We start from the raw sequence: 143,949 nt of genomic DNA on the forward strand, positions 1-143,949 counted from the left end.
CCATGGAGAAGAAACAAAGATTTTACACACACACATACACACACACACACACAACACAACACAACACATACTTCATAAGGATGCATGCATATTTAAAAACATATATCAGGTGCATTGGTGCATGACTATCTGGGAGAGAGTAGAGATGAATGGGTAAAAATAAAATTATATAAAACTAGAAAGGGACCTTATATGGACGGATAATAATTTGCTATGAATTGAAGAATAAGATTAATCCAGCTCTCAGCACTTGAGATTACAAAAAAATTCAAAATACAAAAAAACAAAACAACCTGGACCTTCCCTTGACCTTAAGGTGCTTATAAATTAGAGGAAAAAAAGATTTTGTAATATAAATGTGATAGCTTGTAAGGTGCTAAGAACTTCTGGATTCTTAGCCAAAGAAATAGTACAGTAATCTTTCACTTAATGAGTTACCCTAATGCATTAGTAATTTGGTTACCAACACAATTTTTTTCCAAAAAGGGGGAAAGACTATCATAATGCATTCCGTGGAAGATACCTCATAGTTTATACCATTCTTCATGCATTCATCTCTTTTGAACTGTCACATTTGGCTACAAGTGAAGAACTAAGGCACACAGGTTAGAGAGAAGTCATAGGGAGAACAGTGAGCCAGGTGAAAGATGTTACAGCCCTGACATGGGTAAACAGGACCCCCTCTTTTGTTTTGGAGTGAAAAGAATGTAAAGGCAAATATCCAGGTGATGCTACACATAACATGTAAGGATGCAGACTGCGTGAACATCTGATCCTAGCTACATTACTAAAGCAGAATATATAAACCAAAATTATTCACAGTTACTGTGATAGGACACCAACCGTCTAATGGGAGAATTCGGGAGTTTCTGTGTTAAAATGCAGGTTTGTTTTAGATAAGACAAGGTAGGCTCAATACAATAAGGTTTTACGCATTGCTCATGTCATGGTCCAGTGTCTCGGGCTGCTCCCTTAGCAGCTCTTCTCCAAAGGGGGACCCAGGGATCTTGGTTCCTTCATCTAGAACACATGGCATCCAAGGGAAGAGAGAGCTGGAGGATCATTACAGGGTGCTTTAAGAGTCAGACTGAAGGTTGTTTCCATTGCTCCCCCTGCATTTCACTGCAGAGAAGCCAGTCATAGACCCCACAGCATAACTATAAGGAAAGCTGGGAAATGCAGAACCCCCCATTCCCCAGCATCCAAGAAGAACAAACAGAATGAGGAACGCCCTGAGTTGCCTCTGCCAGACAATTGGTATCAGGAAAATTATTGAAGAAATCAGAAATTGCTACCTTCTGATGCTTGTGACAATACACAATATGTGACCACTTATTTATAGACACAAAACGCTAGTCATTAAAACAACTAATCCCAATTTTTCAGGTTGATCTGGACAGCAAGTCTCAGAATAAAAAGAGCAAAAATCCAGCCCAATTTTCCCCTAGTTGTGCAGAGGCTCAGTAAAATGGTAGAATTTATGGTGCTCCTGTTGAGACCGATCTGATAGTAGTAAATAAACCTGTATTTCATTAAGGTTCATTACTCTGTATCTCTTGAAGTGTAGTCTTGAACCCAACAAGGTAATTTTATTTAGTTGAAAAAATTCAAAATTCAACCATTTATTTGGATGTGAATTTTAAAAAGAAGAAAGAAAAGGAGCAAATTAATTGTACATAGCAGCAAAACTGAAAAAAATACCATTGCCTGGCCTCCCTTTGGATTCCACAAAGCTCACAGAAAAAAATAACCAGTATTAGGAATTCAAAATATCCAGGACACCAAAAGAATGCTTTTCTCAACATAATCTGCAAAAGCCCTGTGAGTCAGGGAGGTACCCTCCTCACTTACAACGAATGACCAACTGGCAGACAGAGGCCCTTGCCACTGAGGCTGGTGGTTCTTAACCCTTTTTGGCATTGTGGATCCCTTAGTACTACCACCACTAGTACTAATACCACTACTATTACGACTCCTATCCCTAACTTACATTTATTGAGATTGCCATATGCCATGCACTCTGTTCTGCACTTACACGAACTCTTCTATGTTAATGCTCAAAACAACCCAGTATGGAGAAATCATCATGATGTCCTTTGTGCAGAAGAAGAAACTAAGGCACAGAGAGGTCCAGGTGACTTGCCCAAGATTGCATAACTAGCTATCAGCAGCCTGGAGCAAGGACTGTGACCCAGGTCTGTCTGCTCCAGAGCTTGCTTAAGCTCTTAACAGCACTGCCTCGCTGGACCTCTGATATTACATAACAGTTATTACTGATATACTTTATATGACAATGCTCATTATGAATACTGGTTAACACCAAAAAATAGGAAGCAAATTAAAATCAACCTGTCATCCTACTATCAAGAGGTAATGGCTACTAATTTATTGCTCTATTTCCTTCAACCATTTTTAAAACAGCTTTGGGTCAAAATAAAGGTGTCATTCTTTTTCCTGTTTAACTGCTTTGTTGAAATATAATTCACATACCACATAATTCACCCATTTAAAGCCTATGGATTCAGTGGTTTTAGTACCTGCACAGAGTTGTACAATCATTACCACCATCTAATTTTAGATTATTTTTGTCTCCAAAAAATGCTCCGCATCTATTCCCCCACCCTCCTACCTCCCAGCTCTGGCAACCACTAATCTACTTTCTGTCCCTATTTATTTGACTATTCTGGACATTTCATATAAATGGAATCACACAATGTGTGGTCCTTTGTGACTGGCTTCTTTCACTTAGCATGATGTTTCTAAACATGTATCAGAACCTCATTTCATTGGATAATATTCCACGGTATGCATATACCACATTTTGTTTCTCTAGTCATCTGTTGTGGACATTTGGGTTGTTTGTACTTTTTGGCTATTATATACAATGCTGCTTTGAACATCCATGTATAGGTGTTTTCATTTCTCCTAGGAATGGAATTTTTGGCTTATAAGGTAACTCTGTTTAATCTTTTGAGGAGCTTCCAAACTATCTTTCAAAGCAGGTGCACCATTTTACACTCCCACCACAATGAATGAGAGTTCTAATTGCTCCACATCCTCTCCAATGCTAGTTGTTGTCTGTCTTTTGATTACAGCCAAGCTACTGAGAGTGAAGTTGTAGCTCACTGTGGTTTTGATTTGCATTTCCCTAATAATTAGTAAGGTTGAGCATCTTTTCATATCTTCTTTGGAGAAGGAGAAGTCTATTTAAATCCCTTGTCTCTTTTTAAAATTGGGTTATTTCTTTTATTGTTGAGTTATAAGAGTTCCTCGAATATTCTGGATACAAATCTCTTATCAGATATCTGATTTGTAAATATTTTCTCCCATTCTGTGGTTGTTTTTTCACTTTCTTAATGGTATCCTTTGAAGGACAGAAGTTTTTAATTTCCATGAAGTCCAATTTATTTTTTTTCTTTGGTTGCTTGTGCTTTTGATGTCATATATAAGAAGGTCATGCCTTATTTTTAATAAAAATATTTTTAAACAAAGTAGAATCATATTAGATGAAACATTTTGTATCTAGCTTTTTTTCACATCATATTTCATCATGTGCATTTTCACCTGTAATTTACCTAAAAAACTTCCCCCAAATTTTACTTTAAGGTTATGCTATTTAGTTTTATCAAGGCTTCAGAGATATAGTGGGATTGGAGAAGATGCTGGAAAACATTGCAAAAAAAAATCCCAAACTAGCAAATCAAATCTTCAATCCAAAAATTTAATAACATTCATTTTTAAAGTAATATAATTACATTACAAAAATGTAGAAAGAAGAGAAAACAAAAATACCCATAATCTCATCACCGTAACAGCCCCATCATTATCATTTTAATGTATTTTCTTCTGGTACTTTTTTTTTTAAGCATATCTTTGAAGAATTGCAATCATACAGTATATACAAATTTGCATTCTGCTGTTAAAATTTAACACACCATTAGATTTCTTCCATGTTTCTCCCTAGTTTTCATAACTATCATTTTTACCAGCTGTAGAATATATCAAATGAATGTACTATAATTTACATAACTATTCTTTTATTAGATATTTGGCATTTTTTCTGGAACCTCTCCCTCTTCCTTTTTTTTTTTTTCCTATTGTGAATAATGCATAGATTAATGTTTTCTTGCTTATAACTGTTTCCATGCTTGGGATTATTTCCTTAAGATACATTCCTAGAACTGGAATTGCTAAATTGAAAGTTATATATTTTTTCTTGTCTCTCAATATTATATTGCCTGATTACTTTCCAAAAGATTTGAATCACTCTGAAATGCTATTGATGATGATTGATGATGATGCTTTGGGTACTATCATTTTAAAAATACTTTGTTAATTTAAGTTTTTAAAAAAACTTCTTGTTTTAATTTGCATTTCATTTTATTACTCTTTAAACAGCCCACATATATGGGATGTTCTGGTTTCATTTCCTTTTAAGTTAATTATTAATGTGAGGAACACAGTTAAGCCTGTCATATATTAAATATGTAGCTATCTATATTTATAGATATATGAATACAAATATATATTTCAGGGGATCCACTACTTTCAAGTTTTATTTCAATGGTAAATTTATGTTTATAACTTTGCCATAGAGATATAATTCTAGTAAATTTCTTCTGTACTTGCTGAATCAGGGTCTGTATATTAGTGAGAGTTTTTTTTCCCCTAAGCAGAAGGGCAAGTGGGGTGAAAAGATAAATTAGTAAAAAAAAATATTCATTTAGATAAGGTATTATTATATCTTGATATTGCTCATGTTAAAATTTTATAGCCAAGTTCCCATCATTTTGTAGACATCTTTTAGTATGTATTATCTTAAATATAGTTTATTATTTTAATTATCTCCAATTAAAAGCACTTTTACGTATCAATGTGTATTCTAGTAAAAAGGAGCTTTGAATTCTTTCCATTTTGTAATACGGCCTCTATTTCTCTCTTTAAAGTAATTTTAAATATAGCCAATAAGTCCCAAGGAGTTCCTTTAGATAAGCTATGAATTTTAAAACTAACCCACATTTTATTTTATTGTGCTACAGAATAAATGTTAAAGGATTTTCATTAAGTGTTTTTGTACCTTCACTAAGTACTTTTCTTTTATCTGATTATTCACACACTGCTTTCAATGAATACTAACTACTTCTATTTGGCATTCTATTTCTTAGTGAGAAGGTGGATTCACCACATCCTAATTATCATTATGATTCCATTACTCAGGTAGCCCTTGGAGACCATAAGAATTTGTCCAGTAACTTGCAGTTACGGTCAATCATTGCCACCTGAAATTAATACACAATTAAGTCAAGTCATGAATATCCTGATTCAGATGTCTATCTTGAAAAACCGAAGTTAAGAAGGCATTTTGGGCAATTTCAGAATACATTTTTTCTTCACACTTTTTAAAAGAGCCCATCAAAAGTTTACAAAATGGGGCTTCCCTGGTGGCACAGTGGTTAAGAATCTGCCTGCCAATTCAGGGGACACGGGTTCAAGCCCTGGTCCAGGAAGATCCCACATGCGGCGGAGCAACTAAGCCCGTGTGCCACAACTACTGAGCCCTCGTGCCACAACTACTGAAGCCTGCGTGCCTAGAGCCTGTGCTCCGTAACAAGAGAAGCCACTGCAATGAGAAGCCCCTGCTCATAGCAGCTAGAGAAAGCCTGTGGGCAGCAACAAATACCCAACGCAGCCAAAAATAAATCAAAAAAAAAATTTTACAAAATGATATCCATTTACTTACCACTTAACTTTGGATTTTTTAGAAATTTAGGAAGCTCTGAGGGTAGGCACTTATTTGAATCAAAACGAGGACATTTTTCTGTTCCACTTCCCCTCCTCCATTATTATTTTCATCCCTCCCTGTGGTTGGTTCCTTCTTTCTTTCCCTATTACTCTTTTATCTTTATCTAATCCAGGTCTGTATTCCCACATTATTCCCTCCTTCTGGGTGCCCCTCCTCTTGTCTTGCCCTGCCCTTTCTTTGAACACCACCAAATATCTAGCTGTGTCTCTAGTTATCTCATTTTTCATAACTCCTATTCTTTTTTTTTTTTTAATTTACTTTTTTTTTTTTTAAAGATTTATTGATTGATTGATTGATTGCTATGTTGGGTCTTCATTTCTGTGCGAGGGCTTTCTCCAGTTACGGCAAGCGGGGGCCTCTCTTCATCGCGGTGCGCGGGCCTCTCACTATCGCGGCCTCTCTTGTTGCGGAGCACAGGCTCCAGACGCGCAGGCTCAGTAGTTGTGGCTCACGGGCCCAGCTGTTCCGCGGCATGTGGGATCTTCCCAGACCGGGGCTCGAACCCGTGTCCTCTGCATTGGCAGGCAGATCCTCAACCACTGCGCCACCAGGGAAGCCCTCTTTTTTTATATTAATATTTGTTGTCCTAATTTTCATACAGTATCACAGTAATTCATGCCCATTATAAAGACTGCAAAAACACAAAATGTAGGAATAATTGAAAACCACCAGTTATTCCAAGAAGTAACTACTATTAACTCATCCTTGTATGTCTTTTGTCTTCTTTTCATTAAAAAAAAAACAACCAAAAACTTAAATCAGGATCTTATTAGATACATTTTGTATCTAACTTTTCTCACTTCATATTTCATCACAAGCATTTCACCTCTAATTTATCTAAAATATGTACTACCTCATTGAAAAGAAATTGGAATATCTATAAAAGCAAGATGAAGAAAATGAAAATCACCCCGAGATAATCACTTTTAACATTTTGATCTATTTATTTCTGGTCTTTATTCCTATGAATATTGTTACAGAAGCTGGATCATACTCTACATATATTTTATAAAATACTGAATTTTGTGTAAAAATTTTCAACATTTCCTCAACAAACATTCATTGAGCACTTAGTATGTTCTGGGTGTTGGGAAATATAGAGGAGACGGAAAATGCCTTCACTTTCATACAGCTTACTTTCTAGTGAGGAAGAAAGACAATAAGCAAACAAATAAGAAGAGATATGACATCCTGAGGGACAGGTGCTATGGAAAAAGGAAGCAGAGCGAGGGGATGGAGAACAATGTAAAGGGTGCTGGCTCCTTTGTATGGGGTGGTGAGAGAAGGAGGGGCGCCCAAGGAGATGATATCTGAGCAGACATCTAAAGAAACAAATTAAAAAAAATAATAAAAATACAGTTTTTTTTTTCTGGATTTTGTGTTATTTGTAGTGGATTTCTGCTTTTTAAGTGTTTAACTTGAGATTTCTCCTTTTTATCCTTTCTTTTTAAAGATTTTTTGATGTGGACCATTTTTAAAGCCTTTACTGAATGTGTTATAATATTGCTTCTGTTTTGTGTTTTGGTTTTTTGCCCATGAGGCATGTGGGATCTTAGCTCCCCGACCAAGGATCGAACATGCACCGCCTGCATTGGAAGGCGAAGTCTCAACCACTGGACCGCCAGGGAAGTCCCTCTCCTTTTCATTCTAAATAAACATCTGCCTTTATCCCAAATTTTGGATTCTTTTTCTTAAAGAGGGCCCCTAAATGGAATAGGCATCAGTGCTCACAAATCGCGGATCTGTGGCTGGCAGTGCTCTCTGCGATGGGGGCTGGCAGACATAACTCTTAAAGGGAGAATGATGTTGGGCGTCAGTCCTTAGACTCCACCATACTGATGGGTGGTCACTGGCTCAGCAGATCAGAAGCCCAATCTGGCAGTGGAAAAGCCCAGAAGCAGATTCACATTACATAATTCTGGGCAGGTTTAAGATTTGGGTCGGGAATTCCCTGGAGGTCCAGTGGTTAGGACACGGCACTTTCACTGCCATGGCCCGGGTTCGATCCCTGGTCAGGGAACAAAGAAAGATCCCACTAGCTGCGGGGGCGCGGACAAAAAAGATTTGGGGCCCCAAGTACATCTGAAATTGATGCTGGAAACAAGAGGATGAGTTGAATACACATATAGCAAAAAGTTATGTGCCCAGATTCCACCGCCACCTCATGCATCACCCTGGCTGATGGAGCTTGGTTTACTCCAATTCATTCTCTGAGCTACCGCTATCAGCAATTTACCTTCTTCAGACACCTCTGTTTTTTTCAACATGTCAAAGTCTTCTGAAAACCCAGGGTCTGCTTGCACTCAGATAAGCCCCTCTATGCCTTCACGGGTTCGTTTATTTCTTGACAGAAGAATTTTGAAACCCAGACCAATTTGTTTCCACGCTGCAGAAAGTGGAAGGTTTGAAAGCAGTCAGATGATGAAGGAATTAAAGTCTGTGACTGCTGAGGTTCTAACATCCTGTCAGAGGAGACATTTGCTCAGCACACGCCCACCCTCAATGCCACGCAGAACACTCAGTGATGTGGCAGCGTTTGAAACGCCATGTTCCACACGTGCTGCTTATTCCATGGTCTGGAAAAATAGAGGGGTGGTATTATTACTGTCACTTACTTTGCTGCCTTTTGAGTATTAGAGCCAAGATTATTTCAGCTGCATAGATCCTGTATTGCAATGATAATGTGGCTGGATTTACATATATAGCTCCCTAGTGAACGTTTTTTAGAAACAATTTTCAGGAGAGTTAAAGGTAGCAATAGATGAAAAGCAACCTAATTACTTAATCATAATGAAAAATTACCAACCTTTCGGAGGATAACGTTGTTGGAAAAACGTCTTCCCCTTCATTTTTCCATTTTCCCAGCCTTGGTTCCATATATACAAGTAAGCACCGCACTCTGGTGAAGCCTGCCGTACTCAGCCCACCGTTTCTGAACTCCGGCTGCACTTCAGAACAACCTGGAGATATTTTGAAACATATCAGTGCCAGGACCCCATCCCCAGAGACTCAGGTTCAGTTGTTTTGGGGGTGGGGCCCTGGCTCTGATAGCTTTTCAAGCTCCCCAGGTGGTTAATCATGCAGCCAGGATTGAGAACCGATGCACCTGGGAAAAGATGGGCAGGAATGTGATCTATCCTTTTCCCAAAGAGCGAAGTAGCAGACAATACTGGTGACTGCAGGGAACTCAGCCCCTGGGGTTACCAGTTTCCAGTGACAACATGCTGATGTCACCTCTTATTTCCTTTTCCTCATCATGAGGTACTTAGGGCTTGAAATAGGAGGGCATCTGGGGTCTGTGGGGCACAACTCTCAGCTCAGGCTGTGAAGGTAACTGTCATAGAAAGGATGCCCTCCCTCTCAGCTAAATACTCAGAGTCGGAGATGTGGGCCAAGAGGATGAGGACATTCTCAAAGTGATTGAGACTTTATTGCTGGAAGTGGTTCAGTGAAAAGAAAAGGAGGATCTACATAAAAGAATCCAGTGGCGGTTGAACTGGGAGGAGCACAGATCACAAAGCACAGGGAGCAAGGAGGGCACACGTAAGAGGCCTTGAGGAGAGTTCCTGGAAAGCCTAGCTACTGAGGCTCGCAACAAAAAGCTATGACAGCAGAAAGGGCTGTTTTAATTAAGTCTAGAGTAAGAGGTTCAGGGAGGGACCTCTGGGCTCACTGTTAGGAGCCAACTGCATAATTGTGATGGAGGAGAAAAGAAAGTGAAACTCCACACCTTTTTATTTCTGTTTACTCTGTCAAAGAACATGATCACTGTACTGAGAAAGAGAGGATGGTCTTTGGTTAGAAAGAACTGAGATCCAAGATAGAAATTTTAACTGAAAAAAAAAAAAAAAAAAGCCAAAACAGCTAAGAAAATTCTATTTAAAAAGAAAGTAATTAAAATGGGATTTAAAAATAAAATAAAATAGGAATAGATAGATTAGTGGAACAGGGCAGAAAAGTAAGGCATCTGAACACATTTTGAAATTTACCATATGATAAAAGTGGCATTTCAGTGGGGAAAAGGTAAATTAATCAAAATGATGATGGGGCAAGTGGCTAGCCATCTTGAAAAACAAAAAGCTGGATCCCTACCTCATTCCTTATATCAAAATTAATTTGAGGTATATTTTCAGATATCAGAAAAGCACCAGTAAATATATATATATATATGATCTTGAAGTAGAAAAGAATTTTCTGAATCTATATATCTATATACACATACACATATACATGTACACACATACATACTCACACATAAAAAGCACACTACAGGGACTTTCCCGGTGGTCCAGTGGTTAAGACTCCGCGCTCCCAAGGCAGGGGGCCCAGGTTCGATCCCTGGTCAGGGAACTAGATCCCGCATGCTGCAATTAAAGGTCCTGCATGCCACAACTAAAAATCCCGTATTTGGCAACGAAAATCCCATGTGCCGCAACTAAGACCCGGCACAGCCAAATAAATAAATAAATAAATAAAATATTTTTTAAAAAAAGCACACTACATGTTTCTTTATGAACCAGAAAAAAAAAAAAAAAAAAAAGCCCCAGACAAAATGCTTGGCAGGATACACACCACACTTAACAGAAGTTATTTCTGGGGCATGAAACTGGAGGGCAATAAAGTAAGACAGTTTCTCTCTCCTCTCTCTATTTATATTCTCTCTCTATATATAGAGAGAAAGATACACATGTAGATGTAGATATATATAGACTAAGTTAATAACTAAATACATATTTTATATATAATAGAAATATATAATATATATTTAATATGTATTTAGGTATTAGTTTATTTAGTTTTATAGAGAAGATATATAGAATTTTAAAAACTGTAAAAAATCAACACTGGTTAAGAGTTTGAAGACAAGCACTTGCTTGCTCTAAATAATTTCAGATTTTTTTGACCCAGACAAATCTCCCCTCAGGGTCCTGAAAGAATGTGAGACATGGCTAAGTCATAGTCCAGGAAAGGGAAGACTTACTGAGCTGGCGTTATGCTGGGAAGCTCAATACTGACTAGTGGGGCTTGGAAAGGAAGCAATAATTACTAGAAGCAAGCATCACCAATGGAAAGTTTTGCTGGTCATGGCAGTAAGGAAGGAAACGTGCATCGCATCTGAGCTCTGCTACTTAGCACCTCTGTCAACTTTTATGAGTTACCTAAACTGCCGGAGCCTTTGCCTCCTCATCGCAACATCATGGAGTTGTGTGAGTGTTGCATGAAAGGCTCCTATAAAGGATTCCCGACTGTAAGGGGCTGTGCACAGGTAAAGGATTATTATTTTTTTCACAGGGTTATTAGATTGGTTCATCAGAGGAATGTGGTAGACACAGTATATCCAGACCTCAACAAAACACCTGACATTATCTTCCACTGTATCTTTTAGGAAAGGTTGCAAAATATGAGTTAGATGCTGGGACAAGTGAGGAACTTGCGGAATGACTGTGCCTAGGGAAGCTGAACTAGTAGACTGACAGGAAATTTATATTGGCCTGATACAGGAGTCTAGGCTACACTCTATCTTTTGCAATGTTTTAATTCTCATCAATTTGCAAGGGACATGAAGTTAAAGACAGAAAACTTGTCGGAGACAGAAACCGAATCTAAAACATCCTGGCAGGCTAAAACAAAGAATTTTCAAGATAAAAGGTAACTAGAATAACTGTGTTTTATAATTACAGTTGACCTTTAAACAACTTGGGGGTTAGGGGCCCCGATCTTTTGCGTGGTCGAAAATAGCGTGTAACTTAGAATCGGCCCTCCACATCCTCCAATCCTCTGTATCCGTGGTTCTGTAGCCATGGAGTCAAGGAACTGTGGATCAATTGTGTAGTATTATAGTATTCACTACTGAAAAAAATCCAGATATAAGTGGACCTGCAAAGTTGAAATCCGTGTTGTCAAAGGGTCAACTGTATATCAAAAATAAAATGTGCAAAGATCTTTATAAAAATATAAATCCCAGAGCTAGCAAGGGTTAGGAAAACAGGTTACTTCATAAACTCTTGGTAAGAGTATAAATAGGTACACTGCTGAAGGAAAATTGACAATATATATCACTGGCCTTAAAAAAACAGGCCTTAAAAACAAGTATATTCTTTGACCCAGAAAGCCACTTTTGAAAATATGTAAGATGCATAAAATAACAAAACCAGAGATGGCCATCCAGCATTATTTATGATAGAGAATAACTATATATAACATATATATCTAATGGTATGAATTTATAAGTAAAGGATAGTATTTACATAGGATAAAGTACTATAAAGCAGTGATTCTCAGCTGGGGATAATTTTGCCCCCATGGGACATTTGGCAAAGTCTGGAGATATTTTTGGTTGTCACAACCTGTGGGGAAGGGGAGATGCTGCTGGCATTTAGGGGGTAGAGACCAGAGATACTGCTAAAAACCCTACAGTGTGTAGAAAAGTTCCCCACAACAAAGAATTATCTGTTCCAAAATGTCAGTTGTGCCTAGAAATAGTGTTGAGAAACTCTGCTGTATGGTCTTAAAAATTATGTGGAGAAAGAATAATGACAGGAAATGATATGGGAGAGTGTTTAAACATTTTGCAAATTTTTTAAGTTATAAAATACTAAGAGATTTTACTTGTGTGCGATTTTTAAAAATTGGAAGATGATACGCTAATCAATAGTAATTGATGAGTAGCAGGGCTATGAATGATTTAAATTTTCTTTTGCATGCTTTTCTGCATTTTTCAAAGTTTCTTGTAACACATGTATTACCTTGAAAATAAGTAAAGAAAAATATTCAATGAAAATTAATTATCAAGGATTGGTCTTTTCTGTGAGCAGTGTGAAAAAGTTTTGATGGTTTTTGCTGACAGTGAGCCTGTAATCTTAGACTAGATTAATGGAGATATATCCTATAAGATCTGGAATGAGGGATTCATGGTCCTTTCCCCCTTGTGCTGGCCAGGTCTCACCTGTACTCTTATGTTCAGGACTAGCCATCACATTTTATCAGGAATGTAGAAGATGTATATTTACACTCTGCCTATTTATATAGAGAAAAGTGTATGTGTGTGTGTGTGTGTGTGTGTGTGTGTGTGTGTATTTTCCTATTAATTGATTTAGTAGAAGTGGTTATCTCAGTCTGATCCAATAACTGAAAGTTCTCTTTAGGCAACTCTAGGATGGCTCCCTAGGTAAAGGTCCAGTCTTTCAAAGCCCCTCTTCTCCACGAGGTGTGGACAAAGTGAAACTGACAGTCAGAGAGAGGGACCTAGATTCACACGAGGCCCTGCAGATCCTAGCGCCCCCTGCTGGTCAAGGCTGCACCTGGCGTGGTGGCTGCTGAGGGTCACAGGGTCCTGCTCTGGGGTATTCTGTCGCTGTCTGCTCCTAAAGCCTGAGCTCATGCACTTCCTTCCTTCTCTAGACCTGGCTGGGGCACCACCTCATTCCCGCTGGTGCTGTGGACCCCCGAGGTCAGCCTGTGATCTCACTGAAATGACAGCTTCTGGTAAGCACATTACCTAGATTATCAGCCCATTTCTTCACCCCTCTGTGCGGGCACAGAGGAACTCTGGGTCCTGGCCAGACAAGAAGCAGGGCTGCCTAGAGAGAGTTAAAACTCAGGCCCTCTTTGCTAAATTGGGTCACTTAGTTTATATATTTAGGGCATGCTCTTTTTAGGGCATGTGTAATTTTTTGGGGGGTGTGGGGGTGTGGGGAGAAGCACTTTTTATTTTGATGTAATTTCACATGTAAAAAGTCACATATGCCCTTTACCTAGATTCACCAGTTATTTACATTTTGTCTCTTTAGCCTTATCTATGTGTGTTTGCACATATATATATATTTTTTCTGAATCATTTGAAAGGATATTAAAATCCCAGAAAAAATTCATATATAGATAAGATTATTCTAAAATTTATACGGAAAGGCAAAGGAACTCCAATAGCTAAAACAATTCTGAAAAAGAAAGGTAGTGGGAGAAATCAGTCTACTTGATTTCAAGGCTTACTATACAGATACAAGTAATTAAGATTGCATGGTGTTGGTGGAGGGATAGATAGAGATCAATGGAATAGAACAGAGAACCCCAAAATAGACCTCTGTAAGTACAGCCAACTGATTTTTGACAAAAATGTAAAAGCAATGCAGTGGAGGAAAGACAGTCTTCAACAAATGGTTCTGGAGCTATTGGACATTGACAGGTCAAAATATGAACCCTGACTTGAGTCTCACATCTTATATAAAAATTAATTCAAAATGGATCATATATTTAAATGTAAAACTTTAGGGAAAAAAACAGAAGAAAATCTTTGGGAACTAGAGCTGGATGATTTTTGACTAGCGTGCCAAGACTGTTCAATGAAGAAAAGATAGTCTTTTCTACAAATGGTGTTGGGGAAACTGGATATCCACATGCAAAACAATGAAGCTGGACCCTTACCTTATACTTAACTCAAACTGGATCACAGTCCTAAATGTAAGACCTAAAACTATAAAACTCTTAGAAGAAAACAGAGGAGAAAAACTTCCAACATTGGATTTAGCAATGATTTGTTAGAAATCACACCAAAAGCACAGGAGACAAAAGAAAAAACAGAAATATCAGAGTTCATCAAAATTAAAAACTTTTATGCATCAAAAGACACTATCAAGGAAGTGAAAAGACAACCCACAGAATGGAAGGAAATATTTGCATATCATATATCTGATAAGGGATTGATATTCAGAATGCATAAAGAACTCCTACATGGGACCAATAACAACAACAAAAAAAACCACACAAACAATCCATTTCAAAAATGGACAAAGGACTTGAATACACATTTCTCCAAAGGAGATATACATATGGCTAAAAAGCACATGAAAATATGCTCAACATCATTAATCATTAAGGAAATGCAAATCAAAACCACAATGAGATACCACTTCACATCCATTAGGATGGCTATTATTAAAACACACACACACACACACACACACACACACACACACACACACACAAACCCAGAAAACAACTTTTGGCAAGGATGTAGAGAAATCAGAACCCATGTGCATTACTGGTAGGAATGTAAAATGGTGCAGCCACTATTGAAAATAGCATTATGATTCCTCAAAAAACTAGACAAAGAATTATCATATGATCCAGCAATTCCACTTTCAAAAGAATTGAAAGCAGGGACTCAAAAAGATGATTTGCACAGTTTTGTTCACAGCTGCATTATTCACAATAGCCAAAAGGCACAAACAGCTCAAATGTCCATTGACGGATGAAAGGATAAACAAAATGTGGTGTATCCATACAATGGAATATTATTCAGTCTTAAAAGGAAGGAAATTCTGACACATGCTATAACATGATGAACCTTGTTCATCATGCTAAGTGAAATAAACCAGACACAAAAGCGTAAATACATGCCTTCGCTTATATGAGGTACCTAGAATAGGCAAATTTATAGAGACAGAAAGTAGAATGGTGGTTACCAGAGGCAGGGAGGAGGGGGTTATGGGGAGTTGTTGTTTAATGCATACAGAGTTTCAATTTGGGATGATGAAAAAGTCCTGGAGGTGGATATTAATGATGGTTGTATAACAATATGAATGTACTTAGTGCCACTGAACTGTATACACTTGAAAATGGTAAATTTTATGTTATGTGTATTTTACAACACAAAAAGGCGCACGCACACACACACACACACACACACACACACACACTCCTCAGTTGCAGTAGCTACATTTCAAATACTTAATAGCCACATGTGGCTAATGGCCACTGTGTTGGATACTCTAGGCCTAAAATAAAGGATTTGGGGGGAGGCATATATTTGGTGGGCTCATAACAGTAATCTGATTTTCACATGTAGCTCAAGGATATCAGTTTCATCTTTCCAGCATTAACATAATAAAATAATGGTAAACAGTAAGAGCATACAGGCAGCGAGCTCAGTTCTGACCAGCAATGCCCAGTCACTCTAACTGGGAGCCTCTTGGGAACAGGACTGGCCCCTCCTCCATTCTGTGTGATTTGTGCAAGTCACGCGAGCCACAGGCTTCACCTGATACATAAGAGGGCCCGGTGCTTTCCAGATGAGATTCCACATCTTCTTACATCGGTGGAGCAAATCAGTTCCTGAACCCAGAGCATCACCTTCCTGTGCCTGGCACAGAACAGTTTCTGGAAGCCAAACATCTCTAGAAAGGGAGGGCACCATGTGGGCAAGAGGAGAAGGGTTGGGGGGCCAGCTCTGGGAGTGCCCCACCAGTGATGGGGAATCACTGGTGGGCGAGAGGCATGCGGGACGCAGAGTAAGGCAGACCCATGGGGAATGGAAACAGAAGCAATGACCCAAAGCCGGGAAATTGAGGTTATGCCAAAGCCACCAGAACGAAGACTGGGAATCAGTTCTCTCCTAACTCTACACTTGCTTCTTGCAGAGAAATCAGCCTGCAGAGGTAAGATCTAGGGGAACCGAGGGGATAATGGCAGGTCCTCGAGTGAGGGCTAGGGAGGGGCCTGCACTGAAGATCAGTGAACCCCAAATGAACCAAGCGACGCCACTGGGAATGGAACTAACCAAGGGCCATGATCTAACCAATCTGCAGAGCTCCAGAACTGGGGCATGGGGTTGAGGGGTGGGGGACGGGGGGAGTGGAGGAGGGGAGCTCTGTCTGCAGAGGTAGCTGCCCAGAGCTGGGATGAACTTGCTCAGGTCATGCCCAAAGTCATGGTAAACACTAGACCTTCTGACAAAGGCCCCATAATTAACAGATCCTGCAAATAAAGAGTGAAAAGCATGCCATTTCCTGATGCTTTCAAGTCCTCACACAGAAGCCAACCCAGGCTATGGAACAGATGGAAAGAAAGCCCTGTACCTTGAATGTGAGCGCCCATGGTCCTCTGCCAGGAAGTGGATTTTGTCAGGTATTAAAGATGCAGTTAAAAAACAGCAACGTTTTTGGAGGCACAAATAAATATGTTCCTCCACAAATACTCCATTAAGTGTGCCCATGTGCACACACACTCCCTCATGAGCCCCTTGCAGGACAGGGTACATGATATTCAGCGTCAGGATTAAATGGCTCTTTGTCTGACAGCATACAGCACCAGCTGAGCTCAGTAAATGTGACATTTAAACGTGTGCTTCTTTCATACCCATTCACCTGGGGGGAGACCATGGGTCACTTAAAAAAGTGGGTTCTTAGGGAAAAGAAAAGGCTGACCTTAGGGAAGCTGGGACACGGCACCAGAACAAGGGCTTTCAAAACCTTTGATGTCACTTAACAGAGCTGTGTGCAGTGGCACTTCATCAAGGGCGCCCTGGGGAACTCTGCGGCTCTCACCCCCACTCTGGGGGACACATCAGAAAGAAGGCAGGGGCCGGTCCAGGAAATAGGGCTGTGCCCACAGGCCAACTCCCCTGTAAGGCCACCAAGGTGTGCTGCCCAGTGCTGCAGCTCTGGCAATGCCACCTCTGAACTACCCCGAGGAGCCCAAGGCTAGGACTGCCACTTACCATGAAGTCAAGACAGGGGAGTGAAGCTGCTCTACTCCCTTCTTCTCCCCATGGAGAAGGACCACGGCTCTGGCAGCAGCACCAGGCACAGGCCTGGTGTTAGTCATGCAGGGATGCAGAAAGCAGACCTAGTGGGAAAGACAGGAGAGAGACGTGACAGAGGCAGAGTGAGGCCTGGGTGGCGCCCATCCATGAGATTGCGGTGCGAAGGTTTGGAGGTTCCTGTGGCGGGGCGAGGGGAGCTGGTTTACAGACCCGGCATCTGCACATGGAGAATAGGCCACCACGTCCCCCACACCGTCCCTTCCAGCCAGTGTGCCGAGCAAGCAGCTGCACAAAGGCCCCTCCCCAGCCCACCTGAGATGCCCCTTCCAGCCTGCGCTTGGCAGCTGCACTCATCCCTAAGTGGAGACTTACTTTTCTTTAAAGGGAGAACTGGGAGGGAATGGAGAGAGCAAGAGAAGACAGAAATAGCCGGAGAAAGAGAAATATGTAAATGCATTCCAGGAAAACACACCAAAGCAATGATCCAGAAAAAGCTAATGCTTGGTTCCTGTCAGCTCCACAATCCCATTTTCCCTGATCATCTTAACGTATTTCCCCTCAGAATCAGTCATTTTCCAACAGGATATTTTGTGGTCCGACTCCCCTGTTCCGCTCTCCAGTGGCTGATAGGGGCCCGTATCCCATGCCTCCCTCCTCACCCACCTGCCCCCCAGTCCCTTCCGGGCAGACGTGACCATGGCGTGGGGCTCTCCACCTCCCAGGAGAGGACGTGGAAGGAGGGAGAACACGGGTATCTCTCTGTTAGAACAGGTTCCCTGGAAATAACCCACACCACCAAACAATTGGTTTAATTTTATTTCAAAATTGTACAAAACGGCTGTAAGTGGCTATAAAAATCTTCATCTTCAGAACACGTGGAAATTCAGAAACAACAACAAAACAGGTATCGTTCACAGTGTAATGGAAAAGCTTTCTCTGAGGCAGAAATTACAACTCCTCCTTCTTCTTTCCTAGTCTCTCATGGTCTCCCTCCCGGAGTGTTCGAATAAAACTAGTAAATCCCAACTCCTGTAGGGGAGGGAAAGAGGAAAAAAAAGGAACTTTAACCTGATGCGGATGTGTGCCCGGGCCTCCTTACTCCCCTTCCCTGACCCGCCGCCGCGTGCTCACTCCTCTGGACACAGAGAGGCGGCCGGGGGGCTGGGGAGCCGGGGGGCTGGGGAGCGGGGCGGCGCGGGGGCAGGTGGAGCGGGTAGCGGGGGCGGCGGGGTTGCGGGGGAGCCGGTGGGGGGGTGGCGGTGGTGGCGCGGCGGCTGGCCATGTGGGGAGGGTCTGCTTGGCTACAGAGAAGCCCTGAAAAGTGGGTGAGGAAACTGTCCCACGCCCTGGAATCCGCAACTCACCCCCGCGGTTCTGGGGCCAGGACTTGTGTGAAAACCCCTTGGGATTTTCTTTCAGCCCGGCCAGAGCCTTGCCTTCTCAGCTCTGAGCATTGCAGCTGACCTCTGTGCTGTCCAGGAAGCCTCCTCAGTGGCTGTTTCCCTGCCCGTCAGCAGACAGAGCTCGGGGCAGGTGCCTCCCTGTAACTCACCGTCGGATTGGTGTCGTACTTTTCTGCAAACTTCCCGTAGTGGTAGTAGTGGAAAGTGGGGTAGGCCTTGATGGCCTCCTGCTGACACAGGTCCTGGTTCTTCTCTCTGATGCAGTCAACAGCGGCACAGGCAATCTGCGGGGCCGAAGAAAGGGAGGGTCAGCACGGGGGTCTCCAGTCTGAGAGCTGAGGCCTGGACCAGGCTGCACTTGAGGCCCACATCATTTGCTTTTCGATCTCCTCCCCAAAAGCAGGGATACGCTGAGCCAAAGCATCCCCAGCCCAGAGCTCCATTGAGACTGAGAGTGCCTGTTTTCAATTCCCCAGGCAGACAGGTGAGGTTAGGGGACTTAGCTTGGAATGCCCTCAGACTACCCTTTAAAATCAAGAGTATAATGACTGTAAAGGAAATTATGACTTGAAAGCATCTGTAAACACAAGTTTTGTGATGCTTTCTGTGAGGCCCTGTGGGACTCATTCGTTCATCAACTTAATATTTCTTGAACATCTTTTTGGGGAGGCAGGGTAGTATCAAGGTTAAGAATAAGAGCTTTGAAGTCAAGTTTCCCATGTGCAACTCCTGGCTTGGTTGCATACTAAGACTTGAGGAAAATTACCTAGCCTCTTGGTGCCTCAATGTCTCGTCTGTAAAATGGAGATAACAGTACCTAGACTATCAGGACATTATGAAGACTGAGTGAGAGAAGTCAGGTGAGGTGAAAGCGCACAGGACCTGGCACGTGGTTAATGGTCAGTACACGTTAGCTGCTGTTATAATGACTCCTACCGGCCCCGGACACAAGCTCTGTCCCCAGTAGGAGCTCAGCATCTGGTCAGGGAGTTGGATAAAGAGGTGAATCCAAGGCATGACAGGAGGTGTGTGGAGGTGGTCCAGGGTGCCAAGACGGCCCAGGGAGTGGCACAGAGGTGCTCTGCAAAGTTTGCCACCTGGGCCAAGGCCTGATGGCGGAGGAGAAGCAGGTTCCAGCCAGGGGAGCACATTCCAGAAACCGGGACAGAGTTCAGCATGACTAAAGCAAACAGTCTTTGGTCAGAAGGAGGTTAACTGGCCGTTGGCCTATTCTTGCCCATTGAACAAATTCCACATGCAGGGTAGTTTTTCCTTATTTATTGTTCTTTCCCAATAAGAGGGTAAAAAGCAGACATGGGAAACTTTTCTCCTGTTGAGGGTCACAGAGCAGGGAAGGAGGGGAGAGGGTCAATTAATGGCAACAGCAATCCACAAGCATTACAGAAGAGGGGCCAGCAGCTTCTGATGAGAGGCGGCACTGATGGAAGTCTTGCTATGGGCCAAGCCTGTTCTAGACGCTACGAGGACAGTGGTGACCTTGACAAAGTCCGTCATCAAGCGACTGACATTCTTACTGCAGGAAGGCAATTAACAGACACATAACAAGCAAGATCACTGCAAAGTCCAAGGGACGCTCTGAAGAAATCAAAAGAGAGTGCTTGGATAAGACCATGGCCAGAGGGGTTGCTTTCGCCACGATGGCCAACGAGGCCTTTCCAAGGAGATAACATTTGATCTGAGACCTGAGTGATGAGGAGGCAGCCAGCTGCGTGAAGGCCCGAGGAAAGAGCACCCAGCTAGGACCAGCCCATGCTGGGACCTGCCTGGGAGAGGAATGGGCGCGGTGCCTCCGAGGGCTGGAACCCACGCAGGAGCCCTGGCACAACTACTACCACGCTGGAGGTTTAAAACTACTGAACAGCCGCGACTCACAGAGTTCTCTGGCTGCTGGTTATTTCCATTTGGATGGAGGCCCCCTTTCCAGGTAGAAGAGCCCTGCAGGCCGCCAACAGTCAACGCTTACCGGTCTCTTACCTGTGCCCAGGTGAGCGGGGCTACCGTTCCGCAGGCAGCAGCGCTGACAGGCAGTGAAGAGTGAGTTGCGGCCTGCACTCTGGTTACCAGTCACTCATCCTCCCTCACCCGCCCTCACGCCCCCCTTCTACCGCTTCGGCTATGTTACGTTCTACATGATGAGACTTCGTAGAGCAGAGTCTGCAAACTCTGCACACTCCCTATCTGGCTCTCAGGCCTGTTCTATTTGGCCCACGCAGAATATTTTAAAAACATAAATCTGAATTAGCTGCCAACCTAGAAAAAGAGCCAGAAAATTTCATGTAAAGTTTGGCTCTCCAGCTTCTCTTTAAAAGCCAAATCTGAGGGCACTTACCCTGCCTTCCCACAGGCAACGTGTGGCTGGAAAAGAAGGGCAGCTGTCCCCTTCAGGCAGGGTCAGCTTGCTGTTTGCCTGCGTCCATGCACACCAGCAGGCTAGCCCCGGCAGGCTTCTGAGAACCCCAGCTTGCCCTCCAAAGCCCCTCCTGAATTATTCAGAAACGTGAGGCAGAGCCTCCTCTGGCCGTCCTCAGGGTTCCGTTTCTTGGGGCAGGTGCTGAGCGGCTGACCCAGGGGGGACCATGCACGTGGGGCAGCCTCTGTGTCCGGCCCTCGGCTAGGGGCCGTCGCTCCCCTGCTAGGCTGTGAAAGTGTTTGATGAGCATTGCTCTGGGCCACTGCTCTCCCTGCATCCAGTTTAAATTATGAATTTAATTTGTACACGTGCCCTGGAGCTGTGGGAAGTGTCGTGTATAGTTTTACAAATCGACTAAAATAAAAATGGGTCCTTATTCTGAATCCCGTCAAATAGCTGCCAGCCACACACACAAAGTGCTACGTCTGGCTGCAAAGGCTCCTTTGCTCTCAGTCTCTGTAGGAAAAGGGGAGACAAGCACAGGCCCCTCTACAGGAAGTGACTGAGACTCTTTGGAAAGAAGGCAGCAAATAAACCTCTTTGCATCTATCCCAATTTCACCTAAGCGCCTGCCCCCCTTATACTCACTCAAGATCTGCACCGACTCACCTACAGCACCAAACATACACTGACTTCTAGATTTGTTCCATGGTAGGCAGCTGTCGTGCCCTGCAATGTCCCCTCCGCCCAGCACTTGACTTGCCACTGGCACCTGCAACTCCTGGCTGAAGGGAGCTAGAAGTAAGGCCCACAGTGGACGGGGCTTGCGGACACGTCCCCTGGCTTTCTCGCCTCTGAGGGGGATGGCTCTGTCCCTGCTGAGGTCTCCAGGGACTGAGCCTAGTTACCCATGCGGTAATTTGCTCATTAACGCACCTACTCTGGCTTCCCTTCCTCCATCCCCTCAACTGCTTCTTAAGACCACCTCCCCCAAAATCCCCTGCACGAGATTTCCAGGCCCTGAGTCCACGTCTGGGAGACCTCTGACGATGCCTATTCTTTCAGTTCTGATGCTGTCCCTTTCCAGCTGGGTAACTTTGGGCTAATCATTTAACCTCTCTGAGAGTCAATCTCCTCATCTGTAAAATGAGTAATAATACCTAGCTGACTAAACGACTGTGAGGACAACACAACATAAGGCTTTAAAAGTACTAGCAGAAGAGGCGCTCGCAGAAAACACCAAACACGTCATCCAGTCAACGTTTACAGAGGTTTCAGGCGTCAAGACTGTGGGGGATTCAAGGACAAACGAGGTCCCTGCCCTCAGGGAGCTTTCCCTTCTGATGGAACTCAGGGGACCATACACAGCACATGCAACACGGCCAGAGCCTCGTCAGCCAATCACAGAGGGGCTCCTGCTGCCCCAGAGCCCACTCCTGGGACGACCTTGCACCTGGCCGGGAGCTGTGCTGCACTGCTGTTCCCTCAGCCCCTACCCCCAGGCTGGGACACCTTGAGGTACAGGGAGAGACAGGCCCCACTTTGCCAGTCCGGTGATTCCCTGACCCCCGCCTGCACCCACCAGCCTTCCACCTGAGACCCTTGTCCTCCATGGCCACGTCCAGAATGCTTCTGTTCCAACACTAACAGCGTGCAGCCCTTTCTCCCCGCCAGCATGTCAACTGCTAAAGTCCCCAGTAACCTCCTGGGAGGGGGAGGCTCCCCAGTTAAAATATGAGCTGCCTCATGCGGCTTTATTGATTCAGTAAAATAAATCTCTGCAGGAGCTAATATTGACTTTGGCTATGAAAATGGAAGTGAACAACCAACTGCATATTGATTGGGGAAGCAACAGGGACCAGCTTCTGGGTGGGAAAAAAAAATGCAGTTCTGGCTCAGAGGTGGCAGCACGGGGTGTCAGGAAGAATCAGGAGTCAGGAGACCCAGTTCTGGCTGTCAGTGACCCACTGCGTGTCCCTGGGCAAGAGACGCAGCTCCTCTCTGGGCCTTGATCTGCTTGAGGAGAAGGAGAGGGCTGGACAGGCCAGTGGTCCCCAAACACCAGCCTGTGGCCAGCAGAAGAGCCAGCTCTTAAAAATCACACATTCCTGGAACCATCCCCCAGAGGCTCTGAGCTGATAGCTCTAGGATAGCACCCAGCCATCATGGTACCAGTACCCCAGACCAGAGACAGGATGCTTCCCTGCTATTACTGAGAGCCGCCTCTAGGAACCCCAGGCCTGCCTGCTGCCTGGGACAGAGAAGTTAAGTGTGTTCCTGAAAATGGCTTGGAATAAAGGAAGTTGGAAGGAGGGACAGAGGGAATAACAGGGGGAATGACTACAGGAAAAGGTCAGCAACATTACTGGCCCAAGTTAAGACAATTAAGCAAAGGCGTATCAGTATCTCAGAGAAGGAGGGAGTCACCATGGAAACGGGACCCCTGTGCATCAGCAGAGGGGACAGGGAAGAGGAGGAATGGCCCTCAGCTGCCTACCGCGGGCACGGCCAGCCTGGCCTCGTTGGGACTGATGTGATCCCTTCACAGACCCTGGAGCGCAGAGACCTGAGCATCTGGTGGGGGGCAGGGAGCCCCCACACCTGTCACTCTCCTGTGTGTCCAGAGCACCAAGTGTTCTGGGTAAAGAATGACGGGAGTTGATATGGAGAGACTGCCAGTCTAGTCCTGGCCCCGGGGAGTAAAGGCCTCCCCACACCAACCAATGCCCAGCCCCGCCGGGACGAGCAGCCTGGGCTGTGCCGGAGCTCCCGGACTGGGAGCAGCCACTGCTCAGGCCCCGGGTGGCAGAATCGGGTGGAGTGGTGAGGGAGACAGAAGACAGGAAGTCCCTTCTTGCCGTGCCCCTCTCAATGCAGGCCAAGTGGCAGGGAGAGGAGAAAAATTTTTCTGGTCCTTGTATTCCCTCCTGGTGGTGAAGGGTGCCTCAAGGGCACAGGCAGGACTTGTGGGTGACAACGGGGCTCCCCGAGTTCAGGGAAGGGGCTTGGAGTCTAAGTCTTCACATACGTGCCTGTGGCCCATCCTGGCTTCCTCTGACTTGCTGTCCCTGTACAGCTCTCACCATCCCATCACCACCACCACAGGGCTGATGCAAGGTGATCTCAGCATCTGTATCCCACCTGCCCTGGCTGCACCTGACAATTCCACCTGGGAAAATAAGGCAGCAGGCAGAGATGCATTGGACTCTGGCCTTGGCTGTGCGTGAGCGCATTTTGGGGGCCTTTCAGGGGACAGGTTCCTATGGTGGAGCCCCAGGCTGGGAAGAACCTTTGAGACCATCTAGACCAGCACCCTGACTTTAGAAGAAGGGAACTCGAGGCCTGGAGAGTCTTCCAGCTCACGTAGTTTAGCAGCAGCCCAGATGCACCAGTCTGAGTTCCGGGGTCTTCTCCCTGCCATACACCCCCTCAGCCTTGGAGTCTGCCCTGGCTGCTGGAGCTGCCTGGGGGAATGTGCCTGGGGCCCCCTCCCCGCTCTCTAATCCAATCTGCAGCTCTGGCTTGTTAATTTTATGCTTCATCAGTCAGCAGCTGCAGGAGCCTTTCACTTGGGCGGGATGAGGCCCTGCACACATGGCCGTGCTCTCCTCCACCTTGGCCGCCTCCAGTTGACTTTTGTTGGATTTTTTTTATTTGTACTTTTAATTATACAAGTAATGCATGACTACAAATCCTACCGTAAAAAGATTTGAACGCTAAAGAAGAATAAACAAAATGACTCCTTTACCACCCCCTCCTCCAAGGAAGGGCTGTTAATAGTTCAGTGTATCCCTTTTAGTTGATTTTGCAGCATAAATGCAGCCTGCTCTATCCTCCCTTGTGAAAAGGATGTCCTGGTTGACAGGAATCCCCGGGTCTCAGCAGAACCTGTCTGGGGAGGAAGGGCACCTGAACAGAAGGGAGGAAGGTGTGGGCACTGGTGGCAGGGGGAAGCTGGAGGCGGGACGAGGGGTGAAGAGGAAGGGGGTCCTTACCTTTCGGTCATCTTTGAAGGCATCAGCAGCGGCAGTAAAGTGTGGAATGACCTTCTTACAGTGCGGGCACCCTGCGTGAGAGGGGAGGAGAGAGTTACACACGTGAGGGAGGCTGCAGAGCCAGGGGCCCTGCCTGGAACCTCCAGAGAAGCCTTTCCAGGAGTTTCTCTCCACCCAACAGACTTTGGGGTTCATCTGATTCCCACGCCCTGCACACCCCATTGTCAGGGTTCATGTATCAACCCCACCACTCAGACCCTCCACTGTGCGTCTGCTGTCGGCAAGAGGGCTCTGCAGGAGGCCTGTGCCAGCGTCAGGTCCACTCCTGCCCAGGACCTCCCACCCCACACTCTCCCATCACACACCCACCCACGAGGCTGGGGGTCGGGGAGACGGACACTGTGGTCTTTCTCTGCAAGCTCCTTCCACACAGGGCTGCCCTCAGGGTCCAGAAGAGCCTGATCCAGGGTGCAGCGGGAGCTTTGGGCTTAGAAAGGAGGACGCATGCTCGGGATTCTCTGAGCCTGTCACGAGGTCCCTTCTCTCGCCCCAGTGACAGTAGCAAATCTCTCCACTTCACGACTGAGAAAGTGGGGCTGGGGAAGTAGGGGGCTGGGAGCAGCCCCTCTGCCTGACCCCGGCAGCTCATGCTTTGCCGCTGATTTCCACATTCCCAGCAGCCCTCACCCCAGACTGAGCAGCCAAACCAGGCTCCTGGTCCTCATGCTGTCCTTCCTCCCTGCTCCACAATCCACCCGAACCCCAGATCCAGGAAAGGGAGACTCAAGGTCAGGCTAAGAGGAGGATAAGCTGCCGGGAGTCCCTGCCGCTTCTCAGGGCCTGGGTTCCCAACCCAGGGACGAGGACCCGTAGTTTTGGAGGCCCTGGATGGGACAGAGGTGTATGTGGTGCCCTGAGCCCCTCCAGCTCCAATGACAGGTCTCAGGCCCGGGGCTGGGACCTGTGTGGGGCCACTTTCTCCTCCTGTTTCAGCAAGCCCGGGGCAGCATCCACTGAGCAGAAAGCCCAGGAAGCTGCAGGCCACTCTGGCCCAGACCCGCTTTCCTGGCCCTTCCCTCAGTGTTCGCCAATTAAAACCCAAGCCCACCCCTCCCAACCACTCTCCACACACTGAACACAACTGCCAAGAGAACAGAACCGCTTTGAGGGAAGGGGTTCCCTGACTGTGGTAATTAATTCTGATCAAAACACAGGTGGGAGAGGCCAGATGCCCCATGGGCAGACTTGGCTCCAGCCAGCTTCCTGACAAACAGCTGGGCCAGGCCTCCTGGCCCTCCCACGGCCTTGGGGAAACCCAGGCGGGGAACTGAGACAGCTTGGCTCATCTGCTCTTTCCCTTTTTAAAATAAGATAATAATGACTGGCATTTCAAAGGGCTTTGTGAATCCAAATTAAGGCTGAGCTACATCTGAATTTAGCACTTGAGCCGGTTCCTGAGATGGGTGGGACCACCCATATGGCCTGGCTGGCAGAGTGGCCAGCTGGCCCCAGAGCAGCGTGGATGGTGATGGGGAGGCGGCTTAAGGGGATTTTCTCAGCATCCATCACAGGAGCAGAGAAGAGAGCTAGGCTGGTTACGTGTTACACCAGAACTGAGACAAAGTACCCAGCAGAGCCAAACTCATGGCAGGTGCTAATGGCAATTACAAAAACACTGTACTAATTTGACCCAACAGAGGCAAGAATGGCTCAAATTCATGAAAACATCATACTACAAAGGAATGATGGTATATAGCTTTCAAAACGTGTAAAGAGCACAGTGTGCTGGTTGAGAGCACGTCAAAGCGTGCCCTGTGGCACCCAGAGGTCCCCTGTGAGCGGCACATGGACACCCATTAAGACATCAGGCTGGCTGGAAATAAGCTACTCCCTTCCCCCAAATCTGGTGTCACTCCTCATTTCTCCTTTCTAACCTCTCTGCTTACTGAAAGGATAAAGGTCACTGTCAGCCTAGTGCAAATTCCTGCTGCCATCAATTTAAAGCATCTAAGTCTCAGATTAATGGCCTTCTGGTACATCTCATTTTCTCATTATCCAAAAGAAAGAGCATGGCAGATGAATAACTAGAGGGGAGGCTGTTTTAGAAAGGGCATGAAGATGTTTCCCAGACGTGTCAGCTGGGCCAGAAGAGGCATGATTTTTTAATTTGGGCTCTTTAAAAAGGTACCACCTCTGTGTAACTGGAAACGAAAGCAGCCTCCCAGAGTGGGGAAAGAGGAACAAAGACCAAGGACAGGACAGAAAATTCCAATTCTAGAGACTCAGCCAAGCTGGCCTAAGCAGGGCAGTCACCATGACCAGACCATTCAGAGCAATGTGGGGGGCTTGGAACAGAAGAGAACAATGAAACAGCAGGAGGAAGAGCTATGTAGAAACTGGGCAGGTAGGAAGTGGGGGGAGAGGAGAAATGGGGATTGGTGTTTGCTTTTTAACTTTATACCCACCTTTATCTGGTGTGCGACCTTTCTGTAGTATTTAGGTTCTTTATATATAAGTATATGTTCTATACTACATAAATTATAAATAAGGATATATTTTTTTATCATTGAAAACATTTTAAAGATGTTTTTTGTCTTTAGCTAGTTCCTGCTTTCCCTGCCTCTGTCCACTGATGAACACACATGTCTCAGGAGCCTGGAGCAGAGCTCAGGACAGGAAAGTGCAGCAGGGGCGATGGGAGACTCCAGGCCCCAAGCCCTCTGCCAACAGCTGAGTCGCTCAGTGACGGGGCCCCATGAGGACTGTGTTTAGTTATTTTTGTGAGGACAGTCTGTGAGGCCCTTGAAGCCGGCAGGGACCAGGCCTCCTTCCCTTGTATCCTGGGTCCCTGACAACATCCAGCACACGGCGGCGGTTACTTGAGGCAGGTCGTTAGCACCCCAGCAGGGCAAGCGTCCCCTGAGGCCTAGGGGGAAGCGGGGAGCATTTCTAGGGAAAGTATTTAGTCTGGACGTTCTCAAATCCACCCAGCGGCTGGTCAAGGACTCCTACTTCTCTGGCCAGGTTCCCGCCGGCTGCCGGGAAAGCAATCACCCTCTGAATCGGGCCTGTGACTAAAAGAGAGCACCAGCCCAGGCTGCAGGAAGGGCTCTTGTCACTGACTTGCTGCCATGCCTTGGGCAAGTCAGGCATCCCCTGAGTCTCAGTCCTGCACCCCCAGCTCTGCCCAGAAGGAAGACAGCTTCTTAAAAGCCACTCAGTCTTCCAGGCTTACTCTAAGGACAGAGGAGGACAGCAAGAGGCTCTCTAAGGAACCGACAGAGCACAAGGCCCACTTGCGGAAGAAAAGGCAAAAACAGAGGGAAGTGTCAGCTGCCTGAGGGCGGGCTCTGAGGCTGGGTCAGGAGGCCCAGACAGTGAGAACTGAGGAGGGACTTTACAGATTATTGACACTGGAGAGGTAGGGGCAGGAGGTTAGGTAGGAGAGGTTAGGACTCGACTGAGCTGCCTGCTTCTCTGAGGAGCCCAGCTTTATTATCCCCATTCCATTACGCTAAGCTGTAACCTGGGGAAGAGAGAGGGCAACAGAAGAGTGAGAAATTCAAGAGCCTTTCCTTTATGCATCAATGAACAACTTTAAAATGGGAATACACAAAACTTGAGATCACAAACACCAACATGAGCAGACGTGTCATTCCCTCAACTTAGGCTTTGATTAAAGCGGGGATCACGGTCAGGAGCTCTGAGTGACTATGGCTGTACTTTTACCACAGTTTCAAATCCATGGCTTCACAGCCACTTGGGAAGGTCAGGGAAAGGAGGCTGGGCTGGGAGTGCTCAGCAAGATGAGGGAAGCAGAGGCCTAACTGGGCCGGCTGAATTCCCAGCTGCTGAGTTCCAGGGTTCAAAGGTGAAGTCAGGGCCTGCAGGGATGGAGGGAGCAGAGAGGAGGGAGGAAGCGGCTGGGTGGGAATTTCCCGGGAGTTGAGGAGACTTAATAATTACAAGGCAGGCCCCTGGCACAGACAGAAGCAGAGGGCTTTAGGACTGATGTGAGGACAGAACCTGACAGAGCTGGACCTGGATTTTGAAGGACCTCAGCCTGGAACGAAACCTGCTCACAGCAGACAGCCCAGAGTCGGCCTGCGGCTGCCCTGGTCCCTGGGGGGAATCTTCTCAGTCCAGTCAGGCCCAGCCCTCTCCCTCGCCCCTCAGCGAGTGCCCCAGCTACTTACAAGGGGCGTAGAACATGACCAAGGCGTGCTTCTTCCTCTTCAGGGTCTCCCGGAAGTTGTCCCCAGCCAGATGCACCACGCTGGTCTGCTGCTCTTCCCAGGCGGGCTCCGGGGGTGGAGGGGACTCGGGGCTGCAAGAACCGGGGGTGGAGGGGAGACAGTCATTAGGAGAAGCTCGTGTACAGGCAAGCGCTTCCACCGCCCCCAACCACTCAGGGGAGCACGTCAGAAAAAAAATCACTTTGCATCCTTTCTAAAACTGAATTTAAAACCTCAGTTTAAACATGAAGAAGTGTGAACCATCTGCAAAGATTCCCTCTAAGGAGCCTATTAAGAAGCTATTTTGTGAAGGTGTGGAAGACCTGAGTTGCTTTTAGGACCTCTCCAGTCGTCTCCTTGCCATGGGGAGAAGCCCCTGCACCTGGGCTCCCTTCCCCCTCCCTCCTGCCTCTTCTGGGACCCTGAAGCACCCTCCATTATCTTCTGCTCCTGAGCCTTTGTTCTGGTGGAGACAGCATGCACCACGGAGCGAGGTGGGTCTGGGTTCAAATCCAGATTACTGATCACCTGTGTGACCTTAGGTAAGTTACCAAACCCCTCTGAGCTTCCATTTTCTTTTCTGCTAAATGAGTACAATTGAGACCTACTTCCTGGGCTCCTTATGAAGAGCAGAGACAGTGTATGTAAAGCACCTAGTCGGTCAAGCAACTAACAGTTGTTAAGAGCCTATTACGCTCTCATAAATGACAGGCATTCGATAAGGGTTTATAATTTTTCAGTCTCTTTCTGTTCACTGGTTCCCTCCACTCTGCCTCACGAAAAGTATAGATCTCCAGGGTCTTTTAAAGCCTTTGCTGCCCTTGTCCCCCTCCCTACAACCACACTTCTGTCTCCCTTCTCTGAGAAGTGTCTCTGGGGAGCGGTCCGGACCCCGAGCTGCCACACGCGCCCCCTGCACTCCCTCCTTCGCGCCGGCAGCACCTGGCTTCTGACCACCAGGCCTCAGGCCTTGTACCCAGTGAGGGCAGCACGAGCGCAGCACCAGGCACCCCACGGCCACTCTCACCTTTCAGAAGCCCTCCTACCAGAGACCCCTTCCCTTCCTTCCCGACAGCCTTCTCTCTTCTTCTGGTTCTACCTCCGTGCCCCTGCAATTCTCATAAGATCTCATCCATCTGCGTGGCTTCCATAATCCCCCAGGCTGAGGATGACTCGAGTCCTGGCCTCTCACCCAGGCCCCCTATTTCCAGGTGCTTTTCAGGTATTTCCACCTGGAGGTCCCACTGTCACCCCAATCCCAACAAGACTTAGAACTCGTCCCTCTCCTCCACACGTCCCAGAACAGCTTTCTTCCCCAACTTCTTCGTTTTGGTTAATGGCACCCCTGCTCTCGTGACCGAGACCGGCCCCTCCCACCCTCCCTGTCTTCCCCGCTTCTTTGCCCTCCAGGTGCCCCCCCGTCAAACACCCTGGACTCTTCGGCTGACGCCAACCTTCTGCTCCGCCCTGTCCCTGCATCCTGCCTCCCCGGGCTGGCCTGCTGGCGGGCACATCTCAGTCACCCAAGCGCGGCCACCTGTGCACAAGCCTGGAAGTGCCATCAGCCTCCCCCGACACTGTCCGCTTGCCCTCCTGCTGGCGGCCTCAACCCTTCATCTCAGAGCATCTGCTGTTTATGCTCTGCCTGGAGAAGTCCTTCCGAGCTCCCCAAAGAACCACTATTTGTCCCCAGGCAAGGCCCTTCACCTCTCTAAACCTAAGTTTCTTCACCAAGGAGATAGGAAGAAAAACTCTGGCCTCAGTAGGATCTGAGTATGAAATGGGGCAACAGCTCTCAAAGCACGCTGCAAAGGCTGGGAAGGTTCTAGCACTTAGGGGGCGGTGCTGTCAGTTACAGCGCCGCATGAGAGCTGGAATCAGTAATAAACACAGCTTCCTCTCTTTGAGTGTTTCCACACACCATGCACTGTGCTAAAGCACAATAATCCAATTTAATTCTCTGGACAAGTCTATGGGAAAAGTATTGTCTCCACTTCACAGATGGGAAACCGGGGCTTAGCAGGGTCAAGTAAATGGCTTGGGGTCACGATGTGAGTGCAGGGCTCTTAGACTCCAAAGTCCATGCTCTTACCCTAGTGCTTTTCAGGCGCTCAGCAGTGGCGACTATGGACGGGACGGACAGAGACCCTCCATGCTCGCTATTTGTGCCCAGGCTTCTGGAGCGGGGATTAGCAACGATTAATGCTCTGGTTCCCCCAGCTCTCTAACCACAGTGCACGCACCAGGGACCTCACCTGAGGCCCCACCCCACTCAGTCCTTCCCAGTAAACCAGCACTGGCACCAGAGCGAGGCCAGAGAGGCGGGTGTGAAGAGCAACCTGCCTCCTGCACCAAAGGCCCGGAGGAGAGAGCACCTCGTCCCTCTTGGAGATGAACCACTACTCCGTTCTGGTCCCTAAGACAAGGCCTGGCTACTCTTAGAATCTACCCCCAGTGACCAGCAGGAAGCTGAGACCTGGACCTGGCCAGCCCACTCACCTCTTGCCCGGGCCTCTCCTGAACCTGGTGGTTCATCCCATTCCATAAGCTGGCGTTTCTCAAAACCCCATGGCTGAGGGTTTCATTCACACCTCCTGAATCAAAGCTTCAAGGACAGCAGCCCTAGCATCTGCACTTTAAGAAGCACCTCAACACCTGTAACGCTTACGTCCGCCCAGGTTTGAGGACCGATGTCCTAACAAAGTGACTCCTTCTGGATGCTGCTATTTTGCACAGTTCTCGCATCACTTTGTGACCCTAAAGTCTTGGTTCTTACGTGGACATCATTATGCCATGTACCAGGGGCCTCTGCGAAGGCTGGAGTATGTCTCTTCTTTTACTTCATGTTCCCCCCCAGTGCTGAAATAAGGCAGTATTCTCAAATATTCAAGTTATGTGTGGATGCAAGCGCGCACGCGTGTGTGTGTGTGTGTGTGTGTGTGTGTGTGTGTGTCTCGGGGGAGGGGTGTGGACAGGAGAAAGCACCTGTGTGGTGGCCCAGTTAGTTCCCTCACAGGAGGGGGAAATGCTAAGAACTGCGGGTTCCACGGTCCTTGGACGAGCAATTGCAAGGCTCCTCGTGTTCTCTGGACTTGCAGGCTGTCGTGGGCTGAACTGTGTCCCCCGCCCCAAATTCATATGTTGAAGTCCTAATGCCAACTACCCTAGAATGTGACTGTATTTGGAGATGGGGTCTTTAGAGAGGTAATTAAGTTAAAATTAGGTCATTAGGGTAGACCCTAACCCAACCTCACTGGTGTCCTTTTAAGAAGAGGAGATTAGGACACAGACACTGAGGGAAGACCGTGTGAAAACACAGGGAGAAGATGGACATGGAGAGGCTCAGAGAAAGCAACCCTCCTGACATCTTATCTTGGACTTCTGGTCTCCAGAACTGTGAAAAAAATAAACTTCTGCTGTTAAGCCACCGGCTCTGTGTTCCCTGTTGTGGCAGCCCTAGCAAACTAATACCCAGGCTGAGGGAGCTCTTCAAACCTTTATTTTCAACCCCAAACCACCACAGGCTGCACTGTGGACACTACTGAAGGCCCAGTCTTGGGCCCCTGTGAGTCCAGCTCTGGATGTGAAGAGCTGTGTGTTTCCTTTGTTCACTCAAAAGGAATGGAATAAAATGTAGATGATGAAACCTGGGGCCAGGACACTGGGGAAGGAGTCCTAAAAATAGAAATACACAGTTTACTGGAGCTGATGAAACCACACCCAGAAAGGCTACCGTGACCTGCTGGATGAGTACACGTGATCAACATACCAGAGGTGGCGTCAAGATTGGGAAGTCATAGCTGTCTTGGCTCTCAGGCCCTGAGCCAAGGTCAGCGGCTCCTAAGGTTTACTTCATCTCCTCAAGGCCCTCTCCAGTGGCCGACAGCCAGGGACCAAGATGTGCTATCAAGACCATCAGACTTACTTTTGTATCCACTCAATAAAGCTCTTCTTTGTTCTGAGCGCGGGCACTGCATACTTCTCTCCATTCTTAAAATACTTGAGTGTAGGAAACTCGGAGATGTGGAATCTTTCTGCCAGGGCCTTGTTGACGGTGGCATCAACAGCTGCAAGGACACCAGAGCTCTGGGACGGGGGAGAGGCCAACCATGCACGACAGCCTCAGATGCGGTGCTGGCAGAAGAGGAGCCCAGACGCCAGCCCCCAACCCACCAAGGGCCTGCCGAAACCTCACAGGGCGGGAACTTCATACATCCCGGGAACAACTGGACACGGGCATGTCCATCATTCTCATTTGTGGGCTGAGATGAAGCCTTTTAATCTCCCCCACCAACCAGGCTGTGTAGACTGTGGCTGTTCCCAATCGGCAGGCTCCCACAGAAAAGAGGGAGAAACTTGGGGCTTCACCCCAGAGCCATGACCTGGCAGAGGTCACCTGGAAGGGTATGGGAATGTGACCCTAATCTCTCTGCACCCCTCCATCCCTGGTAGGGGCCCCACCTGTCTGACTAAGACACATCTACTCGGGGACACAGAAGTCCCGCAGGCCTCCAGGGACCAGGAGAGCTGCTACAGAGCTTGCAGGGGAAAGTCACTGTAATGATTCCTATCACTGACTCTTTAGGAGAGAGAGGTGGAGGACTTAAGGAAAGGAAGCTTACATCTGCTTCTCCGTGGAGGACTTCTGCTGCATTCTCAAACTCTGGTTTCATTTTCTTACAGTGTCCACACCCTGCAGGAAGAAATCAAGAGAAACCATGTCCATGGCACAGAGGCTCCAGGGATGTCCCCTGCCTCCAGAAGAGAGCTGGGTCCTAGTCCCAGATACCAGGGGTACCCAGGAGAAAAGAAGAACAGCACCAGCTCAGAGAAAAGAAATCTTTTGCCTGATCCACTGGGGGTGGGGGGGTGGGAGGGGCACAAGAGGCAAAAATGAAATAATTACATCAACAATACTGGTGATATGCATATAGGTCCTGTGTGCCAGGCATGGCTCTAAGTGCTTTATACCCTCACGACAGCCCTACAAGGTATGAACTACATTATCTCCATTTTACAGATGAGAAAACTGAGGCACTGAGAGGGTGGATGACTGCCCAAGGCTACATACACAGCCACAGGTCACAGAGCTGGGCTGAAAACCCAAGCAATCTGGTTGGAGGCCACAGCCACTGGCAGTGTGTGCTTCCCAGCACCATGCTACTGTCACCACTGTCATCTTCTCCAGGGCAGAAGAGATTCGGGGCCTTGAACTGGGAATAAGAATTCGCATAAGCAAGAGTATGGGAAAACATCAAGTTCCAATTGTCCCAATAAGGGAAGAGGTATGATATGACAGGCACAGTGATCTGACTTGTCATTCCCAAATAAATCGTATTTTCTTGGGATAAAGACTGCTTTGCCCTCCTCTCCTGACAACACTTGAATGCAGTAATATGTTATGAATAATGACATTTGATACATTAAAAAGGAAGCAAGCACTTTGTGTCGGTGATGACAGGACATTTGTAAATTGCTTTCATTTTAGTAGAAAGAGTACTCTCTGGCATCTACGCTGAAGGGGCTGTGAGGCGAGTAGGACCAGACTGGCTCAGGCTGGAGATGACTCTAAAGGGAAACCTGGCTGGCAGTGGGGGGTAGGGGGGCACAGACAAGGCTAAATGGATGGCGGACATGTGACTTGGCCTTCTCATGGGGTGTGCTACTGCTTGGGAGCTTAGAGCATCACAATTCTACTACTGATTATTGGGAAAAAGAAAGACAAGAAAGGAAGACACGTGGAGACCAAGCAACATTCTACTAAAAAACCAACAGGTCAATGAAGAAATCAAAACGGATATCAGAAAATACCTCGAGACAAATGACAATGCAAACACAACTTTCCAAAATCTACGGGATGCAGCTAAGAGGTAGGTTTATAGTGATACAGGTCTTCTTCAAGAAATAAGAAAAATCTCAAATAAACAACCTAAACTACCACCTAAAGGAGTTAGAAAAAGAAGAACAAGCAAACCCCAAGATCAGCAGAATGAAGGAAATAATAAAGATCAGAGAGGAAATAAATAAAACAGAGACCAAGAAAACAATACAAAAGATCAATGAAACCAAGAGCTGGTTTTTTGCAAAGGTAAACAGAATTGATAAACCTTTAGCCAGGCTCATCAAGGAAAAAAGAGGACCCAAATAAATGAAAGAGGAGAAATAACAACTGATATCAGAGATACAAAAAATCATAAGAGAATACTACAGTCATATACCAACAAATTGGACAACCTAGAAGAAATGGACAAATTTCTAGAAACATACAACCTTCCAAGACTGAATCAGGAAGAAATAGGCAATCTGAACAGACTGATCACTAGTAGTGAAGTTGAATTTGTAACAGAATCATACACCATGATCAAGTGGTATTTATTCCAGGGATGCAAGGATGGTTCAGTACCCGCAAATCAATCAACATGATTAACAGAAGGAAGGATAAAAATCACATGATCATCTCAATAGATGTAGAAAAAGCATTTGACAAAATTCAACACACATTCAATACAAAAACTCTCATCAAAGTTGGTATAGAGGGAACACAGCTCAACATAATAAAGGCCATTCATGACAAACTCACAGCTAACATCATATTCAATGGTGAAATGCTGAAAGCCTTTCTTCTACAAATTTATTTATTTATTTTTGGCTGTGTTGGGTCTTTGTTGCTGTGTGCAGCCTTTCTCTAGTTGCGGTGAGTGGGGGCTACTCTTCGTTGTGGTGCACGGGCTTCTCATCGTCGTGGCTTCTCTTGCTGCGGAACACGGGCTCTAGGCACGCAGGCTTCAGTAGTTGTGGCACGTGGGCTCAGTAGTTGTGGACTGAGGGCTCTAGAGCTCAGGCTCAGTAGTTGTGGCGCACGGGCTTAGCTGCTCCGCAGTATGTGGGATCTTCCTGGGCCAGGGCTTGAACCCGTGTCCCTGCCTTGGCAGGCGGATTCTTAACCACTGCACCACCAGGGAAGCCCTGAAAGCCTTTCTTCTAAAATCAGGAACAAGACAAGGATGCCCAGTCTTACCCTTTTCATTCAACATAGTATTGAAAGTCCTAGCCACAGCAATCGGACAAGGAAAAGAAATAAAAGGCATCACACCCAAACTGGAAAGGAAATAAAATTGTCACTATTTTCAGATGGCATGATACTATATATAGAAAACACTAACACCTCCACCAAAAAACTATTCGAACTAATAAATGAATTCAGTAAAGTTGCAGGATAGAAGCTTAATATACAGAAATCTGTTGTTTTCTTTACACTAATAATGAACTCTTAGAAAAAGAAAGCAAGAAAACAATCCTGTTTAAAAACTGCATCAAAAAGGAAAATATACCTAGGAATAAACTTAACAAAGGAGGTGAAAGACCTATATTCTGAAAACTATAAAACAATGATAGGGGCTTCCCTGGTGGTGCAGTGGTTGAGAATCTGCCTGCCAATGCAGGGGACACGGGTTCAAGCCCTGGTCTGGGAAGATCCCACATGCCGCGGAGCAACTAAGCCCGTGTGCCACAACTACTGAGCCTGTGCGTCTGGAGCCCGTGCTCCGCAACAAGAGAGGCCGCTACAGTGAGAGGCCCGCGCACTGCGATGAAGAGTGGTCCCCACTTGCCGCAACTAGAGAAAGCCCTCGCACAGAAACGAAGACCCAACACAGCCATAAATGAATGAATAAATAAATAAATGAATAAATAAAAATTTAAAACAATGATAAAGGATACTGAAGATGATACACAGAAATGGAAAAATAACCTGTGCTCATGGATTGGAAGAATTAATATTGTTAAAATGTCCATACTGGGACTTCCCTGGTGGTGCAGAGGTTAAGAATCTGCCTGCCAATGCAGGGGACACGGGTTCGAGCCCTGGTCCAGGAAGATCCCACATGCCGTGGAGCAACTAAGCCCATGCACCACAACTACTGAGCCTACACTCTAGAGCCCGCGCGCCACAACTACTGAAGCCTGTGCGCCTAGAGCCCGTGCTTCACAACAAGAGAAGCCACCGCAATGAGAAGCCCTCCTCACCGCCATGAAGAGTAGCCCCCACTTGCCACAACTAGAGAAAGCCTGTGCGCAACAACGAAGACCCAACGCAGCCAAAGATAAATAAATAAATAAAATTTAAAAAAAGTCCATACTACCCAAAGCAATCTATACAGATTTAATACAATACCTATCAAAATACCCATGACATTTTTCACAGAGCTAGAATAAATAATCATAAAATTTATATGGAACCACAAAAGACCCTGAATTGCCAAAGTAATCTTGAGAAAAAAGAACAAAGCAGCTGGAGGTATCACTCTCTCTGACTTCAGACTATACTACAAAGCTACAGTAATCAAAACAGTATGGTACTGGCACAAAAACAGACACAATGGATCAATGGAACAGAATAGAGATCCCAGAAATAAACCCACACACTTATGGTCAATTAATCTATGACAAAGGAGGCAAAATATACAAAGAAGAAAAGATAGTCTCTTCAAGCAGTGGTGCAGGGAAAACTGAACAGCTAAATGTAAAAGAATGAAATTAAAATTACATTTTCTCACACCATATATGAAAATAAACTCAAAACAGATTCAAGACCTAAATGTAAAACCTGAAACTGTAAAACCCCTAGAAGTGAACACAAGTAGAACACTGACAAATTGTAGCAAAATTTGTTTGGATCTGTCTCCTAAGGCAAAAGAAACAAAAGCAAAAATAATCAAATGGGACCTAAGTAAACTTAAAAGCTTTTGTACAGTAAAGGAAACCACTGACAAAATGAAAAGACATCCTACTGAATGGGAGAAAATATTTGCAAATGATATGACTGGTAAGGGGTTAGTATCCAAAATACATAAACAGTTCATACAACTCAATATCGAAAAAAAAAACCCAAAAAACAGAAACAAAAAACCAAAAAAAAAAACCCTAACAAAAAAACAATCTGATTAAACAATGGGCAAAAGACCTGAACAGACATTTTCCCAAAGACATCACAATCATCAGAGAAATGCAAATCAAAACCACAATGAGTTATCACCTCACACCTTTCAGAATGGCTCTCATCAAAGTCTACAAATAACAAATGTTGACAAGGATGTGGAGAAAAGGGAAACCTGGTACACTGTTGGTGGGAATGTAAATTGGTGCAGCTGCTATGGAAAACAGTATGGAGGTTCCTCAAAAAACTAAAAATAGAATTACCATATGATCCAGAAATTCCACTCCTGGGTATGTATTTGAAAGAAACAAAAACACTAATTTGAAAGGATACATGCACGCCAATGTTCATAGAAGCATTATTTACAATTGCCAAGATACAGAAGCAACCTAAGTGTCCATTAACAGATGAATGGATAAAGAAGATAGATACACATATACAATGGTATATTACCCCGCCATAAAAAATAATAAAATTCTGCCATTTGTAACAATGTGGATGGACCTAGAGGGTATTAACCTTAGTGAAGTAAGTCAGACAGAGACAGACAAATACTCTACGTTATCACTTACATGTGGAATCTAAAAGAATAAAACAAGCAATTGTATATAACAAAACAGTAACAGACTCACAGATATAGAGCACAAACTGGTGGTTACCAGTGGGGAGAGTGAAGGGGGAAGGAGCAAGACAGGGGTATGGGATAAAGAGATACAAACTACTATGTATATAATAAATAAGCAAAAAGGATACAGCACAGGGAAACATAGCCACTGCTTTGTAATAGCTTTAAATGGAGTACAATCTATAAAAATATTGAATCACTATGTTGTATACCTGAAACTAATATAATATTATAAATCAACTATACTTTAATTGAAAAAAAAAGAATCTGGACCAAAAAGAGAAAGAAACAAAGGAAGGAAGACAGACACACACCAGTATTATCAGAGAAGACCTCCCACACCCTCCAGGAGCCACTGAGCCATGTAAACAGCTTTCCTGCCTCCATCTGAGCACTTGGCTGGGACAAAAGTTCCTCTCTCCCCCAAGGTCATTCCTGCAGAGCTCAGCTCCACATGGCACTGAGACACAAACAGGTCCGTCCATTCCTGCCTGTTCCAACTTCCTTAGTCCATTCTCAACTTTTCCTCCCAGGGACAGGGGCCCCCACAGTGGCTACCCTAACTGCCCCCCTCAACACACATACACACGCTGATAACAGAAAACCCAGGCCAGTGTTGTCAAGCCCTCCTCTGGACAGAGTGCTCTGGGGGAGCCGTGAGATGACTCGGTGGAGGAAACTCACTGATGGAATCCAGCCCAGGGAGTGGCTACAATTCTCAGCCGTACCAACATGTTGGTCCTTCTGAAATGGGCCCAAGCAAGGGGGAGGGACACCTGTGGGCTCATGGTCTGACTAGAGCCCACTTGGGACCCCCATGAACCATACAGGTATCAAAGTCATCATGATATTAAAACGTAAGAACATTATTTTCCAGAAATGAACAGTTAGTGTTATCACAACCCATTTGCACTTTCTAAACAACTGAGTTACAAAAGCATTTTTTGTTTTGTTTTGGTATATTGTTTGTTTGGAACTGAAAATATGATTTCCCCACAGAACCAACCTTATACACAGATTCTACACAGAGTCTTGAGAGTGACCACAAAAGCCCATTTAACAGGATGTACCTGAAGCATGTAGAGCATGCAGTGCTATTTCTATTTCACTGAGCCGTGCCCCAGATGGAAAGCACACAGACCACGGTCCAGCTCGGGACTCGCAGCGGGCCTCTCTCCCTGCAGGCAGCAGCCGCCCACAACAGCCAAAGGGAGAGCATCTTCCTCAGCTCGGGGCAGACTCTGGGCTTTTCTGGGTCACTGACATTGTTGAGAATTTAAGCTTCTCCCCCACTCCTCCTGTACTGATGCATATATGTTCCATACTTATGAATAACTTCAGAGGGCTCCGAATGCCCTGACCGGCTCATAGACCCCTGGTTAAGAGGCCAAGGCAACAAAGGGCTGACTTCGAGGCAGTCACTTTCCCGGTGGGGGGCCGTAGAAGAACAACAAGCTGTCCCCACAGGTGTCCAGGCTCAGGTATCCTTCCACGAAGATCCGCATGTCTGGAGTAAATCGGATATCCTAAGGAGGATTCTACTGACTTGACACATATTAAGACTTAAACTTTTTTTTTTTTTGATTTTCACTAAAATAAAAAGAATAAATCACTCTTTGGGGCTTACAGTCAGGAGGCTCTACAACTCTCAAAGGAATCCCCCCCCAGGCCTGCCTCCAGGCTGACCGCTCCCTGCACCCTGCCCCGAGGTGACCTCCCCATTCTCCCGCTCCCAGGCTGACCTCCCCTGACAGGGGCACAGGGAGCTCACCCTGCATGAAGAGACACGGAGAAAAGGAAGCTCAGAGGCTCTCCTGCTGATGGAGGGTCTGTCACCTAAGAGTTTGGTCTCCCCTGGAGAGTAGGAAGTGAGTGGCCTGAGTGAGAGCCACTCAGCCCAGCAGAGCACAAGGGAGGACGCCCGGGCAGGCCTCAGGAGACCCGGGCTTCAGGCCCCAAGTGGTCTCCATGGCAGGCGGGAGGGGCAGGAAGGGGATGTTCCCCTGACCAGCCTCTCCTCTACCAGGTTACGATTGGTGCCGTCAGGCCAGTGCTAGCAGGCCCCACGGTCAAGGTGGGTGGTGGGACTGGGTGGGAGTGGGGGGAAAGAAGACAAAAAAAGACAAAGCCACTCATAGAAAACCACTGTTTCTTTCCAAAATGTCCCAGTCAATGAGGAAGGACCCCTGAAGATGAGAGAGTTCACCTTCATACCTTTGCCAGGCTCAGCCCTTTGATGCCACTGCCCGCTGGGGAAGCAAATAGACTCCACATCGCCTGCCAGCTTCTATCAGTGGCGGGCCGGAGATGGACTCTTAAGACAGAGAATTGGCTCACTGGGAAGAAGAGCTGTGATCGACCCACGATGTCTGCACTGGACGCAGGAGGGGTGGCTGGAGGACATGCCAGGAGGCGCCAGATTCTTTGGCGTGTACTCACAGCTCTCTCCTGAACCTCTGGCCCCATCTCCCAGGACTCTGCCAAGTAATTAAAGCGCTCGCTCTCTGCACTGGCCTTCCACACACTATCTCAGCAGCCCCACGAGACACAGGGCAGGGATCGTCAGAAATGACGGCTCTGGGAGATAGTGATAAACTGGGGATCCCAGGGCCACCGTTAAACAAGATGGGATTAGAAGGTGGATCTTCTGGCTGGAGCTGTGACCACATGAGCTGACCTTTTCCCTGAAGTTCTGTCCCCCAGCACCCAGCTCACTTCATCACAGCCCCTGCCCTGATGGATGAGACCTCTCCACGCGGAGTGTCCACCTGGGCTCTGGCCCTTACTTTGAGTCTCCAGTTCACTCCAGCCCCACCGAACCACCTATTTCTCTTCTACTCACAAAAGACATCTTATTCATATCCTCCTGTGGCATTTCATTTTGCAGTGCCCTGTGACTATTATATTGCTGTCTCTTGGTATTTAGGGGCGGCCAGAGCATCTCTTCAAATCATAAATCATATCAAATTCCCTTGGTCAAAACTTTCCAATGGCTCCCATCACAAGTGGATCGAAATCCAAACTCCTTCTCACAGCCACAAGTCCCACACCATCGGACTTTCCTACCCTCCAACCTCAACTCAGGCCATCTCCCTCCTGTCCTCTACTCTGCAGCCTGTGGCCTCTTTCTGCTTTCCTATCTCACCAAGCTCATGTCTACCCCCATGGCTCTTATCGGGCTGTTTGCCTGGAACACGACCTTCCCTCAGGTCTCTGCGTGGCTGATCACTTCACATCATGCAGGCTTTAGTTCAAATTTCACTTCTTCAGAGAAATTCCCTGACCACCTGACCACCTAACCCCAAGAAGCCTCAACCCATCACACTCACTTCCAACAGCCTGCTTATTTTCTTGACTGTACTCAAAACAGCTGAAGTAATCTGCTTACTTTAAACTTCCAATCCCCCAAGTGGATGTAAGCTCTCTACAGGCTTGGATGTCCGTCTCACTCACCACCTCATCCCTGGTACTGAGGATGGCATCCCACACACTTTGTGAATGAATGAACCTCATGGCTGTGTTGTTCAGGTTATACCTGTGCACACAAGGTTTAACTGAACTAAATCCTTTTGGGGCAAAAGTCACACCAAATAGTTGCTAGTTTAACTAAACACCTCTACTTAGTAAAACTAGCAGCCAAGCCAGTTACTATGTGCATACCCTCCTCTCCACACCACCATTTATACACTTCCCCTGCTCCTTACTCGGTCTGGAAAACATCTTTGGAAATCTCCAACATCTCTGGATGCTGTTCTGAAGTTACCCATACATTCCCAAGAGTTCTCTTGATAGCGTTATGGTTTTCACTACTAACATCAATTCCCTCTGCTCCCTAGACAAGATACTAAGGCTAAGCAATAAACCTCTGTAAACAGAGTTTATGACGAGGAGACCAGCCAGGCCCCAAGGAGGAGAGAGGTCTGGCGGAGCAAACGTGTCCCTCGCTGGCACCCGCCTGTCCTGGGGAACTGTGGGTCACGAGCAGTGACTGCCTTGAGCCCAGCCTCCGGGCCTGGCCTTCAGGCTGTCCTGGCAGTGTGGGCTGCAGGAGAGCCAGAGGAGGACGGTCAGAAGCAGGAGCAGGGCTCCAGCCCACTGCGTTTTACTGTCCTGATCGCGATTTGATGGGCCATTAAGTTCTACTGCCAGACTTCCTCGCTGGGTTTTTATCAGCTGTGTAAGTGCACTTGCACTGACTTTCATGACCTGGCAAAGAGGCTGCCCGTCAGTTCCTTGACCACACTCTTTTCTGGCTGTGGGAATGTTGGCCTCCCGTCAATCCCAAACCTTCAGATTCCTCTGGATTCCGTTAACTTCAGTTACACCTACGATTTTATTGCAGGCCAGCTATGGAGACTCTCCTGGCTCCTGGAACCAGAATTTTCCAGGAGACCAGATTACTCTGGAAAGCTCCCTAGTACCTGGTTCTCAAGAGGAGCCTGGATTTTCCTACCCACATTCCTGCTGCCTTGCCTGGACCTTGGCTTGGGCGTGCCAGGGAGGTGGGGCTCCTACAGATGCTAGCAGAAACAATGATGCTGTAACATTGTGATGGGCCCCCCATCACAGAAACCTCGGGGCTCTTTCGAGGCTTCCTGCTGTATATGCACCAAAGCGGACTTGTAGACACTCAGACACTCTGGGGCAGACACACACTGATGAGTGCCTCATCTACCACGCAGCCCTCTTCTTGCACAAAGAGAAAGTTGGGATTTTTTTTCTTCCTTTACGTTAGTGTAAAATGTAGATAACAAGCTTTAAAATTTTTTCTTCCAGGCTTCTATCCTAAGGAAATAATCTGACATGTGGACAAATATTTATGCATGAAAATGCTCTCTGCAGCCTGATTTATAGTGGGAAAATACAGTAAACAACTCAAACCTTCAACATTATGGTGCTGGTTAGGTAATTTATGGTGCCATTATATAATGGAATATTATGTGACCACAGAAATTACGTACAAATAAGCATTTTTTTTTTTTTTTTTGGCTGTGTTGGGTCTTCGTTTCTGTGCGAGGGCCCTCTCCAGTTGCGGCGAGCGGGGGCCACCCCTCATCGCGGTGCGCGGGCCCCTCACCGTCGCGGCCTCTCCCGTTTTGGAGCACAAGCTCCAGACGCGCAGGCCCAGCAGCCGTGGCCCACGGGCCCAGCCGCTCCGCGGCATGCGGGATCCTCCCAGACCAGGGCCCGAACCCGCGTCCCCCGCATTGGCAGGCAGACTCTCAACCACTGCGCCACCAGGGAAGCCCAGCATTTTTAATAACATAAGAAAATACTTACAAGATAATGTTAAGAAAAATGTAAAGGAAAAAGCACGGAAAAAAGAACTTAACGAATAAAATGAAATCCCTTCCTCCCACGTGGCACAACAAACAAATGAAAAATCCAGATGAATTAAACAAAATGAGAAAAACAAAAATATTATCACAAAATGCAGGGCACTATTTTTATATCCCGGATGTCAGGATGGGAAAAGGCAGCCTCGCAGAGGGCTTGGTGATGAGGCTGTAGCCTCTAGAACTTGGGTTTTAATCCTGGCTCTACCTTTTTGGCTATGTGACCTTTCGCAACCTTCTCAACCTCTTGGTGCCTCCTTTCCTAACCTGTAAAATGGGGATAATCACGATATCCACTTCACAGGATTTGCTGTGAAGATTAAACGAGTTAATATATGGAAATTGCTTCCAACAATGCCTGATCCACAACAAGCGCTCAATAAACATTCTAGCTTTTATCTGACTACAAAAATGTAGTGCTATTTTTTTTTAAAGTTTTTTTTTTTTTGATGTGGTCCATTTTAAAAGTCTTTATTGAATTTGTTACAATATTGTTTTGGTTTTATGTTTTTGGTTTTTTGGCCACGAGGCACATGGGATCTTAGCTCCCCGACCAGGGCTCGAACCCGCACACCCCTGCATTGGAAGGTGAAGTCTCAACCACTGGACCGCCAGGGAAGTCCCGAAAATGTAATGTTTTTGTACACTGAAAGGCAGCACAAAGAAAGTTAAAGTAAGCAACAGACTAACAGAGAACATCTGAACACAGAAAATAGATAAAGATTAATATCCATAAGTATGGAACTCTAGGTCAAGAAGAAAAAGACAACCCAGTAGAAAAATGGGCAAAGGGAATGAACAGTTGGTTCACAGAAGAAACATGGAAGGCTGATTACCACATGAAAAGATGCTCACCTCCCCTGGAAGCCAGGGAGCTGTGGACAAGTTGCCCCTTTGCCCTTTTTAGCAGGAATGTAGACAGCTGATACAGGAATGTTGTTAATATTGTTCTTAAATTATTTGTGTAATTAAAAATTAAAAGTGGTAGCACAAAGGAGTTTTACAGCAAGATGGTTACACAAATCTACATATGTTAGGAAAACAAATCAATTTAACTTTATGGTAATTTAAAAAAATAAAAGTTAAAAACGAGGGAAAGGGCTTCCCTGGTGGCGCAGTGGTTGAGAATCTGCCTGCCGATGCAGGGGACACGGGTTCGAGCCCTGGTCTGGGAAGATCCCACATGCCGCGGAGCAACTAGGCCCGTGAGCCACAACTACTGAGCCTGCGCATCTGGAGCCTGTGCTCCGCAACAAGAGAGGCTGCGACAGTGAGAGGCCCGCGCACCGCGATGAAGAGTGGCCCTCACTCGCCGCAACTAGAGAAAGCCCTCGCACAGAAACAAAGACCCAACACACCCAAAAATAAATAAATAAATAAATAAATCTATAAAAAAAAAAAAAAAACAAGGGAAAAATAAAAGAAAATGCAACTAGAAAGAATGATGACAAAAAATGGAAAGTGGTTCCTACCTATGGGATTATAGGTATTTTTTTCCTTAATCATTTATATTTCTCTGTACCGTCTACATTTTCTATAGAGATCACATATTACTTGGGAATAAGACATAAATGACGTAAGAAGCAGAAATTCTGGAGTCTGACAGGGACCTGCTGCCGAATCCAGAGAGGCAGCCCAGCCCTGGAAGGCAGGCCAGGCCCTGCGGCCTCCAGCACACACCTGCTGCTGGGAGTTACGGCAAAGGAAACATCTCATCCCAGGCGGCCCATTGCCAAGGAAAGGGGCAGAGCTGTGGACGGGCCGCCGTAGGCCTGGGGAAGGGGCAGCAGGGGTGCCCTGGTGCCCCAGCAGCTTCTTCTTAGGCCCCTGTCTGCCCCGTCAGCACCCGCATGGGAGAGACAGGCTGCTCCTCAGGGTCCCCCTTCCTGGGAGCCCCACTTTGTCCCTTCTACCTCCCCATGCGAGTGACACTCACTCAGGGGGGGACATTACAGCATCATGTCCTTCCGGGCCTAACGCAGGGCTGCAGGTACACGGGGAGGGAGGAGCAGGTAGACATTACTGCAGCAAAACGGACAGTGACAAGAGAAGACGAGTAGCAACGTACAGTGACTCTTCTCGTTCAGAACGCTGCGGAAACAAAAGCCACCATGGGGCGGTGGCCGCTGGTGTCCTGCTGCCTCGCCCTCTTCAGACACCGCTTAGTGCTCTGTGGCATCAGGGGGCCAGGCCTGGTGCTGCGGCCTCCCCCATCCACTCAGGGCCCCGAGCGGAGGGCCAGATGGACGGCAGAGGGGCCCGGGCTCTGCCCTCGCACCGCATGGTGCTCACGCCCCTGCAGGAGGCCACTGCTCGCATCACACTGTCCTTCCCAGGAGGCCCAGGATCCTGGGCAGTGGGCTCTGGAGGGCACACCTGCTTGCGAATCTTGGCTCCCCCTGCTCCCTTGGTGTGAGCGGGGTCGGGACTGGAGCTCACGTACGTGGAGGGCCCCGCACTGTGCTGGGGGGCTGAGCTTATTGGTTCAATGACAACTCAGGCACCAGGAGTAAAGGCTGCAGAAGAATCTATGTGGGGTTTCTAAGGGACTCCAGCTGGGAGGGGAAGGGAGGAAAGGCTGAGATGGGAATTCAAGCAGCAGGAAAGCTGGAAGGGAGGGTAAAGAAGCAGGGGGCCAATGGAGATGTTTACTAATATGCAGCAACCAGCGGCCCAGGTGCCTTTCCTGCCAAGAACGGAGGAGTGCGGCTCCTCCGAAGGCACCCAAAGAAGGTTCCAGGCAAGTGGGACCCGGAAAGAAACGAACACTGAGCACTTCCTCTGTACAGAAATAACACTGCAAACAGAGACCATGGCTCTTTCTGGGAGTCTGTATCAGGAATAATGTTAATCCTCTTCTCTGTATTTTCCTATATTTTGCCTTTATAAAACATACACGCACTCCTTTTTAATTATCAAGAAGTCATCAAGATAAATTCAGCTTTTTAGTTTGAGCTCCACTATTTCAGTCTGTGGGGATCTTTTAAAATCTTAATACAATTGTACGATATTTTAACTAGCTTCCTTTTTCCAACTCTAACCCTTGCAGATTTGAAAGTTTGCCTTGTTTTTTATAGTTTCAACAAAACTGCTTATAAAAAAACAAGTACCACCCTCTAGATAGAACCAGGCCAGACTCACAGTCACAGAGCACCAAGGGGATGGTCCCCTCATGGTGGCCTCATCCCGCCCCGTTCTCCCTACTGCACTTAGGAAAACAACAACTCATTCATTTTTGATAAAAGAAAGACACACTAATTCATCAACTTAGCAATCCTATCCCAAGAAACAAATCAAGCACATGTGGCAATCCTTAGTAGAATTTATGGTCTTCTATGTTGATAGATCCCAACTTGTTTTCCTGGGTCTCCAAAATGGTCTGTTTCTTAACCACTCCCTATTTGGTCTGGGATCGGCACCTGTAACACTGTAATTTCCGGAATTCACATTTTATTCGCTTGGGAAACATGAGCCAGCACTGCCAGTCTCTGGCCTCCTGACATTTGTCCTTTTCTCTAGGTCCCTCAGACACCACAAAAGTGGTTTCCTGATCAGTGTGGGTTCTTGGGAGCACTCTGGCACGAGATGCCCAGCTAGGCAGCTAAGAGGGCCCTGCTGTCAGTTCACCCCTCCTGGGCTCAGATTCCTCTCTAAACCATGTACAGTCCATCCCTTCTAAAGCCCACGCTCCTAGATGAAGGAGGAGGACTGTGTAGAGAGATTACTTAATGCAGAGCCACTCCCATCGGATGGGAACTTAAACAGGCAGTTCTTCAGGGAGCTTCACCTCAGGCTTTTGCCTGGATCCCCTCTCACTCTGCCAGTCCAGCAGAAACACACACACACACACACACACACACACACACACACGCACGCAAAGCCAGGGGGCTGACAGACACCTCATCAGAGAATGCAGGGTCCCTAACAGGCAGACACCCACCAACAGAAGCCTCAGATATTTCCATTTGCTAAATTTGAATTGGAACCCTCTCAACAAGGGTAGTGTGCTCATTAACAATGACTAACGGGGAAAACAAAAGCTGCCATCTGGTTTCTAGTTCTCATTCTCTAATTTAGCTCTCAACAACCTCATTTGTTTGTTTTCTCATTCATTAAGCCCTTACTCTATACCCATAGGTGACTTGGATTGGGGGAGTGATGATCATTCTGGTTCAGAGAGCGAGGAGGGTGCATTATAAGGGGAGGGGGCAGGGAAAAATTTATAGCCAGGCTCTGGGGCCCAGACCCTGCAAGCATCAGGTACTACAATGGATTGCTTATAACCTAAGAGTACAAGAAAGAACACAGACCAAAATTTTTGCGGGTCTGCAACCAGGGTTCTATAAAGAAAGGGCTTAATAAACAATTATTAAACAATTCCAATCTATCAGGTACATGTTGTTAGGATTCATCAAAGGGGATATGTACTCTTCATGCTGTGATGCATAAGCCACAAAGCACTGCTCAAACCACTCTGCGCTCTTCCAGGAGCCAGACGGCTCTCTCAACACAGACTGGAAGTACTGACACACAGGGGGGAAGTTCCCAGGGGGGAACTGAAAACAGTGAGCTGGTATCTGCTTCTACTGCTGGGACAGGGACGCAGGCAGGGTGAGTTCAGCTCTGGATGCAGTATGACTCCCTGCAAGACTTGCTTCCATCAGCAACTCTGAGACTGGCCGGGGGAGCACACCTCAGCAGGGAGAGCACTGCAGTGCTGCCCGGCAGGCATTCATCAGGTACCTTCAACCACAGGGATGCCCTCACGGAGCCCTTGTAGGGCTGGGCATGATGTGCTCCTAACGCCCTCTCTGTCATTGCCCCTAATTAGGAGGCCCTTTGAAACTTCGTGTTTTGGGGGTTTTTTATAGGTTTTTCGGGGTCATTTTTCTAGAAATTCAGAAGAAGAAAGGCCAAAAATAATTTTCCTTTGGATTCTCTTAAGAATTTGGCACTTACAAGAAAGGAGGACTTGGGGAAATCCCCAGTAGCGGTCTGTACATGAACAATTCCTGATTAACCAAACCCATGTGATACGACAGGGGAAGCGGAAGACGGGAAGGCCAGGGCTCAGCAGTACAGGACTCACAGAGCAGTGCCATGTCTCCGTGCAATAGTCTCCTTGTCTGTAAAGTGGGGCTAATCATATTCGCTTTGCAGCACTGTGGGTAAGATAAAAGGAGATGACCCTGCGGGCAGCCACTTTGCCACCGAAAGGCAATACACAATGAATAGCATGAGGATCTCTACGACAAAGATGATTAATAAAGTATTCTCTCACTACAGACGCCTCTGTGGACTGGGCAATTATGACACTGATCCATGAAGTAGTTCTTTTTGCTTTTTTTTCCTCTTACCCATCATCACTGGGCCCAAGAGCTGGCAAGAAGCTATGAGAGAGGAGTACCCCACACACATGCACTCTGTCCCAGGGTGCTGGGGACCCACCTTCTTCACCCATCAGGATGGGCCCACCTTCCCCAGGAGCTGCTCCCTGGAACTCTGTGCCCAGGGGCTGTCATCCCCTTGCTCACCTTTCCAGAAGCAGCCTTCTCCCTCTCAGAAACGAATTACAATCAATTTTCCATTCTCCACGGGAACGGGGAGGACACTGGCCTAGAAAACTCCTGAGCTACAGGGCTTTTCAGCCAATACTGCAAACACATTTTACAGCATTCACATGTTTTCCTTCCTTGATCCACCAAGGCTGCTTCAGGCTGTGACGGACGCCAGCTGAAGCAGAAAGAAGCTGTTCTAGATGCTGCGGGGTCTGAGGCCCCAGCCCTGGCCTCCCTGTGCCCTTTCCACTACTGGGCAAGATTCGGGCCCTCTTGGGGCCTCAGTTTCCCCACCTGTAAGTTGAGGGATGACTGCCGTCCTAGGTAATATCTAAAGGCTCAGAGCGGCGCCCGCCCTGCAGCGCCCGAGGGAGGGAGGCTGTGGCAGAGAGGAGCAAGGTTCCACTCACATGGGGCGTGGAACAGGACGAGCACAGAGGAGTGTTCCTTCACAAACTGGTCAAAGTCTTCATCGGTCAGGTGATAAACGGAGCCGCCCTCATCTGCCCAGGGAGTCTCGGGGACCTGGGGCTGTGGCGGCTGTGGACTGGAAGACCAAAAACAGGCAGAGCTCAGAGCACGCGCCGGGACCCGCGCAGCCCTTACCCCCAGCGGCTCGCACGGCCTGCTTCAGGGGCGCACCGCCACCCCCCGGAGGAGCAGAGCAGGACTCCTCGGCCCTGCCCACCTCCGCCGTCCCCTCAGAGCCCAGAGGTGCTCAGCGGATAGCCTGTGGCAAACAGTGGCTTCAGCTGCAGCTCTCTGGGCAGATCAAGAAACCTCACTTCCTCCCTAGAATCGGGGGCGTTCGTTAGTATCTCAAGCTCTTTCAAATGTTCAGCCAACTGGCAAGAATAAACAGCAACAGCAAAGAGTGAGCTTTGGCAAAGTTAACTGTTGTGTTGCGTGGTGCCCACAGGGCGGGGAGCGGGGAGAGGGAGTTAGAAGGGAGGGGTGGTGGTGAGGAGGAAAGGCAGAGGCCAGGTGTCTGAGAAAGACCAAATACCCGGGAAGGGCTGGGGGGCGGGGAGGCGGGTGCAAGGCGTTCACCGACCAGCGTGGGAGGAGGGTCGTAATGAGGAAGAGTGGGGCCCAGGGGAACAAGGCACCCTAACTATGACAGCATCCAGGCTACATCACGAACCCTTCCTAGAGACTGGAACAAAGTTAGCTGGTTCTCCAGAGGCAGAATGCTGGAGCAGAAAGGGGCAGGCTCAGAGGTCAGTCCAAATCTGCGCTCTGCCACCACGAGCTGCAAAACCTCAGGCTGGTGCTTAACCTCCCTGGAGCCTGCCTCCACCTGGGACAGACATGTGCTGACATCTGTGTCACCAGCTGTTGTGATGCGGGAGGCTCACAGCTGGCCTCTCTTGCTCCAAAGTTGAGGATAAGGCTGCTAGTGACACAAACTCCCTGATGCTTTATGAACACCTTTGCCAGAGCACCTTAATCGCTACTTTGAAAAAACGCTTTAGGATGACAAATGTGAAAAGACAACCATTGTTTCCTGCCTTTGAGAGCTTACAGTAGAAAAAAAGTGTAAAGTTCCAGCAGCCAGGGCTGAGAATTCATGAGACCAATGTTGCCCACGCAATGGACTCTGCAGCCCTCCCATGCAGCTGACACAGTGGAACCTGTCAGCCCCACCCCACGGCAGAGCCTGGGTCTGACGGCACCTTCAGAAGCCCTCTCTGGTGCTTTGGACGAGGCCCCACTGGTGGCTTCAGCCACCCTGGTCTGAAGCAATGGGAAGTGGCAGGGAGAGGGCAAACCACTCTGAGCCCGTGCACATCCAATGTCAGGTAGCGCTGACGGCAAAGTCAAGCTTTAGAATGAGTCACCAGCCAGACAACGGTCCCAGACCAACACCAAGAAACCTAGGTTCCAAAACCTGGGCTCAAAACACCAATCCCTGAAAACATCACCAATTCCACTTCAGGGAATCTATCTTTCCAATACACCTGGACACATGCAAGATTACGTACATTCCAAGGTATTCATTGTAGATGATTTGTCATAGCAAAGACTAGAAGAACGCAGTGTCCCTTGGTAGGTAAACTGCAGTCCTTCTGCATGATGGAGGGCTGAGCGTGGTAAAGGAGGACAAAGAAGCTCCCCTACACTCTGATACGGGTAGACTGCTGGGATATACACAACAGGCCATGATATGCTAACTTCTGCATAAAATAGAGAGAGATAAAAAATACTTATTCATGTTTGCGTGTTATCTGCATAAGGACTAATTAAAGTTGTTACCTCTAGGGGGTAGGAGGGAGAATAGGATGGAGGAACCAGATAAAAGGAAAACTTCAATGTAATCTTTAAGTATCTTTTAAAAAATTATTTTAATTATGTGAAAGGAATCTATTCTAAGATTAAAATAATTTTTAAAAATCCAGCAAGAATATACACACAGAATGGAGAAGCCGTGCCTCAGCAGCAGTACAAGCATATGAAAGTGCCTGAGAAATTTCTAGTTAAACACGGAGGACATACTCCAAAACCACTAAAATAACAGTACAAGAGTTTAAAAAAAAAAAGTATGAACCCACGGGAGCAAAAAGAACGGGGAAGAAGACAACAGCAAAGAGAGAAAAAGAGGTCAATGCAAATTTAGAAGCTAGAAAGCCGACTTAGCAAAAAACTTCTGCCTTTCTTAGAGGGTGGAAACTGGAGGTGCTGGGTGCTCAGAGGGGGCAGGGGCCCAAGAACCACCCTAATATGCAAAGGCTCCGAAGGGCCAGGAGGACCCCCTTAAAGCAGGGCTGTGGCCTGGGGCTGAATGGGGGGCCCTCAGATCCTGTCCGTCTCCCCAGCAGCCAGGTGGGTGCCCCTCTCCCACTCAGTGGACAGCAGGAAGTTTGCTTTCTGGAGAGGCCTGCAGAGCTGGGCACAGCAGTAAGAGGGCACTATGCCTGAACTATGCTTTTTACTGTCTCTCTCCTTAAAGAATGGGGCTCCCTCTAGATTCTCTCTCTACCTCCTACGCCTAACACAAAGCAGATACCCAATAAACTCTTTCTGAATCAACAAGGGAATGAGAGAAGAATAGTTGAAGGAACTGGAGGTGTCTAACCAGGAGAAGAGGAGACATGGGGAACACAATAGTTGTCTTCAAACACTTCAGACTGCACTGGGAAGAGAAATTAAGATTTATTTTCTATGGCTCCATAAAGGAGAACCAACACCAAGTGGAAGCTCCAGAGAAAGAAACTTTAGCTCAACAGAACTAAGAATGTTCTGTCTACAACAGATAAGAGAGAAAGAGCCGGACTGGGAGTCAGAAGACCTGGCTTTGAGTCCTGTTTCCTCCACCTTCCAGCTCTAGGGGCTTAGGCAACCAGCCTGACTTAAGACATCTACAAGGCAGTATATCTGTAGGCCCTTCTTCATCTGCCTTGCAGGTACACATAGACAGATAATGGACGTGAATGTATGAAGTACTACCCAAATGTTCCTAGGTATCATTCATAACCTCAATAAGAATCATTCAAACATGAGTGGACACCCTCAAAATGAGTCGAGGCCCTGTCCTCTGAGGTGTTTAAGCGGGATGGAGTAACTACATCTGTCCTAGAGGTAACACAGCACTGAAAGGGAATTGCTGGGGGCAGATTCACTGACTTTCACACTCCCTTCCAATCCTGCAACTCTGACTTCCCAGGCTCTCCAGGACTGGGAAGTTCACACAAAGCACGTCCTTGCCTGAGGCAGGTGCACATGCCATTGGTAAGAAGATGCAACTCAAAACATGACAAGTCAAGAACGCTTTGTGTTTGTTTTCAGTCCACTTCTGGTTAGTATAAAAATACACAGGCAGAAATGGGTAGCTAGGTCAAAATGGATTGCCACTTCTGCACCCTCTACCTGCCAAGCCCAACTGAGTACCAGGGAATCTGCAGAGAGTGGAATGAGAAAAGCAGCTGCCAGAAGCACCAGAGGGCACACTGCCAGGATCATCGCATCTAGCCCAGAGCCCTGGGGCACTCCGACACCAGGGATGCCCTGCCTGGCCCACTCGTCAGTCACATGTCAGAGGGCAGGATTTGGCTCTTCTCTCCTGGGCTTCTGAAAGTCATCTAGAGCAGCGGCCCCAACCTTTCTGGCATCAGGGAGTGGTTTTGTGGAAGACAATTTTTCCACGACGGGGGGGTGGGGGGTGGGGGGATGGTTCAGGTGGTAATGTGAGCGAGGGTTCAGGCAGTAACGCAAGCGATGGGGAGCGGCAGATGAAGCTTCGCTCGCTGGCCCGCCACTCACCTCCTGCTGTGCGGCCCGGTTTCTAACGGGCCGCGGACCACTACCGATCCACGGCCCGGGGGTTGGGGACCCCTGATCTAGAGAATTAGCAAGGCTGGATCCACCCTCATCCTTCTACATTTGGTGACCATAAGCCATGAGCAGCCAATGGAGAGGCCCAAGGAAGAAGTGCAGGGCAGCAGGAAAGGTAGGATCACTGCTACCCACCCACCAGGATTTGGTGGAAACCTGGTGAAGACTTAAAACACCTGGCACCAGGAAAACACACACACACACACACACACACACACACACACACACACACACACACACACACACACACACACACAGCTGGGTATATGTTGTGGGGAGTCTAGAAGGAAATTTGCCAAATATCACCACACATTATCTTTGGGTAGTGGAGTAAGGGGGCCACTTTTCCCCTTGTTTAACTAAATATTTAAGTTTTTCAATAATGATACAGCTCACTGAATAGCCTTAAAATCAGAAAGGACTTTTTAAAAAATTAAGTGAGCTGGCAGCACAGTGACATTGCTAGATCTTGCTGAGGCATGAGATGAAGCAGCTCACTGGGGGTCCTTGAGGAAGTCACCTCCCTGCCCCCTGCCGTGCTGGGGGAGTGGGCTATGGTCACGCCTTTGGAGGAGCTGCCCCCATGTGTGCACCTCCAGCACAGGGACCACAGGTGGTTGGGCGGCTCTGGAGGTGCTGCCCAGGGGGACCCGGATGCTGTCTTCCCTTCCCCGGAGTTACCCCACCAACCTCAGCCGCCTGGAGACTGGAGACCCAGGGTGAACCAAAAGCTGCTAACAAGGTCTCCGGCCCATGGGGGTGAGGAGAGGGAGGAAGGCGGAGGTGGGAAGTGGTGAGGGCCAGCCCAGGACAGGGATCAGGAGGTAGCCCTGGGGGTAGGAGTGGGGCCTGGGACAGAGTCTGGTGGAGGAGCTGCGGTGGGGCTGGGTGGGGTGGGGGACGGAGTGGCAGAGTCCAGCGGGGAGATAATACCCCGTCTCAGAAAAGCCACTGACGTGCTCCCCTGGTCCAGGGCTAGCAAGCAATTCTGAACACTTTCTAAAAAAAATAATAAACCTTATCCTTCAAGAAGATAAGAGTGTATTTTGAAGCCAGAAAAGGTTAGAGAAGGGGGAGGGAAGCAGATTTTATGCTCTGGTGACAAATGAGACTGCCATTTGTTGAAATCTTCTCCCAAAGCAGAGCGAGATATGTCTGGCTGGAGGAGAGGACATGCTTATTATCAAGTGAAAAATGAAAACAGGGGTGCGAAGGCCCAGGTTAAGACATTGAGTACAGGATAATGGGGAGCTGCCTTCCTGGGCAGGGGCTGGAAATGAGGTAATAGATGGAGACAGAGATGTGAAAATGTTTCCAAGAAATAAAGGACACCATGCAAACACGGTTCTGCCACGGTGTTTTATCTCCTGGGCCCCCGGGAACCCACGGAACAGAAGATTGAGAGTTTCAACCTTTAGAATCCAACAGTTTGTTGTGGGTTTGGGGGTATTTTTTTTTTTTTTTTTTTTTTGGTACAAAATTTATCTTCCTTTCCCATTCTGAAAATACACACTTTCAACCTCATTGCTTTGGATAACTAATTCTTTAACCCTCTGCCCCTGTGGTAACGATATCAATAAATATCCACCGTGCTGGCAGCTGGGGAAAGGGCAGAGGCTCCGGCCAGAACTCGGGGGAGCTGCTGCCGGGGGCCAACACTAGCCCTTCTGTCTGTCAGCTGCAGGAGCCTGGACGAGCTGCTTCGTCACTCTGCTTAGTCACCTCATTCATGAAATAAGGGTAATAATAATATCTTCCTTATGGGGCTGTCCTGAGGATTCCATGAGACATAAAGTGCTTAGAACAGGGTCAGCCACAAAGTGGAGCTCCAAAATGCTCCAAAACGCCGTTCTTATTCTAAGCGCTGTGCACAAATAACCACACACTGGCAGTGACTGGCAAGTGCCAGGGCGGTGACAGGCACAGCCCAGAGCAGGTGAGTGTTCCGGGGTGGGCTTCAGGAGAGCTCCGGCCACGGAGAAGGTGTTGGGGAGACAGATTCCCCATTCAACACACCAGTCAGGGTCCAAGCGTCACGCAAAAGTCACACACCTAGCATGGGGGGCGGGGGACTCCAGGTGCACGGCTGGTTTGGGTTATAAGGATCTAATCACGTTATAAACAGGACCACAGGTTGCTACGAAGCAGCTCCACGGGGCTGCATGGTGAACGGCAAAGCAGTCTGCAAATCTAAGGCATGAGGACACTTCTTAGCTTCACGGCACATAATACAAAGTGTTATGTTTAAAATGAGTGTTCGACTGACAACTCTATTTTCAGAGATACTTGCAGCGGAACCTCTCTCAAACCTGCCGTCCTGGGTGAGAAATACTGCTAGCCATGAGGTAGACTAAGGGGAAAAAAACCTATCTGAAATGCAGTCATCACGGCCAGTCACACGAAATCCTCCCGACTCGCACATTCTGCACGCACAGATCCCCACCCTCACCTAGATGCAGCCCACAGACAGTTGGCGTGGGCAGCACAAAATGGTCCTTTCTTTCCTCATTCTCTTCCCAGCCGGAGCCCTGTGACCAGGGAGACCCTGGGGCCCGGCAGATGCCCCTCCCCCTCTGGGCACCCTTCCCCCCCCCCCCCAAACAAGGCAAACGCCAACTTACTTCTTCAGCCACTCCACGATGTCCTCAGCTGTGGACCCATAGCTGTCGTACTGGAACAGAAACCGTCCTTTCCTGTGAAACATGGGGAGACACCGTGGGCTCAGCCAGGGAGGCAAACGCCGTCATGGAGGGGAGCGAGCGTCAGCAGAGAAGCAGGGGACTTACTCGAAATAGCAGATGGTGGGGTAGCCGCGCACGCTGTACTCCTCCTTGATGTTTTCAAATTCCGAGGAGTAGACGTTCATCCCGGCCAGCACCTGGGAGCAAAGGGAGAACAGACCTGTCCACTCTCCGCCCGCAGATGCCCTCACCTTGTCCACGCCTGCCCAGCTGTCCCACCAGAAACAGACGATGGGGACGAAGCCTCACAGTCTGACGCACAGCCCGGGGCAGCGGGGGAGCAAGGCTACCCGAGCCAGCTGCGAACGATGCCCGAGTGCTCTGGAGGAAGCAGTCACCTGGGCCCAAGGGCTGCCCCCCATACTGGCATTCCCTCCTGCCTGCCCTGTGGGAAAAACCATCCCAGAGCAAAACAAAGTTCTGAGGGTTGAAGAAGAAACCTGGCCTTGTTACCAAGGTCAACCAGGTCCTAGAGTGGGTTCACTGCCATCCAAGTACATATTATGCCTTTTCTCTGCCCATGTCAACTAAGGTTGTACCCTTCTCCCAAGTTATGGAATCACCACTGAGTCACTCTGCCACTCTAAGGCATCCTTGGACACCTTCCTGGATAGCTCAGTCTGTCCGCCCCGGCTTCATGTGCAACATTCTCAGATCTCACAGTTAATGTGGCCAAGGAGGTTGCATGGTTCTCATGACCATCTGCCTGCCTAACTCTCCTCCCTCCAAACCCTGTTAGGCCTCCTGTGGGTGACCAGCACCTACAGCATCATTTGACCATCATCTCTGAAGTCTGAACATGTTCTGGTTGCAGGGGTCCACATATCCAACACCCCTGAATGGGGAAGGGAAACTGTAGTAGCTGTGTTACAGATGACAAGCCTATGTACTAAGAACAACCCAGAATGAGTGCCCTAGAACTCCTTTCCCGAAGCAGGAACTTTTTTCTATACGGCAGGATCAGGTGCCCGGAAAAAGGACTTTGAATCTGTTCTCACGAGAGAACACAGTGTGGCCAGATGCAAGAAGGCTGTTCCACAATGCCGGGTGGCATAGAGGGGCGGGGAGAGGAAGTTCAAAAACGCCAGCACCAGTTACAGAAGCAGAAAGAAGAAACCAGGAAGCGGAATTTTGCTGAATAATATGTAAGGAGGCATAGGGAGAGAAAACGGGAAAGAGCAGTCTCAGTGGACAGTGAACTTGATTCAGAAGACTGTTTCCACTTGGCAGTCGCGTGACCTTGGACAAGTCACTCACCCTCCCTGAGCTTCCTTGTTTGGAAGGTGTGGGTGAGGAGACTATCACAGGGCTCTTAAGAGAACTGAATGGGATGACCCAAGTCAGAGGTTTTAGCACAAAACTGGTGCTCAAGTTCTTTATTTCCTACCAAATCCTGGGTGATGGGAGCCACCTGTGCCTCTGGCAGCTCCATCCCTAGAGGCGTCTAAACATATCTTATGAACCATTTTAAGTACCTAGCACAGTGCCTGGCATACAGCAGACACACAATAAATGCTTGCTAAATCTGTTTTTTTTTTCTCCCACCCCCTTGTGGGATGCTACAAGGAATACAGGGAAAATAAGCCTGAGACAGAACTTACTAGAAGCCCTGGAACACTCTAAAAGCCCGTCTGCTCATCTCCCCAGACTGATTCAGCAGCCTGTTCCAGTAATAATTGTCTAGTTTAGAGTCCTTTTTTAATGTCTAATTGATCTCCCCAGTGTCAGTGCACATTCACCACAAGATTAATCTTCCACATCCTCCTCTTTCATTACACCACTTCCCGGTGCAAAACCTTTCAATTCCACTGAATGCAGGCTAAAGTCTAACTCCACACTCAAAGACCATATGGTCCCTATCTCGTTTTTTAATTCTTCTTCCCTACAAAACCCTTAATTGTGCACCTGCTAGGGTCTAGGTTTTTAATCCTCCCAGGAATGAGACAGTCTGAGATTTCTGCACAGGGAGGAAGTTGGACTGTTTGCCGTCTGGGGCCCCTTGCAGATGGGAATATACCACAGTGGCTAGGAGCCTGGGCTCAGGGGTTAGGATGCTGGGTCTAAATCCTAACTCCTCTCTCAGTAGATGTTTTCCTTGAGCAAGTCACAGTTGCCTCTGTGCCTCAGTCTCCTCATCTGCAGCCCCCTCCTCTGGTTGCTGTGAAGACTAAATGAGATGGTACAAGTAAAGTATCTACAACGGTCAAAATCTGTTAGCCGTCTTCACTAATACCACTAAGAAGCTCTGCAGATCTGCTCACGCTCCCAGAACCCATGCTGTATTCTCCTGGCCCTGACTTCGAGTATTCTACCCCCTTTGCTCAGGTTGCCGGCTACCACCGAAGACTCATCCATCTTTTAAGGCAAATCAAATCCCACTCCCCTACGCGGCCTTTCTAAACCACCTTTGCTTGTGATGAACTCTTAATTCTCTGAGTTTCTGTAGCACTTCTGACTACTTTGGGGTCATTTATTAGTTAATGAGATAACTGTTTTTTTGAACAACTACTTACAAACACTTTTTGGAGTCTGTGAATCCAAATGAGGCAAAACTGGTCTCAACCTAAGGAGAAGTTAGGGCCACCGTGCCTGACACCGAGCCATGTGTGCTTGGGACCAGTCAGCTGACACAACATGATCTTCCTCATGTCCAGCCCGTGTCGTGACAGGAACCATCAAGGAAACTCCACAAAGCAGGAGCGTGTGAGCTAGTGGTCAAGGAGGGTAAGATTTCCACAGACATTCCAGGAAGAGAAAATGGAGACAAAACAAGACGTGGCTCAAGAACTGAGACCATGTTGGTTTAACTGTAGGACACACAGAAGGGAGTAGGGAGAGAAGGCTGGGCGAGTTCACTGAGGTCGCTGTGGACCAGGCTTTAATGTCTAAGAAACCAGGACTTTATTCAGGAGGTGCCGGAGAGCTATCAGCGGTTGTAAGGGGAAAGTCACAGGTCAGGGAGACAAGTCAGCAGTCTTTGGCAACCACCCTGTATGGGCTAACCAGGGTCTGACCTGGGCTGGTGGGCAGGGAGAGGATGGAGGATGTGAGGGGGAGAGATGGATGACAATGGCCTGGCAGAAAGGCACACCGGCAGAGGAGCCTGCGGTGCGCGGGAGGAGTCGTGAAGGAAAGCTGGCCACCTGCCAGATGGAAAGACACTGAATTTTATTTTAGACATCCTGCATCTGGGACCCAGGGAGAAGAATCCAGACCAAGATGGGAAGCAAGCAGTCCGACATGTGGTACTGGAGCTTAGAGACTCAGGCTCCATGGAGCTACATTTTGTTGAGCTATAGATGTAGATACAAATCACTGAGGGACAGTCCATAGGAGACAAGGAGAGTACAGTGCCAGGCCCTTGCTCCAATGTGTTAGTAAGAAAGAAAGGAGGGTGGAAAGCAGGCCCTTGGGAGCACCCCATTCGGTGAGTGGAAGGAACAGTAAGCACAGAGCAGTGGGAGCCGGGTGGAGGTGTCAGTCATCTGTATCTGTGAAGTGTCTGCAGGTTGTAGAGCTGTCTCCACGCACCAGCCCATTCGCTCTTCCAACAGCCCAGTGAGGTGGGCAGGGTTGGTGTTACCATCCTCATTTTAAGGATGGGGGAAGTGGAGGCTCCAAGGCAACTTGCCCAAGATCTCCCAGTCCGTTAGTAACAGCCAGCACCACAGTCTGATCTGCACAAATCTGTCACCGAGACCGACACATTTCACCGTTTACACCCAGATGGCCCATCATGGCCCAGGTTAACAAAAGACTCAGTGTCAATGTCAATAACTGGCAAGGCTGGGAAGAGGAGACAGACAAGGATGGGCTCTGCTCTGAGACAGGGGAGTGGCTGCTGATGAGGATGTCAATTAGTAGGAGTAGATGGGACAAATGCCGATGACTCACCAGACATCAGTGACAGCAAAAAAGAGAGGCAGATCTGAGTCTGGAAAATGGCAAAGGCTGTGCATCCCTGACCCAGCCTCGCTTCCAACTTAATGACATCATTAGGTTGGACACCTCCCAAGAAATCTGTAGAGGAGGAAGGTTTCTAACCCCTGCCACAGACACGGCCAGCCAAAAAGGGCCCAAAGATGACAGAGATGAAGAGGAAACAGGAGGTGCTAACCCAGCTGGATTTCAGCAGTGCGGTGGGGGGCAAGCTTTTGATTTCAGGGGACCAGCAGCCCATCTCTGCCCCGTGTGCAAGGACAAAAAGGAATCCACACCTCTGGCTGCCCTGTTCCTGGGAAGCTGTGGCTGTACCATGAGCCCTGGCCTCTAGAGGCCTCCTGAAGTAGGTGATGTCCCCGGTGGCTCGGACCCTTCCTCCTTTATGGAGCTGGGAAAGGGTGAGAACTTTTCAAAAGGTGCTTTCCTGAGAAACTAAGGGGAAAGCAGAACAAAACAAACCCCAAGTAAGAAAATACAGAAGCAAAGTAATGGATGAGTTCACATAACACAGAGGTAACTAACACCTGGCCAAAGCTGGGCTTGATTAGCCAGCCTCACTGGGTACCTGAACAATCCCACTGACTTTTCTATAACATTGTCTAGGGAACTGGGAGGGTCACCTTTTTCTATTTCTTGACCTGGGCCCAAGCAGGAGAAGCAGGCACTGGCTTTTTTTGGTTTTTTTTTTTTCCATTTTTGGAAGCAGGTACCCTTAACAAGTAATCTTCAGGGCTAACCTTGCAAGTGAGCCTAGTGTGAACCCAGGGCCAGAAAAGAACCCAGGGCCCTTGTCCCACAAACGTCCTTCCCACTTTGCCTCCGTCCTTAGGAACTCTGAATTCCTTTCAAAAAGGAGAATATCGCTTTTAATGTAAATACAGAGCTTAAAATAAAATGTACCCAGTAAGCCACATGCTCATTCATTCATTCATCAGCATGTGTTGGGCACCTATTCTGAGCTTGGCCTGTGCTCTGTGCTGAAGAAATGCTCAAGAACTCACATCTCAGTGAGAAAACCTAATTATAATTAGTATCAACTGGTGGACAAAGTGATCCAGAACAAAAGCAAAGATGAGCAGACACGACCATGCAAGGCAGGGACAGGCTCTGGGGGAGCACAGGAGGGGCCTGGAGGAATGCTGAGTTTGGCAGGTAGAGGCAGCATTGGCTGAGAATCTTCCAGAAAGTGCACGAGACTGGCTGGCACCAAGACCTCACCTGCTCTGACGGAGCTGGCCAGCTAACTTGTGATCTGATTGGGGCTGGAGTTCTTTACCCTCCACTGCACCACAGAGTTAGGAGGGTGAGCTGAACGGTTGTCTTAAGTGTATGCGGGTGCAGCAGAAAGAACTCTGTGGGTAATTAAGTCTCTTCTCCAGGCGAAATAATCTTAAAATATGGTATCTATTGAGGCCCCAAAATGTGAAGTGAAACTTCCCCAGAGTGATATATGTGTGCCCCAGGGCCAAACGTCTCCAGGCAAGTTGCTAAAAGTTTATTAGTGAGAAACAAGCAGGACGTTGGTGTCTCCCCAGAAATGAGGTCAAAAGAGAAAGCAGCTGGTTCTTTGCAACCCAATCCTGGGGCCAGCTAGCAGGGCTGTCACCCATGCTCAGGGGCTGCCAATTAAACTTTTTTTTAATTGACTCTGAACTAATCAGCAACTTACTTTGATCCATAAAGATCATGATGCAGTTTTAAGATCTCAGGACTCCCTTGGTGGGGCTCTGGCCCGCCCCACTGAGATGGCACCTGATGACCTTTCATGAAAGGAATATGGCTTTTGCCATGCTCTCAGACGAGCTAGCAGTTATTTTTCTGTTGCCACCAAAACGAAAAAAAAAGAACAAACACCCAAAACTAACGGAACAAAACCCCCCAGACCTCTGTGGCTCGGGGTAAGTGCAAAAATGGACAGACCTATGGCACAGAAGAGACAAGCCTGGCAAAGCGAAGGACACACAGAGACGACCAGGCCCATCAGTGACTGATGCTCAGCCCTGGGTGAGGTCTGACCGCCCCGGCCTCCCCTCCGCCCTCACTGACCATCCTGGTTGCTCCTACTTCTCTGAAGGCCCGTTTCCTCAGTGGCTCCCCTTCCCCTCCTGTCTCCTAAAGGTGGGCATCCCTGAGACAACCCTGTCTCCTGTCCGCTCCCGGGCACACTCTCCTTCTGAGAACCCGTGGGCTCAGGTTTCCAGCTCCCCACCGCCTCTCCCCTCTGTGGTTCCAACGTTCTTTCTGCCCCACAGGAACCACAGAGCCCTGCAAGCCTGGGCAGGAGGCTGCCTCGTGGACCCTCTTGTGCTTTGGGCCCACCCTTGGTGTCACCGTGCCCCCGTCTTTGCCACTGGGCTCCCCGGCATCGGGAGAGCCTCGGCCTGCTTTGGAGCCCAGCCCCCATCATTCTAGACCCCTGACGGTCTGCTGTTGGCCCCTGGCCTCTCGGCGACACCGAACGTGCTTCGCTGGTTTCCTGGCCATTTCATTACTGGTCTTTGACGGGCGCCAAATTCTCCTGGTCCCAGCAATTCTGGAGAGTTCTCAGCATCCACTGAGGACAGGTCTTTGAACCACACGCCTGGGGCAGCAGGGGCAGCAGTAATAGAGTAAGTCCTTCTCGTGATTTCAAAACGTGCCCTCTCCCCTCACCCTGCACCCGTCCTCCGCCATCTCCCAGGGAGAGAGGGAGAAGTAGGGAGCTGGCAGGCAGCCCCGCCCGGCCCATGGCGCCTCACTTACAAACTGGCCCCGCAGCTGGGTCGCAGCCTTCTGGAAATGCGGCATTATCCTCTTGCACACACTGCACCCTAGTCACCGGCAGGAGAAAAACCAAACGGTTACAACTGGCCCCCTGCTCCGCCCTCTCTCCCCTCAGGCCAGCCTCCACCAACAAGCATTTTATCCCACCTCCAGAAGCCAGGACTGCCCCAGGCTCTGGGAGCACATGGGGACAGAGGCAGAGGCCCCAGCCCCCCAAGAGCTGACAAACTCGATGGCATGAACAGGACCCAGCCCAGCAGTCACTCAATAAATGGGGGACTGACAGGCAAATGTGAAGCAGCTGGGGGAGGGCAAAGCACTGAATAATGTAGAGCTGAGGATGAGCTCAACGGGGATTCAGGGGGCCACAGCAGGTGCCAGGAAAGCACCCCCTTCGTGCGCAACTAAAAGCCTCCCTCGCTGCCCAGCCAGGGGCTGCAGATGAACCTGAATCAAACGCTATTAGGAGGAAAAATGTGCAACCATACATACAATGGCTTTGGGGATTTTCTGCCTCTTTTCCTTCATTAACAGTGAATCACACCATGGCTAGAGGCAGCCGAGCGCTGGCCAGGATCAGACACTCAAGTTCTCATCTTCCCTCGACCTGCTGGATGGCCCCGACAGGTCACCTCTTTGGGCTGCTGCCCCTTCCGGCAAATGAGGGGTGTTGGACCAGATAGCCTCAGGCCCCTTCCAGCACTGACACTGGGGAACTCTGTGATGTCTTTGACTCAACCCTCTCTGGTCCACCACGGTCACACTCCTCTCCTGGGTGGTGAAACCCCCAAATGTGGGGGGCTCAGGGCCAAGACAGCCAGGCCCCAAACACCCACTACTACTTCAGAGAGACTCTGATTTAAACCCACCCCTTCCCTTCAACCAGAACAAGCCACACATAGGCACTGACCCCACAGGACACGAGCCCCAGTTTCCTCAGACAGGAGGAATTCTGACACACAAGGCTGTTACTCTTTCTGACAGCCCCTCTGCTGCAAAACAGGCTCTGAGATGCTTCTGAAGGCCACAGATACCAAAGCTGCCTGGAACCCACGTCAGTCTGGATGTCATCTCGACAGGGCACAGTGGGGACAGGGCCACGCAGCGGCAGACTGACAAGCTCTAATCCACGTTTAGCTAATGCCTTGGCAGGCTGTGGGCAGAGTAACGCAGGTAGAGAGCTGCTCTCAGCCACTGGGCCAGATATAGATACTGTAGAACCGTGAGCAGGTCAAAACTCCCCGGAGACCACCTGAACCTCCCCAGCACCAAGTCTACTAGACAAGATGCAATGCAGGATGTTTTGACATAAAACTCTCAAAATACCCACAGCCCCCTCCTTGACGTTCCTGCCTGGCAAACAGATGGACACACACACACACATCAGCGCATTACGCCTGGGCTTAAGTACATGCCGTTAGTTCAGGCTCAGACTCAAGGAGACACAGGAGCTGCTGTGAGGTCAGCCTGCAGCGCGATCCCATAGCATCTGCTCTCAGAAGACAAGAGGCACCTCTCCCCAGCAGCTGCCACCACAGCATGGCTCCCACAAGCACTGGAAGGGAGGAATGTGACACTTGTCAGGGGGCCTTGTTCCCTCTGTGGGGATTCGGAGAGGAGAATGGAAACAGAGACAGCAATGCCAACTCCCCGGGGTGCCCAAGCTCCACCAGGTGGATGCCACGTGGTAGGGATGGGAGGCCGCACGGCAGAGGCAGAGGAGGGAGCTCAGCTCTGGGGAGAATGAGACCCAGGTGTGCATCACCCCTTGATCACTGCTGCCCGTGTGACCCCCGGGCTAGCAATGTAAGCGGTCTGAGCCTCAGCCTCCCCATCTGTAAGGTGGAGACAACACCTGCCCTGCAGGCTGAGGGCAGAGCCAACACCTGGCAGGGCGGGCAGAACTAAGCACCAGCAGGGGGGCCTCTACCAGCACAAGGCCTGAGAGCCTTCCTCCCCGTCCATGGTGGGGTGACACTTCCACCGGGAATGGGGATGTCACTCCACTCCCCCAGGAGAGAGGATGAAGGGGGCACACATGAAGCCCTTCACCCCCCCCTTTAGTCAGTGACTTGATGAGATGGAGGAAGTGGGACATCCACTGGGTCACATTCAGGAGTTTACTGCCTGCCCTCACAGGTGTGGCCTCTCTCCCCCAGCTCGGCCGGTCTACAGCCTGCAACAACATTATCCCCCGTGACTCCTAAACAAGTGTCAGTCAGCCAGCTGTCCCCATGGGTGGAGTACTGGGTGAAGAAGTTATTGAGGGGAAGAAGAGATGGAAGAGTAACAGGAAGCTCTGGGCCAAGCCAGTTGCCACTTGAGCTTTACGAAAAATAGAGCTCGTACTGTGATCCCTATCTGAGTTTATCTTTCAACTGATTCACTTGGGAGGAAGGGGAAGAGAGAAGACTAATTATCACTCTCAGACCCCAAAAGTTAAGAGCACCAGCCCTTTTATTTTCTCATTAATTCAGTCAACAAACATTCACTGAATAATCAGTAGGTCCTCGGGACCCAGATTTGTCACAACTAAAGGCTTCCACTGCTTTTAGGTTCCTTCATCCCAATCTTTGATCATTTAGGATCAAAGAATCCTAAAGGACTTCCCAATTAGGGAATTGGTGTTTCCCAGGAATAAGCTGAATTATGAGGCCATGACTGCTTGGTTGGACTAGTAAAATAAAAGCACAAGCTTGTTTCATTAAAAACAACAGCAACAACACAATCTGGGGATACCTGGGACCCAGGAGGCCAGCCAATCTGATCCCTCACAAGTACAAACTTAACAGTTCCGAGTTTTCTCCCTCCCTTTCCACTACTCATTGTTCTATGACACCTACAAGGAACCTAGCTTCTTCTGTCCCAGCTTTCTATTCTACAAAGATAATAAGCCTGCTCGCAGCTCTGCCTGCTGTGATGAGGAGGATGGTCGCCCTTCCAGACAGCCTGGGGGGTCGGGGTGAGGCAGGGGGAATGGCAAACACACTTCGGTGCACACTGCTAGTGAACCTCTCTCTGTGATTACCTACTGTCATTACGCTGAAACCTGCACGGTTATACCATGACCCTGCCTTGTGACACGTACTGTATACTGGCATCTCTGTTTTAGTCTCATTTAACCAATGTGTTGAGGCCTGAAGGGTTCTAAGATAAACGAAGGGAGGCCCGTCCTTAAGGGACTACGCAGGCAGGATAATTCCTGAAGCAATTCACAGCTGGGCAGGTAGTAAGATCCCTCCAAGGAGAAAAAAAAAGGGGTGAAACCAACAAGTGAATATTAATAGAGAGACTGACCCGGGGTTAAAGAGCAGACCGCCTGGGCAGAGTCGGCTCTAATAGGAAGTGGGACTCCAGGGCCTCTTTCCATGGGCAGGCACACCCCTGGGGCAGGGAGGGGTGGGGGGGAGGCTGGGTGGGGGTCACCCAGCAATCAACATGGGCTGGGGAGAGGCTGTTGTCATAGTGAACAAGCCACAGGCCCAAGTCAGGCAGAACCCACAGAAGGGCATCCAGCCTGGGGAGGCATGGTCAGCAGGGTTGAGATGGGAGGAACCTGTGCTGGGAGAACTTCTCAGGAAGGGGGATTGGAGGCAGGCTTTTAAGAGGAAACGGAACCCTGTGCCACAGCCTGTGGTACCCACTCGAGCCACAGACATGCCTGGGCACACCCACCTCCCATCACACACAACCCCCCTCGCTCTGGCCTTTAGCCCTTTGGCTTCCTGAAGGCACATGGAGCTCACAGAGATACAGCTCTGAGGCCACACACAGGCTCTAATCCGAGGTTTTTCAATCCATGGGGGGGGCGGGGGGACCAGTTAGACTTCAGAGGTGGCCCAGATGGGGGAATATCTGTGGCTTTGAGGACATACTGTCAACTACTCTACTCCACAGTTGTAGCTCGAAAGCAGCCACAGACAGCATGCAAATGAACAGAGGTGGCTGTGTTCCAACAAAAATTAATTTACAAAAAAGGCAGCCGGCCCACAGGCCATGATTTGCTGACCGTTTATTAGAGGGTTACGAAGTAGTAGGAAAAACCAATTAATGTTTAAATAAAACAATGAAAAAGAAAATATCAACGTGCTCTACATCTGGTGGAGTGGATGGCAAGTAGTAAGGGTAAGTATGGTTTAGTGAAACTTTTCAGCTTACTTATATACACTTTATATACCCATAGTACTGGGCTGCAATGTAAAATATGTTTAATACTACAAATACAGTCCAAAAGTTTGAAAGCCACTGCACTGATCCAACCCCTTCCTTCCCTTACAGAAATGGGAACTGAGGCACAGAGTGGTGAAGGACTTGACCAAGGTTGCCCAGCCTGCTGGTGGCACAGCTGGAATTAGAACCCAGGTCTTCTGGTCGTCATCTCAATGATCCTTCTGCTGTTCCCACGACCTCTTGCCTCATATAGAGACCTAACCCCAAGAGTGGGCCCCTTTCTCCCTGGTCCTGATCCCTCGGCCCTCCCAGGTGGCTCTGCAGGAGCCAGAGCTGGACGTGCAGCCGCCCCGAGGCCGGCCAGGCTCTGGGCGGTCAGCAGCAGCAGCCAAGCAGAGTGAGCCAGGGCCGAGGTACGGCTCCACCGGGCACACGGCTGCCAGCAAAGGGCTACAGGCCCGCAGGAGGCAGAGGGCGGGGAAGGCGGAGGGACCTGGAGCAGAGACCCATGTTGCTGCTGGGGGAAGAGGGCAGAAGGATGTGGAAGCTAGTGAGAGGAAAACTGATGTGGACCGCAGGAGAGGCGGAGCCAGACGAAAAGGCAAAGACAAAGGAAAAGAGGTGCAGGCGGAGACGGTGTGAGCACCGTGACCGGGCGTTCTAAGTGGAGGCCCGGGGCTAGTTCCCAGTCCCCCTCGCGCCTCCAGCGGCCCCACCCAGAGTCTGAATGTCTGACTTGAACCCAAAGGAGAAAGTCACTCACAGGAAGCATAAAACATCATCAAGATCGGCTTCTCTTCCTTCTTCAGGAGCCGTCGGAAGTCCTGAGGCACAGAGAACACTGCAGGTTACAGACAACGCAGGAATGGAGACGACATTCCGGGGAACCACAGTGGCGGGAGGAGTGTGGCGGGGGTTTGGGAATCCCATGGTCTGACTTGGGGGCTGGGGGTGCAGTGCAGAGTCCTGGCACGTCAGGGGTGGAAAGACCCTCACGAGACCATCTATTCTAGCCACCTCACATGTTACACATGGGGAAACTGAGCGCCCGAGGGGACAAATGGCTTTCCAAAGGCCACCTGGTGGGATGAAGTAGTGGGAACCAGGTTACCAGCGTTACTTTCAGCCCCCACTGAACAATGAAGACTGCAAGGAGCTAACTGGGTCCCGTGAGGCTGTCTCTTCTTATGCGATCTGTGAAGTGGCTCTGTTGTGGTGGTGCTTGCTTTCATGGAGGCCCAACTTGGCCAGGCGCGGATCTGCTCATCACATAACACGGGGTTAACCCACCGCCATGAATCTCCCCCAGCCCAGCCCTACAGCCACCATCCAGGGCCCGAGGAGACCATGGTGCACACAGGAGCGTACGGATGAGATGCGTCCCCATCCCCGGGAGGCTACAAGCTAAATGGATCATTTGTGTTTGTAAAACCTTTAGAACAGCGCCTGGCTCGTTATCAAACAACATATAACCATTTGTTAAATGAATATAATAAAGGTAAAAAGACAAATGGTCACAACAGTGCTAATGGAGATACTTCAGTGTAAAGCAGGGTAGGAGACTTTTCTTCCAACCAGAGTCAATGATGTTTGGGAAAAAGCAAATCTGTCAAGGACTGCGGAGTAGCACCACGACAGAGCATATTTTGATTAAAATAAGCTCCTCTAACCAGTTTCCATGGAAGAAAATTAGAGGTTTTTCTCTCTTGAATAATAAGGAAAATAAGAGGAAATTTCAAAATGCAGCTTTCTGGCAGCAACAAGGCATTAGGTAAATAGATGATGGTACATCCCGCACAATGGAATACGACTGCATCATTAAAAATGATGAAGAGGAATATTTCATGTCACAATAAGATGTGCATGTTACATTAAGTAAGGGTGAAAAGCAAGTTACAAAACAGCATACAAAATGTGATGACACTTTTGTGAGTAACGATATTTATGTGTGCATTAAGCAGAAAGCCTGGAAGGCTACAGAAAATACTGGCAGTGGGTATCTCTCAATGGGGAGGGATGGGATGATTTATTGTTTTCTTTTATGCTTAATTTTAAGCTTAATTTTCTAAATTTTCAACAATGAACATATAGTACTTATAATTTTTCAGTTAGATTAAAAAGATTACAAATATTTTGTGGGAATTTAAAACACTGCATAACAAATTCTGAAAATGTTTACTCTTATTTACATAACTAGCGGGTTAAGGCACTCATTTTAAGACAGAATTAGTAACGAAGATCTTTGACCCTGACTAGGGGTGGAGGATGATTTGAAAATGATCTTCTGGAATCCCTGGAGCTAAAACCGGTAAAAGATCTGAGAAGAAAAGGTTTTTCTGAGCCTGTAGCAATTTGGTTTCATACCCTGAACAGTAACAATATCACATTACATTCATAGATGCTTAATTACCTTCAAATTAAGTGTGGAACTCTAAGCTTACAAATAGAAATCGGCAATTCAAACTTGAATTTGGAACTTGTTATTTTACGTGGGGATTCTATTAGCAGAAAAGCAGCAGCACACAGTATAACAAGAGGATTGCCTACAGGTGTGGAAAAATATTTGTTTAATATTTCTAGTTACAGAAGAGCAATTTCAGGAGTTTCAGGACATGAACATTTTGGGGGAGGCGGCAGGCAATCACTTTCCAGAGAGGCTGAAAACACGTATTATCACAAAATATACCCGGGAGAAACCATCAGTTTAGGCTGTTTGTCTTTTCTTGGCTATAGGCACAGGTGCCACCACCTCCTGACACCTGCCCCTCCTCCTTTCCCCCAACATGCCTATTAAAAAGGCTTCATCTTCAAGCTGAGGACACTGGCACTTTCTATCCCAGAAACGTTGATGCCCATCCCCTAAATCGAATCACCCCTCAGTTGAAAGGCCCACTTGGTTAGCCCACGATGATCACACATGATCTCTCCTGCAGAAAGTATAAATGGCATCATTTTCTTCTGAGCTAACAAGCATCAAGAGTCAATAATTTTAAATGAAAAGGGGAGGCAGAGGAAGAGAAAAGGCACATTTTATGTTATCAACAGAAAAACAAACATTCTCCTTCCATCTACAAAAAAGCACTGCTTGTCTCACAGGCCATTTGAAACATGACAAAGAAGTTCTTGCCCATCCTAACGTAAAGGCACAGCCAAGCAAGTAAGGCACACATGTGTGCATGATACAAACACAGGTACACATGGATAAAGAGGCACATGCAGGTCAGGCGGGGCAGGCTTTGAAAGGAGGAGGGTCAGGGTTGTATGGAGACTGTACATCAGAACCACCCTTCTGACCCCAGCCCCCCACACCAGCCAAATCCAGAAACTGAAGTAAATAACTTGTTCAAAGTTAACACAGTGACCCAGAATTGTGAAGACCTGACCCAAGTCTCTGGCAATCCAACCCAAACCTCACAGGTTATTCTTAAAACAAAAAACAAAAACAAACAAAAAAACAAAACCCACTTTAAAATAAAACCCCCAAAACACAAAGGCAGTCCCAACAACCGAATAACCTAATGAGGAGAAAACATTTAAACAATATTCCTATAAGGAAAATCTAAACACGTTAAAATACATTATATAAGGCAGCGAAGAACAGGGGAAGGGTTCAGGCAGTCAGCCTGTAATCTCCTGTTGGTTCCATCACAGAGCTGGGAAGGGGAACCAAATGTTAGGGCTGGCCCAGCTCCCTTCGAGGTCCCAAAATACTCCCACTTCTCAGTTCCTTGGGCATCTCTCCTGGGAGACCTTGGTTAGGGGGGAAGCTTCCAGAGCCCATCAGAACTGATACGGAAAAATTACCTTTTCATTGTCAATGTGGACAACATCTTTGGCTCCAGGATCTTCTTCCCACAGTGGGGGCCCTTTTGGATCCTTCAGAAACGCCACTACGGACTGACGAAAACAGAGAAGGGAAAACTCGTTTTAGCCAGGAAAAGAGGGAGGTGGGGGAATCAGGAACCTGTCCTGTTCCCTACCTGGAGACCCAAGTGCCTGGAACGGGATGCATGTGCCCTATGGGCAAACGACTGGGGGTGCGCCATCCATCACCCACTGACAGCTTCCTAAGGGCCCTAAAAATGCACCCCACCAGGATTTGTCAGCCACAGGACACCTAACTCCGGTCCACTGACACCTACGATGCTTCTTCATGGACAAGAGAGGAAATTTGAGACAATTAGTCGGCTTATTCAAAACAAAGTCACGTGCTTCTAATAAATCTCACCTCCTCCAGCAAGTCTCCCTGATCAATTTGAATAAAGGTCTTCAATCCTGTGCAAAGTAAGATACTTACACATCAGGCAGCCACTAAAACTGTCAATCGCATAAGCAAGTAATCACAGCTGCTTGTAACCGGCTTGGTATTTCATGATCTAAACTGGTTTGGGAGTGTGTTAGATCCTGATCATCCTCTGTGAGGCTCAGGTGGGAAGCCCCCAGGGCAGGGTGCTCATCGCTGTGGCCCTCCCCCCCCCCCCCCCCCCCCCGGTTGCTGGATTTCTCTCCTTAAAGACCCCCTTCGAGACGGACCGAGACCTTCAGGATAACGGGCTTACTTAGCCTTTGACATGCGGACAAGTGAGCAAATTCAAATCTCTGCTCCCCTCCCCACGTGCCACAGTGCACTGATCCAGGACGGAAGCTGCATTCCCTTCCCTCTCAGACAGTCATGTGGGAAATGCTGCTCAAAGCCTGCGAGAGCCAGAAACGGGTAACAGAAACCAGCCGGGCCTCCATCCCTCCAGCCCTGGAAGGGAGCTGCTGGCCGTCCAAGTCAACAGATGAGCCCTCAGTGTCCCCCAGTTTGATGCAAGATTCTGTTACTTCTGCCCACTTTGACCAAGCTCCAGTGAGCAGATGAGGAACTGCGTGTGCTGGGGTGGAGGAGGGAGGGAGGTCTGCGGTGAGAAAGGAAACACCCCCGCAGTGAGCCTGTGCATCCAGCCCACCCACCGGTCACACACAGAGGACCTGAGAGGCTTGTTATTTCTGGAAATTCCTATTTGGAAAGAGCACTATGGGAGAGTGGGAGACAGCCAGGACTTCGCAGAATTTCATTCAGGTAATGCTCTCTGTCTGTCCAAACAGAGCTGTGAAATGCCTGCTGGCAAGAGAAGTGGGCCATTTCCACCACGCAAAGGCAGATTGGCCTTCTCTCAGTCCCTAGTGAGAGCTTCACCGTGACGATACCAGCCAAAGAGGAAGCAGCAGGGCCGTCCCGAAACCCATACTCACTCACAGCCACGAGCCATGTGAGAAAGATGCTTATAGGTGCCCACCCGCCTGCTGTTCCAAAAGATCCAGTGCCGGTGCTCTCAATTTGGGGTACACGGTGGACTTTAGGAGTCTGTGAAGCCCCAGACTCACAGGAAAACACTTCCTTCAATGTATGCATGCACACTGTTTCTAGGGAGAAGGTCCATGGCTTTCAGGAGATTCTCAGTGGGATTAGGAACCCAAAATATGTAGGACCTACTGCTCTGGGAGGCTCCTGTCCCATCCCAGCATGAGCTAGTAAGTTAAAGGGCTAGCACCACCACGCCTGCCTCAGCATCAAGGAAAAAAGACGAATGTGGATGGAAAAAGGAAAAAAAAATCACTTCTTTTAATGTAATAATTGAAACATTCATACTACCAATCTTTTGCTTTTCAGGTGATTATTCTTCTTTAATTGAAGTTGAATAATTCCATCCACAGGTTCTTAGTCTCCAAATCAGTCTAACCAACAAGATCTTGGGTACAAAGGTCTGCAGGGAGGAGCACCTGGGACACTGCCATCAGCTGTCCTATTCTGGGTGCTCTGAATCCCAGGGAAATTGCCCAACACCCTGCACCTTGGTCTGCATGGCTGGGAAACCACACCCACGGCCACAGGCCTTCGGAGAAGGTCACCCGAGGGCCCCCTGAATTTCGCCTTCCAGGCACCTCTGGTCCTCACCACTCATATACAGTAAGGATTTTGCTGGACAGTCGGCAGACAAGCAAAAGGCCGCTTATACAGGAAGGCCCCCTCTTTGAGTTCCCCACTCTTTACACTCTCATTTATCTGGCCTCTGAACTCTAGGGACCCTGGCCTAGTCCCTGTGACCTGGCCCCGAAGAACCGTACAGGGTGACAGCAACAACAGCCAGACCATGAGCCTGAGCCTGCGCACCCACCCTGCTGGGGGGCTCCTTCATCCTTCTGGAGTTAGAGGCTCGGGAGAAACGCTGAAAGGAAAACTGATCCGTGACCAAGGAGGGCTTTGTTCGTGGCTGCTCCCTGTAAGAAGCAGGAGCCATCAGGCAGTCACGGGGAGCTCCGCCATCGCCCCCCACCCTGGAGAACCCCAGGGACTCTGCGCCAGTCCTTGATGGCCCCACGCCCTTCGGGGACCCTGGGACCAAGGATGCCCTCTCTCTGCCCAAGACCCTGACCTCGTACAATGCTCAGCCCACTTCTCCAGCTTCTTGATGCTGAAATCACAGGAAGGACGGGAGCAAGCAGGTCCCACACACCTGGTCTTTGTAAGGAGGCAGACAGAGGCCCGAACTTGGCCTCCCTCACCCAGGCAAGTCCAGACCACCTGGGCTGCTCTCCTGCTACTGCAGTTCTGAGCAGCTGCCGGTCTCTGCTCCACGAGCCCAGGAGAGACTCCTCAGAGGGCCAGCTAAATATAAACTGAACACAACCTCCAAACACAACACCAGAAGCCCCTGCCCCCTCTCTCCTTCAGCACCTCCCCCACCCCACCCAGCGAAATCTGATTCCTGCGGAGCACGTGTTCCCTCCAAGGACTTCAGCTGACCGCTTAACACAGAATAAGAGGGGTTAAGTAACTCTAGTTGGGAGAATTTTCTCTAAGTGGTTAAGTGGGTGTTAAGATGATGAGTAATCAGGCTGAGCCTGTGTAAGGTAAAAGCTGCAGCAACTTAAAAAAGAACAAATGTTAGTGGATAAACAAGAAATGACCAGGGAGGCGGGGGGAGAGAGGCAGAGGGAGAGGGGCACAGCTGCACAGACAGATGGACAGACAGAAAAGAATGGAAGGAAACAGATGGAAAGAGAGAGACAATGAGAGAGGAGCCCAGGGTCTAACGCAGTCTGAGAAGCAGGAGAGTCAGAGAGGGTGGGCTCAGCATATGCTGGAACAGAAGAAACACATGGCCCCAGACAGGGCAGGGGGATGCTGCCTGGACCAGAGGCAAAAGAAGACTGATTGGAGGAAGGGAATGCACATGTTGAAGGAGGAGAATCCAAGGGCAGTGGAAGGACTCAGGGCTGGGGGAGCTGCTACGTGATGAACAGGACAGCACCTGCAGGTCAGAGGATCTCCATTTTTATTTTCACTGATGCGTTTCCATCTCCTTCTGAATTGCATTTGTAGCAGGGAACGTCTCACTGACATGGGCATCTCATCTGCAATGAACTGCATCAGCCCCAAAGGTGCTGCCTTGCCCGGGTCCTACAATGCCGTGCTCACCTGGGCACAGCTGGCCCCCTCCAGCCTGTGGGCGGCCCCTGTGGACACCACTGCAGAGGTGAGGGAGGGCTCTGAAGCCACAGTGAAGGGAGACTCAGGCCTTTGCAGGGGAGGGCATGATGTCATACGTCTCACTGGACAGCTGCTGACAGAGTCACAAACTGTCTACAGGTCGGTTATCCCCACTCGTTTAACAGTTACAAACTTTTCCAGGTATTCTGTTGATCCATGTTCTAGAGATGAGAATCCCTCAGGTCATTCGGGAGGGCATTTGTACACTCTGCCCCTCCTCCTCTGCTGAGAATGAGGGAGGGGAATTTACCTTAAATGTCACAGCTCGGTTATATTCAGTATGAAACGCACCATCCCTGTCAAATGAGGAGAAAAATGTGTTAACTTCACGAATGGTTGTGAAGACACTTACCTTTGGTTTCCTGCAGCATCTTAATAAGATTCAGTTATTGAACACAGGTCAAGTTTTTTGTTTTAAGAAATAATTGTAAACACAGGAAAAAAAACCATTCTGAAATAAAATTAATCTCACTAAAAATCGCGGTTTGCTGAGAATACCAATGAAAGCTTTCAGCATTTACTTGGAAATTGGAAATGCCCACATGTACTTACTGGTAATGGAATAATTCGACCTTTTTGTCCTTTGTGCTTAGGTCAACTTTCATCTTCTTGCACAATTTTCTACTCTCTGCGTCACTGAAAAACACAAATGTCAGGAAAAAGCACTTGTTACCTGAAGCCCTCACGAAGGTGCTAATGGAGTAAAATTTGCTGGTGGCCCAAGAATAAGGCAGGTAGCTTGGAATTCTCAGTAGCAAGTGAGGCCCTCACTACGCATGGGTTCTCAGAGAACAGGAGGCAGTAGAGAAACCAACAGGATCTGGACTGATTTGGAAAGACAGGGCCAAGCAGATGGGGAGGACACATCACTACTTGTAAGGGGCAACGTGATGGATCCAGACAAAGGAAGGGCCCCCAAAAGCTTAGAAGGCAGATGGCCCATTCTAAGAAGGAAAATAAGCTCAGGATAGTGGTTCCCAGTCCTGGCTGCTCATTAGAATCACCTGGGGGAAGTTTTTAAGCATACTGATTCCCTGACCCTCCCGCAGATCACGACTTCAGAAGCTCTACCTGCAGCCCCAGCAAGTTTTTGTGTTTAAACCTCTGATGTGCGCCATATGCCACCTGCTATATACCATCAAACCAGAGGAGGAGGGAAATGTTCTGCGATGTAGAAGGAGTTATGAAATCTGACCAGGTATTGACAAAAGCCGAAAAGAGAAAGGGGAAAGGTTTGGTGAAGTGCTAGCATCTGCAATATCACACTCCTGCAACTCGTCTAATAAGAAGAGTATGCCAGGCGCCATTCACCGTTTACCGAGTGCTCGTGCACGACCTCCTCTAATCTTGGCTCCCTTTCCGTTAGACCATGGATCTCAACATGTGGTCCCCAGACCAGCAGCATCACCACCACCCAGGAACCTGTCAGAAGTGCAAATTCTCAGCCCCATCCCAGACCTGCTCAGTCCAAGCTCCCGGCGGGTCCTCGAGCAACTGTGTTTTAAGGAACCTCCCAGGTGATTCTGACACCTGCCCCTGCCCTGCCTGCCCTGCTCTTCCTCCTCTCCCCGACATCTCTGCCCACTCCACGAGGTTCGGCTTCCCCTGTGCCCTACGCCGGCGCCCCCAGAGACCTCACCTGCTCTCACAGCCTCCCCACCACCTCACCACATTCAGCCAGGTCTGCCCAACAGCCAGCCAGAGGCAGCCAGCTACCGTGCCCACAGGGCCCTGCTCCTCACTGCAGGACCCTTCCCCACATCTCAATGGACTCAGCGAGGGCATCTCCACCCCCCCCCACCCCCACTGGTCCCCGGTGACTACACCGCATGAGAAACCTTGTTCTGCCAGGGATGACAGCCACCTGAGGGAAGTCCTGTCGGCTCCCACCTGTTTACCTACCTCAGCACCTTCGACAGCCACCAGCTTCACACAGCTGAGCACCAGCCCCACAGCAGATGGACTCATTACACCATTCAGCTCAATTCTAAAAGCCACACTCATCGATGGACAAGCAAAATTATGGGACCTCATTTTAAGTGTAAATGTGCAATTTGCAGTTCAAGAAGCGTGTCTTGCGGGACAGGTGTGTGGGTCGGAGAGGGAGAGTGTCAGGCACTCCCAGGGCCCCCCCAGCCCAGCCCAGCCCAGCCCAGGCCCAGAGCCTTCCCTCCCTGCGTAGCCCTACCTGTGGTGGCCATCACTGCAGCTGCTGCAGCTTCCAGCCCACCATCGGCAGCCCCAGCAAACAGGGGACTAAAGAAACACACGAAGAACTTAGGAAGGAAAGGCTGTGGCCTCTCGCTCAGGCTGCAAAGGGCCTTCTGAGATAAGGAGTCCAGAGAGAAGGGATAAGCTGGGCTGCAGAGGGGACCCAGAAGGGCTGAGAGCGTGCATCAGGAGGCCCTATAAGGGCAGCCCACGCACCCAGTGGCTGAACTCTTACCCTAGAGCCCTGTGGGGTTGCCGGGCTCACCTCCGCTGACGGTGCACTGTCCTGAGGGCACTCTGTGGAGAAGCCACACTGACAGGCAGAGGGTCTGTGTGTAACTGCATCTGAGGCGCCGTTTCCCTGCCCCAGGGGAGACAGGAGGGCTCGACTTGGATGTTTATAACTGTTCCCTTGGCACTTTCCCTGTCTGGCTTTGTTCTGCTGCGTGCAACTGTTTCTGTGACCACCCACCGTGCACCCAAATGTGACAACAAATAGTGGCTGCAGCAGGAACCAGGTCCAGGTGCCCACAGCCCCCCTCGCCCCATGCTGGCATCCAGCAGGGGCACCCAGACTGCAGGGCAGCCCCATGCCGGCTCTCTCCCCCGTTGAGCCTGGCTGGCAGCCTCTGCCTATGACTTTACAAAGCAGAGAGAGGAGCGACGGGGCCCATCATTGCAACCCCAATCCCTGCCGGCTGTGCGCGAACCCACTCCGTGGAAAAGTCTCACTATCCCGGTGAGCCCAGGCCAGGCTTAGGAGCAACATTCCAAAGAGACTGTGTGAAGCTGGAGGGGCACGGAGGTTCCCCGAGAGCACATCCAGCCCAGCCCGCAGCCTATGGCCCCCACGGCTGTCCAGTGACCACAGCTCTGTCTCTGCCACAGGATTCCTTGTGGAAGACTCTGTGCTACCCTCTCCCCTCCTTAAGTTATAGGACACTCCCCGAGGATTCTCTCCTCTTCCCTGCCCCCTACACACACGCACACGCACACGCACATGCACACATTCTCAGAGGGGTAGGCGGGGAGCCAGCTTCCCGTCCTCTCTGAGCATCTCTGGCACAGACCCCAGAGCCTCAGCCCCCCTCATCCAGCACCGTCACACGCCCTTCCCCGCTGTCTCCACACCTGACCAGCATGTCCACTGTCACCCCCCATCAGAAAAGTTTGCTCCACCAAGCCGAGGGCTTTGTTTTGTTCACAGCTGGTTCCCCAGGGTTACAACAGCTGCCGGCACATAGCAGGCGCTCTATAAATAGCCTGAGTGAGTGAGTGAATGATGCTGGCTGTCGCGCTGGGATGAGGCGCTCACTGCTGGCTCTCTGGGCTCTGCCTATTGAGCTCCAGGAAGCCTGCCAGGTGAAAATTCCTGACTGTGCTCTCAGATTGGCTCCCCTCCCTCCTACGATCCTGTCTCTCAGAGTGTGCGTGCGTGTGTGTGTGTGTGTGTGCGTGTATGTGTGCACTAATTGCACAGGACAATAAAAGTCATAAGAGTTCAGGAAGGGGAGAAATTACCCAAGCTCAGGGACTTAAAAGGATCTGGGTTGATAGATTATGCACAATGAATTGTGCTGCCGCCCTTCCCTAGCCAGTGACTGAGGCTCTGGGGGGAAGAGACAAAGGCAGTGAGCAGGAAAATGAGCTGCTCTGCCGGGGATGGAGAGGGAGGGGACAACCACAGGGAGTGGACTGGCCATGCAGAGGCCCTCGTCTGCCACCCCCCGACTGTCCTGCAGGAACCAGCCTCCTCTGCCCGTTTACTCACCCATGACCTGCTACATCCCCTCCTCCCCCGCCGCCCTGGGCTCTCCTCTACAGAGAATGTAAAAGAAGGTCACCGAGGCCTTTTCACACTTCCCTCCCCATCCCTGGCCCAGACAGACACATACACATGGGCGTTTTCGTTTGACTTTGTTGTGGGTTGCTGGCCAGCAGTGCAGAGTGGCTGCAGGTACGTGGTGCTGTGTTTACCAGATCTGCACGTGCAGTGACAATCATTCAAGAGACTGGCAACTCACACTCCTGGGAGTCAGACCCAGGGATGAAAGGTGGGGGGTGAGAGTAGGAAGAAAGAGAAGAAATAAGGTGCTGGAGGCTCGGGAAGGGGAGGTACTCGACTTTGAGAAGTCGCAGCCTAAGTATCAAACCCTCCCTGGAGTCACTGTCAATTGGAGTGACTGATGGCTTCTAGATGTGGCTCTGCCGCAAGCCAGCCTGTGACCTCTGGCAGGGCCCTTGGTTTCCTGAGCTGCAAAATGCGGGAGTTGTCCACATGAGCTGGATGGAGCTTTCTATTCCCCTACAGGGTCAAGTATTACTAAAGCATCAAGGCAGGCTGCCTGTATCCTGACGGATGGACCAGGAGCCAGAAGCCAGGACAGATGGTGGAGACTCAAAAAGATCTGAACCTCCACCTTCTCTCCCCTAGCCCACCAACCAGATCCTTGCTTGGCCAGGCGACATTCCTTACATCCACACAAACCTTGGGCCACCTCTGGCAGCGGGTAAAAAGCAGGCTACACTGAGGACCAGAGGCGAGGCCCCCAGCCTGTCTTGGACACTGTGTGCCTTGGCCAACTCAGCCTTCCTGGGGTCCCTTTCCCCATCAAAGAAGGGGTAAATCTCTTTCTTCCATCTGCTCGGGTCTAACACGGGATTCTGAGCGGATGGACCTGTGACCCCAGAGGGTGGGTAGCAGAGGAGAGGGGGGACGTGCCCCCCACTTCAGAGACATGAAGAAAATGCAAGATAAGGAGCGAGTGAGCAAAACACCACCGTCAGCATGCCTGCAAGGTGCCCCATGCAGAGGACAGTGTGGAAGGAGGTAGCTGGAGGACAAAGGCAGGAGGCAGAGAACAGCCTAGAACAGCTGGGCCTTCAGCTTGCCCGGACCTGGGTGGCTGGTCACTAGCCCTGATGACGAAGGGACTCCCACAACAGGAGTCTGTCTGTCCTCCTTGGCGCCAGCCTCAAGAAGGCACATGATCAAGCATGAATTATGTAGCAGAGTTCATGACAGCGATGGGATACGAGAAAGAGGAGCGTGCCTTCTCATCCTCCACCTGCCTCCCCGGCCCGGCAGTTCTAGGGGGGACACGTCACCCCCACGAGGGCACAGCAGTGTGCCACAAGGTGTCTGAGGCCACGACACAAAACGTGGCGCCTCTTCTGGAAGCCTGCTTTACCCATGGTAATTTCAACACGCTTACATGTAAAGGAGCAAATGCTAAGTTCGAATAATTTTTGGAAGAAAACATGGGCTTCAAAATACGTTATGCCTGCCCTGGCAGGCCCCACATCTTGGATCTGGGAAGCCAGCACTGCTCCAGGGGAAAGAAAGCAGATGGGAGAATGGGAGCAGGCGGTACGGTAATGACCTTAAACCCTCAGGAAAAGAAGGCAGCAGGCGCCCCGTCGGGCAGCCTCAGCCCCGTGAGAACCAGCCCCAGGAATTAGCACCCCGGGCACGGCTCCCGCCTGCTGGCTCCAGCTCCGCCGCCCAGAAAGCAGCCCTCCATGCCAAGGCCGAGCCCCGATGCCAGGCTGCAGGGCACGTGGGGAATACCAACTCCCTCACACTCAACCCACTTAAGAGCTGGACAACTACCACCAGCCAACCCGAGCATGGCAGCTGAGATCTGAGCCAGGAGGTGGAGTGAGGGGAAGCGAGAGCTGACAAATCCCTGGACAGAAGCCAGAAACCCTACGGACACTTCAGAGCAACAGGTTATGGGGCCCGGGGCCCAACGGGGAGGGGTGTGTGTGCCTGCCAGCACGCAGGCAGGAGCAGGGAAGAAAGCGCCAGAAAAGCAAGAAAAAGAGAAGAAATATCCACACACAGAGAGAGGAGGAAAAAAGACCAAAAGAATGGGGGAGGCAGGGACCCGAGAAGGTTAGGAGCAACAGAAACTATCAAGGGAGAGGGAATAAAGGGGGAGAGAGGAGAGATGCTGAGAGGGAGGGACAGGAGAGATGCTGAGAGGGAGGGACCAGAGAGACTTATGAGGCAGACACCCAGGGTTGGGAGACACGAAGACTGGAAGACACACCCTCCCACACATTTACATGAATACATGGGCCTGTGTACACATGCATACACACGAGCACGTATGTGTACACACGTATGAGCCTGGCAGCTTCCAGAACGCTCTGAACCAGGCTATGCAGGGATGAGAGCAACCTGGACGATTCAACTCCATATTTCACACAAGGGCAAACTGAAGCCCAGAGAGGGGCAGTGACTTGCCAAAGGTCCCACAGCTATTTGCTGTCAGAGCCTGGACTCAGAGCCAGGCCTCCTGACCTGCAGTCCTACAAGTTCCACAGCACCCCATAGTTCTTAAGGGCCAAAGCAAAACACCCTGTGCACTGGGGCTGACTCTCACACCCAAAAGTTTCTTCAGGGGCATCCTCACAATGACCAAGGGGTCCTCACCCAAGGAAAAGTTCTTTTTTTTTTTTTTTTTTTATAAAGTCAGTGGTGTAACATATTATCTTTTTTTTTTTTTTAATTTTTATTTATTTATGGCTGTGTTGGGTCTTCGTTTCTGTGCGAGAGCCCTCCCCAGTTGTGGCAAGCGGGGGCCACTCTTCATCGTGGTGCGCGGGCCTCTCACTATCGCGGCCTCTCTTCTTGCAGAGCACAGGCTCCAGACGCGCAGGCTCAGTAATTGTGGCTCACGGGCCTAGTTGCTCCGCGGCATGTGGGATCTTCCCAGACCAGGGCTCGAACCCGTGTCCCCTGCATTGGCAGGCAGATTCTCAACCACTGCGCCACCAGGGAAGCCCCAAGGAAAAGCTCTTGAAGACAAACACACCATTTCCCTCCCTCCAGCTTCTTGGAATGCCCTGACAATCTGGCCCAGATGAAAAACAACAAGAGTAGAATGGGATCTCACATTAAATTCTATTCTACAAAGATCTTCAACACGGACCCGGTAAGAAGGCAGAATATGTATTATTGTTCCATTTCACAGATGAGGAAACAGACTCAGGGTAACCGACCTGTCCAGGGTCACGGGGCTGGTAAGTAGTGGAGCTGACCCCTCAACCGGGTCCTGTGTCATTACTGCACACACCTCTACAGACGCCTCACCCCGGAGCACTGTCTTCTCTCCCCCCAGGATGCCCTCTGCCCCCTTCACCTGCCTTTTAAGGGGGGAAAGCAGAGGGGCCATCACCCACCCCAAGCCTTGGCATCCCCATTCCCACCTCCGACCCTTCACTGGCAGGGCAGGAAGCAGAGGTGGGGAACCACGCACGGCAGGGCCTACTCGAGGGCAGCTGTGCTCTGGCTGCCCACCGGCTGTTCCCCTGCTCACTCTCCCGCACCCACCCGAGCGCTTCTGCCCATCCCAGGGCGTCTCATTCAGACTCATAAACACAGGCTGAGTGTGTTTAGGACAACAGCTGAGGGCTGTCATCACAGGGCCCGGAGTGAACACAGTGGGTTCCCTTAATTTACGGGGCACATTCAGAAGTCTCAGAGCAGGAGTGGCTGAGCAGAAGGGCAGAACCAGCTCACATCCTTGGGGATCCCTTTGTGTAACGGCGATCCGTGAACTGCCACCCAGCGTGGCCTGCATGGACCAGAGCTCCGAGTTCTATCCCTTTGGCTGTTCTGGGAAGATCTAGCTGTATCCTGCCTCTGACTTCAAACTCGAACCCAGGTATTCCTGCTTCCATCATCATCCATTATAGCTCCATAATCCACCTACCCATCTAAACTTTGAAAAGCTATTTAATATTGCAGTTTATACTTCCTCTTAGAGGCATAAATTGAGTAGCAATTATGCGAACAGTCAATCCTTTTGTCTTAAGGTTACCTCTTTTAAGCTCTAAGGTGCCCCCTAGATTTTCATTTTAGAACATCAAAAGTCACAGGATTATTTCTCCCATTTGCACTTTTATTGATTCCAGACAGCATGTCTCCAAATGAGTCCTGAATTCTATTCTTCTTGGTCTGTCTTCACACACTAGCCCCGGCCCCATAAAGTCCTGCCTGTCCAGGGAGCAGAACAGGACTACCATCTCCATACCCATCGGCCAGATGACCCGAGGGGCCCACACCACAGGGAGCTGCCTGCAGGGAAAGCCAGGGCACTTTAAAGACCTGCTACTCGGAGGTCTCTGCCCCAAATTTGAATTCGACCTCCTCTGTGAAGTTTCTCTCAACCTTTCCAGGCAGAACGCAGTGACTGTCATCACCTGGCTAGGTGTCTGCTTCCTCTCCTCCTTGCACACTGCGCTCTTCGAGGACACTGTTAGCCATGTGTGTACCTCAAAGCACAGAGTACGTGCTCGGGAATGTCTGCTGAACGGACCCAGGTGGATGGCGCAGCTAAACGAAGCTCTTCTGCCCACTTCTGCCACCTACAAGCCTGATGAGAGCTCCCTGTGATGAGGCTCTGTCAGCTTGGCAGGACTGATGTCATCTTCGGGTATGGAGATTCCAAAGCACCCCGTCCCCTCTAATAGGCTTTAGCACTTTGCCAGTCACACAGATCACTCCTGGTAAAATATGGGAGACAGAGACACACCTGGAAGATATGAACACTTCCAGACCAACTATGAACTAGAAGTAACCAACAGCTACGATCTCGCCAACTGTCTAGTAAGCCGTCTGTTCCATTTCGCTGGTGTTTGAATCAATTGCGAGGCGTGAGGCCAGACAGGCACGTGTGTGTGTGCGTGCGCACAGACACAAACACACACACCCTACAGCAAACACTGACTGGCTAAGACTTCTTCTCCTGGTCTCATTCAGTGCTTTGTCAAAATATGAATCTCCTTCAATTCTCTCCAATGATGGGCAGGACCAGCTTGAGGCTATCAACTTATAAAACAGTTGTGTCCCAGAAGTTCATTTGCAAAATAGCCACTTAGAACTCAGAATGAAGAGGAAGAAGACTGCACTGGAGTGGAGCCCATAAAAGCTCGCTGAACCCACAGGGCAGTAGCAGGGCTTGTGACTCGGGCAAGGACAGAGACAGTAAAGGTTACGAAGACCTTTATGGGCCATGCAGGAAAAGAACTGCCTCTTTTCCCAGGAGAGCCCACCTCGTCCCCGTACTAACAAGCCTGAAATACCGCCTATGCTCCTCTCCTCTCCTCTTCCCAAGCCCACACTCCCGATAAACCCCAAGTCCAGGTGAGGAGTGGCTGGACTCAGCGGCTCTGGAAACACCTCCTGTCCTTGGTCAAAAGGACACGTAAATGCTGGCATCCACCAAGTGCAGCACAGTGCCTTGCGTGCAGACAGTGTTCAACAAACGTGCAAAGAACAAACCTATTCTTCCCGACCTTTTCCGTACGTTTCACCGTCTATATGTCTTTGCTCTGTTTTTGCCGATCTATGCCCAACTGGGAGCTAATTATGTGACAAAAGGTGTGCGTATAGAAATCCCAGCAGCAAAAGCACTGAACACAGGGAGATGTGGCAATTACTCCTAACGACTGAAAGGAAAGGGAAGCTGAGCACACCGTGGACTCGAAACTCCCAAACTCAAAAGCATCAGAGGAATTGGAGCAAGAGCCCCCTTCGCCACACTCAGCAGCAGCTCTCCCTCCTGTGGGCCGGCGCTTGATTCTGCCACCGCAACACCGACAAGGAAGTCTCCGGGAGGGGCAGGCGAGGCCGGAGGAGAAGGAGCTCACGGCATCATCATCAGGACACGTGGGGGTAGGGACGCAGGCCAGGGGAGAGAGCCGGAAGGACTGAGCCACCTGCCCAGGACTGACACATCTAATGGTGCCACCTTGGGAGCCAAGGCAACAGACAGGTCGTCAGCTGACTCCACCGCTTCTGCACCGTGGGCACTGGAGACCTCTATTAAGGGTCTGGGCTATAGGCAAAGCCCACAGTTCTTGCTGCAGACCCCCCCCACCCAATAAGCAAGCCCCCCGAGTGGCCCTGAAAATCATCTTGCCTCTTTGGGCACCAAGGCCCCCTCTGCCACCCACTGAGAAGGCAAAATCAAGTGACACATGACAACAGAGTAAAAAGTAAAAGCACTACAGAAGAGGGAAGAAGAGGGGTGGGGCCGGAAAGACAGGAGCGGGAGCCACACCTGCCCCTCCTCCAGCCCACAGCGGTCCTGCAGCATTGCTGGGCCGGGGGGGTCCTTCTGCAGCCATCTCGCCATCACATCCCCTCTCCCAGAGTATCAATCAGGAACAATTCCCACCCCACCCCACCCACCGGAGCCCACGCCCGGCCCTCCAGCCACCATACCCCACGTCCCCAGGACGTACCCACAGTCCACCCAGCAGATGGTGCCTTGTCCTTTCACTGCCTGGGCCACAGTAGACAACAACCTGAGATGACTTTCAGCTGCAGCCTCTGTGAAAAAACAAAAAATTAAACATCTGTACCCAAGTGCACCATGGCCTCCCCTGCCATCTTCCCTCAGGGGCAGGGAAGGACGGAGACCAGTCCTAGAGGTGAGGTCCTGAGCACCGGTTAGAACGCTGTCCCTGTGGCAACGGTTCTGTAAGAACAGCCCAGCTCTTCTCAGAAAGCTCTGCTCCCGCCATCCTCACAGACGCAGAACCCTAACCCTAACCCTAACCCTAACCCTAACCCGCCTTCAAGCCACACCTCACGCCTCACTCTTCCAAGGATCTCGCGGCCGGATCCTCAACTTCCAGTAGAATCTCTGACTCATTACCTTTCTGGGACACATTTTGAAAATTCTCTAACCGAACAATTACAATTCTATAACTAAGCAGGGACCGAGTCTGCTGATTCCACACTGGTCTGCCCTGGTACCCAACCTGGGAGCTGACAAGGGAGGGACCACACCCTTCCTTCACTTGTGCATCACACGCTCACCTAAGGACTTGGTACAACGTGGTGATTTAATGAGGTTTACGTGTGACACTAGTCTCTGGTGGACCGATACTAAATGTACCCAAGTCACTTTCACGGCCCTCTTCCCCAGCACTGGCAGTACCTTGGGGGACAGCTGCAGGACCGTGGACTACGCCTTGGGGCCGGGCGGATAAACACGAGAAAGGAAGAGGCTTTGGGCCAAGCCCCTGGAAACTAGGAGGGTGAGCGCTTAGAAACGGAGCCTCTGTGGCCGGGATTTCCACGCTGCCAGCATGCGGTGGTCCACTGCTGGGTGGCTGTGGCCAGGTGTCACCTTGCCCCGTCACCCCTGTGAGCTCCCTGGAAAGGGCCTCCACGCAGACACTACGGAGAGCGCAGGCTGCCTGCTGCCTTCCCCCAGCAGAAACCACACGAGACGTTCCAAAGCCAAGCAGAAATGATATGTGAACTATCTGCCTCCTCAGATCTCCTTTTCTAGTGTGGCTAGCGGAAGCTGTTTGTGAACACAAAGCATGCTGAGCCTTTCATGCAGCGAACAGAAAGCATCCTGCAAGAGCCGTGCACGGAGCTACCCACAGGACGCCCTCCCAGGAACCGCCCCCCCAGGCCCACAGGAGGAGGGGGCGCAGCCGAGGTGGGAAAGGCCGCCCCCCACCCTTCCACCTGGGCTCTGGGAGGCAGGGGAGGGATGTAGAGCCATGTGAAGCCCCTCCCAACCCTGCCTTTCAGCCGTGGAAGGGGAGGCACTGGTTGGAAGGGGTGGCGGGGGGAGAGAAGCCAGTTACTGGCACTGCTCCCAAAGCCCCTGGAGGTCCCCAGTCTCAGGGGCAGGGCTGGGCAAGAGGCAGGGAGGCAAAATCACCCAGCCCGCGACCAGCGGTCCAAAGCAGGGAGGAGCCGGGCACACGGGCAGCACTGAGAGCTCCACTACCAAGAGGCAGAGACAGAGGCTGGGCGGGGGCCCAGAAGAAAACAAGAGTGCTCCCAGCCCTGCCTCCGGCCCCTGCAAGCCCTGGTCTAGACACCTCGCCTTCCCACTCTCTCCTTTCCAAATCCTTTCCTGGTGGCGAGCCTCCTGTCGCTGCAGACTCAGAACATTTCTCCGCGTGCTGCAGCAGAGGAAGCGAGGCGGAGGCAGCAGCGGGACCAGCTCTACCGCCCACTGGCTGGTAGACCTCAGATCAGGCAGCTATTCTCCCTGAACTCCAGTTTCCTCCCTCAACTGGACATTACCCGCAACCTCACAGCAAAGCGGCAAATGAGAGCGTGTCACACAAGTTCCTGTCAGGGTCCTTCTAAGAAGATGAGCTTATGTGAGAGGACCTACCCAGGGAAGGAACTGAGTGAGTCCCTGGAGGGCACTGACGATCCCCCAAGTCCGGGAGCACCCAAGGGGGCAGAGCCACGCTTGTCCAGGGCCCTAGACCCCAGGCCTCAGGAGCAACCCTGCTTTTCCCCTGCCTCGGTGTCCCCCTATTCTCGACAGGAAAGGAATGCTAGTCACACGCTGGCCTCCCAACAACAACCCCGGGGAGTGTGTGCCAGGCCCTCAGAAGGGCAAAGAGCAGCAGGTGCCCGGGTGCTTGGAGGATGCAGGCTTCAGGAGGGACTCATGTCCAAAACATCCATCAGTCCCCCATGCCAATGGGAGTCGAGGAGGAGCTGCCAGGGAGAGCTGTGCCCGGAACCAGCCCAGCCACTGGCTACTGCTTCTTCAGGGCACCGAATACTTGGCATTCTTAGGAGCAGCGAAAACACTTAACTCTGCTGGAACAGCATCAACAGTCAGACGTTCAAAGTCGCGGCCAAGAGCTGAGCAAACCTCTCCCCACCCGTGATGCCCTGGCCAGCTTCAAGGTCAGAAGAGGCAAACCACTAGCCCCACCCCCACTGAAGCCACCCTGTCCTGAGCGCGGAGCCCACTCCAAACTCAGTCTCTTGTTCTGACCCCAGAGCGGGACAGACTGGGGCCAGGCAGGGCCAGGGCTGCCAGCCTGGGTGCGTGCCCCCAAGCCTGGGACCAATTCAGCTGGCGACAGGTTGGCCCAGTCAATGAATCAACAGCTCTGGCGAAGCACGCCCTGGCAGGGCTGGCCGTGCTGTCCAGAGAGCCAGAGCGTCCATGCCGGGTGGTCACTGTCCTCTGTCCTCCTTCACACACACGTCCTCTCCCTCCTGAGGTACTGAGGGACTCCAGAGGGCTTTTCCTAAGAAACACTGGTAAAAGGAAACTGAAACGCCCTCTGAGGGATCCAAAAGCAGCAGAACTAACACCCCTGCATCTTCTGATGGACCTTCCCTGAGCGGTTTTTAGTCCTGGGGTCTCTGCCTCCCACTTCTGTCCCCGCTCCTTCCTTTCCATCCCGCCACATCCCTGACGATGGCCCCAAGGCCAGGAGGGGCACTCACCAGATTTGGAGTAAAGCACCAGTACGTTATTCCGGGTCCTGAGAAGTTTTTTCAAGTCCTTGGGGTCAGAGATTCTCTCGATGAGTGAGGAGAACTTTGTAGAGGACAGCCACGTCGGCAGGACCACCTGGGGATCAAGGAGCCAAGGACTGTGAGTCTCAGGTCCCAGCTGGGCCTGAGCAAGAAGGGGTGCCCCAGATGTGCTGCCTCTAGGCACAGTTGCCTTGGGAGGGATAAGGCTCACCCCTCCTTCTCTCAACTCTACACCTGCCTTTCGCCTCATCCCCTCTCCAAATCGCCCCCCTCCCACAGGGACTCTTCCAGACCACTCCCAGTCGCCAGCTCACCCTTCCTCTTCTTTATGAAGCCGTATAGACTGCACAGGTACATAAGCATACTGCATGGACATTCTTGCCACCCTTTCAATCAAGACCTCTCTGGGAGGTCAATGTCTGTACCCTACACTGCACCCAAACACCACACACTGGAGCAATGTGAAAACTCCATCCCACCTAGCAGCACCAAAGCCCCAAATCCACAGAGAAGTACGATCACCTCTTAATGTGATCCCATTTAGGATGGGAATGGATGGGTGAGGGGTTTTCCACTTTCCCCACTTAGCCAATGATCTCAGGACATCAGCCAACAAGAAACAAGCCAATTCTCCCAGAGAAAACCCTAAAAACCTTGGGCCGTAGAAGTACCAGGCACCTCCGCAGGCATGATGAGAGGTGGGCTGAAAGCAGGGGCAGGGAAGGGGAGGTTGTTAAATCTTTGAACAAAGAGCTGTCACACAGCAGATCCCCTCACCCAGCCCACACAGCCCCCTGCCTAGCTGGCAGAAAACACAGGGGTTACCACCTACAAAGACTGAATAAGAAAAGCTCTGCCAGGAGACACCAGGCAAAGGTGGGAGGGAGTATGGACAAACTGAACCTTGAGATCACCTATCTCCCCTAAGCCCCTACCCCCCAGCATCTCCCTTCCCTTTTCCAGAATGTTGCCAATCTGATTCCCCCCAAGCAGGTTAGAGAATTTTTCTCTAGGTTAACTGAGGAGCATAAGAAAAACAACCAAAAGATAGTGATTTGGAGACTCTTCCAATGAAACAGCTGACTTCCCATTCAAATACCCACTGTGAGGTCCTCCCAGTAAACAAGTGCCCTCCACCCCCTCCCCACACTCAAGAGTCTGCAACCCACAGCCTATGTCTTGATCTTCATTACACACAGATAAACAAGATTCACCAGACATCTGAGGGAAGCCCTCAACACAAAGACAGAGATGAGAACAAAACAATGGAAAGATGAAACTTAAAAAGAATAGAAGAAAACAACTAAAATTATTATTCTCAGAGATATAAAATGGTGCATCCATAAGACAAGAATAGAATGCTATGAAAAAGGAATAGTCAAAGAGAATGATGAAAACCTCTTAGAAAGTAAAATCCTCGCAGAAATAAAAAATTTCAATAGGGCTGAAGGTAGAACTGAAAAAACTCCTATGAAATAAAAAGATCAAGAAATAAAAAGCAGAAGAACAACATAAGAAAAATAATAGGTATTCATTAAGTGCAAGAGCCAAATTAAAGGAACTAAAGAAAACGAAGAAAACAGAGGAAAAGAAATTATCAAGGAAATAATTCAAGAAAATATCCCAGAACTGAAGGATGTGAGTTTCCAGGTGAGAGGGCCCAACATCACCAATAAAAGAAAGACTCTCACCAAGTACATCACTGAAAATTTTCAGAACACTGCTGACAAAGAGGAGATTCTGAAAGTTCCAAAGGGAAAAAAAACAAAACAAAACAAAAAAACCACCACACACAAAAGATCAGGGGTCAGAACTGGCATAGGACATTTCATCAGCACACCAAAAGACAATGAAGCATTGCCTCCACAATTCCCAAGCAACATGATTTCCAACTGGAATTCTATAACCAGCCAAACTACCTGTCAATTGTGAGTAGAGATTGACTCAGACAGATTTAAGATCTCAGATGTGAAAAATTTACCACCAAATTTCCCATTCTCAGGAAGCGACTGGAACTCATGCTCTACCAAAACAAGAAATAAATAAAAAATGAGAAAGACATGGAACCTAGGAAACAAAGGATCCAACAGAGGAGAGAGGCAAGAAGTACCATGTTGATGGTGAAGAGAAGTCCCAGAACAAATGTCCTGACCCCACGGAGCAACCAGCCCAGAATGGAACAAGGACAGAGGACAGAGGAACGTGGTCAATAAGAAGAGGCAACTACAGATTATCCGATATGCTTGATCTTATAGATCAGTTAAATAATCTGATGAAAGTCACACAGCTAATAAGAAGCAGGTCCAGCATCTGAACCCCAGTCTCTCTATTTGACCCCAGGCCCTCTCATGCCACTGCCTCTTTGTAGCCAGAAGTCTCGCATTGAGTCTGAGCTCTACCACTCAATAGCTAAGATGCCCGGGCAACATCACTCAACCTTTTAGACGCTTAGTGCTTCGCATCTGACGTGGAGAAAATGATACCTCCCTCATGGGACAGCTGTGAGGATGAAATGGGGTAACTTATCGAAAATGCTTTATAAATCATAAAGCACTCTAATAGGATCAGTTACCGTAACATATAATACAAATTTCCATCTCAGCAGAGTAGAAGATGGAAATGTGGCCATATTTTAGTGTTTCTAAATATAATCTGCCATTGGATCCAACTTTACCCTTCTCCCCAGGGTAAAACCATCAGGAGGAGTTGTCCAGGAATGATTTCTCCCTTATTCTGCCCCAGCAGGACAGTGCACAATGCCTGAGGACCCCCTGCCCTCATACAGCGACCTTGAGAGCTCACCAAAAAGTTCATTCCACCTTATTATCACGTTATTCCATTGCTCCCAGGGAGCTAATGCACTTCAGACTAAAAGGTCCATAGCACAGTGCACACGGTTAAAGAAAAAAATAAAAGAATCTGTTGGAAAAACATGTTGACACTGCTGTTTTAAATCCTCAAATAACCTGGCCAGTCAAGAAAAACAATTACCCTTGCCCAGTGCCTCAGGACTCTGACCCGAAGACCAGCTCTCCTGAGACTGGCCAGCACCTGCACTTCTGGACTGGGGAGCAGGAAAGGGGAAGGGAGGGCAGGCCCAGTGCCCACCTGCCTGGGTAGCACAGCAGGGTGCAGTTGGGCCAAGCGACAGCAAAGTGTCTACAGCAAAAACCACAAGAGCACCAAGTTTCAAGGCTTATCCACAGCTTCCTTCCTAGAAAGCCCAGAGAATCCCTCAGGTCATCTAACCAACAGCCACTCTCAGAGTAAACAAACCACTTTTCAGCCAGCCACCAAAGCCTCTGAGCCAGTGTTTACCCTCACACAGCAGAGAACTTCAGCTCTGCCAGAAATACAATGATGCTGGGGCTTAAACTCACGGTCTGCAGCCGGCCTGGTTAAGAACCCTTTATGGAGGGTCCATCTCCTCCTCATCTCGTCCCATCCCTATTCCACCCCCTAGACTAGGAGCACCTGGCCCCTTGAAAGCCCTTAGGAGATGTGTGTCCAGCGTACTAAACATGACAAACACACTGGCTGCCACACTCTGGAGCTTTGCAGAGGTACCCCGCTGGGAGCATGTTACAAGGTGAGTCCATGACAGCTTTCAGGAGACCCAGAGGGACCACGGAAACCAGACAGACCCAGGGCAGTCAGGGAGGGTCTGGGCTGGAGAGTGGTGGGAGAGGGCACGTGGGGCCAGGCTGGGGTGGAGGGTGGGGTCTTGAAAGCCTGGCTCAAGAGCCCCATCTGGCCCCATCTCAGACTGGACAGTCATCAGAAGGCTGGAGGTGAAGGGACCTGCTGGGTGGCTGCCCAAGTGGAGAGAAATGGGTCACTCCAAGAGCCTCAAGGGAAAAGCAACAGAACTCAATGACTATTCATATGTAAGCAAGGAAGGAAGAGAGTAGAGGCTAAAATGACCCAAGGATTCTGTGCTCAGAAATGGAACAAGAACCAAAACTGGAAGAACTGGGAAGCAGCAGCAGCAGAAGAGGCTTCTGTCTTATGTTGAGGAAGGTGATAATAAGCTTAGGTGCAGACATGTGGACAGGACGCCCCAATGCAGCTGGTCCTCCAGGCTGGAGAGTGAGCCTCGAGGTCAATGAAGTCTCAGGGGTCGGGGTCCAGAGGGAGAAGGCAGGAAACCCCTCAGCTGAGGAGGAGGAGGAAGGACCAGGAGAAAGGTGGGAAGAAGGTAGGAGGTACCACAGACCTGGTACCTGGTCAACACAGACCAGGGAGGAGACACACAGGAAATCAGGTGTGACTTGCAGGCAAAGGTCAGGGCCAAGTCCCCAAGGATGTTCTGAGAGCATTCTGGTGATGGGAGGGCGGCCGGAAGCCAGGCTGCAGAGGGAAGCACACCCCACGCAGGGGGGAGCACAGGTGGCTGCAGGGTCGGGAGAAGGATGGGCTGTCTCCACCTAAGATGGGGAGCTGCATGGACATTTGTGGGCACTGGAGAGGCAGGATTTGCAGGGAGAGGATCTGAAAATTTGGGAACAAGAGGAAAATAGGATAGGTAGATCCAGGGGGAACCAGGGGGAACCAGGGGACTTTGGTGTGCAAAGAGCTAAGATGCTCAGTGTAAGAGCTCTGAGAGAGGAGGGGGAAAGGCCCTCGTGTCTGGCCTTAGACAGACCCTCACCTCAGCAAGCAACCACAGGGGCAAAGGGAGCATGGCCCTTTCCTCCCTCCCCTAACCCCAAGGGGACTCTCCTCCAGCCACTTAACATTCTCCTTTCTCCTCCACTTCAGTCGATTTTAACCTTTCCAGTGTGCACGCTCCTTCCTTTCCTTAAGATACAGCTCCAGTAAGCCTTGGGTCTCCTTGCCAAGAGCCTTCCTGCAGACTTCATAAGGCACAACCCACAAACCTTGATAACAACAATAACTAAGGCAACTATAACAACGTTAATGATGCACAAACTCTCTGCTTTGTCAAGCCCTCAGGGGGGATAGGGCAATGTTTGAGAAGGAAGCCAGCCACCTTCCGAGCCAGCCATGGAACTGTTCCTGGGTTCCGCAGGCTCTTTACATTCTAAGTCCTTTCCCTTTGGAGGTAGAGGAGAGAAAAAAAATCCCCTTTGTTCCCTATGCAAACTCCTTCTGACTTTCCCCCATAATTGTTTTCTTTCTGCCCCAGCCTTAACAGTATTTACATCAAGACTAAGCTACCCCATGGGCTGGGCTGAGATCCATAAAACCTTTGCCTGGGTGCAGGGCAGAACACTGCCAGGAAGGACGGCTCCCTTCCTCCACTGCTGGGGAATACAGGCCCCCAAAGCCAGGTCCTGCTTGCATCAGAGAGTCAGTGCCCCCCCACCCCCGTCAAAGTACCGGTCCCCCCAGCCTCCAACCCCTGTCATAGTACTACACCCGCCTCAGAACACCGGGCCCCTCCATCAGAGAAGCAGCCCCCTACACCCCGAGCCCCTTTCCCCATCAGAGTGCAAGGCGCTCTGCAGAGCCCACTCAGGGTGCCTGGCATGGGAGTCCTCACCTCCACCCTCCACCACAGCTGCAGGCAATGAGGTCGAGGACACTGGCTTCTCCCCCTCACCTTCCAGACTCCCTGCAGTGCTCTCCTAACAGGCGTCTGCCCGGTTCAGGGAACGCCAGACCAACAGTCCTCCAGCCTGGAGGCTCACGCTCCTCTCCTCCCCTCGTGGTTTCCCACCCCTCAGACACCACAGAAAGAGCACTGCTTCTGGAGTCAGACAGACCTGGGGTCAAAGCCAGGCACTATCACTTAGAGCTAAATGATCTCAGATGTTACGTGTCATTTCCCTGCCTATAAAATGAAGATAATACTGATACCTGCCTTGCGGGGTTGGCTGAGGATTAAAGGAGGGGGAAAAAAGTACATAGAGAACCTAACATAATGCTTGGCACACAGTACACGATCATGGTAATTATCTGTATTAGTACCCTTAGTGAGACAAATCACAGAGCAAGGGCAACAGAAGAACCGGCACCACCTTTTCCTCTCCAGGGCCCTGCCGGCAATCACGCAAAACAGCACATCCAGGCAGGAAGAAATGTGCACGTACACACATCCAGCATCAAAACCTCAAATGATCGCCCATCTGCACAGCAAGCAACAGGCCACACAGCACATGGAGGACGGGCCTTCCAGGTTTTGTGCCCATCTGCCCCTCACAATAACCTGATGAGTGGGCACTGGCCTCATCCTACAGATGAGGAAACTGAGGCTCAGAGAGGTTAGCTTACTTACCAAGGTCACACACAGTAGGTCAAGTTGCAGAGCTCGGGCCTCCCAGGTCCTGGCCAGAGGTGTTTGCTTCCCTCCATCCCACAAGCTCCCTGGACTCACAGCGACCCAAGTGGACCACCTTCCCAGAAGTACCTCCTTCCCAGGAGCACCTCCTTGCCCAGCCAGGCCCATCAAAGCAGCCAGGAAAAGCCCAAATCTTCCAGAATCCCCTGGCAAGGAAAGTCCCAGCAGGGATTTACACTAACCCTCTGCTTCCCGCAAGCCTAGAGCACCCTGCTGTCGATCACCCTTCTTGGGACCCTGGGGCAGTCAGCCCAGATCTGCCATTAACCAGAGGTGTGTACAGGGGTCCGGGCTCCCTTCTGCCTCGCTGTCCCTCTAACACACCACACTCACAAGCTCCTCTCTTCACTTAACCTCACCCACCATCACCACCAGCCTAGACATAAAGAGTCATACAATTCTGGAAAATAACAGGGAGAACAGTCCTTGCCACATTACACCCTCAGCTTTAAAAAGCTCCAGATCTCTGGGGCGCATGCCAGCACCCTCACATTCTCTATAGCCCGGGAGGCTGTCTGTCGTTATAGATTCACTATTCAATGCAGATCATGAAGCCAGAGGTATTCTATTATGTAAAAGCAACTTGCTAAAGGAAGAAGAGTCGAAGACAGAAGGTTAACATTAAGGAAAAAGGGTGGAGGTGGGACTTGACCTTTTTTGCTCTGTCACCTGAAAAAAGATACCCTTCTTATGTTGGGAACTGTGAAGAAACTGGTTTAATTTAGTGTAGCCCACATTTTGCTCAAAATAGTTTTGAAATGTCATAATCTAAGTCTAGACTCTTAGGAAGCTGGTGGTAAAGGGATCTGGGAATAAGGTTAAAAACAGACGACCTGAACCCAAGGTCAGAGAACTCCAGCTGGCTGAGTATTTGAGAGCTAGAGGTTTGGTAGAAAGAGTCAGAGACCCAAGTTTTGTGCTGGCTTTGATATTTACTGACTATGTGACCTTGGACAAGCCATGTCTCCTTCTCTGCTCCTTTCTCTGTAAAATGAAGGGGTTGAAAGTGATTTCCAAAGTCCCTTCCAATTGTGATATTCTACAAACCTAGTTTCATGACCAGTACCAGAGAAGTACGGTGAGGTAATTACACCTCATGAAGGAACTGCTGAGTTGCCCTGGGCGTGTGGCCACCCACATTAAAAGTCAAACCTCTCAGTCTTCCTTGCAGCAAGTGCCCCTGGCATGTAAACAGAAGTGTTATGTGGCAACTTTTAGGAACTGTCCCTCATAGACACCTGGTATGAGTCTTCGTAGCCTCTTCCTCCTTCCTGCTTGCTAGAATTTGGAAAGATGGCTGGAACTCAAGCAGCCACCTTGAGACAATGAGGTAGAAGGAGTTGCTAAAAATGTGGAGTTATCAAGATAGAAGGTACCTGGGACCCTGATACCACAGAGGGATATACTGGCCCTAGAACACCCCTTTCCAGCTTCTATGTGAGTGAAATAAACAGTCGCTTTAAGGCACCATCATTCTGGGTTTTCTGGCACACATGCAAATAGATCTTGTGTGCCTACTGAAACAAAAGCTTTAACTAGAAAGAAATACTAACATCTGCTCCAGTTGGGATATTTCAAATCATCGAATCATGCATTATACTTTAGATAAACTGTTACAAGGAAGGAGACAGCGAGACTATCAAGGATCTGATTTACCGTGTTCCTCCTAATTACCCGAGTTGCACTATGCCTGTTCCTAACAGTATCTTGGTCACTTGGTGACAGCTACCCACAAATGAAAGGAAAATTAGCTAGTAACTCTCCAGTTTCCCCACAACCTCAGCCCTTTACTAGTAAGGGGACCACTGCAGGCCACCAGAAGGCCAGGACATTCCTTGTAGTTCACAGGCTTGAGCTGGGCTGGTTGGTTTCCCGGATACAAGACTCCTCTCAGCATTCCTCACATGCCATCTCCAGCCTCCAGGTAGCCCTCCAGAGCTAAGGCCTCAAAATCTCCTGAGGCTGCGCAGTACAGAGGAGCCCGGAAGGCTGTGGAAACTAAACATGTTAATACATAGAAATCCGTGTCCTACCATTTCATTTTGGATGGCTCCAGTCATTAGAAAGTCAAATTCCTCCCCCTCCCAAGCCATTCTGCCAGCCTATCACACTCTGAAGACAGCAAACACATTCCCTCTTAGGATTCTGTAGGTGAAATTCCCTGATTCCCCATGTGCCCCCAAGCCCCTCGCTGTCCTGAATGATCTGCCTTAGACACCGCCATGTTCCTGGTTCCCAGAGTGACCGACCCCAAGGCTGGGAGCACGGTGGCAGAGCCTGAAGAGGGTAACGTGCCATGTTACACTATAATTTACTTTTGGAAATACATACCTATGCTTTCAGAATTCAAAACACAGGAAGTTAATCTCAGCACAAATCTTGATTTTTGGATCATGGTTTTTTTAAAAAAATTGAGAAACACCGTTACTGAATCTCTTAAAAGATGGCACCCAACCGTCATACAGTGCTGGCAAAAGCCCAAATCGGTACAATTCTTTTGGAAAGCTATTTGGCACAATTAATCAAGTGTCTTAAAAGTATTTATGCTCCTCGACTTGGTAACTCTACTTTTGGGAATGTGTCCCGAGGAAATTAGCAGAGATTCTGACACATACATGACTTGCTCGGTCCTACTCATGAGTCAAAAACTGTAAACGACCTAAATATTCAACTGCAGGGGAATGGTTACTTAGAGTAAACCACTCAACAGAATAAAACGTGCATTTAAACGATGTTTTCAAAGATTGTGCAATGAAAAGATATTTTTTTAATGTTAAGTTTTTAAAAACAGAATTCAAAATGTACATGGTATGATTACAACTATACACAAAATTATGCTCAGAAAATGACTGGAAGAAAAAATGCACCAAAGTAAGGCTTCGTCCTTGTGCGTATTTTTCTAACTTACCATAATAGGCATGTCCAATAGAAATACTTAAAGAAAAAAATTTACCATCATTTGACTACCGTCATGGAAATAATTAACAATCTCAAAGTATTTTCCCACCACAAGAAAATATAACTTTACAGTTGAGAAACCTGGCAGAAACCTCCTCAACTAAGGGACCAACAATAACACCACCAGTAATGGGTCAACTCAACTTGTCTTCTGATACAATGCACTGAAGGGAAACATCATCCAAATCCAAACTGAGCTACATTCTTCAAAAATGTCAAGGTCCCGAAAGACAAAGACTGAGAAACTGGCCCAGATTAAAGGAGACTAAAGAGATATGACAATTAAATTCAACATGTGATTCTGGATGAAGTCCCGAGCCAAGTGCTACATTCCTGACTTTGATCATTGTACTCTGGTTATGTAAGAGAATGCAAACACTGAAGTGTTTATGGGGCAAAGGAGAGTCATGTCTGTAAACTTTATATATGCAGAGGGAGAGTATGATAAAACAAATGTGATCAAATGTTAATATTTGTGGAATCTGGCCGAAGGGCAGATGGAAATCTTTTATATTCTTCTTGCAGCTCTTCTCTAAGGCTATTTCAAACTTAGAGTTAGGGGGAAAACACCTAACATAAGACAGAAAAAAAAGAGATGCCTAGAATACAAGCAAATACTACCCCCACCTCTTCCATAAGCTTCCTGAAATCCTCGGCCATCTATCCAGTGTCACTGGCACTTTCCCACGTAAGAGCAGTGCTTATCTGCCCTTCTTCACTTCCAGCTGACTGACTGCTCACTCCCCTGCTCACCTGACATTGTGTAGTTTTTTAATAAGAACTATTATACAGAATCTGCAAAGGACTTTGCATGCAACACATACCTAGAAGGGCTTTGATGAGTGGGGGTGGGGGGGCAAATGCTAATTTTTAAATATAGGTAATTTATGCCCCTTAAATGGGCAAATTGTAAGCATCTGTCACCGAGCACTACGGCTAAATACCCTCTTCACAAGGAGCTAAGGCCTAACCTCAAACCTAGTTTGCAGATTTCACCACTGATATTTCCCAATGTTCAAATAAATGTCCACCACCCAGCAGGCTTTGAAGTAAAAACGAGCACCGCCTGGATGGCAAGTGTGTGTGTGTGCGTGTGCGTGTGTGTGTGTGTGAGTGTGTGACAGAAAGAAGCCTGGCCCTGGGATGTGGACCCCTGACTAGCTACAGCTGAGGAGCTAAATGTGCTTAAGAAAGACAGAGAAGTAGGAAAGCGCTTGGCTGGCACTGAACCCAAGAGAGGATTCTTTAATCCCTACATCGAGGGCCTAGGGATACGGCCATGATAATGATAAGAGCTGCAAGTACAGAGTGCTTGTTGCGTGACCAGGAGCCAGCTAAGCTGCTCATGTGACTATCTAGTTCATTCTCTGGGCAAGTGAATTAAGTAGGTACTTTCATTATACCTATTCTATGGATAAGGAAGCTGAGACAAAGAACAGTTAGAAACTTGCTCAACATCACTGGCAAGTAGGTAAGAGAGCTGTGACTCAGACCCAAGATGAAGTGGAAAGACCGATTCCTAGAGCCACACACGTCTCACCGCTTGCTCCTATAAAGGAACAGCCAGCTGCACGTCTTATATTTTGCTTCCTTTAAAAGCCACACCTTATACGTGGGCTACACCGTTTTCCCACCTGTTTCCACAGCGCAAACGTGGCTGTCAACAAGGGACAGTTCAGAGGCGGGACAACTGATCTGAGAGCTTATGAAAACAGGTTTTCTTATCCTGAAATTGCAACTGCAGTGCATTTAACCAGGACTTAAGTCCTAAAGCTTTTAATGTTGTGGAAAACCTCTTCTAGAGCCAAGAGGGCTCTGGGTTGCTGCCAGCCTGGTGTGCCAGGCCTGCTAACGAGGAAGAGCTCGTGGAGGAAGCAGAGAATTAGGTAGCAGGGACGAAGGAAGATCAGGTGAATTCCCACTCCGGAAACCCAACCCTGCCTCAAAGCTCCATTAATTGAAAAGAAAATAACAATTCAAGTGCTCATGACTCATGAGGTACATCTGTGCTTTGACATACAGTATCTCATTCAATCCCCTAAAGCTGAGGGTCTAAACTGGCGTTTTCTACCCCTCTGGCCTTAATCCAAGAGCCAAGTCATAAAATCACTTCGGTGGGTTACCACCAGCATTTTTTTAAATAACATTAAAAAGGAAACATCCGTGCTTCCCTGGTGGCACAGTGGCTAAGAATGCAAGGGACATGGGTTTGAGCCCTCGTCTGGGAAGATCCCACATGCCACGGAGCAACTAAGCCCGTGTGCCACAACTACTGAAGACCGCACGCCCTAGAGCACGTCCTCCGCAACAAGAGAAGCCACCGCAATGAGAAGCCCGCGCACCGCAACGAAGAGTAGCCCCTGCTCGCCGCAACTAGAGAAAGCCCGCGTGCAGCAACGAAGACCCAATGCAGCCAAAAATTAATTAATTAATTTTTAAAAAATTAAAGAAAAAAGGTAACATCAGTCTGTACCATAAGCAGCAAGACTGTATTTGGTGAAAAATCTGCATCTGTTATGTTCATATAGACATATATGTACTTGGTTATAATGTAAAATGCAAAATTGTTCTTCCAGGAGTTGCAGTAAAAATGTTTGAAAAACTGCTATAAACAATCTGTGTGGGAGGTGGTACCATCCCCACTTTAGAGATGTGAAAACTGAGGTTCAAAGAACTTAAGGAATTCAACTTGGGTGAAGCCTAAAACGGCAGAGCCGGGACTCAGAGGTCTTCTGGGCACAGATTAGAAGCTCTTCTCTTTGCCCATCAATGTGCACACTTCCCACTGGTATCCCTCGAGGTCTCTCCACTCCCCAGAGCTGCACCCAGAACAAGACCCGAAAGGCCAGCAAGTCTGCTTTCCCTTCCAATCTAGCTACTTAGCACAACCAACGAGAAAGAGCTTCGATGACTGCCTGAGCCATCTTCCCTGCTACCTGCTTGTGCACACTTCCCTAAACGCCTGCGGAGAAACGCAAAAACGGCACATGCTCCAGTCAAGTGACGCCTCACAGTGTCACTAGTGTGTGTGGCTTGTAACATGGGCAGAAGTTGTGCCACACCCCGCGGCCCAAAGCTGCAACCTTGGCTGGCAAAATACTGCCCATCACGTAAAATTAATGTTAACTTGTAAATGCCTCCGGTTTGTAGTTGCACAACAGCAATAAGTATAAGCTTTTAGGAAATACAGATTCCTGGGCCTTCCCCTTGAAGAAAATCATCTCGTGGATCTGGAGAGCCCGGGAATCCATTTTTACGCACACCCACCTAAGGCGGTTGGATTCACAGCCAGGTTGGAAAGCCATTATTCCATCTTTTAAAAACCCCCTCCCTGGACCCCATACCACTCCCTTCTCCCTCACAGCCAGAATGTTCCATCTCCCTCCCCGCCTTCTACCCACTCCTCAGCACTGTCAGAGCTGTCCCCCCACCATCAAAGAGGCTCTTGGTGGAGGTTCAGCAATGACCTCCACACGGATAACCCAACAGGCACCTCCATTTCTCGTTTTGGTCAGCCTCTTGAACCCAGGCAGAACTCGCTTGGTCTCCCTTCTACCTCTCCAGCCACCCTTCTTATCTTCTTTGTAAATCCACCTCCACCATCCTGCAAATGCGGGAGTTCCTCAGGGCTCACTCAGTCCATCTTCTCTTCCTGCCCCACACCCTCCCCTGGGGTCCCCCACCCGAGCAGCACCCCTAAATTAACATCCCCAGCCCAGACCTCCTTTCTGAGCGCCACACCCTCACATCCTGCTCATTCAGCGGCTCTTAAACCGGCATCAAGTATATTTCTCAAATGTTAAAAACCCAATTCTCATACAAACAGAGACTGAGCATATTTCAAAGGGTTATTAACTCATTAATAAGGGACCCACTAAAATGACAAAGTTTGGTCAAAAGAGGATATAAGAAAAAAAGGTTAATAAAAAGATTTTAAAAAGAGGTTATAGGGAATTCCCTGGCGGTCCAGTGGTTAAGACTCCACGCTTCCACTGCCGGGGGCCTGGGTTCAATCCCTAGTCGGGGAACTAAGATCCTGCAAGCCACGCAGCACGGCCAAAAAAAAAAAAAAAAAAAGTAGTTATAAGAAACTTACAAGTGGTCGATGAAAAAAAGGTATGATATGATTGCTAATAGAGATACTAAGCCGGTTAATATCCTGAAGGATCTCTCTTCTCTACCAAACAGCAATCATTTGCATCCTTTCTAACTTTACAGAGTATGGGTCCTAAGGAATAATAAACAAAGTGACATTCCCTAAAGTACTGGATACCGCTGAGGTGGGCTTCCTAGACAATGCTCCAGTGTGACATTAGAAAGTCACTAGATCATCTTTTATTTCCAAGTTTGGCGATAATTTTTCTTACACTAGGGTCTATGAATTTGGACGGGGAGATATCACATCTTTATTTTCACTAATTTCACTGAAATTTAGCCTTCCCTTTATTATGAATGTAGGTAACTAATTACAGTAGCACTGACAGTGTCTGTGACTTTGTGACTTTGCCACCAACAGAAATCACATTTTCTCATCACAAGAGGATTGCTGCAGATATCTTGAAACACTGTCTATGCTTATCACTACTTAAAATTACAGAAATTTTCAAAGTTGCCACTAGATCTTCTTATATGATGCATTAAAAAAATACATACTATTTTGTCACAATTTATTATATTTTAATAACTATATTTCAATATCACTGGTTTCTTTTGTAATCCTATGCATTCTGTTTTATACATTTAAAAACATTATTCTAAGAAAGGGTCTATAAGTCTTCAGAGAGGCCTTTCCTGACTCCCTGAAGTAGGATAGGGACCCCTGTTACACATTCTCTTACCACCTTATCTTCCTCCTTCCAGCACTTACTACCTGAATCAAATAATAAATTAGTGGCTCTCTCACTAGGCAATGGGAGGAAGGGATGGTGTTCATCTTATTTATATTTTGTCCCCAATGCCTTGGCAGAGTATGTCTGGCTCATAAAATACTCTCAAGAAGTATCTGTTAAAAACAAAAAAAAGGGGCTTCCCTGGTGGCACAGTGATTAAGAATCCGCCTGCCAATGCAGGTGACACGGGTTGGAGCCCTGGTCCGGGAAGATCCCACATGCAGTGGAGCAACTAAGCCCGTGCACCACAACTACTGAGCCCACGTGCCACAACTACTGAAGCCCGTGCGCCTAGAACCCGTGCTCCGCGATAAGAGAAGCCAATGCAATGAGAAGCCCGCACACCACAAGGAAGAGTAGCTCCCACTCACTGCAACTAGAGAAAGCCCGCATGCAGCAACAAGGACCCAACCCAGCCAAAAATTAATTAATTAATTAATTAAAAACGAACAAAAAACCAACAAAAAAGAAAGATCTGTGAAATAAATGAACATCTGTGACATGTATAACATGCAGATGGTGGTCCATGTTTCTTTGAAACAAGGAGCATGTCCAACACTCTGCCCAGGACCCAGCAGGTCAGACCCCTTGATGACAGCAAACCTGCTTGTTCCTCGGGAGCCTGCCCTACTTGGCCCTATAACAGAGCTTTCCAGCCAAGCCCACATCTTGGCTCAGAAGCTAGATCACCCTAATGTTTTAAGCCCCAGTGTAAGGCCCTCGACCTAGATCTCCATTAGTACCTTCCACGGCAAGGATTAAAGGATCTGCTCACGAATTAAAGACATCTGCTCGAGCCAAGGGGTTAGAGGAATGGTAGGATTCTTTGGGGCGATGGATTCTCTACCCCTGCCCCAGCCAGCTGTGAGGAGTGGGGAACTCTGAAGCGGGGCACAGGCTCACCATCAGGCCATCTGGGAACAGAGTGCACATCCACCTGGGGGCTCAGTATGACCTCGCGGGATAAAGAGACGCAAAAAGGCTATTCTAACGCCATACTCCTTCTGAGTGTTTAACCCCGACTCCCCCCCCCCAACTGCATGACTGCAAAGCTAATTATTTAGAAGTGGTCATAAACTGGTGTGTGGAAAGAGGCCCTGCTGGACGTAGCTGATCAGAGGGGACAGGTATCTAGAGCCGTGCAGGAGGGTGATGAGAAGGGCAGGAAGGATGGTCAGTGAGGGCCTGGCTATGGCCCCTACTCAGGCCATCAGGGAGCTAAAGAGCAAGGTTCACGGACTCCCCAGGTAAATGGCTGGTGCGGCGATTTCAGAAAATAGCACCTGCCAAGGAGGCTGCTCAAACATTCAGGCGACCCACTCATCTGTCTGTGTCCTCCCCTTCCAGGCCATGACCATCAATGGTCTCTCTCTTCCTGCTCTGTCCACCTACTCATTCCTCTTTCGGGGTAACAGTACTCAACCAGCTTACCTCACCCAGCTCATGTGGGACTCAAAACTACACAGGTGTGAAATATGTGGAAATGCTTTGCAAACTCTAAAGCCCTCTACAAATGTACCAGGTGTCTTCTAATTCTCGTTGCCGGGTCGAATGGGTAGCCAGAGGCCTGGGTCAGGGCCGCAGGATGGGCCAGGCAGGAGGAACAGAGCAGCCCAGTGAGCACAGGGCTCCTTCCCGCTCCCACTGAGACCTAGGACACCAGGTGTGGGGGAAGAGGAAGCAGGGGGCAAGTAAACCATGGAAGTCCGGCAACACAGGAGAACTTAGGCTCTCCTACACCCCATGCGCACTCTCTGGTCCACTGTCACTTAGCCTCCAAAACCTACCACAATCACCAAGGGAGACACAAGAGCACCATAGAACAAAACCACAAAGCTGGGGCGTACCTTCCAGGGCGGCAGTGTGGTTGGTATCTCCATTCTCAAGAGAGGATCCACTTTCAGAAGAAAGGGGAAACACAGAGCACTTAAATCCTCAGTTCCTCTGTCCGCATGCACGCGCGCACACACGCACGCGCGTGCACACACACACACGCACGCACGCACGCACACACACACACACACACACACACACACACCCCATCAGAGGCTCTGCAGCATCCCAGTGCAGAGGGGGAAGGAGCCATCAGGAGCTCAGCTCCAGGGAACTGTGACGGGGAGAGTCCTGGCTGCACGGGCCCCCCAGCCATGATGTCTCGCAGCCTCCGCTCACACCCGCTCTGGCCCTTCACTGGCTTCCTGGCACCCCTTCTCCAACGATCTGAGGTGACTGCTGTGGCTCCTATTTATGGGGCACGTCCACGTGCCACACAGTGTGCTGGGTGCTTCCTGTATTATTTCTGATCCTTTCAACTTTGCAAGATGGATATCATTACCACCACTGACAACAAGAAAATAGGCAGGGCCCAAGGTCACATAGCTCCTGAGTGTCTAGCTGGCTAAAGGCCCATGTTCTTTCTGTAACATCACACTGGACTACATCTTGTAGATAACAGAGAAGAAAGTAAGAGGAAGAAAGTGTTGTTTTGGGAAAATTAATCCAGTCTCTCCCGCTCCAACCCAACCCTCCACTGTGGCGTAACTGCTCTTGTTATTAAAAGGGCCGCTTTCATCATGTCTCTCCATTGCCTAAAGAATCAAGTCCCAAAAGCTTTGTCAGGCATTTAAGATTCTTTCCAATTCACTTTTCCAGTCTCGTTTCCCCAACCCCACACTCAAATCCTCCCTTCCATCCAGCCCGGCCCATCACTCCTCATTGCCCACGTTTCTGTCTTGGATTCTCTGCCTGCAACACTAATTCCTTCAACCAAACACAGTCTGGGGGTGACTGCATGCCAGGTCTGGGCGAGGTGCTGGGACAGGGAGGATCCCCGCTGTCACAGAGCTCAGAGTCTGCCTTCCTTGTGAGGCATGAGCTGCGGCCCTTCTCTGGTCCCTTGGTGCCCCAGAGTGTGACCCTGGTCCGAATCCACAGCACTGTGTTTGCCACTCCTACGGCACTCAGCCATTCCAACTCGTGTGCCAGTTCTGTTTTAAAACTTCCTCTGCGTTTATTTCTGTGGGAAAAGTGCACTCCAGGTTCCAAGCAGCATTATCAATGGCAATTAGGCTCTCAGACCAGCCCACAAAAGCCTATTAAATATATAGAGGTGTAGAACCTAAATACGTGTACATTAAAAGCTCTGCAGGAGAGACCAGGGCAAACGTCTGCTGCTTCCTGCACCCCTACCCACTGTGCCATCAAGTTCTGAGCTTCACACCACCCTCTGGGGCAGAGGCCTGAGCAGTGGCTTGGGAGGAGGGAAGCAGGTGGGAGCTGGCATGACAGAGATGGAAGGGGAAGAACGCTGATGTGTAATTCAGGGGCCTGGCTCCCATCCCCACTCTGTCTTTACAAACTAGGTGGCCTCAAGTTGGTGAGTCCCTTCCCTCTCAAAGCCTCACTTTTCTCTTTTAAAATCAGGGAGCTGAGTTAGGTCAGTAGTTCTCAGACTTCTGAAGCTCACAGACTGGCAGGATATATTTTTAAACATGTATTTAAAGTATATGTTTAAAATATGTTTAAAAATATATAGTGTGTATTACATATATATTTTAAAATAAATTTTATCAATTAAAGGCTTTTTAAAAAAATCACAATATACTATCACTGCTTTCATTTTTTTCAAAAGGACACTATAAGCCACTCCTCCACACCCCCGCCACATGCACTCCCTCAATATGGACACCGTGTCAGAGAAATGAAGTTTTTAAACCGGAAATATTTGGAATCGTGAAAAAAAAAAAAGCCATTCACCATTGTTATTTTTCCAATTTGTCTGTGAACCAGTGGAAACTTCATCACAGCCCAGCTCCAGGCCTCAGCCTGACGTTGGAACCCTTGAGCTGGGTGAGGCTGAGTCCTCTCCAGCTCTGACGTTGCTCCATTCTGAGCGAGCTCTGCATGGAGACTATACAACAATCAGCATGGATGGCCCTGGGGAAGGGTCAGCTAAGGAAGGAGCTGAGTGGGACAGCAGGAAGGGGCAGTCGGCTGCAGGGGTAGGGACAGGACAGCCTGGCCTCCCCAGCCGCAGGCCCAGGGCAGAGACAGCCAGCCTGGAAGGGCTGGAACTAACCTGTCCCAAGTGTTGACTGCCACTCTTTCCACCCCAGAGTGTGGAAGGCTGGGAGTACCCAAAGAAACTTTTTTAAAAGTTCCTTTACTAACTTTTCTGATCAAAAGCTAATGCACATTCATATAGAAAACTTGGGAAGTACCAAAAAAGCACAAGCAAAGAAGTAAGCAAAAGTCACCCACAACTCCACCTTCCAGAACAATCACTGTAAACATTTTGATGCACTGCTAATCCCTCAAACACTTTTGTAGCTATCTTCAGCCACCCTGGGATTCGGTTTTGTATCCTGCTTTTCCCCTAATTATCACACTCAAATACTTTTCCATGTCCTTAGACATTCTTCATAAGCATCATAACATATTTTGATAATAAACCCAGCATTCTAGTAAATACAAATATTCTTTATAAACATTACTTTCCATGGTATGGATAGGGCCAGAAATCATTTAAACATGCTGCTATTGTTAAGCATTTAAGCCACTTCCATATTTTTGCTATTGTAACAAACGTGGTGGGTGTACACCCCTGTCCATGAATCTCTGTAGACCCCTTTACACTTCTCTGTATCTCTTGGGTCACAGCCCAGGGCTCTGCGCGTATCTGCCCCCAGTAAACACTGAGTGGACAAAGAAACCCAATCCACTTCCAGGAGCTTCGGAACCCTTATCAGATGGACGTAGAGTTTATATTTACAGAGGCCCACCCTGGTGTCCACCCACCACTCATCACTGACCCTACACCTCAGCCTCACACCTTCTAAGTCAATCTTGGGCTTGGGGAAAGGAGAAAATGTCAATTCCTTTTTGAGGCCTCCCAGGTTCTAGGACTCTCAGCAAACCCACCCACTCTCTACACCTCCAGGTGGAGGGCATCAGCAGACCTCAGTTGCCTAGAGGACTCCCACACCCCCTCCTGACGGCTCAACCCACCCCTCAGGAAAGTCACGGCTGACCTCCCTCTAAATTGATGTATGGCTCCCCTTCAGGGGTGCTCCCAGAACTTCGAGTATCAGCACTCACTGTTCTGTCTTTATCTGCTCACAGGACTGACTCCCCTGCCCGACGCAGGGCAACACCAGAGGGCAGGAACAATGTGTGTTTTGCTCCCTGCCCAAAATCCAACCCAGTGCCAGCCAAACAATGGGGTTGATAAATAAATGTTTGCTGAATGAAACTTCTTTCTTGTCTGAGTCTCAAGCCTTTTATTTTCACAGGAGGGAGAGGAAAGGGGAAGAAGAGAGGAAAGTAGGACCTCCTAAAACAGCCCAAGTGCAAAGACCTGACAGGGGGTGGCACTGGAGATGCCCCCCTCTGCACAGTCCAGCAGTCCTGCCTGGCCTAGAAACCAGCCCAGACCAACCGGCAGCAGGAACAGAATACAAACAGATCAAACACACCTAGATTTGGGGAAGTGACACTGCCCCACTCCAGCCTCGTTTCTCTCCAAGAGAATGGTCAGATCTAGAGAGGCAAGGACCTTCCTTTCCCACCCATTTTCATACAACTAGAAAATACAGGGCCACTCCTCACTGGTGATCCCAGAAGGGCAGGGCATTGAGAGATGGAAGTATTTAAAGGAACTCAAGCCACACTCCATTTTTTCTCCTCACGTTCCGTCCAGCATCCTTGCCACACCCAAAAGAAAAAAACTGGAAAATCTGCGTTGGAGAGAGTGCCAGCAGCAGGAGGTTCCCTTCAGGAACTTCAGGAAAAAAAGGAGCCAAGATTGTCCTAAAATAAGGCAGACCAGAAGTTATACTAGAGGTGTGGAAGGAGGCCATATTATCCTATCACACAACCACAGCAACACCAAGGCCAAACCCGGGGCCCTGGGTGCTGTGGACACACCCATTCCAACCCCTCTCAGGGATGCCCTGCGGCATTCCTCCCCCCACCCCACAAGGGTAGCAGCAAACTCCTCCGGAGAGCCTGCACTCCCATCACCCTGGCCCACCCCTTCTCCACTCCTGTACGGTTTTGCAGTTTAGAGCTACCTCCTCTGATTTCTCATCCGACCCTCCTGGCAACCTTGTTAGAGTGGTATTTAAAGCGTCCCAATTTCACGCATGAGAAGATTAAGTCAGGTACATTAAATGATAGGCCACATCACAAGCCAGAAAGTGGCTGAGGTTCCAGCCAGCCTCAGTTGGGTGAAGGAGCTGAACTCCCCCGCGGTGACCCCACCCGGCCCCGCCAAGCCTGGCCGGCGGGCGGGGATCCACGTGGTCACTGGAGGTTCGCGGCTGCTCAGAGCCGAAACCAAGAACTAGGTGGCTGGCTCTAAAACAAGGTTTCCGGCAGTGCTGGTGGCAAGCACCCCCTTCTTACCCCGTACTCACACAGGTGCAGGGCCCGGAGTCTGGGGTGCAGCACCCCCGCAAGCCGCCGGCGTCCGGCCCCAGCTCGCGGCCGCCCCCTGACCTGCGCCCCTGCAAAGTTGTGTCCGCGGCGCAAGCCCCCCACCCCCGCGAGGGATCGCCCAGCGCCCCCGGGGTCCCCCACCCCGGGCTCCTTTCGACCTTTGAGCTCCGGAGCACTCCGCTGGGAGGGCACGGCGACCGCCCCGCTGCCTCCCCCGCAGCCACCGGGTGCCCGCCTGCTCGGCACGCACGCCCCCACCCAGGCGCCCGGAGGCGTCTATCTCCCCGCACATCCCGGGAGGGCCGGGAGCAGGGAACTCGGACCCTCGCCGGGCGCACGTGCCGTACCGGCCCGGACCCCAGCGCCACAGCCTCACCCAGACCGCCAGCAGCAGCAGCCGCCACGCCGGCACGACCCGCGCCATTCCCGCCGCAGCTGCCCACGGCCGGTTCTGGTCCCCACTCGGGCTCCCGCGACCGCAGCTCCGCCGGGAGCAGCAACCGCCGCCACTTCCCAGCCGCTCCCCGCCTCCGAGTTCCCGGTGCCACGTCTGCCAAAGCATGCGCACCGCGCTGGCAGAGCCTGCCGGGGAGAAGTGCGTGCTGGGAGTTGTAGTTTGCAGCATGGCTGAGCAGGGGTCCGCGGGTGTGAACTTGGCCCTCAGGCCAGGTGGAAGCATGAGTGGAGTGCGACATGGTCAGGGTCAAAGAGTAAGGGAAAGCAGTTAATTTGGGGGGTTTGCTCTGTGCCTAGAACTTTAGAAACAAGATCTCCTTCAGCTCAGGTAAGTTTTATTTCCCCCACTTTGAGGATGAGGTGGCGGCCCAGAGAACTTAATATGACCCAGATCACACAGCCTGGAAATGGCAGAGTCCAGTGCTGCTTGTGGAGGATAGGAAAAGCCGTCGTCCCTGCTTCCCTCCTACTGTTTCTTTTTTTCATTCAGAAAACTTTATTGAGCTGTTGGAAAACAGTTTGACATTTCCTCAAAAAGTTGAACAGAGATTACCTTATAACCCAACAATTCCATTCCTGGGCATGTACCTAAAAGACTTGAAAACAGGTATTCAAACAAATAGTTGTACACAAATGTTCATAGCAGCATTATTCACAATAGCCAAGAGGTAGAAACAACCCAAGTGTCTATTGAGGGATAAATGGATAAACAAAATGTGATATATTCATACAGTGGGATATTATTCAGTCATTAAAAGGAATGAACTACTGATATATGCAACAATGTGGATGACACTCAAAAATATTATGCTAAGAACGGAGCCAGACACAAAAGTATGAATATTGTATGATTGCATTTATATGAACCATCCAGAAATAGGCAAATTCATAGCGACAGAAAGCAGATTAGTGATTGCCTGGGGCTGGGGGGAGGAGAAATTGGGGAGTGACTGCTCAGTGGGTACAAGATCTCCTTGGGAATGATGAAAATATTTTGGAAAAAGACAGAAACGATGATTGCACAACATTGTGAATGTACTAAGTGCCACTGAATTGTACACTTTAAAATGGTTACTTTTATGTTATGTGAATTTTATCTCAATAAAAAAATTTTAAAAGAAAAAAAACCTTTATTGAATCCATTCCTTGTGCTAAAACATTCATGTGTGGAATCAGTTATTCATTCAAGAATTTTTATTAAATACCTACTACATCCTGAGGCTCAAAATATATAGTAGTGAGATGGACAAGGAAGTGCACAGTCTAGGATTGATAGGTTATAGCTGAAAGATCTTTGCTCACTGTCTGGAGGTTCCAAGCTCAAAACCTAGAAGTCATCCTTGATTCATCCTCACTTCTCAACAGGCCATCCAACCCATCACCACATCCTGTCAGTTCTACCTTCAAAATATAACTCTTCTGCCACCTCCCAAGTGTAAGTCACTGACATGTCTCACCCACGCAAGGGCAAGACTGCTCCTTCCATTTGCCTGCTCCTTCCTCCTTGTACCCCCTACAATGCAGTTGTTAATGTCAGTCGGATTTTGTTAGCCATTTCCTTGAAACCCTCCAATGGTTTCCCATTGCCCATAAAATGAAATCCAAGCACTTCCCCATGACCTGTGAGCCATGCATGGTCTGGGCCTGGCCTCTAGATTTCATCTCCTGCCTCTCCCCTATGTTGTCCACTTGGCTCCAGTTACACAAACCATCATTTCCTGCCCATCCCCCACCGTCAGCTGTTCCTACTTCAGGGCTAGTACTTTTCCTATTCTCTCTGCCTTAACACTTTCCCTGGTCCTTGGTCTGACTGCCGCCTTCTAATCCCTTCAGGGCTCTCCTACATGTACATCCTCGGAAAGGCCCTTGGAGCAACCCATCTAAAGGATCTCCACCCCCAAGCTCCTTATCCTCTAGCTCAGGTTCTGCTGATTCCTTGCTGGCACTTGCCACAATCTGCCACTACTCATTTAGTTGGTGTGTTCATGGTCTCTTGCTACAAGTGGAACGTAGGTTCATGTCTCTCTTGTTAGCCACCTAACTGCAGAGCCTAGCATAGGACCTGAGCCTCAGGTGGTTCTCAGAGTTCTTTTTTGATAAATAACTGATTGAATGAAGTGATGTGTTGGAGAGTTTCAGAAATTCCTGAATCAGGCGGGAGACAGGGCTTCCTCTGCATGCTCCGCATCCTCAAGCTCATAATCTGCATATGGGAAAGTGGGCCTTTCAGCTCCTCCTCTCTGTGACGCTGCGCCAGGCCAGGGATGGAACCCCAACCCTCGGCAGCGAAAGCGCGGAGTCCCAACCATTGGACCGCCAGAGAATTCCTGGTCTCTGTTTCTCATCTGTAAAATGAAGCAGCTGGTGAGGATATAGAGCACCTGTACTCCCATACATTGATGATGGGAGTGTAAATTGGTTTGTCCACTTTGGACAACAGTATATGTATAAAATATGTACCAAAATGTTCATAGCAGCTTTATTTATAGTAGGGTTGAATTGTGCCTACTCCCCCACAAGTTCATATACTGATGTCCTAACCCCCAGTACCTTAGAATGTGACTATATTTGGAGATAAGGCCTTAAGAAGTAATTAAGTTGAATGAAGCCATTGGGGTGAGCCTTAATCCAATATGACTGGTGTCCTTATAAAAAGAGGACATTGGGACACACAAAGAAAATGAAAGACTGTGTGAAGACACAAAGAGAAGATGGCCAGCTGCAAGTCAAGGAGAGAGGTCCTCAGAAGGAATCAACCCTGCTGATACCTTTATCTTGGACTTCTAGCCTCCAGAATTGTGAGAAAGTAAATTTCTGTTGTCTAAGCCACTCCGTCTATGGTACTTTGTGATGACAGCCCTGGCAAACGAATACAGTGGCTAAACTGAAAACAATCCAAATGTCCTTGAAAAAGTAGATAAGTAAATGATATCCTATTCTGCAACAAAAAAGAACAAACTACAGATATATACAAGAACATGGATGAATCTCAAAACCCTGATGTTGAACAAAAGTAGCCAGACACAAAAAAGCACATACTGTATGATTCCATTTATCTGAAGTTCAAGAACAGGTAAGCATAATCTATGGTGATAGAAGGAAAATAGGGGTTCCCATGGTGGGGGCGGGGAGGAGGAGAGATCAACCGGGAAAAAATATGAGCAAACCTCTGGGTGCTAGAAATGTTCTATATCTTGATTAAATGATGGTTACATGAGTCTACATGTATAAAAATTAATGTATTAATTGAGCTGAATTAGTTGAGCTGTATGCTAAGATTTGTACACTTTACTGTATGTAAATCATATCTTGATTTTTTAAAATTTCATAAAATGAAGGGTAGAGTGAATCAGCTAATCTTCAGGATCCCTTGTAACTCTTGTATATATCCATCTCCTGAGTCCAAGACTGGCTAAAAGCTCCTGGGTCCAGAGGAGGGCTGAACTCTGCAGAAATTAACTGCCAAAAGGGAAAGAGTCCAGGAGAGGAAGGAAGGAAGCCATGCGTCTATGAGCCAGAGAACCAGAGGGCAGGGGACTGAGAGGGAAAAATAAAAATTGCCAAGAAAACAAGCCGTTTCATCCTGCAATTGAAACTAGCTAAAATGAGATTTATGGCCCTTCTGGGAATGTTTAACAATTCTAAGCTTCACTCTCTTTGAAATATTAGGAGAATAGTACAGGGCAAGTGCTGTCCCTCCTCCATTACAGCCCTCAATGGGAACCATCCATTCTACAGCAGCAGCCCCACGGGGCCCGGCCAGAGAAACTTCTCATCCTGCGGTTTATTGTGAATTGTGATGCCACCTTATATTTGTGTAGCCAGTTCCTCTCCATCATCTGAGCTGAGATGAGGACTAGCACAATGACCGTTTTCTGACATTCAAGCATGGAGGAGAATTGGCCAGAACAAAATGGAAGGAATGTTACGTCCAAACACAAAAGAATATATTCTGTATAATTCCACTTATATAAGCTACAAAAAGGGCAAAAGGTCTCTGTTTTGTTAAAACTCAGGATCATGGTTACCTTTGAGGGAAGGGTGTGGGTACTCACAGGAAGGGGTCTCTTGTGGTACTGGGGTTCTGCTCCTCCACCTGAGTACAGGGTACCTGGGTATGTTAACTCTGTAAAAATTCATCACACACATTCATGGGTTATGCTGTCCGTAACTTATATTTGAATAAGAAGTTCACAGGTTTTTTTAAAAAAGAGGAGGAATGAGATGGAGAGAAAGAGAAGTCGGCTCTGAGTAGGGAAGGTGGAAGGAGAGGGGAATTCTAAAGAAGAGACAGCTGGGAAATCATTAGTAATCCCTACACCTGGGCGAGCAGCTAGTCTCACCAGAACACCCCGTGCTGCTCACAAGCCTTTGCCTCTGCTCATCAAGTCTGCTGGCATGCTGCTACACCCGTACTCCCACTTGGCTGATACCCACCCAGCTTGGGCACCCCCTCCTCCAAAAGCTTCTTCTGATACTCATCATTTTCCCACCAACACCCCCAGCAGTCCAGGGCTAAGTGTCCCTTCTCTGTGCTCCCACACTTTCCTGTGTGGAATGTGGTCCTTAAGACCATGGACCATGACAAATTCTTAGAGACAGACAGTAAAACAGTGGTTTCCAGGGCTTGAGGGGACAGGGAAATGAAGAGTTTGTGTTTAATAGTTGTAGAATTTCAGTAGGATGACGAAAAAGTTCTGGAGATGGATAGTGGGGGTAGTTGCCCTACCATATGAATGTACTTAGTACCACTGAACTGTGGACTTAAAATGTTTTAAGATGGAGGATAGTCTTCTCAACAAATGATGCTGGGAAAACCAGATATCCACACACAAAAGATTGAAGTTGGACCCTTACCTCACACCATATACAAAAATTAACTCAAATCGGTCACAGACCTAAATGTAAGAGCCCAAACTATAAAACTCTTAGAAGAAAACATAGAGGGAAAGCTTCATGACATTGGATTTGGCAATGATTTCTTGGATATGAAACCAAAAGCACAGGCAACAAAAGTAAAAATAGATAAACTGGACTACATCAAAATTAAAAACTTCTACGCATCAAAGGACACAATTAACAGAGTGAAAAGGCAACCCACACAATAGGAGAAAGTATTTACAAATCATATATCCAATAAGAGACACTGAAGAAAACCAAAACAGAGACCACCGTTTGAGTATACTCAGAGACACAACACTCATAGTCACATAACCAAAACTTAAGACTGTCCTGATTTTCCCAAAAACAAAGCTTAAGCTTTCTTCATGTCAGTGTGATCTTATGTCTTCCTAGCCAATTAGTTACAAACAAACAAGCTAATGCAATGAAAAGGAACATGAGTTTCTAGGAACCAGTCAACAACAGAAAACAACGTATCCCTCATTCATGCTTTATAAACTGAGCCATAACTGCTGAAAGCAAGCTTCTAAAGTCTCCCTGCTCCTGATCTGTTTATTTCTCCCTCAATAAAATATTCATATCAAGTAAAGCTTTCTGGATTTTTTTGACAGGGGTAAATATCCAGAATATAAAAAGAACTCCTACAACTCAACAACAACAAAAACCAACCTGATTTAAAAATGGGCAAAGAACTTCGATACACATTTCTCCAAAGAAGATATGCAAATGGCCAACAAGCATAAGAAAAGATGTTCAACATTACTAATCATCAGGGAAATGCAAATCAAAACCACAATGAGCTACTACCTCACACCCGTTAGGGTGGCTACTATAAAAAAACAAATAAACCAACCAGAAAAAATCAAGTGTTGGAGAGGATGTGGAGAAACTTGAACACTTACGCACTCTTGGTGGGAATGCAAAATGGTTCAGCAGCTGTGGAAAACAGTATGATGATTCCTCAAAAAATTAAAAATAAAACTACATATGAACCAGCAATACCACTTCTGGGTATATACCTGAAAGAGTTGAAAGTAGGGTCTCAAAGAGATATTTGTACACTCATGTTCAGAGCAGCACATAGCCAAAGGTGGAAGCCACCCAAGTGTCCATCAACAGATGAATGGATAAATAAAATGCAGTATATACATACATTCAACCTTAAACAATAAGGAAATTCTGACACATGCTACAATATAGATGAATCTTGAGAACATTATGATAAGTGAAATAAACCAGTCTCCAAGATGACAAATACTGTATGAGACCTCTTATATGAGTTGCCTAGAGTAGTCAAATTCATGGAAACAGAAAGCAGAGTGATAGTTGCCAGGAGTCGGGCTGCAGGGTGGGGATGGGGAGTTGTTATTTAATGGATACAGAGTTTCAGTTTTAAAAGATGAAAAGAGTTGTAGAGATTGGTTGCACAACAATCAATCAATTGGTTGAAAATGTACTTAACACTCTAGAATGTATGTTTAAAAATAGTTAAGATGGTAAATTTTGTTATGTATATTTTACCACAATTTTTAAAAATTTTAAATTATAAAAAAGAAAATGTGAAAATTTCAAAATAAAGTAAAAAAAAGACTTCAGTTTAAAAAAAAGATGGTTAAAATGGTAAATTTTATGTTGTATATATTTTACCACACACACACACACACACACACACACACACACACACACACAAAAGAATATGAGCTGTGACCTTAGAAAGGCATGGGTTTGAGTCCTGTCTCTGCCACTTACTAGCTGTGTGGCCTTAGAGAAGTCACATGACTTCAGATCCCCATTCTGTAAAATGGGGATAATAATAGTACTTTCCCCATTGGGCTATATTGAGGATTAAATGAGATTATATATGAAAAATATCTAGCTAGCATTTGTACTGGATAAATATGTCTCTCTTCTTTGATAGCCCTGTTCATAATATAATTTCCTCTAGTGTCTAGTTCCTCAACCACCCTAACCCCTGCATCTCAACACACACACACTAGATGTGAACTCTTTTTATTTTTTAATTAATTTTTACTGGAGTATCGTTGATTTACAATGTTGTGTTAGTTTCTGCTGTACAACAAAGTGAATCAGTTATACATATACATATATCCACTCTTTCTTTAGATTCTTTTCCCATATAGAGTACTGAGTAGAGTTCCCTGTGCTATACAGTAGGTCCTTATTAGTTATCTTTTTTTTTTTTTTAAAGAAATTCACGTTCTTTTATTTATTTATTTATTTATTTATGACTGTGTTGAGTCTTAGTTTCTGTGCGAGGGCTTTCTCTAGTTGCGGCAAGTGGGGACCACTCTTCATCGCGGTGCGCGGGCCTCTCACCATCGCGGCCTCTATTGTTGTGGAGCACAGGCTCCAGACGCGCAGGCTCAGTAATTGTGGCTCACGGGCCCAGTTGCTCCGTGGCATGTGGGATCTTCCCAGACCAGGGCTCGAACCCATGTTCCCTGCATTGGCAGGCAGATTCTCCACCACTGCGCTACCAGGGAAGCCCTCTATTTTATATATAGTAGTGTGTATATGTCAATCCGAATCTCCCAGTTTATCCCCCCCTTCCCCCTCTGGTAACCATAAGTTTGTTTTCTACATGTGACTCTATTTCTGTTCTGTAAATAAGTTCATTTGTACCATTTTTTTAGGTTCCTAGATATGAACTCTTAAGAACAAAGACTGAATCTGGTTTACCTTGTCTTCGTGTCCCCCAGTGGTCAGGCCAGTGCCCAGCACATAGTAGGAGCTCCTTAAATGTTTAAAATAAATTTTAACAAGAGGGCTTGACAAGGCAGAAGGGAAACCTTCTCAACATTAATATGGACAAACAGCAGAACAGGCCAAGTCATTTTAAGACCAAAAAAGAATCCTCAGAGACCTGGGTTAGAGTACGTCCTTCTAAAAGCAGGGGTACAGGGCTTCCCTGGTGGTGCAGTGGTTAAGAGTCCACCTGCCAATGCAGGGGACATGGGTTCAAGCCGTGGTCTGGGAAGATCCCACATGCCGCAGAGCAACTAAGCCCGTGCACCACAACTACTGAGCCTGCGCTCTAGAACCCGTGAGCCACAACTACTGAGTACACATGCCACAGCTACTGAAGCCCACGTGCCTAGAGCCCGTGCCCCGCAACAAGAGAAGCCACTGCAATGAGAAGCCTGCGCACCGCAACCAAGTGTAGCCCCTGCTCGCCGCAACTAGTGAAAGCCCGTGCACAGCAACGAAGACCCAACCCAGCCAAAAATAAATAAATAAAATAAATTTATTAAAAATAAATAAATAAATAAAAATAAAAACAGGGGTATAGAATAGATAGCTTAAGGGTGTCTCTGTCAGCCCCTTGTTTCTACGGCAGGCCTGGAAAGAGTGTGCTTGGTTATTGAATAATAATAACTCATTATTGGGCATTGATTGAACATTCATCATAGACTCTTTGCAGGGCTTCCCTCTGACATTTCATTAAGAAAACATCACGTTAAAAAGCCCAGTCCTCAACTCAGTAAGAGCACTTCCTGCTTGTCCTCTCCGGCATTGATCCTTAGCCCTTCCACCTGTCTCGCACCCCCCTTTCTACCTGCCTGTCCTGGCTCCAGCTAGCACGATGTTTAAACCTGAGGCCCCCGAAGCCAACCCCTTGGTCTTCACTTAGAACAGTCATCTTCCCCATGTGACTGTGTTCCCCCTAAGCCTCCAGCACCCTACCTAGCCATGTCCCCCTGGCCTGGACCCCCGGGGTGAGACCATGGCAGCCTGAAGTTGTGCTTTTCACTTCTTTGTTCTAGTCAGGTCTCCTAGAGGGCCATATCCCTGATGCCTCTGTATGTTTTTCACCTTCTTTTTTTCTCAGGATTTAGCTTTCTAAATGGCTTCAATTACAGGGCCCCAGGCTCGAGCTCATTAAAAAAAAAAAATTTGGCTTGCTAAAACTAAATCCAGAGTGGACCTTAGATGATACCATTTTCTCCCTTAACAATAGTATTCACATTACTAACGACTTCAAGTTTGTATTTAAAGCCAAGTGTCAAAAGCCAGGATGTCCTCTCATCCTCTACCTTGTGGGCTCACCCTTCTGTTGATAGTCACACGTAAATGACTCAAAACCTCGTCCCACATGTGATGGGAAACCCAACACCTTCCTCCGCCAAATACCTCTGAAGAGTCCCTGGAACAATCCAGGATGGGATTCTGGGAAGTGTCAGGGATAAGAGCTCCAATATCTGGTTTCCACTGAAGCATTTGAATCTCACTGGCACTTTGGTTTCTCTCCACCCTGTGCTGACATGAACATGATGCAGCCCCCTTGTCTTTGATTCTCTAAGGCAAGCACAAACACAAGGATATAGCAGAGTTTGATTGAAGGATTTATTGATTACAGAGGAGAGTTACATCACCACGCAACTACTACGCAACACCACAGATGGCAAATGACCTAAATGGAATAAATAATAAAAGCCCGCAGCACTCCATCCCAGGGAACTCCTCTCTGGCTAAGGCTTCTCCTCTGAGTCCCTGCCCACCCCCCACCCCGTCCCACCCCGCCACCCCCCAATCTGTTGCATCACCTGTCTTGGGTTTCTGGCACAGAGCTCCTGAAACTCTTGCAATTTCCTGAGTGGTGACAGGAGTGCATTTTGTCATTCCTAAAGAGCCTCTCTGGACTACACCTGAGTTTATGCTAGTGAGTGACTCAGGGTGGAGCCCTTAGGAAGCTTCCGAATAGGACCTGTCCGTAGAAAGACCAAGCACCTGATTAGCTCCAGGGAAGGGTAGCGAGCTGGAGACTGAGATATAAAAACTCTTGAACAATAAGATTTCCAAATTGGCAAACACATTGATGTGCTGGGAGGTTGGTATACCTGGAGAGGACATGGAAGCTCTGTGCCCTCCCCATAAATACCTTGCCCATTAGGCTGTGCCAGAGTGGTATCCTTTATAATAAGCTAGTAAATGTAAGTACAGTGTTTTCCTGCATTCTAGTGAATTAGCAAACCTGAGGGTGATTGTGGGAACCCCTAAATTTTTAGTCAGCCAGGCAGAAGTGTGGGTCTCCTGGGGACTCCATTTTTGGCTGGCATCTGAAATGGGGGCAGTCTTACGGCACTGAGCCCTTAACCTATGGGGTTTATGCTAACTCTGAGAGTTGGTGTCAGAATTGAATTATTGGACCCCCATTAGAGAATCAGACAGGAGTCTTTCTGTGATGGGCATTGCTCTTATGGGGTGTGTGTGTTTGGGGGATCTGCAACTATGTAGGTCTTGGTGAGAGTCAGGTCCTGTATCATATTACAGAAGCCCCAAAGGCTGTATTTCAGGCAGGGTGTGGGCTCTGTGATCCAAATCAGCCAATCAGCTGCTTAAGCCAGTGACTTTGTCTTTGGAGCAAGTGCTACAAAAAAGCAGGGAATATTTATAAGAGGAGGACACATGCTTGGGCAGCAGGTTCCACAGTATCCACCCCTAACCAGTTGTTCCTTGGTGTGACCTTGGCTGGGGTCCTGGATATCCAGCTTCCAGCCTGTTTTTCAAGTCTAATCCTCCAACTGTCCTATAATGGTTTTCATTTAAAAATACGTCCACAAATTTTTGGATACTCCGCTCTTCAAGAGCTGGGACTTAATTCCCCTTCCCCTGAGGATGGGCTAGACTTAGTGACTCTCTTCTCATGAATAGAATATGGTAGAAGTGACAATGTGTGACTTGCAAGACTAGGTCATGAAAGGCATCGCAGCTTCCTCCTTACACTCTTGCTTGGATCCCTCACTCTGGGGGAGGCCAGCTCCAATGCCATAAGGGCATTCAGGCAGTCTCATAGAAAAGCCCATATATAAGGGAATAAAGCTTCCTACCAATAGCCAATGAAGCACTGAGTTTTCCTGCCAATATCCAAGCAACTGAGCCATCTTGAAAGCAGCTCCCCAGCCCCAGTCAAACTTCAGCTAACGGAAGCCCCACCTGAGCTGCTCCCAAATGCCTGGTCCATAGAAACTAGGAGATAATAAATGTGCATTGTTTTTTGGGGGCATAATTTGTTATGGAGCATAAATAGCTATTATACTTCCAGATTCTGTGAGCCAACAAAAAGCCTTCCAGAGCTTCCCTGGTGGCGCAGTGGTTGAGAATCTGCCTGCCAATGCAGGGGACACGGGATCAACCCTGGTGTGGGAAGATCCCACATGCCGTGGAGCAACTAGGCCCGTGAGCCACAGCTACTGAGCCTGCGCGTCTGGAGCCTGTGCTCCGCAACGGGAGAGGCCGCGATAGTGAGAGGCCCACGCACCGCGATGAAGAGTGGCCCCCGCTTGTCGCAACTGGAGAAAGCCCTAGCACAGAAACGAAGACCCAACACAGCCAAAAATAAATAAATAATAATTAAAAAAAAAAAAAGCCTTCCAGTAATTTCTTTTTCTACATAAATTAGCCAGTTTCTGTTGTTTACAACCAAGAGCCATGACTGGAACCACTTCTTCACATCTGCGCCCTCAACCCCAATCCACAGCCCCAGCCTCTCACCTTCCCCCTTTATCAGGCAGGGTAGTTCAGATTTGGGTTTCTCATGATCTCACCAGCCTACCCAGGTTATTTCCTGGAACTTTCACCTTCCTCACTCAAGCAGGCTGTCCAAACATCTTCCTAGCTGCAAAATCAGCCTCACCACTCCCTGGGAAGGCAAACGCAGCTGCAGACTGCAGTGGCACTAAATTACTTCCAGCCCACCTCTCCTGCAAGCCTTGCCGTCCGCCTTCTCCCCTCATCATCCACTCCCTGCTCCCTTACAGGTTTCCTGTGATCTCATCCTCCTTTCTGGAAACCATCTCCTTCCTCAGTTTCCTCAACTTTGCCCGTGCTGTGTTTCTGCCCTACCTCCTGACTGCTCTTTCTCTGTTTTTCATTCTCTCACTTCCTGAGTAAGGAGCCTGCTGCCTTTTCTTCCTCTGTGCTCTCCTTCAGCTGCCTTGGCATCTCTGGCGGCTCCAGCCCTCAGCTGAGAGTGACCCACCCCCAGTCTCTGCTTCTACAGCCGGCTCCTCTCCTGAACCTAATTATTATTTCTGTCACTGGCACCTCAGCTCAATGTCAATGTTTGAGAGACACTCATCTTCTCTCCTGACTGCCCTCCTTCTATTAATGGTACCATCCTTCCTTCTGGAAACCAGGCTTAAACTCCCATCCTCTTTGACAGGTCCTTCTCCTTTACTACCCCATCCCCTCAGACGCTGAGTCCACCACATCCCTTCCCTTGGTATTCCCCACATCTCTCTCCAGTCACTCAGGCTCTACTCACCTCTCAGACTGGCTTCTGCGGGCACCTCTCTATTATTATCTCTGCTTCCCATCCATGCTCCCCAAAAGGAATTGTTCCTACATACAGCCTCCAGAGCAATATTCCTAAGGAACAGTCCTTATCCTATCTATCATTTCACTTAGAAACCTTCTATTATATTCAACAGTATTAAGTACCAGCTGCATGTGAATTATTTATGATTCTTTGCATACAACCTACTGAAACCAACATGTGTTGGTTAAAACTGAAAATGGGAGCTGATGACATGGCTACAGGGAGATCTCATAGAACCCACAGGCAGGAATGCAGCCAAGTCTCAGACCTGAAAAACTCTTAGGACTCCATGGTGCTCTCTCTCCATCCCCACTCTGCCTTTCTCAGCATCTGCTCCTCTACCTCCCCTGCAGCCCCCAGCTCTCCCTGGTACTCAGCCCCTTGCAGAAGATGCCTGCCTCACAGGAGCCAAGGTTTCTTTTTATCGCCACCACTCAAGAGACCACTCCCCAGTGGAAATGGAATCTTTCAGTCCCGGTTTCCAGTTTGCCAGTGTGCCAGTCAGGAATTGTCTGCTTACAAATAATGGACACCCAACACAGCTAGCTTGGGCAAAAGTGTAATTTATGGGCTCTGATAAACAAGCCTTGGAAAGGGCAGGCTGGGGCAAGGCCTTCTGGACAGAAGGTTACAGGGACTGAATGTCATTTATCTCTCCATTTCCCATGTCTGCCTGTGAGTGTTCTTTGCTTAAGGTAGACCCACTCCTTCCACATGTTAAAGGACACCAACGACACCTGATTAGTCTTGCCACCTGAGAAGGTTGGCTGTTCTCCACAAATTCTAATTTAAGAAAAATTCTTAGAGTGGGCTCTAACTGATCCAGCTTGGGGCACGTCTCCATCCGTGGGTTAGGTGGGAGGGGCACTAGATAAGGGTAGAGGAGAAAGCATAGACTCTGGAATAAGACTGCCTGGGCTTAAATCCTGGCTCTGTTACATATTAGCTGTGTGACTCTTGGTACTTAACCTCTCTGTGCCTCAGTTTCTTTGTCTGTAAAATAAGAATAACAATAGGACCCATCTCATAGATTGTTATTAAGATTAAATTTAGAGTGCTTAGAATAGTGCCTACCGCAAAGTAAGGCTCTGTGTCAGCAGTAATGATGATGATGATGATGATGATGATAATGACGACAACCACTGCAAGGGAGGATGAGAGGAGATTCACTCTTCTTGAACCAGATGCTTGAGACAGGAGGAGAAGTTCAACCAAAAGAGTGTATGTTAGTCTTCTAGGGCTGCCTTAACGAAGTCCTGCAGACTGGGTGACTTAGAACAGAAGTTCATTGTCTCGGCTCTGGAGTGTAGAAGTCTGAAGTCAAGATGTGGGCAGGGTGGCTTCTTCTGTGGGCTGCAAGGGAGAATCTGTTCCAGGCTTCCCTCCTCACTTATGGTAGCCTTAGGCATTCCTTGGCTTGTAGATGCAGGTTCTCCTGTGTCTTCACATCTTTCCTTTGTATGCATCTGTCTCTGTGTCTTGATTTCCTCTTCTAATAAGGACACCAGTGGTTTTTTTTTTTTAATTTCCCTTTATTTATTTATTTATTTTATTGGCCACACGGCATGTGGGATCTTAGTTCCCCAACCAGGGATTGAACCCGCACCCCCTGCACTGGAAGCATGCAGTCTTAACCACTGGACCACCAGCGAAGTCCCAGGACACCGGTGTTTCAGATTAGGGTCCACACCGATGACCTCATCTTAGTCATCTGCATAGACTCTATTTTCAAATAAGGTCACATTCACAGGTACTGGGGATTGGGTCTTCAACGTTACTTTTTAGTAGGGGCGGGGTGGGAACACACAATTCAACTCCTAACAGATTTGGGGCAGTACTGGGGCAGACCAACAGTAAATATCCTCTCCATTTCACTCCTAGGACCAAACATTCTGATCAGCCCAGCTTGGGTCAGTTGCTCATCCCTGGTCCTATCAACAGCTGCTAGAGGGGACAGTGGGGACAAGGAGTCACACTGCCCAAAATAACTGCTGGGGACAGTGGGCATGCCTCAGAGAAAGGGCTGGGATGTTGGCTCACCTGCTGGACAAACATCTCAGACACTGTCCACTCCAACATGCAGAGTGCCAGTCGCTGGGAGGTTCCTAGAGATGAGCAAGAATATGTTTACACTAGAGCAAGGGAGAAGGTCCCCTATGAAAGCACTAATGGCAGGTACCACAGAATTAGTGCTCTAGTGGAAGCACAGACAAAGCATCATGAGCGTGTGAGAGAGGATTGAGAAGTCCCCCATTGGAAGTAGGGTGGAGGGCGCCAGAAGGAGCCCCACTGGAGGAGTGACAGCTGAGCTATTCTTTGGAGAGGAGAACTGGGATAAATAAAAAAAATGTAGGGGTGAGAGAGGAATAAGGAATCAGAGAATAGTGGGGAAATAACCTACTGTGTCTGGGTAGTCAAGTGAAAAATGAGAAGTGATAGCAAACATTTACTGAGTAGTAATTGGGAGCCCGACACTGTTTTACGCATTCCACGTGCATGATCTCTGCTATCTTCACCATGATCTCGGTACGCTACCATCACTCTTGTTTTACAGATAAGGTTCAGTGACTTGCTCAAGTCACGTAGCCAGGAGATGGTAGAACCCAGGGTCTTATGCCTCGTCTCCTATGAAAGATTAGATTGGAAAGCTGGTTAGGCACAGAACATGGCCGGTTTTGCCAAGGAATCTGGAGTTTATTCTGGAGGAAACAAGAAGCTAATGATGAACCGTAGGCAGAGGAGGACCTGACTGGACCTTTATTTCAGGATGACAGCTCGGTGGCAGTGTGGAGGATGCTGAGAAGCAGGGAGAGGTTCCAGAAAAGCCAACACCTGCCGTCTCCCGCCCCACGGGGGAGAAGAATTAACCAGTCATCCTTCTCTATAAGACAGCACCAGGAGCACCAGGGACTGTTTGCTGGCTCATTCATTTTAATTTAATTTTTATTGAAGCATAACCTACATACAAAAAAGTGCACAACTCATAAGCGTGGCTTGATTGATTTTTCATCAGATGAACACACCCTTTAGGTTCATTCTTCACATAATGATCCTGCATCCTTCCCTATCAAAGCCACCTCTGAAACCATCACTCTAACTACCCCATCCTGCAGTAGGAAATCTCCTACTGCTTAACGATGATTCAACATGTTCTCTGAGAATTGCGCTGCTCTTGGAAAGTGGTATGGGCAGTGGCAGAGCTGGAGGACTCTGTCACCCTGTCCGGCTGGGCCTGGCTCCCCTTACGCTTGGTGTGGCTTCAGGCAAGTTCCCTTACCTCTGTTGGGCTCAGAGTCTTCATCTGTAAAATGGAGTCAGTAATGGTTAGCTTCTTTCATAATTTATAGAATTTCTATAATTTATAGAAATTTATAAAATTGATACAATATAACATTATTATATATAATACATCTAATTTATACAATGTATAAAATTAATAAATTGATTAATAAAATGGAGTAAATATTGGCCATCACCATCTTTGTTGGTGTCCATTCCATTTTACTTTGATATACATTTTTAGAGGAGTTTTATTATTTTTTTATTTATTTATATTTTATTTATTTATTTTTTTGGCTGCGTTGGGTCTTCGTTGCTGCACGCGGGCTTTCTCTATTTGCGGTGAGCAGGGGCTACTCTTCGTTTTGGTGCGCGGGCTTCTCATTGTGGTGGCTTCTCTTGTTGCAGAGCACAGGCTCTAGAGCACGCGGGCTTCCGTAGTTGTGGCATGAAGGCTCAGTAGTTGTGGCTCGTGGGCTCTAGAGCACAGGCTCAGTAGTTGTGGCGCACGGGCTTAGTTGCTCCACGGCATGTGGGGTCTTCCTGAACCAGGGCTCGAACCCGTGTCCCCTACATTGGCAGGCGGATTCTTAACCACTGCGCCACCAGGGAAGTCCCTATAGAGGAGTTTTATACAACCAGCTGGCAAGGTGCTGCAGAGGACACAGAGGTTAGGAAGATGCATCTCTCCCACCTCCCCAAGCACTCCAGATATAGTGGGGAGAGGTGAATAAGGTACAGTGTGGAAGCCAGGTACACAGATGATCCTTAGAAGATTCTCTCTTAGGTGTGGTGTTTTATGGGACTCTGATGGAATTTGTGACCTATTTTCTCTGTCTCTCTGTCTCTCTCCCCTGCTCTGAAGGGCTCTACCCCTGGCCTAAGAGAATCCAGGCCCAGACTCAGGTGGTGCTTGGATGGGGTTGGGCTGGAAGCCGGGTCGTGGCTCCCTGAAGCACTACCAGTAAGCTTCATGGTTCATGTTGCATTTTCAGTTCTCAATGATTGTATTTCCTCCTTTCCCCACACGCACTTCCAGCCAGTTCACCTTCAGAGTGCCTCTCTCCTCTGTTCAGCCCACACCCTTGGAAGTAGAGGAGCTGTAACAGTAAAACCTCCAGGGGAGAGCCCTGCTTACCTCTTAAGCCTCATCTCTGCCATTGGCCTCCTGGAAGGTGAGCTCCCCAGCTCTTCTTGACTTCCCGTCTCCTCTGGGAGATGGGTCCTCAGGCACACTTAGATCCCTACTCTGGGCTTCACTACGTTTAGGGTGGGAGCAGGAAAAGCCATGGCCAGTGGAAATTAGTGGTTTCTGGGACATCAGAATCTTGCTCCTCTGGGATTTATTTCTGAAGTATGGAAATGTAAAAAGGATGCCGGGGGGTCAGAGGCTGGAAGCCCAGAGCCCTGGACATCAGTCCACTTCTTAACAGGCCCTGATGCTTTTGCTATTTCTTTACTTCTTTGAGCTTTAGTTTCCTTGTCTATAAAATAGGAATAATACTGACCCAACTCATCTCAGAAAGGTTAGTGGTAGCACTTTTAAAAGTGTACTTTGCTATGAGGAATGTATGAGATTATTATTCTTTACTATTGTCTCTCTTTCTTGCCACTTTGCTATTTGAAAACCTCGTAATATTTTTAAAAAATAAAATTAAAAGTGATACATGCTTGAAGCACACAATCCAAGCAGTAGAGAAGGGCCTAAGGTGAACAGTTCAATTCCCCTTCATTCTCCCTCTCCCAATGCCCCAATCCCATCGTCCTAAGACCACCACTCCTGTTCATTTCTTATCTATCTTAGACACCTTCTGTGCTCATGCAAGTGAATATGCATGCAATAGGTTCTTTTTATCTCCAAATCAGAACATATTGTACATCTCTTCTGTACCTGGCTTTTTTCCTTTAGTATTTTGAAGATCTTTGCATTTAGCACAAATCTACTCTTTAATGGCTGTGTGATACTCCACGCTGTGAATGTACTATGACATGTTTACCAATCCCTTAAAGTTAGACATTTGAGATTCCCATCCATTTAAGGCCCTTCAGGCTGGCAGATTGGAGACTCTACAATTGTCCCTAACATTGTGTTCTTCTGAGTTCCCTCCTCACCGGAATTCCTGAGCCTCCAAAGTCAGGGCTTGTGGGAGCTGAATGCAGCCAGGCACATCCGCCCTCAGGATGGGAGGAGCAGTGGCGTGGGTTGAGGTCTCCCTAGGGCACAGGAAGCAGAGAAGGAAGTAGGTCTGGGGACATCACTCAGGGTCATTGCCTCTGTTGACCTCCTCAGCCTCCTTGCCTGTCTGTGGGTCTATGCGGGGAAGCTCACTCTCCTATTAGAATCACCTAGGGAACTTTACAATCTCAGAGCTGGACCACACCCCAGGTCAATTAAACCAAAATCTCTGCAATCTGGCCCAGGACATCCATTATGATAATTATTTCAAGTGATTCTACTGTGCAGTCACAAAAACTACAGCCCAGAAGCCTGGAGATAAAAATGGCATGACAAACCTTAAGGCCTTCGCTTTCTTCCTCTTGTTTCAACCCTATGAGAGAGGTAGGATTATCCCACAGCAAACAACCTAGAATGCATTTACCCAGCATGCATGCATGATGCATACAGGAAGTGGTTCTTATTCATTCCTTGCTAAGTATTTATTTGGTCACTGTTTTGACTCATTCAAAATCATTTATGTAAACTGGTAAGAATCTTTTAGCAGGCAGTTTGGTAATATGTATCAAGAGCCATAAAACTGCTCAAAATCATTGGCCTACTTATTCCACTTTCGGAATCCATCCTAGAGAAGTAACATAAATATGGGGGAAATGCTATATGCATAAGATGTTCATTGCAGCATTATTTATATTAATGGAAAACTGGAGAAACCTAAATGTCCAATGATACAGGTATGGGTAAGTAAACTGTGGTACAACTAGAATATTAAGTAATCGTTACTTAATAAGTGCTAGAATATTAAGTAATCATTAAAATTATTGCTATGAAGACAAAGCAATAATATGGAAACTGCTTGTGCCATAATGTTAAATGAAAACAGAGGATACAAGTGTGTGGATACACTTTGATCACAACTGCATGCAGAGAAAACTGAATGTAAGGGAAAAAATTATAAAGGAAAAGAACAGAATGCTAACAGATTGTGTTAGGATGACAACTTCCCTACTTTCAAAGTTTTTACATTGCTACTTAGATGGAAACAAATTGTAAGAAAATTCTGCCTTGTGTATTTGTTCATGTCTGTCTGAGACTAGGGGCATCCTTATGTTCAGGTCTTCACCTACCATGCTGAGGCCAAAATCTAGTGCTTCAGGCTTCACCCAGCGCTTCACCCAACACAAAAGCCTGATAATAGTGGATAAGAAGTCAGAAGATCTGGTTTTTAGCCCCTGCCCCAGTTTCACAGTTTGATCTTGAGCAAATCATTCCTCCTTTCTGAACCTCAGTTCCTTCATCTGGGAAACAACAGATTCAACTAGAAGGATGCTCAGAACCTTCCGGTTCTGAAACGTGGTGAGCATGATATTGATGACGCTGAAGACGATGTTAATGAACCCCAAGTGCATTCAGCAGCATTAAATGGCAGACTAAGAGGCAGAAAAGTATCTCCCCTAAAACCTCTGCAGGCAGGCTACCTCTGTTCCTTATTTCCACATTCAGAGTCTCTCCCCTTCCCTGCCTCACATTGAAATCCTGAAAAACATAACTGAATAAATGTAAGGCAAATCACACAGCTCGCTTCAATATTTGGTAGTTTCCCTCCACATCACTCACGTATAGTCACATATATGACTGGTAAATGTAAGTGCCCCTGGACTATGCAGGAGAGTGCGTGGGGCCAAACAGGAAGCCCTGTTCCACCTCCCACCCCCGACTTTTCATCTTGATAAAGTGATTTTCCTCAACAGGCAGAGGACAGGGAGCCAGAAATCAGTGACAACACAGCTCACTGGGGCTGCGCAGCCCTCTGCTTGGCGAGAGGTGTCTCTCTTATATGATGCGGATGCACCAGCCTGAGGCTACAGAATAACAGGGAGAAAGGTCTGGAGTTGTTAAAAGCAGAGTCATTCTGAGGGGAAGAGAAATTGAAATCCCAGGGTTTAAAGAGAGCAATAAAGGTGATGATGGGAAATGAGAGGCCCAGGGGTACACAGTGAGGCTTGACTCATCTGGCAGGAAGGAATATGCTGCTGGGATTAGTACATTTTCCACGTGACTGAAGTTTAACTGTCCAAGTGCCGGGACTTGACCCTTAACCCCATTAGAATGCTTCTCGATCTTCTTAAGTGTCAGTATGGAACATCATTTAGACTTTTTCTAATAACACAAGGGAATGGGACCAGGAGTTATATATTTGGGGGGTGATTATTTGTGAATGCCTCTATTCCCCACTGGACTGTCTAGGACATGCCTGGCCCAGAGCAGGCACTCAAGACATATTTGTTGAATGAGAGAGAACCCTTGCTGTATAATACGCTGTATTATGAAGAACTCTGTTGGTCATAAGTATCAGAAAAGGACTCATGCTAAGCTAGGCAAAAATGGAGATAATCAGAGGGATTTATGGGGTGTCTAACTGGAGTCTGAGCTCTAGGCATTCACTGGGACTAAGCTGGAGTCCTGGGGGCTGGGGGGTACCCAAGGAAAGTTCCTTCTTCTCTTATCTTTGGGCTCCTCCTTTCATATTCTCTCTCACTGTTGACCATCTTTTTCTGCTCTGCAGAACAGCGCTACTTTCATCTTCAAGTTTATAGGTCCTCTGTTTCAGAAAGAGACTAGCCCTTCTTTCTGGTTGTTTCAGTTCTTAAACTTCCAGCGATAGGACTCCATTTGGCCCAGTTTGGTTGGTGTGTATCTCAGTACAATAGGATGACCACCCTGGAAACTTTATAGGTGGAGTTGGAGGGATCCCCAGATAAAGGAGTATGGATTCACGAAACAGTAGGCACTGACAACATTCACATTATCTCTATTAATCTTTACAATAACCTTTGAGGTGGGTGAGCCTGTTATCTGCACTTTAAAAAAAAAAATTTATTTATTTTTTACTTTTGTTTATTTTTGGCTGCGTTGGGTCTCCGTTGCTGTGTGTGGGCTTTCTCTAGTTGCAGCAAGCGGGAGCTACTTTTTGTTGTGGTCCGCAGGCCTCTCATTGCAGTGGCTTCTCTTGTTGCGGAGCACGGGCTCTAGGCGCATGGGCTTCGGTAGTTGTGGCTCGCGGGCTCTAGAGAGCAGCCTCAGTAGTTGTGGCGCATGGGCTTAGCTGCTCCGTGGCATGTGGGATCTTCCCGGACCAGGGCTCTAACCCGTGTCCCCTGCATTGGCAGGCGGATTCTTAACCACTGTGCCACCAGGGGAAGCCCTATCTGCACTTTTCAAGTGAAAAAACTAAGGTTGAAAAAAGATACAGAATTTGCCCAAGGTCACACAACTAGGTAAAGGTGGAGGAGGCTGGAGGCAGGGTGGTAGGAGCCAGGTGCCTTCAAAGCCTGGGCGTCTCTCCATGCCGTGCAGTCTCTGGTCAGCCACCTAAACTGTGGCCATCGCCCTGCCCTGCGGTAACTGTGGCAGACAGGATGGCCCATAGGGGTGAATGATCACTGACCCCAGGAAACGCCCTGCAAATTGCTCTCTTGGGAAAGCCCCAAAGTCAGCTTGGTTTTTGGCTATTTGTTTCTCTCTCATAAAGCTAGGTGAAGGTTGTATCCTGCCTGCTCTTGGGGGCAATGTACTGCAAGTTGCCTTTCTGCAAAATTAATTAGCGAATCAAAGGTCAGAGCTGCCTTCTCCCCGGTGATTGCTCTGGCCTCCAGAATAGCTTTTTCCTCTTCACTGTGACCATCCATGTCTTTTAACCCTTCAGCAGCCGTGGAAACCATATCAGTTATTTCTGCATCTCTACCATCATGAACTAGATTGGGACCCACTGTGCCTTCATGTGTAGGAGGTTTGTGTTTGGATGTGAAGGAAGATTATCGTTCACCATTGCCAAGAAATTGTGCAGAAGTGTTTGGACACAAATTTATTCAAGACATCACTAATATCATCCTCTTCTTCATCGGATGTCACTTTTCTCCAAATATGCCATTGGTCACAATTTCCTCAAGTTCTTTTTTTTTTTTAAGTACTGCTAAAGTACTTTTTTTAATATACTTTTTTTGCTAAAGTACCTTTATTTATTTTTGGTTGCGTTGGGTCTTCATTGCTGCACGTGGGCTTTCTCTAGTTGTGAGCGGGGGCTACTCCTCATTGTGGTGCGCGGGCTTCTCATTGTGGCAGCTTCTCTTGTTGCAGAGCGCAGGCTCTAGGCACACGGGCTTCAGTAGTTGTGGCACGCAGCCTCAGTAGTTGCGGCTCGCGGGGTCTAGAGTGCAGGCTCAGTAGTTGTGGCGCATGGGCTTAGTTGCTCCACAGCATGTGGGATCTTCCCGGACCAGGGATTGAACCATGTCCCCTGCATTGGCAGGCGGATTCTTAACCACTGCACTACCAGGGAAGCCCTCCTCAAGTTCTTTTTAATGTTTGACTTTCAACAGACTCTTAGGCACAAGCAATATGAAAGCCATATCTTTAATATTGTCACAAGGCTGAAGAAATCCTCTGTAGTGTCTACTTGTTAGAGCAGCTTGCTCATGACATTTGTTTTGTAATAATACTTCATATTCAGAATATTCCCCTGGTCCATAGGTTAGATCAGGGAAGTAACATGGAGGGGGTGATGGAGAGGGCAGGAAGCTGGTAAAAATATCATCAGACAATAACCTCAGAGAGCATTTTATAATTATCTAGTAATAAGATAGCTTTGCTTACCTACAGAGCTCTGTGGTTCTCAAGTAATCTTTCATATAAGGTTCAGAAGGATGTTAGTACTGTTTTAAAAAAACAAGAAACAGGTCCAAAATGGAGGCACCTGTGCTAAGCCCATGTCACCAGATCAGGACAATACCTAATCTAATCGCAGTTTCAACCTTTTCCAGGAATGTAATCTTAACTGCTCAGCCTGGAATTTCCCTGTCAGCACCAGTGAGGCAATGCACCTAATAGATCCTTTTGTCCCCCAAAGAAAGGTGACATTGCCTGAAATAATTCTTTTTTTTTTCTTTATGACTTCCTTGTCCCACCCCCTCTCTGCCTTTAAAATCTTTTCCTTTTCTGTAGCTCTTTGGAGCTCCTTTTTGTTGCTAGATGGGTTGCTGCCTGATTCATGAATCACTGAATAAAGACAATTAGAGTTTTAAAATTTACTCCGTTGAATTTTGTTTTTTAACAAAAATTTGGTGGCAGCAAGGTGAATATCTGACGGTGTTCAGAGATACTGAGAAACACAGGTGTGATACCCTCAAACCTCTTTTTGAGGTCTGTCTTTCTTGACATTTCTGAGAGCCAGGGGTAAGTTCCTCTCAGTTCCAAGCTCCACTGTCTTTGCACTGAGCTCCTGATCTAACTAACTGGTTTTCCTTTGTAGAGCAGGTCAGCTTGAGCTGCTAGACAGTTCTACCTGGAGCTCAGACCCTACCCTTTATTTTGGACCACAGTTCCCAGGTTTTTGAGTAGAAACCCCAGCCCTCAATTCTGACCCAAGATCCACATAAGAACTGTTAATGACAGTGCACAGCTCCCCATTTATGCGGCGCTCCTAGTCCGCAGTTCCCATTTGTTGAAATCCGCTGGTTCAGTCCTTTCCCCAGTCCAAGGTTCCAAGGGAGGGATTGGTAGTGGTACCCACAGGTCCTTTTCTTGACCAGGATGTAGTAACATCTCTCGGTTACTGCCAATATATTAAGGTGCACATGTTTGTTTGTTGTTTTATGTAGATAAAGGCTAATTGCTAATGGGAATCTCAGAAGTCAAAGAAGCTGCAAAAATTCATGGGCACAGGTCAAGCATTTAAGAGCTGTTAGAGCACTTGCCACCTTACCCAAAGACTCCTGTGTTAGGATAAGTGGTCATGGAACAGGTTAGATTGACGCTAAGTCACCTGCCAATCTCAAGAAAATGTCCATGCAAGAAGTACACTGTAAAACACAACATAATCCCCAACCCCTCAGCACACCCCTCTTAGGTATTAGTTTGGCTCAAGAGACCCAATGGCTTAAATAAATAAATAAATAAATAAATAAATAAATAAATAAATTTAAGAAATGGAATCTTTAAATCCAAAGAGCTAAGTGAGCCACCTTTCAGCACACCTGCTTATTTTATGTCTAAGAGCTGCAGTCCTGGAAGCTATAAATAACTACAGAAAATGGCTAAAATCTCACTAAAGACAACCTAGAATCTTGTGTCCTGAGAACTTGGCTTGGTAACCATCAGGTTGGGGGCCCCAAAATATGGCTGGCAGAAATGTGGGCTGTGGGACTGGTAGCGCAGTGGATAAGAATCCGTGCTCCCAATGCAGGGGGCCTGGGTTCGATCCCTGGTCAGGGAACTAGATCCCACATGCATGCTGCAACTAAGAGTTTGCACGCCACGACTAAGGAGCCCACATGCTACAACTAAGACCCAGCGCAACTAAATAAATAAATATTTTTTTTAAAAAAGAAATGTGGGCTGCAGCCCATTTGCAGCTAGATATGGCTGATAGAAATGTGGGTTGACCTTCATTTGTGGCTAAGGGTCCTACCAAACTGCTGCCAGCCCTCAGGGGAATTACAACCTAGAACTACAGTGACTATTATGAGGAATGTTCCAAGTAGGTAAGATCATTTAAGATGTACATTTTAAAACGAGGGCCTGCAAATCAAACTAACAGAATGGGATACATGTTTTAATTTGTATACAGAAGGCTCCAAAAGGCTTCAAAATTCCAAAATAGCTTCATTGAAAGATTTGTTGCAAAAGGCTAATAAAAAATTAAAGATACAAGAGGTACCTAAAATAAAAGACTCTAAGATTGTTGCAACTCCTACTGCTCCCCTCTATCATCCTTTACTTGAGTATTCGGTCTAGCAATCTCTGTCCAGATTGTCTTTCCTCTCTGAAGAGACTACAAGACCATAAACAAAAGTCAGCCAAGTTAATGATCTTACAGACATCCTCATATCTTCCTTTAAAGGAGGGCCCTTGTATAGGCCTCTCCCAGAGTTCACAAGACTCTGAGGGATTTTGCTGATAAATTACTATGATATTCCCTTTAAACAGCCAAGGGGAAACTAAAATTAAAATTAATAAAAAACCTTTCCTTATAGGAAAGGAGATGTTAAACTTACTTGATAATTTGAATTCAGCTTATTTGTTATGTAAAATTACATGGGAAGCATTGCCAAATAAGATGTAATACTAAGCTTTCTTTATGTTGTACTTGTATAGGTATATGCTATGAGTGTTCCAGACATTGTGTAAAATTCCAAAAGTCTGATATGACCTGGTATGATGTTATCAACATAATTCCAGTTATCATTTTAAAGTGTTGTGTGTCACAGAAACAACAAATTTCCTCATCAATTCCATTATAATTAACTCTCATCAGATCTTTAACAATGGGCATTTAAAAAAAATCTTTTGTCAATTACAGACATTTATTGTTTTACTCTGATGCCTTTACAAAAGCATTCCTACAAAAGTACTTCATCTTCATGGAAATTTAAGGAAAGGACTTTTGACAAGTACAAGTTTATGATAAATTTAAGATCATAAAACAGAGCTGGGTAAAAATTTCCAGAACTAATGGGAAAAATGGATTCAAGCAGAACAAGAATTAATAACATGGACTGAATAAACTGAGGAGGATTATAATAATTTTTAGACTTTTTGTTTGAAACATTGCTGATTCTTTTACATCTTATTTTTCCAGACTTAACAAAACATTTTTCTCTTTTCTCTTAAAGCTTAGCAACAATTTGATAAGATATACCTCTGTGAACAATGATGAAACATTTACTATTTTTCCCTATCTGATCTTGCCAAAATTTGGAAACTCTTACATATTTTTTTCATGGCAACACAGTCATTTGCATAAGTTCAATAAAAATCTATTCTCCTTGTAACAGAACACAATTTGAAACATTGGCTATATTACCAAGGCTTTGACTGGATTGTGATATTTGACAGAGACATGCATAGACTCAGATATGGTCAATTCAGCTTTAAGGAATTAAAGTTGACTTTTTGGAGCCAACAAAGCCTCTTGGAAAACCAACCTGGTACCTTGCTTACAAGGTTCCAGCAAAGCCATCTTAAAAATAACCTATATGGTCAATCAATATTCTTGCTGTATTTATGTACATAATCAAGCCAAATTTACTGCATACAAATTGTTTTATTATTATTGTCCTTGGAAAAAAGAAATGGGGATAATTGTAGAGAGAAAAATTGTGTTTGCATCTTTGTCTATATTAGATTCTAGTCCTGTTAATTGTCTTTGAGGTTTTGTTATATATCTATAAATTGGACTGGATTCCGAAATCTAGTTTCCTCAAATATCAGGCTATGACTCTCCAAACTAATGATTCCAATTTTCTCCCACCCTTCTGATTTGTAATCAGTAAAAACAAAGACTGCCCTTGAATTTTCTTGGAAGGGACTAAGCCAGATTATCCTCACTACTCAGATGGCAGCTAGACTTCAGGGACTTGAACCTTGGATGTACATCTCACAGCTGAAGAAGGCTCCGCCTGTCATCTGGTCCTGCACAAATGTTAAGAGACATCCATATCAAATCAACTAGGAAGAGAAATAGTCGAGGTAGACTGCTTCCTCCCAAGATGCCAGATCAAGACTTCATACCTAAACTAAACATGAAATCATTTTTTCTTCCCTTTCTTTCCTTTACTCTGGTATTGGCCTGGAAAGGTAATGCCATCATCCATATCTAAGGGGATATGGGTCAGTTAGGTTTTTCCTAACCTGAAATAAAAAGTTGTTCTAAATTCCATAGGTAACCCCCCTTAGCAATAATAATAATAATAATAATAATAATAATAATAATAATAATAATAATAATGAGGGTAACCTATGGAATTTAGAACAACTTTTTATTTCAGGTTAGGAAAAACCTAACTGACCTTTGGTTTGAATAGGCAAATGCAACAGTCTCTGCAAATGAATCTATTAACAGTGCCACCTTAGTGAAAGTGGTTTGTACCCTGACAGGATTTATCCTTGTCTGTGGTGGTTATCATTCTCCTTGGGTCTATGAATGCCTCAATGGCTGGTGCATAACCACGCAACGCCTCTTAGGTTATCTAATTATGCCCCTGTTTACACAGAGACACCTCATTGGTCAACTCCCCTGAATTTACATCATCAAATTAGAAAGGACCTACTAGGAGGCTTCTATAATTCAGAATTCGCTTCCTCTGACAGGTCCCTACTTCCCTGTTTAGGAATGACTACACATGAGGCTATGATCGGAAACATCTCCTTAATTCTTAAAGATATTGCAGAATCCACTGTTAAAGCAATAGTTGCCTCCCCACCACCCCAAATCCTTAGACTCTGTGGCCAAGCTGTTCCTGATAATAGAATAGCCCTTGATTATCTTTGAGCTGAGCAAGGAGGTATCTGTGCTGTGGCCACCACTACCTGCTGTACCTGGGTTAACTCTTCTGGGGAAGTTAAGGCTCAGTTACATAAGATCACTGACCAAGGCACTTGGCTTTAAAAGGTGACTCCTTCAATGTGGACTTTCTTTGACTTACTTGATTTTGATTGATTTGGGTGTTGGGGATCTTGTCTCCAAAGAACATTCTAAACATTGGTTATTATCCTGCTTATAATAAATAATCATAGGACTCTCTCTGGCGCCTTGTATTCTCTCAAAGGCTTTAAATGCATGTTTGCAACCACTGACCACCCAGGAAATGATCTCCCTAAGACTAGAACATTAGAAAAGAAGCCAAGAGAATGACCGACTTAAGGATTGTAAACCCAGAGCCATGACCTGTGAATGTCACAGAGATTAAGCAAAGACGTCATGACCTATAGATAACACACAAAGGATCAACAAAAGCTGTGAGTAGTAGCTGGGAGTGATGCCAATAGCTTAAATTTTGTTCACATCTCTCAGTTAAGCTGAGAGTTTGATCGCAAAGGGGGAATTGTTAAAAAAAAAAAAAAGAAAGAAAGAAAGAAAGGAAGAAGAAAGAAAAGAAAGAAAAAGAAAGAAAGAAAGAAAGAAACAACAGTCTCCAAAATGGAATCACTTGTGCTAAGCTCATGTCACCAAACCAAAGCTTAATACCTAACCTAACTGCAGTCCCTACTTTCCCCGGGAATGTAATCTTAACCCGTCAGTCTGAAATTTCCCGGTCGGCACCAGCGAGTGAGGTACTCTGCCTAATAGATCATTTTGTACCCCCAAGGAAGGTGACCTTGCCCGGAATAATCCTTTTTTCATTTATGACTTCCTCATCCCACCCCCTCTCTGACGTTAAAAACTTTTCCTTTTCTGTAGCTCTTTGGAGCTTTCTATTTGCTAGATGGGATGCTGCCTGCTTCATGAATCATTGAATAAAGCCAATTAGAAAAAAATTTACTTAGTTGAATTTAGTTTTTTAACAGTACCAGTTAGGAAAAATATCTTTGAGAGCAACTGTTGCCATATATTTGAAAGATCCAGTCTGTGACATTTTTAAAAGAGATTGCAAACTCCCCAAGGTAATAGGCTTTCAAATAACAGAGAACAACTCAAAATGATTGAAACAATAAAGAGATTTAACAAGAAGGCTAGAGGTAAGGCAGTTTTAGGGTTGGTCAGTTAATTAGCTTAGATTATCAATGATCCAACTTCTATCTTTCCTTTTTGCCATCTAAGTATACTAACTAGCTTTCCTCATGGTCACAAGATAGCTGCACTCTCTCCAGGCATCACATCCTCACATATCATCAGTTAGAGGCAGAAAAGGGGAAATCTCTTTCTTGTGCCTCTGTTTAAGATTAAGAAACTTCTCGTGGAATATTCTCCTCAGCAAATGGATACTAATATCTCACTGGACAGAAATTCAGTCACATGTCCTTTACAAAGCCAATCACTAACAAAATAAATAGAATCATTTTGAATGACTAAGGCTGCTTTTTGGATTGCGGTTGGGGTGACCTATCCCTTAAATACATGACTGCTTGATATCTAAACTGAAGTGGGGGTGGGGGGATGGCTATTGGGCAGGGTACCAACAGTGTCTGCTACAGGGCTCAATACACGGTTCTTGATTTTAATCTATTTTATTCTCTTAAACCCCAGGACATTTGATTCACTGACATGTACTGGGAGGGAGATCATTAAGCCTCACACAATAAACTGGTTTCAGAAACACTATAAAACTGCTCAACAGAGACAGTATTCAGAAAAGTGTTCCTTGAAAAAGCCACAGAATTGGTCTATAGCTTCAGGACAGTGGTTACTTTTCACTAACGTGGTATAACCTTCTAATTCTGTGTCTCATTTTGAAACGCTAAAGAAGCCTCTCAAAAAATACATGACTCCATCAACCACACTTGCTCATTCAAATCCATTTGCTGTTTCAGTTAGCACTGGGCCAGAGACAGGATGACTATATAATACATAAAATAAAAAGTTTATCCATATCTACCTGTGTGCCTGGCTATCTACCTACCTGCCTACCTGCCACCTTTTAAACTCTCCCCATTCCACAAAAGCTGAGATGTGCACTGTGACATTTTCATTAGAGGAACTTGGGACTCCTTCATAGGATGACACTTGTCACATCGCCAGCTCTGTTCTGGCACATGTTGTTTCCCTCCAGTTTGACACTTAGGATTTTTCCATTGCAAGCAGCAGAAACTGGCGATGGCTAATTTATGTGGAAAGGAATTTATTTGACAGACATGGGGAAGCTCAAAGAGTCAAGGGAAGTTCCAGAGATCTGGGTAGAGGAACTAATCACAGCTGCTGGGATGAATTAACTCCAGCATGCCAGTTCTGTCCTCAAGGTCCAAGAGTCTGGTGAGAAAGTCCAATTGGCTTAGCTTGGATACACGCCCTTCTCTTAGCCAGAGGGAGTGGGCACCTTGATTAACATGTCTACCAAAACTGCAGCAAGGGAGCAGAGTCATTCCCTACAGGGAAATCAGGGTGCTGCTACCAGAGGGAGCTGGATAATGGGCAGGCCACTGCAGCCATCCACAGCACCACCTGAGCACTGCCGGAAAACAACGCACAATCAGTAAACAGGACTCATTGCATGTAATGAGAAAACAATTTTTTTTCCTGCTTCGCATGTCTCATTAAACCTGCTTAGTAGAGGAAATCTATTCCCCGTGTCTGAATGTACAAACTCTACTCACTGTTAAGTAATAAAACAGCCTCTGATCACTTTAAGATGCGAACACAACCTTAAAGTCAGCAATGGAATGTTAATTCTATTAGCACTTTCATCTTCATTCAAAGATAAGACTTCCCCTCATTCCCCCAGCTGGGATCAGTTGCAAGCAAGCTGCCTGCCTTTGGCAAGGAGAGTGGTCAGCCTATTCTCTCTTCTCACTACTTGCTGCTTCTCATCCCTTCGTAGTCACAGCAGAGGAAGAAGGAGTGGGAAGGAGGAAAAGAAAGTTTTTCTTTAACGGGTACTGTCATAAGATGGCTTTGTGCTCTCATAGCACAGCACGTATTTAAAGCTGACTCTCTTGTGGGCACCTCCATGTACTCTTTGAGACTTCCCTGCTGGGTCTCTTTGCAACTCTCCTGCTCTCAGCCTCCCAAGCAGCCAACCCCCCTCTCTTGCCCTCTAGGTTCGTGGGAGCAGGTACCAGTCTCCTGTGCTCCCCTCCTCCAACTGTAGGGGCCCAATATTTAGTTTTCTGAGTGGTCCTGAGGCAGGAGACAGATGGGCCCCTGGCTGAACAGCTGGAGTTTGTCCCCTGTGGACAGATACTCCAAGATGAAGAGGAGGAGGGGCTGAGCTCTGCCCAGATAAGAGATAAAAGGCCACATAGTCCTCATTCTCGAAGTCAAGGAGACCTTCCTGACTACACATGTGCAGAAAGGCTCCTTGGAGGTCAGAAAGGGAGTGATGTGAACCTACCCATAGGCCTCTTCGCTAGAATCCATCTTGGCTAAGAGATGCGCGTGCACACACGGGAGGACCCTGAGATAAACCAAATATGAACTCAGAACCAGGCGAAGCAAGATGATTGGCCAAAAGAAACCCAGAAAAAATGCCCCATATAATAGTGATTCAAACTACCAAGAGGGCAAGACTCTCTCTCTGAGCTCACCCGTGTGTCTATCCACACGTACACTTTTCCTCCAAATAAACACTTTGCTTGTTTCATTACTTTCCACCTCTCTGTGGAAATTCATTTCTACACAGCTGATGGGCCAGGGCCTTGTCACTGGCCACTGGTCTGGTGGCTAGGATTCAACGCTCTCACTGCCACGACCGGACTTCAGTCTCTGGCCGGGAACTAAAATCCTGCTTTAAGCTGCTGCAGGCCGAGGCCCCCTGAGATCAGTCCTGTGGTATGCCCCTTCACCAGGCTTGAGTTGAGGAATAGGCACTGGCATCCTACCCTTGATGGTGTGTGTGAGTGTGCGTGTGTGTGTGAGTGTGTGTGTGTGTGTGTGTGTGATTCTCAGCACAGTTCTCTCCCAAGAAATCCTCTTAGTCTCTCCTCCCCAGTCGCCATCCCCCAATTTCTTTTATATCTTCATAGACTGTGAAGAGTTCAAGAACTGCAAATAATTTTTTTAAAAACTCTTTGCCAACAGGTGATAATGGTATCTTGCCTTCATTTGCATTTCTTTAATTATTAGTGAGAGTACCATTTTTCTTATTCCCTATGACACATCGAATAATAGAAATAATTAGCACGGAGCCCTTCCCATGCACCAGCTACATCACTTATGCTAACTCAGTTAATCCTCACCTGGACCCTATGCAGTAGGTGCTATTATTATCCCCATTTGGCAGATGAGGTCCAGAACGATGGGTTAACTTGCCCAAGGTCACACAGCCAGTGGGTCTGGCTCTGGAGTGCTTCTGCCTGGCTTTCCCCCTTTTCCCTGCTCTGTTTGTTCTGCTCTGGATCCTGACCTTTTTATTCTCCTTTCCCTCCTTGTCCCTCTTCTTCCAGTCATTTTTCTAGGGAGCATTTTGACCTTTCCAGCTGTTGTCAACCCATTCAGTTCAGTTCAACACACATAGAACGAACACTTAGCATATGCTGAACACTGTCTTAGGGACTGAGAGGCAGATACAACCCAGCATGACCAGAAGTAGTCATCTAATAAGGGAATCACGTGGTGTGTATGTGCAGCTCATCTTGGTTTCCAAGCACATTCACCACTCTCTCTCCACAGTTCTTGGTCTCAAAGAGGTTAAATGACTTGCCCAAGTTCATACAACTCAGAAGTGATGGAAGAGAGAAGAAAATATAAGGGCTCCTGGCATACAAATCAACCAGTCTCTGTGTGAGCTCTGTAGACCTTTTCTACTTTTACGGTTGTCATTGTCATTCCATGTCTGGGGACTCTTTGTCATTAGAAATAGCTTTCATCTCCATGTGGGGGTTATTCCTGAAGCTTACATCTCCTGGAAGGATGCTCTCTGGTTAATTGATGTATTACTGTAGCAACAGTGCCAATAAAAACCAGAATAGCAGGTACAAATTTCACATCCACAGACTAGGGTGTGCAAACATGTAACTACATTTTCTTATAACTCAAGTTCATTTCTGACCTCAGGCCCCTATTCTGCTCGCTGCAAGAAATGTATTCTAGTCACTTTCGAGTAAATTTAATAAGACTCAGTATTTCTTAGCCATTTTTTATTTAATACTTAGTTAATTCAACATGATTTTTCCTTTCCATTTGGGGATGGTGTTGAGTTCCTGGAGGAAGATGGGATCCTGCAAATGCTCCCCCGGCAGTGGGGTTGTGAGGTGGAAGTCAGTGTCTGCATCTTCTACAGGCCTCAGAGTTGGGTTGGCTAGGGTAATGTTTAGTTCTCCTCTGAATGGAGCCTGCACGGTGCAGGTGCTGGGGCCCCCTGAGTTGTGGTCACATCCCCATCAGATTTGCTTTGGGGACAGTCCAGACCACATCCCTTTGATGCATGTCCCCTCAGCCTACAGAGACACCACTTCCAGCGCTGAGGCTTGGTCTGGCGCTCTTTCTCAGCTAACTTGCCCCACTCATAGGACCTAGATGTGCCCTCTCATGCCATTCCCAAGGTCTAGAAAATACAGGAGCCTTTCTCTTCCTTTGCCTTGGGGCCAGAATGAGATGGAGGAAAAAGAGGAGAAGAAAAGAACAGTCGTTAACATCTCAAATATCATTCTGTCGCATCTGTACAAGCTGCCTCCTTCAAAGCACTACTATTTTTCATTTCCAGGTTCAAATCTACCAATATATCTCTTTTAATCAGGTTTCTACTTCTTTGAATGATTAAAGAAACACCAATCACTTCCCCCTCACCCAGAAACTCCCACAGATGTACCCCTTTAGTTTCCACCCCAAACACACACACCCGTGCACGTTGATCCACTGACAACCATCTCTGCCCTCCGCAGCCACTGGTTCCTGCCCCTGAGACCTGTCACTCTGCTCATGTGGACAGTTGCAGCCTCCACCCATCTTCACTTTTCACTGTCCATTCTTTTATCACAGGTACCCGAGCAGCTGGTTGATATATTGATTCTTCTATTCTTTCTTTTTCTTATGTGTGTTTGTTTTCTAACTGTTTTTACCTGCCTTCAATCCTCTTTGGAAATAGATGAGGTTTAAAGTAAAATTGTAATAAATAAAATCCTCGTAGCCCTTTTAATGTTCAGTGAGTAGAACAACCCACATTATGCCAGATGTGGTTACACCATAATCTTCCTGACTCCAAATTGCTTTCATTTTGAATCAGTTTCTTTGTGTGAAGCCTTTGATATTTTCCCTCCTTCTGAGCCAGTGATCCCAGTTAGGCAAAAGAAAGAAAAGACAAAATGGTGTTGAGTAATCTATGATATCACCGGCTCTACGCTGGACACGTATAGCTACATTGTCTCATTGCATGCATCCTAGATTTATAGGATCCTAGCTGGAGCCTAAGCCATGTTTACCCTATCATTCAGACAAACCCATCCAGAAGCTTCCGGGAGAATGAGACGGACAAGGATGCAAGGACTGGTTTGAGCCTCCTGGGAAAAAAATAATCTTCTAAGTCTGAAGAAAGAATCCACTGGAAGAGAGAAATCTGTCCACTATTCATTCAACAAACCTTTATCAAGCACCTGCAATGTATCCAACACTGTTCTAGGCACCAGGGATACAGCTGTGAAAAACCCAAGGGCAATGAACCAGTTTTAGGGGTGAGGGCCAGCTCTCAGGGCAACAGCAAGTGTGCCACTCAGACCGTCCTTTGTCCCTCACCTCGGTCCTAAGGCATGACGGCTGCAGTACAAAGCAAACACCAAACATTGCTTCAGTTCCATGTTCAAGAAACAATAGAAAAGAACAGTGAGAGGAAAACCAAGGCCCGTAGTTTCTGCACCGTGGGAGTCCATGCCTTCTACACAAACACCAGAATGCTTGACTTGGAGACATTGTTGGACACCAGAAGGGCACTCAAATGGGACATCAGGAGAGGTGGAGGACATTACCCCAAACAACTGAAGCAAGGAGGAGGGATGAAGCAAGGGCAG

General features: G+C 47.8%; 1 protein-coding gene across 1 annotated transcript; it reads right to left on the bottom strand.

Moving 5' to 3' along the window:
• Window positions 1-18,140: 18,140 nt before the first annotated feature.
• On the bottom strand, window positions 18,141-109,925 carry PDIA5 (protein disulfide isomerase family A member 5). The gene is made up of 17 exons (XM_007175630.2): window positions 109,743-109,925; window positions 88,745-88,871; window positions 85,756-85,843; window positions 75,838-75,921; window positions 75,536-75,581; window positions 71,553-71,645; window positions 68,512-68,572; window positions 63,558-63,625; window positions 56,919-57,010; window positions 56,754-56,825; window positions 50,211-50,347; window positions 33,969-34,039; window positions 33,272-33,432; window positions 29,308-29,438; window positions 25,112-25,182; window positions 18,895-19,029; window positions 18,141-18,371 (listed from the first exon to the last, which is right to left on the bottom strand). Exons 1-17 carry the CDS (start codon window positions 109,788-109,790, stop codon window positions 18,291-18,293), a joined length of 1,566 nt encoding a protein of 521 aa, XP_007175692.1. The 5' UTR covers window positions 109,791-109,925; the 3' UTR covers window positions 18,141-18,290.
• Between the last annotated feature and the right edge of the window lie 34,024 nt (window positions 109,926-143,949).

The sequence above is a fragment of the Balaenoptera acutorostrata genome, chromosome 4 (assembly GCF_949987535.1).
Source record: "Balaenoptera acutorostrata chromosome 4, mBalAcu1.1, whole genome shotgun sequence".
NCBI classification, from domain to species: domain Eukaryota; kingdom Metazoa; phylum Chordata; class Mammalia; order Artiodactyla; family Balaenopteridae; genus Balaenoptera; species Balaenoptera acutorostrata.

Excerpts from the sequence above, each read along its gene's own strand:
- PDIA5 (XM_007175630.2), bottom strand. The coding sequence starts at position 109,790 with ATGGCGCGGGTCGTGCCGGCGTGGCGGCTGCTGCTGCTGGCGGTCTGG. Across the intron at positions 50,348-56,753 it reads ATCGTGGAGTGGCTGAAGAA|TCCACAGCCGCCACAGCCCC; the intron begins GTAAGTTGGCGT and ends TTGGTCTTCCAG. Across the intron at positions 33,433-33,968 it reads TCCTCCACGGAGAAGCAGAT|AGCTCTGGTGTCCTTGCAGC; the intron begins GTAAGCTTCCTT and ends CCCCCGTCCCAG.